Below are 119,660 nucleotides of genomic sequence, written 5' to 3' on the forward strand. Positions count from 1 at the left end.
AAGGGGGTCGCCTACCCTTTAATTGAGCCTGGCCACTCCCCCGTGTAGTTGTCACTCTGTCCTTGTGTGAAGCAGTCTGTACTGTCATTGGAGAAGCAGCAGAGGGCGCTAACTGCCTTCTGCTGCCGTTATCTGCAGACTTCCCACGCTGAGCCTTCCTCCCAGCCACAGGGGAGGAAGCTGAGCCAGCTGATGATGCCGCCGAGGATCTCAGGTACCGGACCTCCCGGCAAGCACGCTCTTCTATCCCCACAGCTCCAGAAGGGACAGGGCTCCCGCCCCTCCCTGCATCCGACCTTGTCCCACACCGAGCCGGCCTCCTGCTAGGCACATCAGCAGGAGAGCCGGCCGCCATGTCCCGAGCCACAGTAGAGGGGGAGGAGGGGAAAAGAGAGCGCAGCGTCCCCGCCTCCCGCAGGTCCCGCCGATGCTGGGGATTCCTCCCAGGCCCTCCGCTGGAGCCAGAAGCTAATGGCACAGCAGGGGACACTGAAGGGTTCCGAATGGAGCTCCCATGCGGCCGCCGGACCCGGGGGGTATGTGAAGGACTCAAGCGCTCAGGAGGGCGAACCCTCCTAGCGCGTTTAGAGGAAGGGGGGGACCCAGGAGGAGACGGATCAACCCCCGACCCCCCTAACATGCCTAGCAGCTGTTGTTGGAGCCACTGTGGACCCCGTGCAGAAGCTGCGCCCTGACCTGGTCCCAAAAGGCCTCCAGATCACTCATCTTGTCTTGACTTCTCTCCGCAGGGGAACGGCAGAACTTCTTCAATCAAGAAATCTTCCCGAATGATTACCCAACAGCCTGTGCAACCACCCAAGCCCCCTTTTCGGCTCCACCCAGACCACCTGACCTGATGCTCCAATAAGGTAAGCTACCCCTTCATCTAAAACTACCTCAGTGAACACTTTAACCCTTTCAGACCTGTTCCTCCCATAGTCATGCCGACCCTCCGTCCAATTTTCTCCTCCGGGTCACACTTTCAGCCTCGTCCAGCTGTGTGCCTCAACTCTCTGCTCCACTCCCCCCCCCCCCCGCAGCCTGCAATCAGTGCTGTTATACACAGGATCTCATCTTCTGTTCTCTGCTCTTCCCTCCCCCCACAGTCTGCATTCACCCCGACGTACACAGGAGCTCAGCTTCTAATCTAGCCATGTGCTCCTTTTCCCTGCTCCCCCCCTCCACAGTGTGCATTACTGCTACCATTGAGACAGATCTCACCTTCTGATCTGGTGCTCCCGCCTCCATAGTTCTCATTCTCGGCTCTCTTCACGGCTCCCTCTCTGTGCTCCCTGCCTCCAGTCTTCATTCTCGGCTCCCATGGCTCCCCGCCTCTACCCTCGGCTCCCCACTCTCCATGCTCAGCTCCCCGCTGAATTTAGAACTCCCGCTCTCTGCCTTTCTCCTGACTCCGCCCTCTGAGTTCTCTGAGCCGAAACTACAGAGAGGGCATTGGGTATCAATGCGCACTGACTGTTCTCACTGTCAGCACGCATTGGGAACACTAAAAATAACATTGGTCGGATATACATCTGCCACAATGTTGAATCGTGGCGGAACCCCGGTTGAGAAACACTGCTCTGTATACATTTAAAAAAATATGTTTTGGCTGGAGGTGGACAAAGCAAAAGGTTCAGTTTGATTCAGACCTCGACAGACACATATACTTACCTTTCTTCTGCTTCCCCCAACATGCTGTTTAGCTGTCCATGAGTAAGAGGAAAGCTCTGTATAAGCTACAAGTAGCTGGAGTCTAGGGACGTGCAGTCAGGGGAGACAGGTGAGGCAGGGCCATGCCATGAACATAAAAAAAAAAAAAATCAAGCTTGAGGGTCATAGCTCAGCGACCTGGGGTGACAGAGACCCCACATTTGGGGGATAGGTAGCTGCATTAAGATAAAAAGCATTCAGTATGTAGCAATCTCCCCAACACCCCCTAATACTTACCTGAGCCCCATCTCTGTCCAAAGATGTCCACGAATCCCTCGGCTGTCCGGGACTCTCCCTCCTGATTTGGCTGAGACACAGCAGGGGCACCATTGGCTCCCGCGGCTGTCAAAGTCAGTTAGCCAATCGGGAGAGAGGGGGGGCGGGGCCGAATGGCAGCTCCATGTCTGAATGGACACACTGAACTGCAGCTCGGCTTGGGTGCCCCCATAGCAAGCTGCTTGCTGTGGGGGCACTCGACAGGAGGGAGGGGCCAGGAGCAGCGAAGAGGGAACTGAGAAGAGTTGAATCTGGGCTACTCTGTGCAAAATGAACTGCACAGGGCAGGTAAGTATAACATGCTTGTTACTTTAAAAAAAAAAAAACAAGACTTTACAATCACTTTAAGTGCTCATTCAGATGGGAGGTCTGGGATGGCTGCAGACTTAAGCCTAGTACACACTAGCCGAATGTTGGGTGGCATGGGACATTTTGGCCCATGTGTACTTCAGCCAGTCTGTTGATGGGGCATGATTGAAAAAGGTCTGCCGATCAGCTCCCAATCAGCGCTCTCAGCCATTGGCATCCCCCTGTCTGAACACAGGGGAGATTGCTGTACTAATATCACATGGTTAGTACAGCAGCTCCTCTGGAGCTGTCAGTTTTTGTTCCTTCAGCCCTGCAGCTTTTGAACAAAAAAACTACTAGTGTGTACTAAGCTATAGTTTGTGAGAAAATCTGCAGCCAACAGCCTGTACAAATAACAGACTTTCAGGAACCGCTGCTATTCGCATGTGACCATACAAGTACATACAAGTGGTTATATAAATACATACTGACCGTACAGTTAGGAACTTTGGCTCTGGACACATACAGTTTGCATCCAGGGACAGTGCTTCTGGCTGGAAACAAACTGGCTGCAGCTAAATGGCAGGTTTATATGCACCACAGCATAAAGTTTTGCTGCATCTAGAGAAAGCATTTAGCTGCCTTTGAACACAGAAGCCTGTACTCTCCAGATTGCCCATCTGAATTAGCCCTGCAGATGTTTGAGAATTCCTTCACAGTACATGCAGGTAGAGAGGCTGGGAAAGGCTTGTTTTAAAGTGCTTTTACTTTTACTCACTATTATACTAAGATTTATATATAAAGATACTTTGCATAATAGTAAATCAAGAAAAAAACAGCTTTGTGCATTATGCATTCTGCATTCTTGTCCATGAGAATGTAGTATACAATGGTTTGGGACTATACAGTACTAAATCACATTGAGGCTGGATCCAATGAGAGCTTTAATCCCCATCAAATTATATCTAGACTCCTAAAGCTACAGGTGAATTAGAAATGAGCTAGATAATAACAGAATTGCTGAATACCAATCTTAGTATAATGGAGGAGATGTAATGCCTGAACTTCATACTAAAATACAGAATAAATATTCAATGACATACACTTAGTTTTCATGTGATTTATACTTAAAACGTTTATTGTAAAAAAAAAATTGTCCCATTAGATATTACCCAACAGTATTCCACAGTAGCAATTAATAGTTTATTCACTAATTGGTAGATAATGACGGTTGTTTACTGAGGCTGTAATCTATTTGGTATATAACAACAGACAGTTCTCCTGCATTTCTATCTTTACCCTTATGTCATCAGTCAATATTTAGCAGGGTGACGTCATCAAGTCTTGGCTTGTTCCAGACAATGCTTGAAATCAAGTATGCAATCATTTAAAGTTTAAGTAAAGTTAAATATTTTTTTTAAATCGGCATTAGGGGTGGTACTTACATTGAATGAAAAGTGTCCCTTGTGCTGGTGGCTGCTATGTTCATTGAAATCTTCATTCCTCTTTCCGCCAAATTCCCTTGCAGCTGTGATGTTCTGATGTTGGGGGGTTAATATGAGCCGCTGGACTCATCACAGCCACTCATCAAAAGTGCTAACTATGCCCACCCTTTCCGCCCCTGCTTGGTTCATAAAAGCTGTCGTCTCCAGGATTTCTCCAGAGCCTCTCCCATCCTCTGGAACTCGCTACCTCCATCTACCTGGCTATCACCTACTCTTGCTACCTTCAGGTGATCCCTGAAAACCCATCTCTTCAGGAAAGCCTATCACGTCTCCAACTAATCTCCTACCACTTCCACCAGCTCATTCCCCACAGTTACAACCTTTCCATTATGGGAAGGGATAGTACAGCTATTATGAATGAAGCAGAGGGGAAAAAAAGGGTGGACAAAGTTGGCAGGTTTGACAAAATGAAAAGTCCAAAGGCTTGTAAAAAACCCCACAGCACCGGAAGATCCCAGCTACAGGGGAATGCAGGGGGCACAAGGGACACTTTTCATTCAATGTAATTACCGGCCCTGGTGCTGATAAAAATAAATAAATAATAATGAAAAAATATATTAAATTTAACTTAGACTTTCACGTGATTTTCCTACACATTCATGTTTAGTAATGCTTACTCTGTAGGTATATGTATTCTGATGTCAGGTGGCATTTTTTGCAGTTTCGCTAACAGCAGACTACTGTGCGTAAATTTGTGTACTTGTTCTGTAAAATAAAGTGCTGGGTGAACTGATATATTTCAAGGTGAAAATATTGATATATATATTGATAATAAATACATATGATAAACAGGCATTTCACATTTGTCAGACAGTCAGTAAAGTTACCAACTCATTGGCACAAATTGGCAGCAACCTGACATCCCAGCACTGAATGTCCATCTCCCAATCACTAGACCAAAATGGAGATGTTTTAAAGGCAGAAAGATAACTGTGAAGAAACATTATGTTTGCTGCGTTCCTCACTGGACTTTCACGCTACATATAAACATATCAGGCAATTCATGCATTGTAAAAACTGGTCTTGAAACATATGTTACACATGCACATTCCTCTTATAAACTGTTTTTATAGCTTTAATGTGAAACAGGGTCTTGGTGATATACATAATCTGCTGTATTTTATAACACAAAGCAGACTGCACAACTACTGATAGCAGTTTGTATGTTTGCAGTTAGTACAGGAGTGAGATTGGTGCAGCTAATACAGTAATGCACGTGTAGACTGAGCTATTCATTGATATGACCCGCCACCATCACTGATTAATGAAAACTGTCGTGGATAAGTATAAAAAGGGTAATGTTTATCAGACCAAATCCTATTATAGTTCACACAACAATATCAGCCTTAAATTCCCAACAGGGTTAGACGGTACCAAGGCATAGTTTCCAGCCTCATGCCTTGTAGTCCACAACAATCAATCAGAATATTCATTTATTTTCTTTTAGGCATGAAGCTTAAAGGGATTAACATTCAATTGAGTCTTCCATTAACTGCATGAGAGAGCCAGGAGTGATAATCTCACTGCCCATTGGTGGAGTTTGAGCATTCAGTTCTCTGTCGTGTTCTGTCACTTCCTCATTCACTTCTACAACAATGGGTAGCCGGGGTAGTTGTGGGGGTTCAGGCCATATTTCTGAGGTATCCTGGTTCTCTGATACTTCCTCACTGGCATCAGTGTTTGCATCATTAATTGCCTGAAGACAGTTATTGAGGTCATCGTCTAATGGAGGCTTAAGGTCACTGCTGTCCACTTCCTCATTGACCACCAGGGCTTGGGTAATCGCAACTTTTTTTGATTGGAGTTCCTTTGTTGGGGTGGCTTCCTGGTGGGTACATTGATTTCTATTCAAAGGCTCAGCTACAATGAAAGGGGTGGGGTTTATAGGAATATAACAGAAAATATTGCCACATCCATGAAAAATGTGCACAAGATAAATGTAAGATTTCCTTTAACGTCACTATGCCTGGTGGCAAATTTGTCAGGCATAATAATACATCACTTAGACAATAATAAGTTATATTAGTCCCATCCTACATAAGGAGGTATGAAATGCAATAAGCTAGAATAGGCTATTCTGTTACTTGGCTTGGGTATTTACCTGACAATTCTTGTCTGTTTCTGCATGGAGAGCTTCCATGACATTGGTTTCCAGGTGAGATCACAGCTACAGCTGGCGTCCTTTTTTGCTGCTTGCTCGGGTTGCCGTCTGCCTTTCCTAACTCTTTTATTTTGCTTTGTTTGCTAGGTGACATCCCCTTATCTTGCTCTTCACAAGTCTTCACATCATCAGGGCTCTCACTGTAAGCTGCATTTTGGTAGCCTTTCTCCTCTTGCTGTGGTGAAGATTTGCTGGTATTTACCTGCAAAGGTCAAGCCATAAACAATATCATTCACAGCTATGAATCTGTAAATCTAAAGTGGAAATTTACCATTGAAAGAGGTTTTTTTTTAATCAGAAAAGTTTATTGAGCATACTGTAAACAACTTGTGTACATAGTCAAAAACAATATTAAGGTTCCAGAGTGAGAGAATAGCAAAACATCAAGTGCAAAAGTCTGTGACACATACATAATCATCAGTAATGCAGTAAAAATTTGAGACGTCGAATATACCATAATCTATTACCCATAACAAGTTCTGACATGCAATTGCTTAAAGTGTGAAAGCATTAGACAAGATTTCCACAAGCATTAAGGTTACAAAATCCTATCCATGATAAGATCTGTTGGGAAAAGACCCGGTATGGCCAACCAACTTCCCTACAGCACCTCAAATTTCCCAGGGCACCCTCTATGCTGGAAAAAGACTCGTTCCAGGTGGAGGGTATCCCCCATGTGGTTGATCCACTCCCTATTGGTCGGTGTCTGCTCTGATTTCCAGCACTGTAAGATGAGTCTCATAGACCTTATAAAATGTTCTGCTCACAGCTGTCTAGTAAACTCTGTCAGGTCGTAGTCAGAAAAATAAATTTACTAGCAGAAAATCTTTTATTGCATTAGAGACTCAATATGTCTCTTCTGTAATAAAAGCATCCTAACTGATTGCTGGTGAATTTCTAAAGATTGTATCCTATTCACAGACGTGGGAGTTCCATCATCTTGAACCCCGAAGAAGACAGGGCATTTTTTATCATCTATGCCTTATTAGGGAGGTTTTCCTTCCTGTTTTGTACACACAATACAAAGTGAGGGAATGTTTCTCCAAAGTAAGAGAACACTCCTCTTAGCCAGTTGTGATCAGAAAAAGGGGTTCCCATTCCTGACACCTGGGAACTTATTTATATTAACAATTATAAAAAATATATTATATACAAATTATATATATATTTGACAAGGGTGTAGGTGAGAAGGGTAACCCAGGAATCCTATGCATACAGGTTGAAAGCCTGGTTGTTCAGTCTCCTTTTAATTAGAAAATCTTGGTCCTGAGTCGTGGAGTTTGGAGGCTTTGTAGAAAGTCAGGAGGGAAGAAGCCTCCAATTCTGAGTCCATGTTTTGTGAGCAACCATCTGTGAATAGGCCATTAGATTGGAAGTGGCTGTGGTTCAGGACTCCACACAGGAGACAGAACAGTTTTACCTAAGAGAGGGTAGGAGCCAGTGTAGCTAGGGGTGATGCATATAAGACACAAAGAGTGTGTTTGAGAATTGTGTGTGCGAGAAACAGACAAGGAACAGAGGCCTGTAAGTCCAGATGCGCCAGGAGGCTGATATGAAGTATTAGTTTTGCTGAGGAATGCTGAAAACCCCTGTGAGGGTAACTCTTTGTGTGATGTTTGGACATTTCTTTTAAAGGAGAAGTACAGCCAAAGCTACTTTGGCTGTACTTCTCATATGGATCACAGGTGTGCAGTCCGTTCTGCACTCCAGTGACCCATTCTCAGCTAAAGCCCACTGTCGGCTGACGTTATAGAACCGGTCCAGGAACTGAAAAGATCCCGACCATATGATAGGAATCCACCCAGAAGCCTGGAGCGGCACCTGGCTCAGCCTCAGCGATCACCCAAGAGCCTGAGCCAGCCCCTCCCACCCGCTTGACAGCCTAGCCCTCCAGTGAGCACTAAAGGGGCAGATCAGACTGCTGAGAATGACAGTCCAGGCTCTCTGCTCATGTTTGAGGGGGAGAACTGAGCGATCGCAGTGTTTGATCGCTCAGTCCTCACTGCAGAGCTGGTGGGGGACAGATACAGATCCACCTTGGTGAGTATAAGTTTTCTTTTTTTTTTCTTTTGCAAAGCCCATATTTTTAAAGAATGGTGGCCAAGGAAGCCCTAAAGGATTCTTGAAAGTATATACAGTGTGTGTGTGTGTGTGTGTGTGTGTGTGTGTGTGTGTGTGTGTATATATGTATGCCCATAGATCACTAACATTTGAAAAGAGATGTTTTAAATTGTGAAAAAAAATAATTAACTTTTAAAGTAAATTCTGAGGTAAATTTTGATGTCAATTCTGAAGTAATGTTTTTCCTACCAACCAATACTCACTGTCTGAAACCATTTCAAGCTCTTTTTTGCAGCACAAGAGAGAGAAGAGATGCAAGTTAGCATTCATATAATTAAGGCTATAACACTGAATTTGCAGTGTTAAATATTACGTTTCCCATTAATATCTTCTCATTTTTAAATTCCATAGCTAAAATTATTGTACAAAGTATCTAATTATCATTTGGCTAGTAGATTACATAGCTGTGTCATTTCAGGCTTCACCAGATGTTTTTATTGAGTATGTTGGTATTTTTTCTTTAACTTTCTGGCCACTCCTATGTCAAATAGGATTTTAAATAAATTCTGTTGTGTATCTTTTATACTGCCGGGCAGTTGAAAGCCCATGACTAAATTAATTGGTACACCTGTTTCAATAATTGGAACATATGACTCAGATGACACTCTTTTAAGTTGCCATTATCCAAATCAGTGGTTCCCAAACTGTGCTGATAGATGATGCTTTGACCACTGTCTGTACCTGCCCACGCTAAGTTGCCTGCAGCCTGTGCCAGTAAAAGTTTAATTTAAAATTCAGACTCACACAAAATGGCTGCTGGAGTCTACAATCACAGACATTTTGTGCACAGATTGTAAACAATGAGCAGAAATGTGTCTATGATTGTAGACCTTGTTCTCCATGTTCTAGGGTGTTGTGAGGGTGTGGCAGATGAAGTACAGAGGGATGTCCAGAAATAAAAAGAAGAATGCAAGAAAAGGGGGATAACAGTGAATGCTCAGACTCAAGGGAATTCTGATTAGGGCAAGTCAACTGGTGACAAGACTAGAGGAGAATTATGCACCAGACATCGAGACTTTGTTTGGGAAAGAGACAGAAATGGATGTGTCCACAATTAGTCAGGGTTAGAGGGTATGGTCCTCACCAGTCCCAAGTATCTCATAAATACTATGGAGACTGAAGCATTGGTGGGGCGCTTGATACTAATGTCAAAGAATGACTTGAACGTATGTAGTGAGGGCAGTTCTCTGTGAAACAGGTGAACCCAACAGAGGTCACTGTTAGTAGTGATGCAAAAAAAATATATGGTTAACAAGTGAGAAGTCCAACTAAGTTTAATAGGTCCAGTTGACTTTTATTTGCAAAAGTTAAAGTCACAGAAGTAGTTAACACTAGTGAGCCTCCAAAATATGTTGACTACTCCTGTGATCTTCACTTTGACAAATCAAAATCAACTAGGCCATTTAAACTTAGTTGTCCTGGTTACTTCTTGACCATGTTTTTTGTATCACTAATACACTTTAGGCATAGTTTTGAATAGTTTTATTGTTATATCGTTATAACACACAGTATGCAATGTTTTAATAATTTGGTTTTCACTTAAAGTGTGTGATGTGTCTTCAGGATTATTTGCAGTGTTCCATATGTTTACAAAAACCACTGTCACTGTCCTAGAGGGCAACATTCTTCTTCTTTTAATGACCTAGAATGTGTAAACCATGTGTTCATCAAAGACACACCAATTTGAAGTGTTCTATGTTGTTTGTTAAATAAGATAGTGATTCTTATCATAATTCCAATACGATTCTATAATTCAGTTAAGATCAGATCACATTTTTGGAACCAATAATTCGGATTAATTTACCATTATTTGACTTATTTATACTTGAAATAAGTGTGGCCAGGGTTTGGGGGAAATGCATCTGAACATTCCCCACAAAAAGACTCTGCTAAAGCCCAAAAGAATCCTTCTATACAACTGTATATCTCATCCAGTGTGGCAGCTTTGATCAAACTGTGCACTCGTTTAGATGCTCACTATTTAGGCCAAATGTCAGCCTACAGTAAAGCACTGCAAAAAGCTAAGATGTATTAAATAAAAAATGAAAAACAAATATATACAATGCTCATTGCCATTTTCAAAACTTTTTTTCCATGCAGTATTTGAAGATAATGCCTGAGACAGTTTAGAAAATAATTAATAGTATTTTATTTCTTTGTAATATTTCATTAATAACTAGCAGCACTAGCATCATCCGTTCGAATCCCAGCCACGGCACCACCTGCCCGGAGTGTGCATGTTCTCCCTCTGCTCATGTGGGTGTCCTCCGGGTACTGCAGTTTCCTCCCACACTCCAAAGACATGCTGGTAGGTTAATTGGCTCCTGTCTAGATTGGCCCTAGTATGTATGAATGTGAGTTAGGGGTATAAGATTGTAAGCTCCTTAGTAGCAGGGGCTGATGTGAATGAAAAATGTATGTATATACACTATTTTACCAAAAGTATTGGGACGCTTGCCTTTACACGCACATTAACTTCAATGGCATCCCATTCTTCGTCCGTAGGGTTCAATATTGAGTTGGTCCACCCTTTGCAGCTATAACAGCTTCAACTCTTCTGGGAAGGCTGTCCACAAGGTTTAGGAGTGTGTCTATGGGAATGTTTGACCATTCTTCCAGAAGTGGATTTGTGAGGCCAGGCACTGATGTGGACGAGAAGGCCTGGCTCGCAGTCTCTGCTCTAATTCATCCCAAAGGTGTTCTATCAGGTTGAAGTCAGGACTCTGTGCAGGCCAGTCAAGTTCCTCCACCCCAAACTTGCTCATCAATGTCTTTATGGAACTTGCTTTGTGCACTGGTGTGCAGTCATGTTGGAACACAAAGGCGCCATCCCCAAACTGTTTCCACAAAGTTGGGAGCATGAAATTGTCCAAAATGTCTTGGTATGCTGACGCCTTAAGAGTTCCCTTCACTGGAACTAAGGGGCCAAGATCAACCCCCGAAAAATAACCCCACACCATAATCCCCCCTCCACCAAATGATTTGGACCAGTGCACAAAGCAAGGTCCATACAGACATGGATAAGCATGTTTTGGGTGGAGGAACTTGACTGGCCTGCACAGAGTCCTGACCTTAACCTGATAGAACAGGGATGAATTAGAGTGAAGACTGCGAGCCGGGCCTTCTCGTCCACATCAGTCCCTGACCTCACAAATGCACTTCTGGAAGAATGGTCAAACATGCCTATAGACACACTCCTAAGCCTTGAGGACAACCTTCCCACAAGAGCTGACGCTGTTATAGCTGCAAAGGGTGGGCCAACTCAATATTAAACCTTACGGACTAAGACTGGGATGTCATTAAAGTTCATGTGCGTGTAAAGGCAGGCGTGACAATACTTTTGGTAATATACATATGTAAAGTGCTGTGTAAATTGCCAGCGCTTTATAATTACCTGTAATAATAACTATTAAAGCGCTACGTAAACTGTTGGCGCTATATAAATACTGTATAATAATAATAATAACTACGGTAAGGTTGATAACAGAAAAAATAACTTTTGGAAATAATAGCATTAGAAAACTTTTAGGGCTAAACAACTGTTCAGAAAACCACTCAGATGTAAAATTACAATTGGTTATTGATAGGTTAGTTAGACTCATATTCTACTTCCTGTGAAAACAGTACAGCTGCACTGACTAAACAAATCAGGCTTTTCAATAAGCTTCATTAGATGCTCCAGTTTCCCCCTTCCCACCCCCTCTTCTCCACTTTTATCTTTTTTCACTCCACACCCCCTGTTCCCTTTTCTTTGGTATAGGTAATGTATGTAATGGTGATACCTGTGGAAAACGTTCACTACCTGAGAAAATGTTTGTCTTTGTTCCTTTATGCAACTATACAGAACAATGTTGAAGTAAATTGTATGATAAGAATAAAGTAATCATTTTGAACATACATTGGTTTTATATTTTTATACACTGGTATGAACATACATTGGTTTCATTTTAATAATTTTAAATATAGAATAAGGGTTACTTTTTATGGCAAATGTAACTGATTGGGGGTGATTATTATTATTATCAATACTGATGTTATACAATGATGTATTACAGATGTGTAACTAACACTTCAGTTGCATTTATATGGATTTGTATTTGGACTTTTTTGTTGATTTCACTTATATTATGTGTTGTGAGAGCATTTTTTGTGATTCGGCACTGCGTCACTTTAACAATGCCAATGACAATTGCGTGGTCGTGCGACACTGTACCCAAACAAAATTTCTTTTGGTGGTACTTGATCACCTCTGCGGTTTTTGCGCTATAAACGAAAAAAGAGAGACTTTTTTTGCTATAATAAATATCCCCAAAAAATATAAAAAAACAAAAAAAAAATGTCTTTCTCAGTTTAGGTCGATATGTATTCTTCTACATATTTTTGTTTAAAAAAATCATAATAAGTGTATATTGATTGGTTTGCACAAAAGTTATAGCATCTACAAAATAGAGGATAGATTTATGGCATTTTTATTAAAAAAAAATTAATATTAGTAATGGCGGTGATCTGGTGATCATTGTGGCGGACAGATCGGACACTATTTTGACACTACTTTGGGACCATTGACATTTATACTGCGGTCAGAGCTAAAAATAGCCACTGATTACTGTATAAGTGTCACTGGCAGGGAAGGAGTTAAACACTAGGGGGCAATCAAGGGGTTAAATATGTTCCCCCAGCGTGTACTAACTGTAAGGGGGATGGGCTACCTAGGACATGACAGAGATTACTGCTCCCGATGACAGGGAGCAGTGGATCCCTGTCATGTCACTAGACAGAACAGGGAAATGCCTTGTTTACATAGGCATTTCCCTGTTCTACCTCTCCTCATCTTGCCCGCTAGCCTGAGATTACGAAGGGACGTACGGGTACGCCCGTTTGCGCATCTGTGACATTCTGCCGACGTACATCGGCATGCGGTGGCCGGGAAGCGGTTAAAAAAGAAGTGTGGGAATCTAAGACAACAAACTTTTTATACTCACCTAGATGTCTGCACCATCGATCCGATGCTGCAACTGTCCCCTGCCGCATCTAGACTGAGAAATGAGCGGTCAGAGACAGCTGATCACTCAGTTATTGGTCTTTTCTAAATAGAGAGTGGGGATTGTCAGTCATCGGCTCTCTGTTCTGCCCCTCCAGCACTTACTGAAGTGCTGGGCTGTGGAGGGGGCGGACGTGGCTGGCTCAGGCTCTCAGCGGCATGCTAAAAGGCTGAGCCAGCAGCTGGTCAAGCATTTGGGCAGATCCCAACCTTATTGTTGGGATCCCTGCACAGCCTGGACCGGCTCTGTGATGTCAGCCAACAGCGGACTTTACCCCACTGTTGGCAGATTCTGGGTCACAGGAGAGCACAAGTATGTGCACTTCTGTGACCCACAGGAGGAGTATGGTCAAAATAGCTTTTGCCATACTTCTCCTTTTAAGCTTCTGGGTGGGTGAAACATATCAAAGCAGAAGAACATGAAAGGATATTTGTCCCCATTGGCATACAACAAAGCTTCTAAAAAATTCTGATTCTCTTGGCTGGTGCAGTTGTACTTTTTTAATAAAAAATGGAAAGGTGGATGAGACGGTTCCCTAAGCTTAGCTGATACACAAGACTGGTAAGAAAAGCCTGAGGGTTGCATATTACATAAGTTGCATTGCAAAGAATCAGATTATGTTATGTAATACATCTATTTTTGCATCAGGTAGACACAAGACCACTAATGTCATACCACACTAGGATGCTTCTCTGTGACAAGTGAAGTTTGGCTCATCTGTTGCTGTTGTTGTCGACGGTTCTTCACAATTCTTATTAAAAGGAACAGCAAGAACCCAAACACTATCCCAAAAACCCCAAGTCCAGCACCTATCATGGGAAAGTCTGGCAGAGTGAACATGGCTCTTGGCTCTGATGGATCCCGAGGTGCTAAGAAAACAAGTAAATAACAAGAAAAAGAGAAAGTCTCAAACAATAAGTTTTAAAGAGCATTCTACCTCTAGGGAATTGACAGGCAGAATGATGGGGACCAATAAAAATAGAATGCCAGCTTTTACTTAAACAATCAATCACTTTAAGAAAGAAATAAGAAAAATACATTTTGGTAATGTGCCATATTTGAATGTCATTATGCTTGCTTGATGGCTTTAACGCCATTACCTTGTGGTGCTATAAAGCTATGGTACAGAGTTGAAGGTGGGGATCTAACTTTCGGAGACATCTCAAAATTCTGCTTACTAGAAGAGTGGATGCGTAAGAGGGAATATGTTTTGGTGGTGTTCACTTAAAGTAACTTCCATGAATATGCCCTTTCATGGATGCTGCTGTATCATTTATAAGTTTACAGGTGTAAAAAATATCTTAGGCCTGTCATACTTTCTGTATATGGGACCAAACATTATTTTTGATGGAGAGATTTTGTTTTTAGTAAAAGCTGCAGAAGCTGCAAATCATCTAGGTCTGGAAGTGCTGGATTTATATATATGGGATCTACACACAAAAAGACACACAAAGTAAACTATGGTTCATACAGAAATTTACAGATCTGGTTGTCGGGAGAGGTGAGACATATCCTACCTGCCTGCCCATGAGCCAAGACCTTCACGGTCACTGTGCAGTTTGCTATTTCCCCAGATTCTTCATCTCTTGCAATTATCTATAGTTAACACAGGAAGGATACCATTGTTGGTTAAATATGAATCACACTTAACAACTGTTTGTTTGAACATGAAACAATACTGTCTGAATCACTTATGGTTACAGTAAAGGAAATAAAATGAATTACCAGAATAAATAATAAGCATGGGATTTTTGATTATCGATGTAAATATACAGCAACTGAATAGAGAAAACAGTAGCAGTGAGAGGAAGACAGTAGGTAAGCAAAGGTGCATCAATAAGGATAAAGGAACAGATTTTTCATCAATTAAGAAAAGGGTCAGTCCTGTTTATATTGGTTGTAGAAAGGATTTATGATCTGTGACTTAAAAACCTGAACAGTATACATGTTTAATAAATGAAAAATCATTTGCCAACCACTATTGCTACTTGAACAAATTATGAAATCAGAAGGAACTGTACCCTTCTGCTTTCAATCCTCCATAGCGCGCATGTTGTTCTAGCTATAAGTATATACCTGTGGGGTATACAATCTTAAAATGTCCATGCTAGTATCAACAACACTCTTTGTAATAAAAGCAGCTTGCAATAAGGAATGATATATATGGAATCCTTTCTAAACTGTAAAAAACCAATGTTGCATCGCTAGGAATGGGACCTCCTCTCAATCTTTAGCTTAAACAGTAATCCAACTTCCACATATATCAAGTACCACTAAAAGTGCTATCCTTAAAGTACACAAGAGGTCATATAGACATATAGCATACTGTATGTGCATCTTAGTGTATCACAATGCTGCAATTGTGAAAGGTCACCACCATTACTAATCCAGATGGACACTCACCAGAATGTAGGCCCTCACTGCAATAATAATCGGACCTGTCCCAACAGATAAGATATTCAAAGTGATTCTTAATGATGGATAATCTTCCAAGTGATATAAATCATAAAAGAGAGAAAGTCTCCAGTAGTGCAGCACTGTCTTTTAACAAGAACACACTATAAAGTTTAAAAGCCAGCAAAAAACAAACTATCACCCAAATAGAGCTGACAGGGAGTGATGTCAGTACAGTACAGTAAAGCGCCTCCCCACACATTTTTATTCTATGGGATGTCAACAGAGACTCAATGCTGCATGTTTTTTTTATAATGTACATGTAGGATGTCTATTTGATGATAAGGCTATCTCAGCTTTTGGCACCAGGAGCCTGAAGCAGGGCATTTTGTTATTGGACTTTTGATGGGGAAAACAAATGTGTCTTTTTATAACAAACACATGTGTCTCCCTTACCTCAATAATTTATTGTCACCTAGAATGTTAACCTTACCCTTTAGTATTTACAATAAACCTGACCCCTAAATTGAACACTTAAAGTTTAACCTCCCTCGAACATTTAAAATAAATTCCTAATTTGACTACGGACCTGAACCCTTAGTAGATAAGCTAATCACTTAAATACTTAAACTCTAACCTAGCCCTTAACTAGTTGCTGCCCGCCCCGCGGTCAATGATGGCGGTACAGCTGTCATTCTGGGACGGCGTCATCTGACAGCATCCCAGAATGGCCGCTCTCGCGCGCCCGTGGGGGCATGCAGCGCGACAATCGCAGCTGCGCTGTGTTGCTAGGACACGGCGCGACCCCGATCTCTGGAAAGAGCCGCGTCCGCAGCTCTTTAACCATGTGATCAGCTGTGTCCAATCACAGCCGGTCACATGTAACCCCGGAGATGCCAGTAATCAGTGCTTCTCGCCTCACACTGGCAGAGTGTGTGGCGAGGAGAGCTGATCAGCGGCATCTCCTCACAGAAGACATCTATACATGTAATCTAGGCACTGATCATCAGTGCCCTGATTACAATAGTGACACCAGTGCCACAAATCAGTGCCAGCGATCAGTGCCCACTAGTGCCAGCAATCAGTGCCCACCACTGCCAGCAGTCAGTTCCCACCACTGCCCATAAGTGCCACCAATCAGTGCCCATTAGTGATGCCAGTCCGTGCTGGCTATAAGTCCCGCCTATCAGTGCTGCCCATCAATGCCCATCAGTACCGCCTATCTGTGTCGCCTATCGGTGCCCACCAGTGCCGCCTATCAGTGCCAATCTGTGCCACCTATTAGTGCTCATCAGTGCCACCTAACAGTGCCCATCAGTGACTCCTAATCAGTGCCAATAAGTGCCGCCTCATCAGTGCCCATAAGTGCCACCTCATCAATGCCCACCAGTTCAGCCTATCAGTGCCCATCAGTGCCGCCTCATCAGCGCACATCAGTGAAGGAGAAAAATTACCTAATTACAAACTTTACTGACAGAAACTAAGTAAAAAAAATTTTTTTAAATAAAAAATAACCCAGCAGTGATTAAATACCACCAAAAGAAAGCTCTATTTGTGTGAAGAAAATGATAAAAATATAATCTGGGTACAGTGTAACATGACCGTGCAATTGTCATTCAAAATGTGACAGCGCTGAAAGCTGAAAAATGGCCCGGCACGAAGGGGGTGTAAGTGCCCTGTAGGCAAGTGGTTAACCAGTTAACGTCCTGGACTTTCAGTGGTTATACCGGGATGATACCTGCATCCTGGTATCAAAATTTACAGCAGCCGATGACTTGTAAAGCAAAAGTGATTTGAGTAGCTGTACAGCCTCGGTCCCCTCCCACTGCCTTTCCTGGCCTCTTCCGTCTGATCAGGGAGCTGGGGACTGTTCCGACCGGCATTATTGACTGCATTACACAGAGAGAGAGGAACTGACGTTCTTCCCTCTCTGTGACCCCAGAAACCAGAAGCGACGAGGATTTGGTCACTTCTGGTTTTGGTTTTCTTGTTTACTGATCGTATCTGATCGGCTGCTTTGGCGGCCAGAGGAGAACTCTGGGGTTTAATAGACGGCCCATGCTATCACAAGGGAAGTATCTGCATCCAAACACAACAGTCCTATTTCAAGAAATAATTGGATTAACATCACAATGTATAAGGGCTCTTTCACACGGGGCGGATCAGTGATGATCCGCCCCGTGAACACCTGCTTGCTCAGCGGGGATTGCTCCGCCGATCCCCGCTCAGCAGGAAAATGACAGGTCTGACGCTGCACACTGTGCAGTGAAGGACCTGTCAGAGCGCCGCTCTCCCCTATGGGGGATCGGATGATGACAGACCGTAGAGTCTGTCGTCACCCGATCCGATCCGAAAACGGATGGAAAAGTAGGGTTTTCCTCCGTTACACTTTTCGGATCGGAGCGGGTCGGATGTCAGCGGACATGTCACCGCTGACATCCGATGCTCCATAGGGATACATGTATGTCCGTTTTTCATCCGAAAACGGAAGGATGAAAAACGGACATACGGATCCTCCGTGTGAAAGAGCCCTAAAACTCCTAATATGATGATATATGGTGCCATTCTTTTAATTTCGAAAAAAGTGGTTGGTGAGTCTAAGCCAAATTTTTTAAAGAATTCCATGAGTGTTCTTTTTACATAAAACCGTATAACAGTAACACATATAAACAGGATATGTTGGATGTAATGCAGCCTCTTACTTTGTGTATCCTGCAAATCTTACCTTTAGAGGATAGGTTTCCATTACTTTCAGCTGGTTTGCTCTGGCTATGAGTAGACCACTTTCTGTTATGTGAAATAGCTGACTATGATTAGACTGTGAGGCTAGGCTGAGATGAATCTGAGGATTGGTTCCCTGAAAAGAGATTAAGATGTTCTGTAACCATCAGACCACAAAGCAGAAAAAGAGACAGACTAGATTTACAGACTGTAAACAATATCAGCTTTACAATTATAGAATAGTAAATAGGTTTGTTAAAAAAAAGCACCATAGGGTCCCTAATATTTTTTCTATATATTATACTTCATGAAGCAGAATATCAAGTCACAGGTTACAAAGGTAAGTGCTTATGTTTCCTATTTAACACTGTTTGGCAATGGACACTAGTTTATGGCATGTACTGGACTTACATTTGGGAAATCTTCATCTGTAGGTATAACGGAGAGCACACGTCCATTGTAAGTGCTGACAAGGGCTGCGGGATTGTTATCTTCCTGAACAAATCCTTGGTACTGAGTAACAACAAACCGGGGTGAATGCTTATTTGCTGCCAGCAGTCGTACCAGTACTTCAGCTAATGAATATTTTCTGGAATCCCCAACCTGTGAGGCCTGCAATGAATGCATATGAAGAAAGTACTGTAAGTCTGCTATTCAAACATATGTAAAGTAATGCTCGCCTCCAGGACTTTTCCAGAACCTCCACTAACCTCTGGAACTCCCTACCCCAGTATGTCTGCTCAGCTCCTACCCTGTCTGCATTTCGGTGATCCTTGAAAACTCTTTTAGTCAGGGAAGCCTACTCCACCTCCACCTAAAAACTGTACATAATAGTGTATAATGCAAGCGCACAAAAAAAAACCTTTGCAATGCCAGTGGTGAGGCTTAATTCAAACAGTCTTTACAATACTGTAGGAACTTGTCCTGAATAGTAAGGTCAATCGACCAAGAGATTGATCAAGGATCAGTCTATAATAATGTAGGGCAAGCTCTTCTCAAGAGTGGAATCACCTCTGTATGGCTGAAGTATAAGAAACAAACAGAAAAGTGCCTGAGAGAGGAGAAAGAAACACACATGCTTAGTACGAGCCCCGTGCATCCTCTGAAAAACGTTGTGTTCCTTGGGCATTCTGCTCCCCAGTGATGTCACACGCCACCTCCAGCGCTGCGCTCCATGCTGCTTCCCTACCAAAACCCGGAAAGGACACTGAGTAGGCCGGCCTCCCTCCCTGCCATGCCCCAGTTTCTGCTAAGCTGGACAGACGCGCTACACTACTTCTACCTTGAGAGATACTGCACAGATGAGCTTATCTATTTGTTTAAAATGTGAGTGTTTCATTGACTTTTTTGGCCAACTTCATACCTCATTAAATACTGCACTTAGAGGCGCTTTTCTGTTTGTTTCTTATAAAAACTGTACGTGAGTCACCTCCATCAGATTGGCCCCTGCAGCTTTTCCCTTTTGTACCATCTCCCCCTCCCTTTAGATTGTAAGCTCCATGAACAGGACCCTCCTATTCCTTCTGTATTGAACTGTGTTTAAATCGTATTGTCCTCCTTTTTATTATAAAGTGTTACGCAAATTTATACAAATATGTTGCAGCTATATAAATCCTGCATAATAATAAAAATTGTAAAGTAAAGATTAATGCAGAGTAGAATTAGGATCAATTATTGAACAAAGCTTTATAAAAATAAAAAAAACACTGCTACACAAATTTAAGAAATATCTTATCAAGATCATGCAGGCTATTTAATCTCTGTCTAGTCAATCTTGTCTGTCTGTCCAAGTATTCTGCTTCGATTTCTGTTTCCAATCAAAGCACATTTGCCCATGGGCATTTTATTTGCTATAGAACAGCTTTTCTCCCAATAGAAGACAATGAAAATGCAATAGCCGCTTCAAGCAGCTTGACACAGGCTGATTATCCTCCCTGTCCTGCCCACATCCAATTCCCCCTGCTGTTCAAGCCCCCCTATGTGCCTAGGAAGAGGAACAGAGTATAGAGGGACAGGTGGTCCCCACATATTGGCGGCCCTGGACACAGCTTAGAAAATAAAGATAGATGCACTTAATAGTATGTTGCATTTGCAAAGTTACACAAGCCCCAAAGCAGACCATAGACATATGAGTGGAACTGGATGAGGCAGGCACAATACAATTGCACAGGAATGTAAGTTTAGCTAGCTTTATCCTCACTTAAGCATGTAGGATGTTCTTATCCCAGTGTTAAGTTTATATGAATAGAATAGGAGGGGACAGCACAAGTGGTATGCCCAGTGTCAGCTATCTTGTTGGAAATGACAGTCATTGGGCTGTTTTCCAACCTACCTGATTGACTTTTTCCCCAAGAATGGTCCAAAGAGAGAGGGTTTGATGTTGCCATAAACAAAGGATTGTCATACAAAAAAGGCTAAAAATGTCCAAATCAGTTGATGCCCATCTTGTGTCTACAGTCAGTGTATTTTTGTCAGTGAGTCTAACAGACCATCTCTTTGATTTGTAAGCCTCTACCAAATTCTTCTTTTGTCAGACTACTGTTTATGTGATGTTAGTCTGTTAGTTTGTTATAAGCTGCTGCTCAATTTTACGTTGCAGACATTTTCTATTTCTTCAATTGTCTCAAACAACAAGTCCCCAGTTTGTTGGCCACACTCTATCCTACTAGTCTATGTTTAAGATCCCTTGATATTGGGCAAACTGAATGTGGAAGGAAGTTCCATTCTTCTCTGCTAGTATTCAGCGTCCCACATTCTGTTCTTTAAAAATGATGGTATCCTTGCATAGTCAGGTCAATTAAGGTAGTTTCTCGTAAAGTTATTACATGTTGATAGGTTTCTGTGTTGTTCGTGTTGATGTGTCTTAAATAGAGTATCCTGATTTATAACCTGTCAACTTTTCATTCTTCACTCTTCCTACTGCTTGTCTTATTCCGTAATCAAATTTTGTTTTTTCGTGTTGGCTAAACTGGATATCTTTTTTTCATCTAAATGAACTATGTAAATTCAGATTCCTGGTCTGCCATCTGACTTTGTTTCTAATGATCCTGTCTCCAACTGCTTTTTTATAGTTCACATCAGTGGCGACACCCCCGCCTCCCCTGTGGGAGACGGACAGGAAGGCGGCCTTACCTTAGGAGATGACAAAGATCATTAAGGATGTGGGGTGGGGCTGCTGCTTCTCACTCCAGCCAAAGGGCCAGGGGCTTCTCCTCCCGGCGGAACAGTTATAAGATTCTCTGGCCAATCGGGTCTCAGGACCCGCTTCCTGATTCGCCGGGAGGAGAATCAGGAAGACAATAGCAAATAGTAATTCGCTATTGTCACACAACTGGGTGGGCTCAGGGCACAGTGCTCTGTGCCCCGAGCCCACCCTTTTTTGAAGCCAAGTAGAGCCTCAGGCTCTAATCGTGTGCTTCCAAAAAACCCCCCCCATTGAAATCCATGCGTCCGGCACCCTGCATGGAGATTAGGGGGGCGGTGCTGCCACTGGTTCACATAGTATATTACATTGTTTGAATTAATTGGCTTTGTGAGAATTAATTAAACAATCCTACTCATTAAACATATATCTTTTTCTGCATGAAAATTAAAAGACTGTGCTTACCATAACCTTCAGATTAAAGGTTATAGGGGCAAGATTGCTCTCCAGGGTGTGAGTAAAGAACACAGACCCAGTCACATTATCAATCTGGAATTTTTCACTGTCAGGACCTATAAAGACATAAATAGAAAATGTTTAGATTGATATAACACAGACAAGGACTGCTAAGATTATGGCGCAACAGACATATGGATTAGCAAGAGATTAGTAAATATTTAGTAAGAGATTCAGATAGAATTAGTAAGAAATATTTTGTTTAATTAGCAAACTTATACATATTGCAATAAAATAAAAAGGATAACAATGAACCCTGGGATCTCATGAAACTCAAAGGAAATACACTGTCAACAGAACTTCAGGATCTACTAGATTCTAGTAATGGATTTACATGAGCATGTTAAAAAACAACAAACGATAACAACCTTATATCCACAGCTCACTCCAAACACATGACCCCTCATGTGTGGCAAACCATATGAGCCCATTTAGTCTATAAATTTCACCTGACAGCAGGGAATATGAGATGGGAGCCATGATTCCTTTGTCACCATCTTCAGCAAATATAGGTCCAGGAGAGAAGACAAGGGGCCCTGTCTAAAAATACAGATAGAAGTGCATTATTCATATCCACTACACTATTTTTTTCACAATACTGCCTTACAAAGAAAGAGGTGGAACATTGTACCCACAAATACTCACTGGCTCCTTTCCTGTTGTGATGTTGACCAAGTAGGTAGGGCTAACACAGACATTAAGACCATCATGAGACATGAAGTTACATGGGAGGAATTGTGGATATTGGTCATCTCCATCCAGCACCATGACCCGCACTTTAACTGTTGTGCGCTGACGTTCTCTGGTTGTCATCTCCTATTGAAAATACAAAGGAAATAATCTATTGTACATTATATTCTGTTTCATTGATATTAATATAAATATATAAATATAATATATATATTTATTTATTTATTATAAATATAATCAGCCATTTATTTGGGTCATTTATGGACTTTCCCTGTCATTGTGGCCCACTCCAACAAGAGTGCATTAGCTGGTGTATGTTATCAGTTGTTCACTGCTCTCTTCTTCATACATGTGTTGTTTTCCAGTGTCTTTCAGATTTGGGCATGACTATACAGATTACAGATTGGGCTATCCACTTCAAAGTAGTAGATATGTTATTCTGCCCAATACCTTTATGTATGCAGAAGAAAAGTATGACAAAGTGCCAATTTGTCTCTCAAATATCACAATGAATATAATGAAGGCTATATTATTTCTTGAAATTACCAGAAAGTATAAATCTCACGTCTTTCTGTGAATTTGAAGCCTAATCATTAAAGAAACCAGATAGGAGTGTCTTTATAGGGTTTTTTTTTGTTTGCCTTCATATGGATCAGCTGGACTGGACTAATATCAACTGAACTTTTCCTCTACTAAAGTAATAGCAGGAATACACGGTTAGAAAATCGACTGATTGCTCGACTGACAACTGTCGAAACAGCGTTCGCTAGTCGAAATCGTCGCCAACATTAACCAATCGATCAAAATCTTAAAAAGAGCAATTGATTTTATACATAGTGTTGACGTCTCACGTACAACTGGGGTTGTCTACTAGTTCAGCTCATGCGTGATAATGTTCAAGAGATGTTTTACTGACAACCTTCACACCAACAAATAGAAAATTGTTCGTTCGCAAATGATGACACAATTTTTCAATTTTTTTAATTGGTCTTTCTCGTTTACAATATCAATATTGGGTATTACTTGCTGGGCATCAACGAGTAGAAAATCAGCCGATCGTTTGCTGAATGGAAATTTTCGTACGATTTTCTTATCGTGTATTCCTACCATTAGTGTTGAAATGATAACTAAAGGCTAAATGTTTTTTCTTTTGGACAGTGTGGAGAAGGATTAAACCACCTGTCAGGTTTTCATTGTTGTCTGAGATCTTCCAATGGGGCACCAGTTCTGTCACATCCTATTTTGGCTATGGAACAGGAAATAAAGGGAAATCTCCCAAATGAATGAATGAATGAATGCCAAAACCTAGCATGGGCAGTAGTGCCCAATGGGAGACAGATACCAAAAAAGCAGAGGTTAAAACTATACCTTATTAAATAAAAAAACTGAGCCAGTGGGGGCGGTAGCGGTAAAGCGCTGCTAGCTTAAGTGGCGCTTTACCGCCGCTAGCGGTGCACTTTTAACCCCCCGAAGGGGTTAAAAAGGGTTTATAAGTGCTGCTGCGGAAAAGCTTTGCAGGTGCTTTGGCAGCGCTGCCCATTGATTTCAATGGGCAGGGCGTTTTAGGAGCGGTGTATACACTGTTCCTAAACCGCTCCAAAGATGCTGCTTGCAGGACTTTTTTTAACGTCCCGCAAGCACACCGCTCCAGTGTGAAAGCACTAGGGCTTTCACACTGGAGTGACAGAAGAGATGTTTTACTGGCGCTTTGCAGTCGCTTGTTTTAGCGCTAAAATGCCTGTAAAGTTCCTCCGTGTGAAAGTGGCCTTAGTCTCATTGTTTGAGAAGGTTTTCATGTTTTCTTTGAGGCCTGTAAAACTGTACTGCAAGCTGAAATTTCTCTTTATATATGTTTATTGTTTAACTTAAAAGCTGAATTCCAGGTATGGGTATTTTTGCATAGTTACATTGACCCAAGGGGTCACTCTCAGCACGTGCACCATTCAGAGAACGCTGCATTTTCTCAATAAATGCAGAGTGCAAAGTGTTTTCTGATTAGACAAGGTGGAGAGGCAGGTTGGTGATGTCGCAGTCTCCCCCTCATCCACTTAGAAGAATATGCAAAGTGTTCTTTGAATAGCGCCTGTGCTGAGCGATTTACCTCCTGTGTTTTCTATGCAGCAGGGCAGCTTTTCAGTACGGGTCCTAGAAAATAGCAGCAATTACTGTAGTAGCACTGCCAACTACAGTGATTTCCAGCTTAAATAAGGATCAGCTAGGTATGGAACATACATTCTTACATTTTACAGTGTAACTATGCAAAAATAATACCTGGAATTCAGCTTTAATAGTTAATTTGTATGTGTGAAGGTTGAAGAGCCTCCTCTAAACTTCTGTCTTCCTTTAACCTTATGGCTGCCAGGTATTCCTGCATAGTGTCATTAATGTCATGAGGGTGCTTGGTATTTATTTATTTTTTTCTATTTTTCCTCATGTACAGAAAGAAAGCCAAGCCAAGAAGAACAGGGTTAAAAACTCCAGTGTATTTCCTTTCTTACGTCAAAGAATGAAAAAAAAAGGCTATTTCTCAGCTTCAAAGAGCTTTGAGTCGCAAAGTCACCTTGAAGATAGTGGCTGTTCTTTTTTCCCTTATGTTCACAAAGGTGCAGGAAAAACACAATGACGTTAGTCTGCTACTTCATATACCTTCAACATTGTTAAGAGGATAGGACCCATATATAGGTAAGATCAGGATGTTAAGCTGAAATCTTAAAGGTAATAGCAGGGGAGTCCTATAATGACCTAGTCAAAACTCAAAACCTAGCATGGGCAGTAGTGTCAAATGGTTTATGAGCAATACTATTACCAGATTAAAGTTAAATGTGATTACTTGCAGTGTGAGGGGGACACCCATAGCCAGGATTACTATCTATTTAAAACTTATGTCTACCTAGAAGAATGAGTGCATCTGTCTTCACTTACTACAATCATCATAGTTAAGTCTATTTAATGAGCATTTAAAATGGGTTCACACTAAAATAACTTGACTGAGAGATAGCCTTCTGACCCACATGGACAATTTCCAAATTGTTTATGGCCCACATTTGAAGATTTTAAGAATTTATATATATATTTTTTTTCTTTGTTCAAAAGCTAGAGGACTAATACAAGCTTCGTGCTAAACTGATAAGATTATGTCACGACCATAAGATTATGTCACGACCGGTTTTAAGAAAAGTAACAAACAAGTGCCTTCATAAAACAGCTCAATCCATTTAATGAGGATATACTGGATTAGAGAAGACACTAGCAAAAGTGTGCCCTATTGCCAACTGGGAGAAATGTACAGATACTGGAAAATAAATGTGTATAATAGTTTGACAACACTTTAACATATTAGAATATAGCACTATAAGTATACAACATTAGGTATATAGCACAGACAATATCACCTTTAGGTGTCATTTTAGGGTGAGGATAATCATTATATCCCCTGCATGGTGCCCTTTACAATTGTCATTTCCCTGTCAAGTTGCCCAATAGGTAGTTGGATCTTTTAACAGATATTTTTAGAATAAAGGTGTCCATATAATATACATTAATAGTCCAAGATCACATTTAATATGTACCTTAGTAATTATAAGATGAATACCTGATAAGGAGATGAAGGAGGGGGGGTTTAACGATACATTCAATTTTGACTGAGCTTTTAACAAACTGAGTTAATAATAGCCATAAAGAAAACAATGCATACATTACATCATTCAAAATATTAAGGGTCGGTTCACACTAGGACGACTTGTCAGGCGACTTAGCCACCTGACAAGTATCGTCCCGTTCTGTACAATGGAACCTTTCTAATCGGAGCGACGCAAAAGGTTCCTGTACTACTTTGGGGGCAACTTGAGGCGACTTGCATAGACTTCTATATAGAAGTCGTTTTTCAAGTCGCCGCCCCTGTCGTGTCCAGGTCGCCTGAGGCAGTCGCGCTGCAAGTCAGATGTCTAACACTATTATTTTGAATACAGGAGTACCACAGGGATGTGTGTTAAGTCCGCCTTGTTTACATTGTTCACTCACGACTGTACTCCCATACATGCGTCTAACACTATAGTGAAGTTTGCTGATGACACCACTTTAGTGGGACTCATACAAGATAATGATGAGACAGCTTATAGGCAGGAAATTCAACATTTGGTTGAGTGGTGTAGAGAAAATGATTTAATACTCAATACGGCAAAAACTAAAGAAATAATAGTGGATTATAGGAGATCAAGAAAGATCAATCATTGCCCGGTTCATATAGGTGGTGAGGAGGTGGAAAGGGTGGACACTATTAAATTTTTGGGAGTGCATATTACAAGGGAGTTGTCATGGTCTCAAAATACTTTTTTTCTAGTGAAAAAAGCGCAGCAGAGACTGTTTTTCCTTCGGAGACTGAAGCAGGCTGGATTGCCCTTAAGGCTTCTGGTCAATTTCTATCATTGTACCATTGAGAGTATTCTTCTCCACTGCGCTGTAGTGTGGTATGCCAGCTGCAGGGCGGAGGATAAGAAGTGCCTGTTTCGTGTGGTGAAAACCGCACAGCGGATCATAGGAACAGATCTACCAAATTTGGACACAGCATATGCCAGCCGATTAAAAAAGCGGGCAAAAGCTATTAGTATTGATCCAACCCACCCAGGTTACAATGTGTTTGTCCCATTGCCATCAGGGAAAAGATATAGAACACTTAAAATGCACACTAATCGCTTAAAGCATAGTTTTTTTCCTAGGGCCGTATTGTCCATAATCCCATCAGGTACAGTGTTTTAGGAATTTTATGTAGAATTTTAACATTCTTTTATTTATTTATTTTTAAATAACATTTTATATCTTGATATATTTAAATAGATATGTGGGCATGTGCTAGGAGTATGTATGTGTGGTTCTCTTGAGAAATGTTTTATTGCTGCTGTAAAGGGTATCCGAAAAAATTTTGTTGTATGTATACAATGACAATAAAGTATATCTATCTATCTATCTATCTTAATTTTCTCGGCTCGTCGTAGTGTTGTATGTCACCGCGTTCTTAACGGTCGAAAGTTCAGAGAACTTTTGTGTGGCCGTGTGTATGCAAGGCAAACTTGAGCGGAATGCCATCTGAAAAAAAAAATTTTTTCTGACGGAAATTCCAATCGTGTGTACGCGGCATAAGATTGCTGCAATCTGTGTGAAAGCAGCAGTCTCTCTGCAGCAGTCTGTCACTCCTTCACTGAGTCACAGCTAAAGTTTAGCATCAAGAGCGTGAATGTATTCTTACCACAGCATGAATAACAACCTCCAGTTGTTGCATACTTTCAAAATCCAGAGGACGGGATAGCAGTACTTTGCCGTTGTTTGGGAGATCCATGTGAAAGTATTTGTAGTCACCCTGAAAACAAAACTAGGATTCAGAACCAGATATTTAACTCATTAAAAGTTCACTCACTCATTCTAGCCATCATAGTTTGTCATCCACAGTCAATGCTATACATTGGGTAGGGTGCTGTTGGAGGTAATGTGTCCCGAATGACACGGAAGATACAAACTACTGTTCTGATCACTGACCCAATCAGATGATGATGACTTACATGGTTGATCAATAGATATCCAAAGGGTGAGAGAGCAGATGTGCCTCAGTGATCTGCCTGTGTATGCAGTACTACCATTCCTAACATTGCTCCTGCAGCCCAGGCACTGAACGTTCAGATCAGTTAGTTATGGTTATACTGTAGGTACAATGTAGGATATAAACCAGTTGGGCCATCAATACATTCATTTATTTTGGTTCTGATGCTATAAGTTACAAGTTTATGGGCACGTTTACAGGACAGTTTAAACATCTTATGTTCCTATATACCTAAAATAGAATAACTGACCTAAAACTCAAAGACAGATGGGTTAGTTCATTACATGCAGGTTTCTGACATATGGTAATACGTTTTTACTTACTTCCTCTTTCCAGAGAAGCAGATATGTGGCTAGCATTTCTTTTTCTAAGAAAGTGGAACACAGGAGATTGCAAGGTTTTTCTTACTTTTATGCTATCTTGTTTCACTGTGTAAAATGTGATATCACTGTGTAATATTAGATATCAGGTAGGTCTTGGTAAATTGCGGGGGTTGACACAAATTTGGAATTTAGCCTATAAACCTGATCTCTATTGAATGAAAAAGAAACTGCAGTGGCTGTCAGGAAAATACAGGTTGTCTTTTGGTGTTATTAGAGAGCATAATTCCTGTTGTCATGTAATGTACAATATTACCAGCCTTAGGGCTCATTCAAACGAGCAGCCGGGGGTACAGTATAAGCAGGTGGATGAGCCTTGGTTTAGAGCTCCAGAGTTGCAGTCGGGAGATGGGAGAAAGTTGTAGAAAGTCAACCATCACTGCAGCCCTCCACCAGTTGGGGCTTTATGGCAGAGTGGCCCGACGGAAGCCTCTCCTCAGTGCAAGACACATGTAAGCCCGCATGGAGTTTGCTAAAAAACACCTGAAGGACTCCAAGATGGTGAGAAATAAGATTCTTTAGTCTGATGAGACCAAGATAGAACTTTTTGGCCTTAATTCTAAGCGGTATGTGTGGAGAAAACCAGGCACTGCTCATCACCTGTCCAATACAGTCCCAACAGTGAAGCATGGTGGTGGCAGCATCATGCTGTGGGGGTGTTTTTTTTAGCTGCAGGAACAGGACAACTGGTTGCAATCGAGGGAAAGATGAATGCGGCCAAGTACAGGGATATCCTGGCCAAAAACCTTCTCCAGAGTGCTCAGGACCTCACACTGGCCCGAATGGTTTACCTTCCAACAAGACAATGACCCTAAGCACACAGCTAAAATAACGAAGGAGTGGCTTCACAACAACTCAGTGACTGTTCTTGAATGGCCCAGCCAGAGCCCTGACTTAACCTCTTCAGATCCGCGCTATTGCCAAATGACGGCAACAGCGCGGATCTACATTGCCTAGACTACTTCTATTGACGTCGTCCCGTGCACGAGCGGCCTGCACGCCCCCTGCAGGGCGCGTGCGGTGCGCTCGGTGATCAGCGAGTCTATGAGACTCGTCTGATCACAGATCAGAGTAAGGGGTCGGTCCCGACCCCTTACCACATGATCAGCTGTCAGCCAATGACAGCTGATTATGTGATGTAAACAGAGCCGGTAATCGGCTATTTTTTCTCCTCGCACTGACAGCGTGAGGAGGAAAAAAAAAACCCCGATCACCGGCAGCCGTGAGAGGGACATCAGTCCCGATCACGGTGATCATCTTCCCCCACAGCAATAGGCAGCAGTGCCGCCTACCAGTGCCCACCAGCGTCATCCATCAGTGCCCACAGTGCCATCCATCAGTGCCACCCATCAGTGCCACCCATCAGCGCCCACAGTGCCACCCATCAGCGCCCACATCAGTGCAACAACAGTGCTGCACATCAGTGCCACCTATCAGTGCCCATCAGTGTCACCTACCAGTGCCCATCAGTGCCGCCCATCAGTGCCACCCATCAATGCCCCCCATCAGTGCCGCCCATCAGTGCCCCCCATCAGTGGTACCTATCAGTGCCCATCAGTGCCACCTATCCATGCCACCCATCCGTGCCGCCCATCAGTGGCCATCAGTGCCGCCTTATCTGTGCCCATCATTACCGCCTTATCTGTCCCCATCTGTGCTGCCTTAACTGTACCTATCCGTGCCCATCAGTGCAGCCTATCAGTGCCCACCAGTGCCGCGCCATCAGCGCATATCAATGAAGGAGAAAAATTACCTGTTTGCAAAATTTTATAACAAACTATGAAACATGATTTTTTTTTTTCAAAATTTTCCGTCTTTTTTTGTTTGTTTAGCAAAAAATAAAAATCCCAGCTGTGATTAAATACCACCAAAAGAAAGCTCTATTTGTGTGAAAAAAATGATAAAAATGTAATTTGGGTACAGTGTTGTATGACCGCGAAATTGTCATTCAAAGTGCGACAGCGCTGAAAGCTGAAAATTGGTCTGAGCAGGAGGGGGGTTTAAGTGCCCAGTAAGCAAGTGGTTAAACCCAATTGAGCATCTCTGGAGAGACCTAAAAATGGCTGTCCACCAACGTTTACCATCCAACCTGACAGAACTGGAGAGGATCTGCAAGGAGGAATGGCAGAGGATCCCCAAATCCAGGTGTGATAAACTTGTTGCATCTTTCCCAAAAAGACTCATGGCTGTATTAGATCAAAAGGGTGCTTCTACTAAATACTGAGCAAAGGGTCTGGTTAGGACCATGTGATATTTCAGTATTTCTTTTTTAATAAATCTGCAAAAATGTCAACAATTCTGTGTTTTTCTGTCAATATGGGGAGCTGTGTGCACATTAATGAGGAAAAAAAATGAACTTAAATGATTTTAGCAAATGGCTGCAATATAACAGAGTGAAAAATGTAAGGGGTCTGAATACTTTCCGTCCCCACTGTACTCATGCTGCGGCCAAGATATTTTGTTTCACGGCAATGGCCAAAGTTAAATGGCATGTCACATTCTGCAGGTGCTACCACCACCACATGCAACCCATCCAAATGAATGGGTCATGCCACTACAGCTCTGCAAATGTTTGTGTGTGTAGCACTCACCCCCCGAGGGGCTGCTAATTATGATCCAGGTCTCCCTTGCCAGACCAGGACACAGTTTTAAGCACACCGACAAATATAGGCTTAATCTAGGGGATGTCCTTTTATGGGTTTAATGCAGAAAACTTGAACATGGAGTGGGGTGTGGGTACTGGAAACTTCAAAATGTCAGCAGAAATTAGCAAGAAGACAAACATTAGCACAATCCTCTTGTAACAGCCTTTGCTGGTGATAGAAGGGAATGGCCAACCAATCTGGAACTCTATGTGAGCAGTCCCAGTCCTCACAGCCAGCTCTGGCACTTGCATCCCCAAGCACATGCACACCTGGGATCCATAATCAAAGTTGAACTTTTAAAGTCCAAGGACAGCTGTCTGCCACCCAGCCTCCATGTGACATTCTACAGTCTCCACAGGTGACACCCTCCAGCAAATGTCTCTCAATCAGATCTCCTTCAGGCCTTCAGCCAAACACATTCTGAGGCCCAAACAGCAACTCCAGTACACAGGCTTCATCCCAGGGGCAGTTGCCCCAGGACAAAAACACTCTGAGCAAGCCTCCCCAACATCTGTTTTCTCCCACAGCCACCTTCTGGGTGCCCCTCCTAGGAATTGGCTGAGAGCAGATAAGTATTCATAACTTTTTTTTTAACAAGAAAAAGTATTCATAACTTGATGGCTGGCCCTCCTACTCTGTTCACCTAGAAGCGTCTTCCGGAGACTGGCAGGAGTAATCCGCCACTAAGCTTAAGGAAACCTGACCAGACCAAAAAAAAAAGATCACCACTCCACCGAGTACACTGAAGCCAAAAACAAAATGTAGCCTAACTAGGGCAGGGCGCTACATGTGCTATGCATGCAGGTGTGGTGTGTTGGTACAGAATTTTGAGATTTAAAACAAGCGGTGAAGAGGTGACATATTGCCTCCTCACCACCTGTTGCATGCCCTCTGAAAAGCGATCAACCACAGATCTCTTTTCAGAGCAGCAGCTATGTTAGCTGCATGTGTGAACGAGCCCTTAGACAACTTTAAAATTATGATGCCAGACACTAGCATCAGTACATCATCAGGCAATGTATCAACAACACTATCGCTAAAGTTTCTTAGTCAGAAATGACTATGGTCTGAAAGATCTTATCATAAGGAGGTGAGAAAAAATATGCTTGTCTGGACTTATTGCTATTGGAGTCTAATGCCGCGCACACACGAGCGGACTTTTCAACCGGACTGGTCCGACGGACTATCTGATGGACTTTCGACGGACTTTCCAAATGAACGGACTTGCCTACACACGATCACAACAAAGTCCGACGGATTCGTACGTGATGACGTAGACCGGACTAAAATAAGGAAGTTGATAGCCAGTAGCCAATAGCTGCCCTAGCCTCCGTTTTCGTCCGTCGGACTAGCATACAGACGAGCAGACTTTTCGATATGAACTGGGTTCGGCGGAGTTCCGACGTAAATATTTGAAACATGTTCCAAATCTAAAGTCCGTCAGATTTACGACCGAAAAAGTCTGCTGCAGGTCCAATGAAGCCCACGGTCGAATTGTCTGCCGGACTCGGTCCGTCGGACCAGACCGGTCGAAAAGTCCGCTTGTGTGTACGCGGCATTACACCACCATAGTATTCTTGCAATAGATAGTCCTGTCCAATACAGTGTAATAGTACTAACAACACAGTTACTGTATATAAAGTAACTCAAGTATATAATTTATGGTACAATTTGCTTTATTTCAGAGTATAAAACAATTGTAAAGTCCTTCTTGATAATTTCTGCAATGCAACATTTAACCCTTTTACTGACAATGCCATTTTTTTTTTTTTTGCACGCATGTTAAATGCACATTTTAAACCTGAAGATTTCTTACAACCCCCAAAACATATATTTTCTAAAAACAGAGACCCTGTAGACAAATTATTTTAGTGGCAAAATATAAAATATGAGGTTGAAGTGTTTTTTTCACCTTCAGAAAAAATGTAAAGCTGAACTAACAAACACCCTCCCCAGCCCACAGTCCCTGCTCTGCTTACCTCTGGGAATCTGAAATCCCCGCACCTCTCCCTCTTCTCTGTGCAGCCCTTCTGAGATGGAACAATGCGATTTTGATTAGGCAGTACCATCACAGAGCATTGCTCTGATCTTTTTCAGAACAGACGCACATGGAAGAGTGGGGATTTCAAGGTTTATTAAGCACAGCCTGTTCTCAATAAACCACCGGAGAATAGGACTCAGTAAATAAAAGCCTCCACCACTGTTCTGCCCCCCCCCCCCTTTCCTGTGCTGGAACCCCCAGCAGCATTGATCTCTTGCTGTGTGCCCCCCCCCCCAGTGCTGCTGGTCGGCTTCCCCTCCCCCTTTCCGCCAGCTGCTACTGGGGCAAGAGATTGGTGTCAGGATGGATGGAGAATTGGGGGGGGGGGGGGGTCTGGTAAAAATATTATGTTCCGATTGCTCCTGTGTCCATTCATCACTGAAGCATAGTAAGCTGTGTGCTGTGTTTACTATGATTCAGTTTTCTGTATAGAGCACTTCCTATTCATTCATCTGCAGTGCAGCAGAGGCTGCAGAGAAAGGGACTGAGAACTCTATATTAAATAGCAGCACTATAATATACTGTATGTTTGGGATCTTAGCAAATATACTTTAAAGCAATTCAGAGTTTATCCACTTGCTGCCTGCCGGCTGTCATATGACGGCCAGGTGGCGCGGCTCTCATTCTGGGAGAGCGTCATATGACGCCCTCACCTTCCCGGCCCACTAGGGGGCACGGCGATGGCACTCGCGCATGCCCTCCGTGTCACTCGGGACCCGATGTGCACCGGGCACCCGCGATTGCCCGGTAACACAGCAGGACCGTGGATCTGTGTGTATAAACACACAGATCCACGTCCTGTCAGAGGAGAGGAGACCGATGGTGTGTTCCCAGTACAGAGGAACACTGATCGGTCTCCTCCCCTTGTGAGTCCCCTCCCCCTACAGTTAGAAACACTCCCTAGGAAACATAATTAACCCCTCGATAACCCCCTAGTGTTAACCCCTTCCCTGCCAGTCACATGTATACAGTGATCACTTCATTTTTATAGCACGGATCGCTGTATAAATGTGAATGGTCCCAAAAATGTGTCAAAAGTGTCCGATATGTCAACCGCAATATCGCAGTCACGATAAAAATTGTGATTTGCCGCCATTACTAGTAAAAGAAAAAAAAAATAATAAAAATGCTATAAATCTATCCCCTATTTTGTAGACGCTATAAGTTTTGTGCAAACCAAACAATATACGCTTATTGCGATTTTTTTACCAAAAATATGTAGAAGAATACATATCGGCCTAAACTGAGGAAAAAATTTGTTTAAAGAAAAAAATATTGGTCCCTTGTTACAGGGGACCACACCAGGCGAATGGCTGCAACCCCAGCCTGGGATTTCACTGGCAAGCCCTGATCTCCGCAGTGTCAGCAAAGGTGGTCAGCAGATAGGATCGACAGATACCGATGTTATACCAAAAAAATATAAGAGAAACTCCACATAGTGTAACCTGTTATATTTATTAAAAGTAAAAAACAGGTGGCAACTTGCATAAAAGCAGAGTAAAAGCGCATGAAAACAGACAAGCCGGCCGGCTTACACGAAGCCCGTATGCTTCCGGGACTCGGCGGTGATGTCAGGGCGTAGCTCCTACTCCCTACGTCGTTTCGTCACAAGCAGACGTGGTCACGGGATACGGTAACAAGGGACCAATACCTTCTGGTAAGCGGCAGTACTTTTTGGTGGTGGAGGAGATTCCTATATTTCACTAGTCACTTTGGCGTGAATCTTCACCATTCATCACTGTGGACTCACCCTCAATGTTTGAACTTCTGATGTTCACCTAAACCAATTGTGTTTTTTTTAGACTGATTCTTATGAACTTTGGACTTCCATTATTACTTCATTTTTTACTTATTTTCTCACCTGCACATTTGATGTTTAATCACGTGATGGGCTGCTAGATATACTTATTGTTATTGGCAGACGCCATATGTAATAATATGTGTTCATGACACAGGTTTTTTGATATTAACATAAGATATATTTGCTTTTCAATTTTTTGCAAATTTCATTGATTAGCGCGACTTTTTCACTTTATCTGTACACTTTAATAGCAGACAATTTCACCTGCCCAGGCAAATTTTCAGATTTCAGCACAGTCTTTGATTGACAATTGCTCAGTCATGCAACACTACCCACATAAAATTTGTATAAGTTTTTGAGACAGATAGAGCTTTCTTTGGGTGTTTTTTAATCGCCACAGGTTTGTTTGGTCTTTATTTGCTATACAAATGAAAAAATACCAAAAATATTTGAAAAAAACTAATTATTCTTAATTTCTGTTATAAAATGTTGCAAATAAATAATCTTTCTCCATGCATTAGGGCCAACATGTTTTCTGCTATATTTCTTTGGTAAAAATAACCCGAATTAGTGTATATTGTTTACTCTGTGTGAAAGTTACAGTCCAATCTATGGTATATATTTGAAAATTGTCCTAATGTATGGATCACCTATCTAATTTCTTGAGGCCCTAAAATGACAGGACAGTACAAATATCCCCCCCCCCCAATAACCCCTTTTTGGAAAGTAGACATCCTATGGTATTTAGTAAGAGGCATGGTGAGTTTTTTTGAAGTTGTCATTTTTTGTTCCAGTTTTTTTGGAGAACTAAGGAAAAATTTGTTTTTTGTTTTTTTTTCCAGTTTTTGTTTTAGGTACTGTCATATAATGCAGTATGGCTGGTGTGGCGATGATCAGGGACGTTGTGTGTCAAAAAAATGTAAACTTACAATTAAAACATTTATGTTTACAATTTTTTTTACATACTGTCACCAGAGCAGTATAGTGTCAGCATATATGTTGATAGATAGTGATCAGGATTTTTTAACTTACACTCTGATTGCTTATTACAGTGATGATCACTGTTATAAGCAATCTCTAACACTGTTCAAAGGTATCCTACATAAAACCCTGCTTACTACTGTGATGCTGTGATTGGTCACAGCTATCACATGGTACAGGTCCACTATGATTGGCCCTCTCTAGGTGAGATGTAGAGAGTTTGGGATAACCCAAAAAGGCGGCAATAACTGGAACACACACAGTAGTAGCACTTCTGGTAATAACACTGTGTCGCTATTATGCATGTGCTGTAACTAAATTTAAATGTAGACTAGCACTATGTACAACAGCTACACCCAGCAGGAAGCTCATCTAGCTTGGTTCCTGAGTCTGTCTTGCAATGGGACATGGCCTTCTAAATTCTGTCCCCGTTAACTCCTACCACCTTCCTATCCCCCTGGCTTTTGTTTCAGCTTAGACAGGCACTGTAATCTCTGACCTGGCAGCTCACATCACCAACCCTTCATGTAAGCTCTGGTACTTGCAGTGAGGAATGCATATGATTTGATTTGATATGGGATTTGTACTGGGCCGAATGTGCTCCATATGAAGGTACAGCTGACAGCTCCTCACATATGTGCCACTCAACACTGAGCCTTCAACCTCCTCCCCAACACTACTATGCCAGCATCCCCCTGCCACCATCGGCACTGCGTCTGTTTGCTTGTACTCCTCTTCATACTACCATGCCTGAAAACTGGGGAGGTTTCATGCCACCTTACCCCTCAACACTCTACCAAAGGTGAACCATATGCTCCTCATTCCGCAATCCCCCTCTGATCTATCCTTCATGCCCCCACTTTATTCACCACTGTACCAATGCCTTCATGCCACTGCACTGATGCATGCTTCAGCCAAAACCACCACTGCAGTGACTTGCCCTTCTGAAGAGGCACAGGCACATTTTTTATTGTTCTATTTATTTAAATAGATATGCCATTATACATATAAATAGGGGGAACTTATCTTGAAAACTTTTAAGACAGTTTTGCAGCCATATTAATCAATCTATTCATTGTGTATCTGGGTGGGACTGCAGGTGACTTGAATCAGTGGTGTTTAACTTTCTTCTTATGGTCCACTGTGTGTGGGCAAGGCTACAGTGGACTGGAACCAGGGAACACATAGCAAAGATTCTAGAAAGGGCTCTTCTAAACGATTTCTGCAAAGGTTCCATTTAGGCTCGATTCACACCTATGCATGTTGCTTTTGAGCGTTTTTGGAGGTTTTTTTTTCATGCTTGCCACGTTTTTGAGCAGCGTTTTTGCGGCGTTTTTGCTGCGATTTGCGTTTTGCGTTTTTTTTTTTTTTTACAGTTTTTTTTTACAGTCTAAAAAAAAAATAAAAAAAAAAAAAAAACAAAAAAAAAAAAACCGGCAAAAACGCATCAAAAACGCTGCAAAAACGGTGCACTTGCGTTTTTGATGCTTGTCCATTGAAATCCATTACATGCAAAACGCTGCTTTTTGCATGAAAAAAAGTCCCCGACCCTTTCCAAAAATGCAGAGAAACAAAAAAGCATTGATGTGAACATGTTCCATAGGAACCCATGTTAAAAAATTCCCGTGCATTTCTGCAAAATGCATCAAAAAACGCGCTAGTGTGAATGGAGCCTTAAGAGCTATTCCAATAAATAAAGTAACTGACGACTGCAGGGAATTATCTAGCGCATGAATGCCAAGATAAAAATTAGGGATAAGTAAGTGGCTGTTTCCCCAGGGTGACCAGTTTTATTTTCAAACTTGCATAGTTACATAGTTAGTCTGGTTGAAAAAAAGACACAAGTCCATCTAGTTCAACCAATAATTATCATGCTTGACTGTAAAATGTATTTGCAGTACAAATATTTAGGAGCAAGTTTAAAAATGCCTTTATATAGAGCTTTAGGAAATAGCACACTGTACTCACCATAGTTCGGTCAATGACATACATTAAAGTATCTCCATCCTGATCCACAGCTTTTGCAGTAAATACTACCGAATCTATGTCTGCCAGCTGTAGAGAAGAAGATTATTATTATTATTATACAGGGTTTATATAGCGCCAACAGTTTATGCAGCGCTTTACAACAAGAGAACGATTTGGTTGGTATTTTGTGACTAGGTTAGTGATGTAGCTGGGGACAGAGTTGTGGGCGGCTTTGTAAATTATTGTTAGTATCTTGAATGCCTTTTAATTTGATGATCCAAATTGAAGCCAAAATGTGAACTCAGAATACTAGAAGAAGGGTATTATATGAGTTAAGGGAATACATCACAAATTATTCTTCTATTTACATTAACAAAAAATTTGCCATGGCAGAAACGTAAAGAAAACAGTTGTAGTAAAAAAGGGTTTTGAAGTTTGTTTGATTATGGCAACATCATAACATTTCAAAAGATTTCCCTGTCAATACTCAGCTAAGAGGTCCCCTCTCACAATCTGACCATATACAGTGCCTTGAAAACTTCTTATGGCTTTCTTCAAACAATGGCTTTCTTCTTGCCACTCTTCCGTAAAGGCCAGATTTGTGGAGTGCACGATTAATAGTTGTCCCGTGGATAGATTCTCCCACCTGAGCTCTGAATCTCTGCAGCTCCTCCAGAGTTACCATGGGCCTCTTGGCTGCTTCTCTGATTATTGCTCTCCTTGCCCGGCCTGTCAGTTTAGCTGGACGGCCATGTCTTGGTAGTTGTGCCATACTCTTTCCATTTTCGGATGATGAATTGAACATTGCTTCATGAGATGTTCAAAGCTTTGGATATTTTTTTTATAACCTAACCCTGCATTAAACTTCTCTATGACTTTATCCCTGACCTGTCTGGTGTGTTCCTTAGCCTTCATGATGCTGTTTGATCACTAAGGTTCTCTAACAAACCTATAAGGGCTTCACAGAACAGCTGTGTTTATACTCAGATTAAATTACACATAGGTGGACTCTTTTTACTAATTAGGTGACTTCTGAAGGCAATTGGTTCCACTAGATTTTTAGTTAGGGGTATCAGAGTAAAGGGGGTTGAATACAAATGCACGCCACACTTTTCAAATATTTATTTGCAAAAAATGTTGAAAAAACATTTATCACTTTCCTTCCACTTCACAATCATGTGCCACTTTGTGTTGGTCTATCACATAAAATCCCAATAAAATACATTTACATTTTTGGTTGTAACGTGACAAAATGTGGAAAATTTTAGGGGTATGAATACTGTTTCAAGGAACTGTATGTTGTGTAAACACAAATGGGCTGGACCTTTTTCTATGTAAGTAATTCTCCAGGGTTTTGGCCTTATCCAACGTATCACATGGTGTATTTATAGGACCACCATTCGATTCTATTCTGTCCTCATTTTAGTTTCCTGTATATGGAACACCTCACTGCAAACAAATTAGGTGACAGTGAAAGAATAATCCATTATTCCATAGTCAACACTCTTCCAATATTAGAATTAAATTAAAATATCTTTGAGTCTACCCAATACTGATATTTCTATCTTTAGTACATGCCTACCAGTTAAATATTGCAATTGTTACTTAAGTTTCTACACTGGTGTTATATCCACATTGAACTTGCCCTCTAACAATAACCTTACTCCATCTTCCTGCTGATTTTTTCATTTACTTTGCTATAAAAAGAACACAATGTCGTTATTAATTCTCTTTCTGCTCGATAGTGGGAGAGTGAAAGTGGGGGACAGAGTAAGGGACTGTAGTAGGGAGATCTCCATGTTGGAGCACATGAGAGTTATAAGAAGTCAGTGGGTAGTTTATCCTAATTGCATCCATATGTGAAGTGTAAATTATGTGGACAGACCCTTTAGAGGACAATCTTTACCCAGTTTATCTTATGTATAGCACATCTAAAAGGAATTCTTACCACATGTGTACTTGACTACACTTTTATTTGTAAAGCGTGAAAAGTTCTTGTACATACTACTTACCTCGCTGATGTTGTGTGGTAATATTGATTCTTCCAAAAAAGTTGGCTTATTGTCGTTTTCATTTAGGACTTGGACTATTATCCTAAACTGGACCTAGAAATAAATTACATAAATATATTATGAGGGAAATGTGGTGCCTATCATTGCTGTTGTCTTGCTGCTATGCTGATCCACCAGGAAAAGCCAAAGGTTGTTATCTGCATGCTTCTCTTGCTTCAGTGAATCAAAATATTAAAGCAAGAGAGCCAGAATGACACCTGGGCAATTTCAGAACGAGAAGTCAAAATAGCAAACTTTACGTGTATTACTCTAATGATAAGTTTTCTTTGGAAGGAAGAGAGGAAAGATCCCTGGTGCCGCACTTCCACGGAGTCCTATGGTGGTATGCGAGAGGCAAACTCAGCTTGGGATCCCGGCAGGCATTTCACTCCGCTCCCAAAACTTAGTCATGGGGATTCTTATGACAAAGCTTCAGGGGTGGAGCGAAAAATGCATTGGGACGTGGCCTATCAGGAGCCCAGGCTGAGGGTGTCTCTCTCATACCACCATAGGACTCCGTGGAAGTGCGGCACCTGGGATCTTTCCTCCCTTCCTTCCAGTGACTACAGGAGCTGGGACTAGCTTCATTCCTCACTGGCACTCCTGCAGCGGACGCGGCATCACCCACACTACTCCCCATATTGATCAAGCCTGAGCGGCATGCTAAACAAACTGGATTTCTTTAGAGGTGAATAGAGAATCCTGGAACTAGGGGCCAAAGGGTTGCACAGGAACATGGAATTGTTTTGAGTTAACAAGGAACCACCACAAGGTACCACAAGAAGCACTGATCTTACCTTAGAATTATTTTAGGGTGGCTCAGGTTCATATACATTTTTTTCAGTGTGATTAAGTTATATATATATGTGATGCTGATAAAACTATTGGTCACTTTTTGTTGTAGGGGCACAGTGGCCTCAATGCCATTCCCACGATGCCTCTATGGCCGATCCTATGGTCACAGACGCCTGTAGGCAGAAATATTTCTGGCTCCCTCACATGGGCGTGGTCATCTTACTAACTCCTCCCCTTTACAAATGTTTCTATGGAAACAACTCCACCTCTCAATGGCTTGTACCTCGGTGTAAACCAAAGTAATCGCTCCCTCGCAGTCTGGTACTCATTAATGAGTGCACTTCTGCGAGGGAGTGATTACTGTATTCTGTACAAACTACATGCACCCTGGTTTTGTATCAGCCCTGCTGCTTGCCCACAGCTGTCTGAGATACAGAGATAGATAGAAATATAGATAGATATGTGCCACGTGATTTAAAAGCAAATACAATACACTGTTGCAAGTGACTATATATAGAAAAAATATATATTAACCCAGTGTAATTGAAAATATATTATAATAAAAAGTGTATACATACACTCAAACACAGAGATGCTCCCCTAAGGAGTCTTCGTTACCCTCCCACAATCTCCTAACAATAAACAAAATACAGGAAGAGAAGCAGAGTACTCTAATGGGACCTGGAGGGGGGTCTCTCTAATGCAGTGGTCATCAACCCTGCCCTGAGGGCCCACTAACAGGCCAGGTTTACAAGATAACTGAAATCCATCACAGGTGATATCATTTGCTGCTCAGTGATTGCAGTATTCTAGTCTGCATCTCCCCAAGCTAATACATAAAACCTGGCCTGTTAGTGGGCCCTGAGGACAAGGTTGATGACCACTGCTCTAATGGACACAGAGAGGGCCTCTGTTAGAGAGTCTGTTAGAAAGAGGCTCCACCAGGCCCAAAAAAAGACTACAATGGGTCTAATGGGACCTGGAGGGGGGTCTCTCTAACAGAGGCCCTCTTGGTGTCCATGGGGTTGGCTGCTGGTCTTCCTGGGGCTTCTGGGGCTGGGCTGCTGTCCTGGGGTCTGGCTGCTGGTCCTAAAGTCTGGCTGCTAGGGCCTGGATGCTGCAGCCTGGCCTTGGCTGCTGGGGCTGGACCTGGGGCCTGGCTGGCCCTCTTTGCTGCTGGCGCTTTGGGAGGGGAAACGGCAAACTGAGCAGATCCTTCTGCGCACTGTTTGCCCTAAAGTAAAGGGCCCTTGCAGGCGGTGCTTGTCATGAATGTCATGTGATGCTAAGACGTTGCGCGACTTCATGCACTGTCTGGGACCTCCTCCCCCTCCCAGTGCCACTACTGCCTCCTGGCTAGAATTAAAGTAGCGCCAGGCCCAGGGAGGCAGCTCGTGGCCCTGGGCTGCCTCCCTGCACTCCCAAAAAAAGATAATGACTTGTGTCACCTTCTTCTTTATTACTATTCTCTCAGTTCAGCTGTGTCACCTTCATATCCCCTCACTTGTCAGATTCATTACTGTCCCCCACTTGTGTAACCTTCTTCTTTACTGTCCCCTACTTGTGTTACCTTCTTCTTCATTACTGTCCCCCACTTGTGCTACCTTCTTCTTCTTCATTACTGCCCCCCACTTGTGTCACCTTCTTCTTCTTCATTACTGTCCTCTACTTGTGTCACCTTCTTTTTCATTACTGTCCCCCACTTGTGTCACCTTCTATTCCAATCCTCACCCCTCTGGTGAGTGAGTGGTGGTCCACTAGTCTGGGGTCCCTCAGACAGTTGGACCGCGAGCGGGATGAGGAGAAGTCGGGTAGCCTGCCAGCCGTGGATCTGAGCCAGTCAGCACTCATCAGATACCGCTGGGCAGTGGGCCGTGGGCCGTGGGCGCCTGAAAAAGAGGTGGGTGGAGTCGAGACACTGGAGATCACACCAGTCCCTGCTGCCTGCAAGTTAGTCTGGGCGCTGAAGAAGGAGGTGGGTGGAGAGAGTCAGCAGTGCAGTTCAGCACTGTGACATCTGCTAGGGCTTGAACTTCGGTGCCCCCCTCTGCCACAGCTTGCCACGCCTGGGCCCTGGATGCCTCCATGCCACAAACTCACATATCTGTATCCTTCAGGTACATAAATCTGTCACAGACACAAACATTTTTATACCCATATAGCAGTGGTTTCTTAAGACCTTGGGCCAAATATAATACTTTTATGTATCTCATCTTTGATTTAAAAAAAAAGCACCATGAAACATATTCCTTCCATATACAAAAACTAGAATGTAAATGGGTTTTCTGCATGTCAAGGGCTCCTTGCAACCAGTGACGCTGACAGAGGACAAAGCTGATGAGGATTAGTTCCCTGTCAGGTCCACTCACTTCTTGAATAACAGCAGATAGTGGAAAATAGCAGGCTATCAAATGGTTATGGATCTTCCTGCTGTCAATTACACAGGAATGGACCTGATAGGAAATTTAGTATCTCTGAATCCTCATTAGGCCCAAGTGTTGTCATTTAGAAAAGTAAGTACACCTCAGGGGGCATTCTCACCTCACATTTGCACATACACAAGGGTTGCGGGTATGTGTGGCTTAAGGGCAGGGAATGCCTACGCCGCGTAGGATTGGCTGTCCACAGTGACAGCTTTTTGGTGGGATAGCTCAAGCGGGTTCCAACTCATCCCTATTATGTATACATTTGGAACCTGTCTTATTTAAACTTTAATATCTAGAGTCTGGCGTTCGCTTTCATATCATGTTATTATTGAAAGCTCAATAGAGCTTTCTAAGACCCTCAGACAGAACACTATGGATGCCTATGCCTATGGATGTCTGGCAAGGGATTTTAAAAGATTGACAAATTATTTGAAATTAATCAAATTGTGAAGACATACAACTGCTAATTTTCCAGGACTGATCAGCCCAGCAAATTCAACACAAGAGCTTATTGTATGATGCTATAACATGTCCCCAAGACTCCCATAAATTTATTTTGAGGTGATCAGAATAACTCTTGCAACAGTTCTGGGTCAAAGTGCATTCGTCAACAATCAGAAAGAGATTGCACCATTTCAACCTCTGTCCAAAAACAACATTAGAGCAAGATTACAGTTTGCCATTGAACATATAGGCAAATACCAGGCCTTCTGGAACAATTTACTAAAGACTGATCAATCATAAAAAGCATTTGGTCAGAGTAACAATAGACATGCTTGCTACACACCAAAGACAATACTTCAGGGGAACATCATACCAACTGTAAATCATGGTGGTGGAAATGTTATGGTTCGGAATGGCTTTACTGTTTAAAGGCTTCAGCAGCTTCAATTATGGAGTCAACTATACATTCTGCATCATATTAAAGTGTTCTTGATAAGAATGTGAGGCTACCGGTCCAAAAGCTGAAGCAGAAATTAGACTTTCCGCACAATAATGATGTGAAGCACATTAGCAAATACACCAAGGAACGGCCAAAAAGGAAGAAATTGAGGCTTATGGACTGCAATAGTTAAAAACCCTGATTAAATTCCCATTTAAATTCTATAGGGAGATTTTTAAATGGGAAGTTCATGCGATAAAATGATGAACATATTGCAACTGAAAGAGTTTTACATGTAGAAGAGGTTTATCTGTATCTGTCACCTTTATCTGTAAGTAGTGATTAAATGTTGATCAAGCATTTGCCTGTTTAAATATGTTAAAAAAGTCAATAATTTCCATGATGTCTACTTTCACATGACTGTATATAATAACAATACAAACTCGGCACAATAAATGGGTGTACTCTGAGCACAGTTTCCACTGAATGCCAGTATTCTGGAAAATTACAGTATATAAATACATATTTATATATACACACACATTAAAAAGTTTGGGGTTATTAGCAGCTGCGGTAATGCTCCAGGATCACATGAAAAGCAGTTTTTAAACAAACAGGAAGTCCTTATTTCTCCAAAGATAAAGAAAACAATGCTTTCAGCAGCAAACAGAAAAAATCAACAAAACAACGAAATTAAAGTCCGCTTATCTTCAGCACAATAGGAAAAAGAGTGTTTCAGCAGCACAAGGTTTTTACCTGCTGGAAGTATCACCCAATCCAAGCATTTTTAAGCAGCTCCCAGCAGAGTGCAACAGTTAAGCCTAGTACATGATCGGGTGGCATCGACCGGTTCAATAGAACATTTGGCCTGTGTGCACGGCAGCCAGGCCAGCTTCTGACGAAGGGGCATGACCGAAAAATGTCTGCCAATCTGCAAACGATCAGCACTCTCAGCTGATGTGTTCTGGCTGGGGGCATTCCCCCCTCAGAACACTATAGCTCAGCGTAGGAGATCGCTGTACTAGCATTGCATAGTTAGTACAGTGGCTCCTCATGAGCCCTTCAGTTTTTTTTATTCAGCCCGCAGGGTTGAACGAGAAAAAACTAACAGTGTGTACCAGGCTTAAAAAATGCCACTGTTACGGTATTTAGCATTTTTTTTTTAGCCTGTAAAAGCTCCTCTGTGTTAATCTATTTGTGCATGCACACAAATAAATTTACAGGCATATTAAAGTGGAACTCCAGTTTCTTAAGTGAAAATTAAAAGTCAGCTGCTACAAAAACTGTAGCTGCTGACTTTTAATAAACACACACTCACCTGTCCCATGATCCAGCGGTGTACTCACCCCAGCCATTTTCTCCCTGTGTCCTCCCTCGGTGGTGCCAGCATCTTTACTATGGGCACCCGGCTGTGACAGCTTGCGGCTTCACATCCGGGTGCCCAATGCGCATGCGCAAGCAGTGCTGTGGTCTGTGACTGGTCCCAAAGTCTTTTGGGACCTGTGATGTGTCTCAGAAGACTTTGGGAGGGAGGGGGGAAGGAGAACTTCCACTTCCGATCACCTAAGGTGACCGAAGCAGATGTGGGAGCGGGTACCTGTCAAAATATAAATGAATATTCTGGCCAATAGAATGCATTAACGCTCAAACACTAGACACACCTAAATGCCTGTGCAAAACAAGGCTTTTACAGCATTTTTTAAGCAGCTTTCTCCTTCCAGGGGTTCTGCCGTTTAGAGAGGTAAAGAGACGTCCTGTGTGCATGAGGTCTTATGCAGTTTTCGGACACCTATTCACAATATTCCACCCCTGCTCTAGGAGCTTCCTGTCTTTAGGAACATCTTCCTGGAGGTAGGTTAATTATTTTAACTGTAGTCAGGGTTGGAGGCTCTTTCCCACCCAAAAATCTCTCTTTGCCTCCGAATTCCAGGTCACAAATGAGGACTTACTAATCCAGAAAACATGGTAAATCAGTTCTCTCCACTCTGACCAGACTACCACAAAACCCCTCACCCTGCATGGGTAAGAAACCAGGAGTACACCTGGGTTCTTCCCCCTTAAAGGGACCACAATTCAAATATAGGCAAAATATAGCACTAATCCAGGACTCATCCTTAGTGTTCTGTACGACATATATAATATATATAACATATATAATATTATAATAATATGTTACCATCGCATATCCTTCTTCAGAGCAGGATAAAGTAACTAGGAGAACTGAGGAATTCAGTGCCTGAAACAAAATAAAAGATAAAGTTAAATAGCCTTATTCATTCTCATTCATTCTATGATGAAAGAGCAACACCTTTAAGAGGACCATTGATCATGTGTCTATACCAGGGGTCTCCAAACTTTTCAAAGGGCCAGTTTACTGTCCTTCAGACTTTTAGAAGGCCCGATTGTGGCCAGCAGGGATAGAAAATGTCCCAGGCCCAGGCAGCATCAGTGAAAATAAATATGGCCTCAGGGTTAGTGGTCCGTAGGAGGAGGAGTAGTTTCCCTATTAGTAGGAGGACTAGTATTCCATAATTAGTACCAATGGAAGAAATAGTGCCCCATTGTTAGTATCAGTGTGAGGAATAGTGCCTCTTATCATTAGGAGTAATAATGCCCCAATGGCCTGATAAAGGCTAGTAAAGGGCCACATCTGGCTCTCAGGCCACAGTTTGGAGACCCCTGGTCTATACTGTTGTAATATTTTTTTGTCAGCAATGTCATACCTCTCGATCTAAAGTTTTTCCTGATGACACATTGAGCCAAACGTTCTTCCCATCCAAGTAAAACCAGTCAGCATCCGTACCACTCAGACAGAGTTTTACTGTGCTGGTCACGGGGTCCCCGAACATGCTAAGGTTAGCCACAAATGTCCCATTAGGACTGTTTTCTAGGATCTCTGTGAAGATGTTATTACCACTAGAGCACTGATCTCCTGAGCACAAGAAAGGGAGATATTGTTAGTATATGAAAATACTAGAGTCATACAAAGAAAGTCTTTTTTCTTTTACAAAGGTCTGACATGGATTATGCTGGTATGTAATGTATAAATGGAAAACTATATCTCCTTTATATTGCTCTAATAAATGAAGCTGTGTATGCATTATCTAAATAGCTGACCTGTAGGAGCTTACAATCAAATGTCCCTATAATAGTTATAAAAGCACACAAACTATGCGCACTAGACATGTGCACACTGAAATATTTTGTTTTGGAATTTCGTTTTCGTCTGAAAAATACATTTATTTAGTTACTCCCGAAATTCGTTTCTATTTATTTTGTTTTTCGTTAAAAATTGCATTCGTCCGAAAATCCAAATTAATTAAGGTCGAATCTGTCATTGAAGGCTTATGGTGTCTGTCGAATGTTCAAAGAAGATTCGACGGAGCAGCTAAACTGTACGACGCCGCAAACGTACATTTCTGGTCGAATTTTCCACCTACAAGCTAGCTGTAGTAGAATTCTAATGTTGTATGACACTAGTAATAATTATATTTATTAATTATTTTACTAGTCAACCAACATTAGAATTTTTCTATAGCCTATGGGCGGATGCATTTGACTGGAAATGTACGATTGCAGTGTCGTACAGTTTAGCTGCTCCGTCGAATCTTCTTAGAACTTTCGACACACACCATAAGCCAAAGATTCGACGTTTGTATGTTTTTCGTTGCTTTGTTGAATCTTCGTCATTCACGTTGAATGGTCTACTCTACCCCAACAGTCAGCCAACTTTCACATTAGTTTCTCAATCTGCAATGGCGGGCGCGGCATCCGACGTTGTGTCAGATATTGATATGGCATTGTAATATAGAATCTATAATAATAAACCCCCCCCCACAACACAGGCAGCCTCTAAGGCTATCACAACAGTAGCAACACTAGTATCACTATCAAGTTCACAACACTAACACAATAGCAGCAGATTATTATGAAAAAGTTAAGTTGAACTGTAGCTTGCTTCACTATTGTTCTGCTGCTGTGCTTATGCTTAATTGCTAAATAATTCAGGTTCTCTTACAAACGGACCAGCTAAGATTGACTATCTTCTGAAATGATTCAGTGTGTGTGTGTCTCTCTCTGCTAGCAAATCGTAAGTGAAAGTAAGTTGGCTGTAGGTGTGTACTTAGTTCTAGCTATTTTACTGCCCCTCCTCTTTGGTTAAAATCGGCCAATAACATTCATCATCATCATCATTATTTTTATTTTACTTTCCCCACCCAATTCCAGCAGTGATCTTTTCTCTCTATGTCGAATCTTTTCTCTCTATGTCGAATCTTTTCTCTCTATGTGGAATAATCTTGGACTAATAGAGTTAAGGTTAGGCACATTCGACCACAGGTTCGATAGACACAGATTGTTATTGTCAGCGTCATGTCAAATCTCCTATCTATATCGAACTGTTGTTGCAACGACTATGAAAATAAAGCATTTGTTTATGTCGGATCTTTCAGTTTTCGTATTCCGCACTTTCACTATCGTTTGTTAAAACGATAACGAAAATACCTGAAATTCGGACGAAAATGCATTTGGACGAAAACGAATGCACATGTCTAATGCGCACCACTGCTTGGTGAAAAACTTACATACAGTACAAAATCCATGCAGTTAGTGTTAGTTAGTGGTGGAAACTAAACCCAGAACCCCAGTACTGCAAGAGAAGCCCACCAACCGCACTGTTTTACTTCTCCTGGGAACTTTATTGGGGATATCTGTGCTTGAGTTCCTAGGTCTGCACATCTACTGTTGCCCATGTAAGGGTCCCTGTTGGATTTCGTTTTTTTTTTGTAGTAGGTCTTATTGACATAGGCATACGTAGTACATACCCATGCAAGGACAGTTTTTGGTCTCATGAGGTGCATAGGTGTTCTGTGCATCCACGTGCAAGCAGTCCCTATCGTATCAATTGAGAAAATAAACCACCAGAGGAAACAATAGGTTGTTGCTAACATCCCTAATAATTGAAAGTAGGCAAATAGGTCCCCTTCGGCACTAATGGGACTGTAAAGCCAACTCAAAACCAATAATGTATAAAATGTAAAATTTTATTTGATACATGCATAAAATAGGTGTATACATCACCAATATAAAACATATCAGAACAGTGGCATAGCTAGCACATCTGGCACCCGGGGGCTGGACTTTTTTGCACCCCCCAAGAAAAATGGTATGTGGCAATATAGCGGCGCCATGCCAAAACTGTGAGTGTGGTCAGATTGCATCAGCAGTGGGAGGGGCTCAAAGGGCCATATGCTTTAATGACTATGCCAATATGTATCAGACAGTACAAACCTCAGTATGCTCATTTTAATAAAATAAAACTGTTCTATTGCATATCTTTTACTACACACAGCTAACCTTAAATAATAAATATGGTATACTTACCTGCTCTGTGTAATGGTTTTGCACAGAGCAGCTTGGATCCTCCTCTTCTTGGGTCCCTCGCCGGCACCCCTGGCCCCTGCCTCTTTCTGAGTGCCCCCACAGCAAGCAGCTTGTGGTCCATTCACACATGGAACCATGGCTCGACTCCGCTCCCTCCATCTTCTGATTGGCTCACTGGCTGTGATTGACACCTATAGAAGTGGGTGCACAGATCCGAATGCAGACACTGTGCATTTGGATACATGCATCCCTTCCTGTCTGCATGTCAAATTTTGACATTCGACTGTCCATGCAGCTGCTGCATCCCAATTGACTTTGACTGGACTGGCTGCACAGGGATGCACAGAACACCATGCATCCCCACGCGGTACATGGCCATCACACTGGACATGGACGCATATGCTCCATGTAAATAAGGCCTAATTGTCATGTGGGCCAGATAGCAGGAAAGAGAACATGTTGGGTAATTAAGAGAGAAGTATGGGAATTTTATTTATGAATCATACTTACCTAGGTAGATGCTGCATCTGTCCCTCACCGGCTCTAAGGCTGAGAACCGAGTAATCAAACAACCGATCACTCAGTTCTCAGTGCTCCCTAAGCAGAGAGCTGGTGGGTGTCAGTCTCTGGCTCTGCTCGGGCCCCCCCGCCAGTGCTCACTAAAAAAACTGGGCTGTGGAGGGGGAGGAAGTGGCCGGCTCAGGCTCTCAGCAGCTTGCTGAGAGGCTGAGCTGGGTGCCGATCCAGGCATGTGAGCATATCCCTGCTAGTCCAAGGCCTCCTTTACAAACGCACCTAAAAATAAGAGCATTCCTCTGCACCCTGTTCTCCAAATCCAGGTCATTTATCAACCCCACATTTCAAGTCCAGGGCCTCCTCCACAGTCCAGGGCCTCCATTGTACTCCCCTCCTAGTTCATGGCTGACTCTGTATCCCCCAGTCCAGGGCCTCCTTTGCACCCCCAGTCAAGGGCCTCCTGTTTACTCCCCTCCTAGTCCAGGGCCTCCTCTGCACCCCCCCCACTCCAGCACCTCCTCCACACACCCCCACTCCAGCACCTCCTCTGCACCCCCACTTCAGGGCCTCCTCTGCACCCCTAGTCCAGGGCCTCCTCTGCACCCCCAAATCCAGGGTCTCCTCTGGGCCCCCCCTAGGTCAGTGCCTCCTCTGCACCCCCCAGCCCACCAAGACTTCCTCTGCATCCCCCAAGTCCAGGGTCTCCTCTGCACCTCCCCCAGCCTAGGGCCTCCTCCACACCCCCAAGCCCAGGGCCTCCTCTGCACCCCCCCCTCCAGTCCAGGGCCTTCTTTGATGCCTCCCCTTCTCTGGGATGCCTCACGCAGAAAAGACATAGTCTGTTTGGGCACTGGGCAGGACTAGGAGGGAGACCTGCCTGTCCATTACACTTGATCGGGCGGCAATGACACCCTTAGAGCAGTGGTTCCCAGTGCGGGTGGGGGCAGCACCCCTGGTGGCACCCCCCTAGATGCGTCACCTGGGGCAGGCGCCCTCCCCCGCCCCCCCTAGTTTCAGTCCTGTATCAGAACATGATGAAGTGACTACCAACAGAATAATCAATGCTGCTGTGACAATGTCTTCTCTGAAGACATTTGTCACAGCAGCATTGAAGACATTGTCACAGCAGCATTGATTATTCTGTTGTCAGCCACTTCATCATGTTCTGATATGTTTTATATTGGTGATGTATACACCTATTTTATGCATGTATCAAATAAAATTTTACATTTTATACATTTATGGTTTAATATTTGAGTTGCCTTTAAAGTCCCATTAGTACCGGGGGGTGCTTATTTGTCTACTTTTATTGTATCAATTGGGACAAAGCAGCTGCATGGACACAGCCTCTGCTGTCAATTTGACATCCATGTGGGTGGTTGTCCCTGAATTCACAGTACATTTTGCGTTTGGAGACCTGCACCCATATGGTTGTCAAATTTGGAGCAGCAGCTGGATCCCAGTTGACATGAATAAGACTGTTTGCATGCGGATGCACGGAACACCTGTGCATTCTCTGCACACAAGTTGGCCCCTTTGGAGAAAACAACAGGAAAAGCTGGAATGTGCAAAAGATGGGCAAAATCATGCCTAACTCATGAGCAGAGTTGGGAATGCAATTGGAATATCCAAGACCTATCAAGAACTGACCCAGCTCTACAGGCTTTGTCTATAACTAAAATATACCGTTTGGGTGGATTGCCACTTAAATGTGTTAAATACACCTGGACAAATAGAAACCTTTCTCTGAATTCACTTAACACACATATTTCCTGTTCTATTTTAAAATATATCTTTTAATGTAATCTATTGGTTTTGTGGTCATACTTTGTTTCATTAGAGTATTGGCTCTCCCTTCTTAGTTTTCTTCTCCCAGTAATATAATATGTATACTGTACCTGAAGTCACTTGGAAAGTAAGGCTGACTGTCAATAATAGGATTTCAGCCGAGGGAAGCATGGCCACAGTGTTCTGATCTCCAGTGCAAAGCTTCCAAGCTCTGACAAATAAAAATACGGCTGATGTAAGGCACAGTGAATTCGAAGGATTTCAGGATAACGGCCCTAACACCATACTGAATATGACAAAATCCTACACCTACAAAGACATTGATAAAAAGCAGCAGAATAAAGTGTTTATACTGTCTAGGTATGGCATGATGTTTTTATTAAAGCTGAACTCCAGCTTTATCATAGGTCTGGGACAGTTGTACAGAGGCTCCTCTGCTCTGAAACGGCTTATTCTGATTTCACTGATCAGAAAATCAGAAGGAGTCTGGCTGGGGGACGGCCATAGTCATCCAGCCCTTTCCTAGCCTGCTTTATTGCCCCTGACTTGCCCCTTTCATTTACTGGATTTAAGTTCTGCCAATTATAACGGTCCTAGTATCACATGTGGGCATTACCACAGCTTCTTGTTTTCAGGAAGCTATGTACAGCACCTCGCCAGCCCCTCCTACCAACCATGATCTGTCTGCATTGCATAGAGAAGCACAGTGATGATGTCACTGGGTCTCAAATAAATATGTAATCATAACTCCCAACCGTCCCTGATTTCGATGGACTGTCCTTGATTTGGAACAAAGTCCATCTGTCCCTCTTTCCTCCTCATTTGTCCCTCATTTTGGTCTGATGCATACCGTATATACTCGAGTATAATCCGAGATTTTCAGCCCTTTTTTTAGGCTGAAAGTGCCCCGCTCGGCTTATACTCGAGTCATCGCCGTCTGCCTACCTGATCAGCGTGTCATGCAGACAGACGGCGGCCAGCGTGTCATAAAAACATATGGCGGCCATTCCTGTGTTAAAAAGCCGCGCCTCCTCCTCGTCTGTGATAGGCAGAACACTCAATTTCCCAGCAGTCAGTGTTCAGCCTATCACGGACATCCTCTCATCCTCGTCCGTGGTATGAGAATGAGCAGATGTCCGTGATAGGCTGAACACTGACAGCTGGGAAATTGAGTCTTCTGCCTATCACAGACAAGGAGGAGGCAGGCTTTTGAACACACAGTAATAAAAATAAAAATGCCATAAATCTATCCCCTATTTTGTAGAAGTGATAACTTTATAGCAAAAAGTAAAAAATATTGTTTTTTTTTCAAAATTGTCCCTTTATTTTTTGTTTTTAGCGAAAAAATAAAAACCATAGAGGTGATCAAATACAACCAAAAGAAAGCTCTATTTGTGGGAAAAAAAGGACATCAATTTTGTTTGGGTACAATGTTGCACGACTGCGAAATTGTCCGTTAAAGTGACGCAGTGCTGTATCGCAAAAAATGGCCTGGTCAGCAAGTGGGTAAATCCTTCCAGAGGCTGAGGTGGTTAATTATCAACCAACTGCTGCACCTGCAAAGCCCTAATGAGGAAAGCTGCTGGGCCTGCATCCCTTTAGATGTGATTTCCTATTGGGAGTATCTCACCAAAAATTACATTTTTGTTGCAGGGGATGCCTGAAATCTAACTTGTATCTTAGTGCAGACTTCTGGGAAAATCGGTGAGCCAATCACACAAGCAGGACATATTTGGGGGGCGTTCTGTATACATTCTGTGTATGGAACACCTCCAGGTAACCATATTGCATTGCATTTCACAGAAAATTACAGAGCTGCAGATTGAAAAGGAAAGGCAATTTTTAGAAATGTTCAAATACAATATGACTTGCGTCACAATTGTATATGCTATATTATTTTGTTTTATTTTGCTATTTTTTTTCCATGAAAGTGGAGTTACCCTTTTAAACAAAACCAAATAAAATTCCCAGCTCAACTCACCAACCAGCCTGCAAACAACCAAATTATCTTATCTAACAGATTGCGTAAAAACAGGGGTTTGGTTTGTACACCTTTGCAAATAAATGCGTAAGCTGCAGATCCACTTCATGGCACCCCAGTATTATCTGCAGTCCTAACGCTATACATTTTTGAGAGCCTCCATAGTAGAAGCACATAAATAATAATGGATAGATAGAAAGCAGGTAAGCCTGGAGGGAGCCCACTCCTCCTTAACCACTTGGCGTCCGCGCTATAGCTGAATGCTGACCACAGCGCGGACCTGAATTTCCGGTAGGCCGTCATATGACGGCCTCCCCTTTGCACGCTCCCTGTGCACATGCGCTGTGATCACGGAGTCACTGAGACTCGGGTGATCACAGATCCGAGTAAGGGGCCGATCCCGGCCCCTTACCACATGATCAGCTGTCAGCCAATGACAGCTAATCACATGATGTAAACAAAAGCTCGTTAATCTTTTTTTCTCCTCACGCTAAAAAAAAGCCGATCACCAGCTTATGTGAAGGTATAGGGCTATTTTATTTTACTGTTACTCTTTTGGTAACAAAAATGCAAAGTGTTTAACCCTGATGCATGTAGCTTTGGAATTTTTTTTTTCTCAAACAAAAGGTTTTTATTGAGCAAAAGAAGCAGAGCATACCTAGTCCAGGGCAAAATAAAAACAGAAGTACTGCAATATTAACAATTGTGTGTTCAACACAGTATACATCATTATAAATATACCGGTCTTCATCTCATTTTTAAGAATCACCATAGGGTCACTTCATATTCAACACCATTGAGTCATTAAACATGTAGTTTGGTGGCCTCTTCACTAGATAGAAGTATACGGTCCATAATCAGATTGACCGAGTTTAAGCCTGGAAGATCTAGCCACAGGGACCATCATTTGTCGAATTTTCCCCTACTACCCCTGTGCTGGTAAATAAACTTCTCAAGTCTGATGGTGTCCCCCATTTGAGCAATCCATTCCTGCAATTTGGGAGGTTCTGCAGAATTCCAGTGTCTCAATATTAAAATGGGGGCCTGAAAAAGGACTCTTGCAATGCTCTGCCTATGAAAATCCTCCACTAGGAGACTATCTAATATTCCCAATAGACAATGTTTAGTCTTCTGGGATCTGAACCTGGAAAACCCGGTTAAGAGTGTCTATAGTCTTCTTCCAGTATAGGTGCAACTTTGGGCATCTCCATAGCAGGTGTATCAGATCCCCGCGGTCCTTGCAACATCTAGTACAGGTGGGATCTGAGTGCACCCCCATGCAGGCTAATCTGGCCGATGGAATATTGGCATGCATTAAAAAGGGGATCAACACCAGAAATAAAATGATAATTCTCCCGCTCTACAAGACTCTGGTCCGGCCGCACCTAGAGTATGCTGTCCAGTTCTGGGCACCAGTTCTCAGGATAGATGTACTGGAAATGGAGCGAGTACAAAGAAGGGCAACTAAGCTAATAAAGGGTCTTAGTTATGAGGAAAGATTGCGAGCACTGAACTATTCTCTCTGGAGAAGAGACGCTTGAGAGGAGATATGATTTCAATTTACAAATACCATACTGGTGACCCCACAATAGGGATAAAACTTTTTCGCGGAAGGGAGTTTAATAAGACACGTGGCCACTCATTAAAATTAGAAGAAAAGAGGTTTAACCTTAAACTACGTAGAGGGTTCTTTACTGTAAGAGCGGCAAGGATATAGAATTTCCTTCCACAAAACTATTAGATAAGCACCTGAACGACCGCAACATACAGGGATATACAATGTAATACTGACATATAACCAGACACATAGGTTGGACTTGATGGACTTGTGTCTTTTTTGAACCTCACCTACTATGTAGATATGTAACTATGTAGTGTCCCTGCAAGATTATATATAATTGTGAAAGACGTTGAGCCACATTTAGAGAGCACTGTGTAACTGCTTGTAATGCTCCTTCCCCTTGTTCCTCCTCAAAGACTCCAACATCCCTTTGCCATTGGGCTACTACTTTAAGAGATGAATCTGGTAGGAAGAGGTTAAGTAACATTGCATAACTGCATGATATAAACCCTTTATAAGTAGTGACATCAAACATGTAATTGAATACGGGGATAGGTTCTAGTTCCCATTGATCCCCCCCCCCCTGTTGGGCCTTTATTGCATGCTGAAGTTACAAGTAAAACATGCATGGATGAAGGGAGTAGAAGTAGCTCCAGAATTTAGCTGGGATGGAGGGCACAAGTGTGCCGTCCAGCCCTGCTACTGACAGCCTGTCAAACTCTATTAAAGGCTGACAGCTGCTGTGGCTGGATGGGGCTGGGAGGTGCATGTAAGCAATACTTACGGTTAGGTAAGCATATTGCATAGATATGAATTCCAAGACTGCAGATGCTAGAACTCCAGGCCCAGTGTGCATGAAGCCTTATGCTGCGTACACATGGTGGGAATTTCCGACAACAAATGTTCGATGTGAGCTTGTCGGAAATTCCGACCGTGTGTAAGCTCCATCGGACATTTGTTGTCGGAATTTCTGACAACAAAAATTTGAGAGCTGGTTCTCAAATTTTCCGACAACAAAATCCGTTGTCGGAAATTCCGATCGTGTGTAAACAATTCCAACGCACAAAATTCCACGCATGCTCGAAATCAAGCAGAAGAGCCGCACTGGCTATTGAACTTCATTTTTCTCAGCTCGTCGTACGTGTTGTACGTCAGCGCGTTCTTGACGTTCGGAATTTCCGACAGCATTTGTGCGACCGTGTGTATGCAAGACAAGTTTGAGCCAACAACCGTCGGAAATAAATCCAGGATTTTGTTGTCGGAATGTCCTATCGTGTGTACGCGACATTAGTGTGTTAGGACTACAGAACAACTTCCCATCTCCTCATCTTCTAGTCATAAGGGGGGGTGTTCTGTAGTTCACATAGGTAGCTGGGTACAATCCTAACAGTGTAGTACAGGTAGAGAGCATAGAAAGTTATCAGCTCACAAGATATTTTTTTTTTTTACATACAGCACAGAATACAGTATTTTCAATGGTATACCTAACAGACTAAAAGGGAGCAAATATGAGAAGTTCATTGTTAGGTGAGGACGGTTGCTGTTTTGTTGGCGGTAATGATATTCCTGGTAAATGTATTAGAGACACACATTATGTTAGTCTAATGAAGACTTCCTCCATAGGTGTGCTGCTTCCTACATGTCTGTGATAATCTCAGGAACGCTGCCCACAGATTGTTGCTGTCACTAATGATCCGTTATCCTGGGGATTAGAATCTTTAAAGCTGTAGACTTGTCACCCCCTCCTGTGTGTTGACTGAGCATGACACACAGGAATCCAGTGTGTGTGACAAGATCAGCTCTAGGCCAGCAGTGCACACATTATAAATGAACAGTAAGCCGCCATGATAATTGTTAGGGAGTCCTTCAAATACCAGCATAGAAGTGGACTGAACACATGATCAATGCTTTGTGTGGGAGGTATATTATAGTACCTGTGGAGTAAATACGACGGACTGGTTCTAACAAAACGAAAAAAAAAACAATTGCACAAAGAAGCCAATGAGCTTTTTCTTGACTTGTCGTTATAGTCATAACCCAGCTCTGCTGCATCTTTCCTGTTATGTAGCTGTTATCAGACAAAACATAGGTGTAAAGAATGTCTTGTGGGGTGTATTGAGGGACTATAAATAACAGTTCAGTAGAACCATATGTATGATGAGACGAAGACATGCCCATGTCCGATCACATAGTAAATAGGAATTCAACCTTTCAAGAGAACCTGTCATCTTAGATTGTAAGCTCTAAGGAGCAGGGCCCTCTGATTCCTACTGTATTAAAGTGTATTGTATGTGTACTGTCTACCCTCAAGTTGTAAAGCACTACGTTAACTGTTGGCGCTAAATAAACCCTGTATAATAATAATAATCAAGCAAAAGTGCTTGCACAGCAGTTCACTAACGTCATAAAGGTTCACTTTACTGAGGCTTTCCCTGTCTGAACTAAAGACTATGTAAACCCTAACAGTGCTTTCACACTGCCCTACTACAGTTTCCCTGATGTATGGGTGCAGCACAGTGTACCCAGTTTTTGTGCGGGTTACCAGCGCTTTCCAATAGATTTTTATCAGATCGGGCGTTTTTGGTGCGTTTTCTGAAATAGCACCAAAAGTCCTGTATGCTGCATCTTTGGTGTGCTTTCAGAAAGGTCACCAAAAGCTCCTGATCTAATAGAAGTCTATGGGAAAGTGTGGGTAACCCACACGAAAACCGCAGGTACACTGCACTGCAGGGAAACCACAGTGGGGTAGTGTGAACGGGGCTTAACTGGGTGACATTAGGGGCTTACACACACGACTTTTCATGATACAGCGGGTACAGCCAGATCCCTACGTTCAGCTCCAGCCATTCAGTTTGTACATATCAATGACAGGCAGAGAGGCTCATAGTGGTCCTTATGAAGCGATTGCCTGCACTTAGGAACAGATAATCAGCACTGGACGCAACCAGTCTCTTCTGTTCATAACCACCTGTAATTGCTCCAAATATGATTTTTTTTTCTTTTTTAGAAAGCCCCTTACTTTTTACAGTAGTGGCTGCATACCCTTGCTCAGAGCAAGCTACCTGATTCAGACGAAGGGAGAACATGACTGTGCATTGATCATTGGCACAAACACCTAGGGTTTGATTTACTATAACTGGAGGGTGCAAAATCTGGTGCAGCCGTACATCATAGCCAATCAGCTTCTAACTTCAAAAAAATGGAAGCTGGTTTCTATGCAGAGCTTGTCCAGATTTTGCATGCTCCTGTTTTAGTAAATCTGCCCCTAATGTCTCCAATTTAATCAAATGTTAGTGTGGCAACTGGGAGACATTGAATAAACATTGCTACCCCCTAACAGGAAAAAAGGGCCTACATGGCAGGATTACTAGCTATTATTTTAATTAACCACTTCAGCCAGGATTTACCCACTTAATGACCAGGCCATTTTTTTTTGGGATACGGCACTGTGCCGCTTTAACTAATAATTGCGCGGTCGTGCGACGCTGTACCCAAACAAAATTGAGGTCTTTTTTTTCCCCACAAATAGAGCTTTCTTTTGGTGGTATTTGATCACCTCTGCGGTTTTTATTTTTTACCCTATAAGCAAAAAAAGACTGACAAGCTTGAAAAAAAAACAATATTTTTAACTTTTTGCTATAATAAATATCTAAAACGAATTTCTTCATTGGTTCAGGCCAATATGTATTCTTCTACATAGTTTTGGTAAAAAAAATCACAATAAGCGTATATTAATTGGTTTGTGCAAAAGTTATAGCGTCTACAAAATAGGGATAGATTTATGGCATTTTTATTATTAGTTTTTTTTTTTTTTTTACTAGTAATGGCGGTGATCATCAATTTTTAGCGGGACCAGTTACATTATTACAGTGATCAGAGCTAAAAATAGCCACTGATCACGGTATAAATGACATTGGCAGGGAAGGGGTTAACACTAGGGGACGATCAAGGGGTTAAGTGTTCCCTAGGGAGGTGTTTCTAAAGCTGGATAGACACTATACAATTTTCCTTAGAATTTTTACTTTATTTTTACCAAAACCATATAATATGAGGTCAAACCGTAAGTTTAAATTTGTATGTAATCAGGCAGGCCCTTGTACTAAATGGTTTTGGTAAATCTAAAGACAACAAAAGTTGTATAGTGTGTATGGGGTCTAACTGTGGAGGGGAGTGGGGGGGGGGGTGGACTGATTGGAGGAGGAGAGAGATCGCTGTTCCTAATCACTAGGAACAGATGATCTCTCCCTACTCCCCTGTCAGAACGGAGATCTGTTTGTTTACATTGGCAGATCCCCATTCCGGCTCTCTGAGAAATGATCGCGGGTGGCCGGTGAACATTGCGGCCCCTGGCTACGCGCATTGGCTCCGGTGCCTGCTAGAGCCATTAAAGGGACCGCCGTGCCAGTACAGCAATTTGCACCGCTCGCATAGCGCCGCTACAGCCGCGGTATAGCCGTGGTATAGCCACGCTGCCCCATTGATTTCAATGGGCAGGAGCGGTGAAGGAGCGGTGAATACACACGCTCCTTCACCGCTCCAAAGATGCTGTTTGCAGGAGTCTTTTTTCTCTCCTGCCAGCGCAGGACTTTCACACTGGAGAAACAGTTTTAGGTCAGTTTGCAGGCGCTATTTTTAGCGCAATAACGCCTGCAAACCGCCCCAGTGTGAAAGGGGCCTAAAGCTAGTTGTGAGGTTGGACAGAAAACCCTCACTGCTTCCACAGTCACCGATAACGCAACTAGCAAAGAGATGACTGCTTTGCTAAATGGCTCTTGTCCCCATCTCCAAGCACTTGCACACTTGCCCTAAACATTTTAGCGGACACGACGCTCTAACCCTGCTTTTCTTGTGAGATGCTTGTCTCGGGCAAGTGCTTGTCGGTCAAAACAGCCATGTCCTTGCAAGCTGCATTTACAACTGTGGAGGGAGGAGGAGTGCCTGTCCAACCTACATGTACTTTGTTCCCTTGAGGACAGAACACACTAATAACAACTGAAGGGAGACTTATTTATTATTACAATCCATTTTAAATGTCATTTTCACACAACGCCATATTAAGAGCTCCCAACTCTAGACAACTATCTGCTATGGACTATGGACTTAGTAGTGCCAAGTGATGATTTTATACTCAACAATGGTAGAATAAATGTAAAGAATAAAAGAAATGTCTTATTTATTGTGTTCTACAACAGTGTGATCCTGCTTTATATCTGACAAACACACATTTAGCTGCTAAAGCAGGTCATTTTTCATTTTAGACTGAATTGTTTCAGTTCACCATTTGCATACCTCCCAACTTTCTGAGATGGGAATGAGGGAAATCTATTAGACCCCTTTCACACTGAGGCAGTTTTCAGATGTTTTAGCTCTAGAAATAGCGCCTGGAAAGCACCTGAAAACTGCCTCCCATTCATTGCAATGGGTGCTTTCACACTGGGGCGGTGCGCTTGTGGGACGTTAGAAAAAGTCCTGCAAGCAGCATCTTTCAATTATCACTGCTATAGCTGCTAGGGATAATTACTGTCTTCTCCCTGCAGGCATGGCTTCCCCTGCCTGCCCCCATGGGAAGAAGACAACTGCTCGGCAGGAGGGGTCCCCCCGTCAGCACTGTCTGTGTTGATGGGGGAATCGTGTGAATTTCTTTCCTGCAACCTGTGGCTGCAGGAAGAATTTTACACTATGTATGGCCTGCCTAACAGATCAGGTTTCCTTGTCACTGTTGTTTAGTATTAATAGGTAATGACCTTTAGTTAGTTTACGATTATAGGCTATAAACGTTTTTTAATTTAATTATCTTTTTTTTTTTTTTTTTTTGGATAGCACAGGGCAAGATTATAATCTCTTTTAGGCATTTAGTCCTGTGTCCACATTGAAGATATTCCCTATCACTTCTTGTCCTGGGTACCACACATGAAGTGTATTCCCAACGGGAACACAGACAGAAAAAAACCCCAACAAAGGTTCTAACCTTTCCACACTGTCTGTGCCCCTCTCCGAGAGATTCCCTACACTTGGGGTCACACATCGCAATATTACCAGAGAGGAAGAGGAACAGGAAAGAGTTATAACACCCTATCCAAAATGAAAACACATTTATATCAAGACTTCTGCTGTAATTATTCGCAATGCATTGAATAAAAAAATTAACTGACAAAATCAGGCATGCTTAGGCATTTTTTTTAAGACAGTGTAAAGATACTGCAATAATGAGCATAGCAAGAAGTAGGATCCCACAAAGTACAATGTTGTTAGAGATATTTATGTTAAAGTCTGATTGTTGTATATGAATTTATGTGGCTTGCACATTGCTCATTGTTTAAGGTTACATCCACACATTTTTCACACGGTTCATTTTAAACAAGTTTTACAGATATTTTACAAGTATTGATATTTGTAGGACATCACACATACCACAAACACAGAGATTTGAATATAGCCCGAATTAACCAATCTACTTGATTTTGCAATTGTAAGAAATAAATGAGAAGACAAACAATCAATTTTCGGATTTGGCAATTAAGAATCATCACTGCACTCTAAGCAAATTCAAATTCTAGTTATCGGAAATCAGCTCATTAGATACTCAACCTGCTCAGAAGTCAACACTTTCTAGCTTCTTGGGTAAATGTCTCGGCCTCTCCGTAGTCTAGGCATGGCTCAATGCAGTTACGAGGTGATTGTGCCCATATCCAGGTTGGGGGTCAGCCTGGCCTTTTAGTAGAGCTGGTGGCCTGTAAAAGGGAAGCAGCAGAAAGGAGATACAGCTCATCAGAGAGCTTATAGTAATACCAACATGGGGAGGGAAGAACATCTGCTAAGAAAGAGAGGAGGAGGGAACATGCTAGGAGAAAATGAACAGAGAGAAAAAGTGAATAGTAGAGTAAGTGAAATGTTTCAGGGAATGTAATAACTTGGTGAAAAGTAAAAAAAAAACAACATTTTTTAAAGACATTAGTGAGTGTAATTTGAAGGAAAAACATCCTGGAAAAATTATCCTGTGTCATAACGAGGAATATTGTAGCTTGGTGAAGCACCAATTTTGGCCTGTGAATAATGTGATGAATGTGTACAATGTAATAAGCTTGCCTTTATGATTTCACGTATCAGCTAGTTTTTGTAGGCAATGCAATCTGATCCACCAATGGACATACCATATTCTGTGGTGGAAACCACACTGATCTATTTGTAATGGGAGTGGGACTTCAAGGCTGGCAGGGACAGCTCCATAAATTCTGGTTTTCAGTTGGCGATCCCAAGAGATTATAGGAGCTAGCAAGTGATTGCATTTCCCCACAGGACACTTGATTTTTTGATTATTTATATGTATTCTCTCCCTTAGGGCTTGTTCACACTTGTGTCAATACCCTGCGTTTTTGCAGCATTTATTCAGCATTTTTAAAGCCTTATAACCTTCAAAGCCTGCTATGAATATTACAATGGCGCCACATACTGCTGTTCATACAGGAGCAGTAGCATTGTATTGTGTTGTGCCATGTTAAAAATGATGCAGCATGTCACTTTCGAGGCATCAACGCTTGTCATCCACTCACCCATTGTGTTTCAATGGTAATGCTCTATACCACAAATGTCAAACACAAGGCCCAGCAGGCTGAATCCGGCCCACCAGGCCTTGTCATGTGGCCCTTGCACCCAGTTTCGCAGTCAGAACATAGCAGAACTCCTTTCTGCTACCTACGGTTCTCACCCTCCACTTCCACTCCCCACAGTCACTTGTAAACCAAGAAGCCTTCTATGTTTACATGGGACAGATTTGCTCTCAGCAGCTCTTGGAACTATCAGATCCCTGCACGCACTCACGGCGGGGACAGATCTTCAAAATCTGAGAGAGAACGATCTCCCTGAAAGGCAATGCAGAGCTGCCTACACAGGGAGGTACTACAGCTGGGCCAGGTAGGAGAGAGAGATGTGAGGAAGCTTTAGGGGGGTTGGGGTTGCACACTGTGTATAGCGCGTCCCTGAACTCTGCACTTTGTATGTAGCACACTCCTGGACTCTGCACTTTGTATGTAGCAGACCCAAGATACAACCGGCCCTTTGATGGCAACCATACTGCTGATGTGTCCCACGATAAAATTGAGTTTGACACCCCTGGTCTATACCCACATGTTAACAGCACCTAGAGCATTTATGGTGTGTGAAGCATTTACAAAGTGTTAGCTTGGCACTGGGGGAGAGGCAGTTTTCCGTATCCCAGAATTCACTGGCAAATAATAGAGAACTAGGACAGAGCAGCTCCAGCCACTTCCTCTTTGCACTGAGTAGCTTCTGTGTGGACAGGGCCGGCCCTACCATGGGTCCCAGTGGGTCCAATGGGCCCAGGCGGCAAGTTGAGAGGGGCGGCAGAGCAGGGCTGCCACTACCTACACAATCTGCACCGGGTGCAGAATCAGTGAGAGTGTCGCGGGCTGTCTGACACAGCTCTGTCCCACACAGCCTTATACACTAGACAGTCTGTATACACTAGCCTGTCTGTATATACCGTAGCCTGTCTGTATACCCTAGCCTGTCTGTATATACCCTAGTCTGTTGCTACACGGGTCAATTTAACCCTTTATTTGGCCGTTAGCGGGCGTTAAAAGCGCCCCACTAGTGGCTGAATAACGCCGCTAAAACGACGATAAAGTGCCGCTAAAACTAGCTGCGTTTTACCGTCAACGCCCACCCGCCCCAGTGTGGGAACAGCCTTAGGTTGCATGCCAGGCCATCCTGATTGCGTTCAGTGCTGATAACAGAAACCCAAAAATAAATCTCACAAAACAGAAGTACAGTCAAGACCATACACAACAGAAAACTAAAGGTTCTGTGGGCTGACAATTTTATTCTTCTCAGACTACATATTGTGTCTGGCAGCAGACAGGTCAGCCTCCACCAAGGCTTTAAAGGCTTCCACTTAGCTCTAACAGGAAGCGTAAATGTAAATGAATAACAACACACATAGTTATCCTTGTGAGGTAAAAATAGAGATTTGTAGATTAGCTACCAAAGGGAACTCTCAGTTAGCCCTCGTTCACATTGGAGTGACTTGTCATACGATTTGACAGGTCAAACCACACGTCAAGTCACATCCAATTGCCAGCAATCGCACTGTTCAAAGTGGTTCCTGCACTACTTTTGGCGATTTCGGGTGCGACTTGCATAGATATCTGTTAACGAAGCTGCGCAAATGTCTTCCAAGGCGCACCCGAAGTCGCACTGACATGCAGCTTTGAAATTGTGCGATTTCAGAGGAAGTCGCACGATTTCAGAAGAAGTAACACAATTTCAAAGCCGCAGTCAGTGTGAACAAGGGCTAACTATTTGTCTTATCTTGGCCAGAGACGGTTAGTGAAATGTACCAAAAATCACTAATAGGTGTTCAGAAAACGTAAATGCATAAAACCAATATATAAATATCACCACATAACTGATAAGTTCCAATAAAGTTCTGACGTGCTCAATGATGAATTCAACATTATGAAAAAAGATCATAAGAAAGTTAAAAAAAACAGTTCATAAAAACCTTCAATTTCACAAGTGCCCGCATGCAATATTCTTATGCAACAAATTAGATAATCCAACATTAATTTGTTCAATACACTCCAATTTTCAAAGTGCTCATATATTAGGGGAGATTTACTAAAACTGGTGCAGAAACTTGTGCAGCTTCTAAATTTAGCTTATTTGGCACTAAAACTTGGAAGCTGATTGGTCTGTATGCAGAGTTGCACCAGATTTTGCACTCTCTGGCTATAGAAAATAACCCCCTTTGTGTCTTCACGTGAAATCTTCACCCATAATAGTGTTCATATTGTGCTCAGTGCTCCACACCCATCAGACAGCAACTCACCAAATAGGCATGCCTCTCTATTCAAAGATCACCATTTCAAAGTATAAAACTTCTCCAAGTTGTCAGCTCTCTTTCACAACAGGTTCTCTAACCCCTCAGATCTCTGTGCTGATTGTCATCCAGATAGTGAGGCCCGGAGCGAAAGGAAAAAAGAGAAAGTAGTGCAGGGCCGGGCATGACAGTGTGTAGAGGGGAAACAACAATGGGTTAAAAGCAGGGAAGTTTGCAAGGAAGGGGATGGTATGGATTGGTAAATGAGCAGAGTGGGAGAGGCGTTGTTTATTTAAGGGGGGGCGGGATTTCCGGGAAGCAGAGGCTGGGGCAGAAAGGAGGAAGCAGTATCCATGCTGCTGGCATTCATCACAATGACTGACATTGATTTCATCCTGGCCCAGCTGAGGGCAGCTGCCGCGACCAGGGGACCGGAGTGGCTTCACAGCCAAGTGTCCTCCCTGCTCCAGGACCAAGCATCGGGGTCGGCAGCGGGGGGGGTCAGGGGTCTCCACGGGCTCGGAGGTCTTGGCCTCCGGAGCGTTTTTTGCCGGCACCCTTCCCCCAGAGCTTCGCGCCACATCAGGAGCCCCCCCATGGGACCTGTCAGGCCCCCCCGGAGAAGCGTCCATCTGCTTCCTCCGGTGGGGGTCCTGGTCGGAATCCTCGCCATCAGCGGAGCTCGTGGGTGGGGCTACGGGCCGCCATCGCGCCTCTCCCCGCCCGCTCGTCGCACAGGTCAGGAGCCAGTGGACTCCTTCCCCTCAGCGGTGCCTGCATGGAGGGGTCTCGGCGAGGGAGAAGCGCAGCCACGGCCACTGGGCCGTTACCAGATGCAGCTGGTGGCTCCACTGATGAGAGGGGTCTTCCAGCGGTGAGGGACAGGGGGCAGAGAGGCGGCAGATGATCGGGAACTGCTTGCCCAACTCGAGGGGGCACATGCAGTGGTGGGCGGATCCAGTGCTGGTGGGCGGGGCCAACAACGGCAAGGATCCATGGCATCCAGGCTCTCCTTGCCTGGGTTGCTGCAGATGCCAGATCAACAGGCTCTTGAAGTACGGTCCGTACCGTACCGATAGATGCTGGAGCGGCGGCTGTTGGGGGCATTCCTGGTCAGCCCGATAAGTCTTCTGCTTTATCTAATACTTCATTGAATGCTGCAATGTGTGGGGATGTTGTGTGTAGTGGATGGGGGTGCTGCAGTGGCTGCTAGAGCCATGCCAAAGTCATTTGTTGCTGCGGCGGCTGGCCCACAGGCTGAGGGGGCTGCGGGATTTGGCGCAGTGATTTCAGGTGTCACCGTGGTCCAATCAGTTGGTGGGGCTAGTGTGGATGGGGAGGATGGGGTCGAAAGGGGGGCCCCCACCCCCTCCCAGGTCACAGGTGTCCCACCTGCCCTTATGGAGCTTACTGTAACACCCCCGGCCACGAGGTCGGTGGATACGAAGGCTGGGGAAAAAGCAGGAGCATCGCAGGAGGTCAGGGGCAGGACAGATGTGGTTAGGATTGCTGATGCAAAAAAATGCGAGGTGTACGTGTGCTTTGAAAGGCCGTTGGGGGCAGGAAACAGGAAGTAAAAATATGGAAAAAATTTGCAAGGGTAAGTATGCGGAGATCTTCTCCTTACTGCCCCTAGAAAAATTTAACTTGGATAGAATCAAGCCCGACGACTCCAAGAAGGAGGATGAGGAGAAGCGGAGGTACAGATTGATTCCGCTGATGTTCGCTAACTGGTTGCAAGCGTTTGCCATTATGGCGAGCGTTATAGGGGAGAAGAGCCCGGAACATTGTTCAGCTCTGTTTTGTTACTTGGACGCCATTGGAGAGGCTCACCGGATCTATGGGGGATCGCCCTGGTTAAGGTACTACGAGCAGTTCCAGCAGCGCAGGGCTGTCTGTCCTTCTTTTCGCTGGGATCACAAAGACATTAGCCTCTGGATGCGCCTGATGTCCTCGGCTCGGGCCCCGGGTCAGTTTTTTCAGCGGGGGCCGGTTGTGCACCTTCCCCAGGACAACCATCCGGAAAGAAATGGGGTCTATGCTGGCAGTACAACGAGGGATCATGTAAGTTTTGGGGGTCCTGCCATTTTCAGCACAAGTGCTCTAGAGGTTTACATCCCGTGTCCCGCTGCTTCAAAAAAGGTAAGGTGGGGCCGTGCCGCAGAGTTTGCTAACAAGAGGGATGACACCGGTGAGGGGGGAAAGGATGCAACCTTTTCTAAATAGATACCCAGGCCGGGAAGTGAAAAAGATTCTTAGAGGGTTTTAGGATCCCATGTTCTCTGACTGCTGTTCCGCCTATGGCACGGAATTTGCAGTCTGCACTGCAGCATCCTGAGGTGGTTTCAGAGAAGTTGGCGAAGAAAGTGGCACTGGGTCGCATGGGTGAGCCATTCTCGGTTAAGCCTTTGCAGGATTTAGTTGTTTTGCACAAGTTTCGCCTTATTCACCACCTGTCTTTCCCCAAGGGAGGTTCGGTCAATGATTTTATAGATCCCGAAGCTTGTACGGTGTTATATACTTCCTTTGACACGGCTGCTAGGTGGGTTCGTCTATATGGACAGGGGGCGCTGATAGCAAAAATCCAACATTGAATCCGCTTGCTTCCAGTACATCCAGACAATTTTTGGCTGCTGGGGTGCTGCTGGCAAGAGGAATTTTATGTGGATCGATGCTTGCCCATGGGCTGCTCCATTTTCTGTGCCATGTTTGAGACTTTCAACTCTTTTGTGTAATGGGTGGTTAGAGACGTGTCAGGTCTGGATTCCGTCATCCATTTTTTGGATTTCCTCTGCATGGGGCCGCCTTCCTCTAATATCACACAACAAGTAATATGGGTGCTGCGCCACATGGTGCTACGTTGCTTGCAGTTGAACGTCTTTCTATATGCCGTCCACCTTCTGGGCGTCGACAATACTTTGGCTGACTCCTTCTCTTGGTATCAGTAGGACAGGTTCAGAGAGCTGGCTCCGGCGGCAGAGAAGGAAGGGGTTCCTTGTCCCGGATGGCTATAGGAAATTGCCTTGGATTCGCCGCTGGATGGATTAGACGGTTGGTGAGTGAGTCCACTTGGGCGACCTACGCCAAGATATGGCAGGAATGGTTGGGGATGGTTCGGCAAGCCAGGGTGGAGCAGGACAGTCCGGAGGTGAGGCTGCTGGTTCTTTATTTCCAGGATTATGGAGCGAGCAGATGCCAGACAGCTGGGTATTTCTAGGAGGGAGGCGTGTATTCGCTGGTTGGGGATACCTGGGATGAATGATGTGGAGTAGGGCCGTGCCGAAGGTGCATCGTTTTGAACATCTGGACCGACCGCCTGACATTTTAGTACTTCATGTTGGCGGTAACGATTTGGGGGTTCGGTCTATTCGAGAGCTAATTATGGACGTCAAGTCTGATTTCTTGAGGCTCCGCGCGGCCTTTCCTGACATGCTGGTGTTGTGGTCTGACATTATTGCTCAGAAAACTTGGCACCTGGCATGGTCAGTGGTGAGGCTCAATAAGGTTCGCTTAAAGGTGAATAAGGTGGTGGGAAGATTTATTACTTGGAATGGGGGCATGGTCATCCGCCACATGGAGTTGGAATCTAATACCAGCCTTTACCTCCGAGGAGATGGGGTTCACCTGTCCGCAGTGGGGATTGATTTATTGTCACTGGGTCTATAGGATGGGATTCAGTGGGCCCTGCGGGTGTGGAGGAGCCCTTAAGGGTAAGGTGTTATCTTTGAGGGCTGTGGTGGTGTTTTGGTCTTTGATGATGTCAGAAAACATACAAGATGGAAGTGTTGGGGACTCTGGTGTATTCCAGTTAGAACAGTTAGCTGGAATCCGGTAATTGTTGCACTGCAGGAAGAAGGTTGTCTCCAAGCTGGACACCTATCATGGAGAAAGGTCCCGCAGTGTAGTGGTGGAATATGTGTTAGGTTCGGGGTGCTGTCAAAGATCAACAGACTGAGTGATTGTCGTTTACAGATGTTTATATATTAAAAGTTTGAAAATATTAATATTTTGTTAATAAAAAAAGGCTGCTATGGCCATTTATACTCCAAATTTAGGTGTGGTCTCGTTAATTTAGATAATGGTAAGGGGGATGGTGGAGTTTGAGTGGCTGGGCAGTATAAAGAAGGTTGGGGACATCTGGGCTACATTGGTCAAGTAGATCATAAAAAAATTAAACAGCCAAATAGTGTAATACCGTATAACAGAATAAATTAAGAAAAATCTGCTGCGCCAACCAAACAAACATCAAGCAGCCAACACCACCAATTAGACTAATTGTATAAATTAATAAAAGAAAGAAAGAGTGTAGCGCTATAATGTGCCAATCAATAACAATGTGAAATATATTATGTAGCACACCTGTGTATATATCAAATACTAGGTCCTGCTAGACCTCACAGAAAAAACACTGGACCAGTTAGGAAATCAAGTGATCTAAGAAAAACATTACTAGCAGCATGCTGTATGGTATAAAACAATGTGAATTATGTGTACACAGTAAAAATAATCCCAGACCCTCAGATCAAACACAAACTTATATGATAGAAATTGGGGTGGGGATAAATGGCAAGTCCCTGGGGTATTGAACAGTTCATTCAATCTAACAGAGGAATCCTGGAGCATAGATGTAAATCTCACAGTAGCATCTATTCCTATCCCCGGTGGATTCTTTCAATACTCAACCAGGCAGAAAGTAATGTAAAATACCCTTACCGGACGTGGTGGACTCACAGGCCGTTGGCGGTGAGTCGTACGAGCTTGCACCGTTAAGTACGGTAAGGTTACAGCTGTCCTTGGTCCATGGCCAGAGAGTCCTGGAAGGGTCCCCAATCCTGAGCAGTACCACGGATTCGTCCTCCAGCGATCGTTTTGGGTCTCATAAAATTGAGACAGAGGAAAAAGGAGAAAACAGGCTCCACATAGTGTAAATTCCGGATTACCAGGAAATTTTATTGCATTATAAAAAAGATTCAATAAAAATTCGGGTAAAAACAAAGTTCATACAAACGAAAGAAGATATGTTTAGCGCAGTAGACAGATGGTTGAGGTAGCGTCATACACCCGACGCGTTTCGTCTGCAAAGACATCAATGTCTTTGCAGGCGAAACGCGTCGGGTGTATGACGCTACCTCAACCATCTGTCTACTGCGCTAAACATATCTTCTTTCGTTTGTATGAACTTTGTTTTTACCCGAATTTTTATTGAATCTTTTTTATAATACAATAAAATTTCCTGGTAATCCGGAATTTACACTATGTGGAGCCTGTTTTCTCCTTTTTCCTCTGTCTCAATTTTATGAGACCCAAAACGATCGCTGGAGGATGAATCCGTGGTACTGCTCAGGATTGGGGACCCTTCAATCCCGTATAACAGCCAAGTATTTATTGAATTTAAACTCCTCACAATGTTTAAATGCACAAGTCACATACAGCAGACTGGCCAAGTTTCTCATTACATCCCAGCTAGCAGAGCCAGCAAACCGTCGCTGGATGGATAAATCAATCTGACAGGAGATCCCAGGATGCAGTGACAGTCTGTACATGACCACTGCTAGGCTATGCCCCAATGCCTTGTAGTGGGCATGTACAGACTGTCATTGAATCCTGGGGATCTCCTGTCAGAACGGAGAACGAGGGACGGCCACACACTGAACGAATGTCAGACAGTCCACAGTGAACCAGCCAAATTTTAATTAGCATATGGCCAGCTTTAAAGTGTTATTAAACCCACAACAGTAAAATCAGTCTGTATATGCAGTAAAGCATACTTGTTATACTCACTGTGGGGTTAATCCTGCACATTGTTTAAAAAGGCTGTTTGATCCTGTCTTCTCTGATCCTCCCCTTCTTCCACAGTCCCCAATCCATGTGCTAATACTACAGAGTAGTGGGGGCTGGTGTTTTTTTTGGGGGGTTGGGTGGCAAACAACCACCCCCCCGCCCAAGCAGCACCTACCCCCTCCCCCACTGTTTGCCAGTCGTTCTGGCACTTACCCTATCAGTGGCGGTGGGTGGCAGGCAGCGTGGTGCAGCGGCTCCGTGTCCTGTCCTCCATGGCGGCTTCCAGCTCCTCCCCTCTTCCTCCTAGGCGTTCAATAGGATTGCCTGTCTTTTCAGCCAATTGGGTGACCGGTGTCAAAACCGGCTTCCTGATTGGCAGGGAGGAGGATCAGTGTTACAACAGCGAATATTCATTTGCTGTTGTAACACACCTGGGTGGGATCGGAGCGCACTCTCTGTGACCCGAGCCCACCCTATATTGAAGCCTATTAAAGCCAATGGCTCTAATCGGTGCTTCAAAAAAACAGCCCCCCCGCATTGGAATCCATACGCCGGTGTGCTGAAAAAGGCCAGATGCATGGATGGGGGGGACGGCGATGGACAAGGGGGGCAGCGCCTGTGCGCCCTTAATGGACGGACCGCTCCTTCTACAGAGCCCTTGGAGTCATTCTGCACATACTCAGTTTGGTGTGTATTGCTAGAGAGTTTTTTTTTTTTTCTTGGGACATGTGAGTGGACAGCACAGGGCCAATCAGCACTGTCCAGACAGAAAGTCAGGGATCCTGCAGCCTCATAGGACAGTCAGAGTAGAATGAAAACTCCTCCTACAAGCTTTAACCAGACACTGATAGAAGTCAGAAGACTGATATACACTGCTGATGATAAAAGGTTTATATTTACTAAAACTATGGCATTTCCATGTTTAGTGTACTGTGGGAGACCAGATATAGTGAATGCAGGGTCCTGGTTTTAGTAACAGTTAAACAACTGTTAAGATGACTGATCAGTCACACGGGTGGCCCTATTGTTTATAACTGAGTTGATTTACAAACTACATTCAATTAAATTGGAACTATGGGCAAGATCAAAAATGTCACATATGTCACAAACTCCCCCATATTATAGTTTTATTACCCAGTGATTATGCCAGTAAGCCTGGTATTTTTTTACTTCCTTTAACAGACTCAGGGTAAACAATTTGTTGTAGCAAGGGACTTTCCAGTGCATATATATATATATATAGCGTGGCACCATTAAGCAAACAAAATAATAAAATGTAAAAAGTTTGTTATACAAATATTAAAAACACATGAATGACTACAGGAAATGACCAGAGACTGCGGTTGCGACTACAGGGAATGACCAGAGACTGCACTTGCGACTACAGGGAATGACCAGAGACTGCGGCTGCGACTACAGGAAATGACCAGAGACTGCGGCTGTGACTACAGGAAATGACAAGAGACTGTGGCTGCGACTACACAGAATGACCAGAGACTGCGGATGCGACTATAGGGAATGACCAGAGACTGTGGCTGCGACTACAGGAAATAACCAGAGACTGCGCCTGCGACTGCAGGAAATGACCAGAGAACTGCGGCTGCGACTGCAAGAAATGGCCGGAGACTGCGGCTGCGGCTGCGGCTACAGGAAATGACCAGAGACTGCGGCTGTGACTACAGAAAATGACCAGAGATGGCGGCTGTGACTACAGGGAATGACCACAGACTGCGGCTACGACTACAGGAAATGACCAGAGACTGCGGCTGCGACTACAGGGAATAACCAGAGACTGCGTCTGTGACTACAGAAAATGACCAGAGATGGCGGCTGCGACTACAGGGAATGACCAGTGACTGCGGCTACGACTACAGGAAATGACCAGAGACTGCAACTGCGACTACAGGGAATGACCAGAGACTGCGGCTGCGACTACAGTGAATGACCAGAGACTGCGACTACAGGAAATAACCAGAGACTATGGCTGCGACTACAGGGAATGACCAGAGATTGCGGCTGCGACTACAGGAAATGACCAGAGACTATGGCTGCGACTACAGGAAATGCCCAGAGACTATGGCTGCAACTACAGGAAATGACCACAGACTGCGGCTGTGACTACGGGGAATGACCAGAGACTGTGGCTGTGACTACAGGAAATGACCAGAGACTGTGGCTGCGACTACAGGAAATTACCAGAGACTGTGGCTGCGACTACAGGGAATAACCAGAGACTGCGGCTACGACTACTGAAAATGACCAGAGACTGCGGGTGCGACTACAGGAAATGACCAGAGACTGCGGCTGCGACTACAGGGAATGACCAGAGACTGCAGGTGCGACTACAGGGAATGACCAGAGACTGCAGGTGCGACTACAGGGAATGACCAGAGACTGCGGCTGCAACTACAGGAAATGACCAGAGACTGTGGCTGCGACTACAGGAAATGACCAGAGACTGCGGCTGCGACTACAGTGAATGACCAGAGACTGTGACTACAGGGAATGACCAGAGACTGCGGCTGTGACTACAGGGAATGACCAGAGACTGCAGGTGCAACTACAGGGAATGACCAGAGACTGCAGCTGCAACTACAGGAAATGACCAGAGACTGCGGCTGCGACTACAGGGAATGACCAGAGACTGTGACTACAGGGAATGACCAGAGACTGTGGCTGCGACTACAGGAAATGACCAGAGACTGCGGCTGCGACTACAGGGAATGACCAGAGACTGTGACTACAGGGGATGATCAGAGACTGCGGCTGCAACTACAGGGAATGACATAGCATAACAGTAAGTCTACTGTCTACAGGTAGTGTGTAACTATTGGCAAAAAGACCTACCTGCCCAGCGTGCTCACCTCCTGCTCTCAGAGGTCTGGGGGCAGGGCTTTCCGCGGTAGGGGAGAGGGGGTTTCAGCGGTCTGGGGCGGGGCTCTAAGTGGTCCATGGCGGGGCTCTCAGATGTACAGGGGAGGCATTCTCCGCGCTCCCTCTCTGTTCCGAGTTTCTGAGCACATACAGGCTACATGGGGCGGGGCAGGGCAGGGTCAGAACATCAATGGAGCTCCTGACCCTACCCCTTCCTGCTGACAGAGCCTCTCTCAGCCCAAGCTGAGCCCAACAGCTAAGGCTGAGGCACCCCGGTGGTCGAACAGTGTAACAGCAGGCTCAGGCAGCACCCAACAACAGTGTGTGTGAGTCCGTGCCTGCCGAGTGCGGCGATTTAGTTGTTGAAGCACACATAACATTACTACTTCTGCACTGATGCTCTGGGGAGGTTTCAACCCCCCAACCCCCCCCCCCCCCTTATCTACGCCCCTGCATTAAATGGTAAGCTAAGTTATGCATTTTTACAGTGTGTGTATGTGTGTATACTGTGTATATATATATATATATATATATATATATATATATATACATACAAGTGCATCTCAAAAAATTTTAATATCATCAAAAAGTTAATTCAAAAAGTGAAACTCATATATTTTATACAGATGCATTACTCACGGAGTGATATATTTCAAGCATTTCTTCTTTTTAATTTTGAGGATTATGGCTTACAGCTAGTGAAAACCCAAAATTATCTCAGAAAATTTGAATATTACATAGGACCAAAAAAAAAAGGATTTTTAATACAGAAATGTTGGCTTACCAAAAAGTATGTATGGTATAGTATGCACTATACCAATACTTGGTGGGGGCTCCTTTTGTATTAATTACTGCATTAATGCAGCGTGGCATGGAGGTGATCAGCCTGTGGCACTGCTAAGGTGAGGTTGCTTTGATAGCGGCCTTCAGCTCGTCTGCATTGTTGGGTCTTGTGTCTCTCATCTTCCCCCTGACAATACCCCACAGATTCTCTATGGGGTTTAGGTCAGGCAACTTTGCTAGCCAATCAAGCAGTGATACCCTGGTCATTAAACCAGGTATTGGTACTTTTGGCAGTGTGGGCAGGTGCCAAGTGGAGATGGGCGAACGGTTCGGTCGAACTTTGGTTGTTCGGATGTTCGGGCGAACACCGAACAATGTGCAGTGTTCGGGGCAAATTTGAAAGCCGCCGGAACACCGTTAAAGTCTATGAAACACTAACATGAAAAATCAAAAGTACTCATTTTAAAGGCTTATATGCAAGTTATTGTCATAAAAAGTGTTTGTGGACCCGTGTCCTGCCCCAGGGGACATGGATCAATGCAAAAAATGTTTTTTAAAAATGGACGTTTTTTCTGGAGCAGTGATTTTAACCCCTTCCCGCCGAGCGTACGCAGATGTGCGTACTCGGCTTTCCGGGGTTATATATACGTGGGTGGCTTCGTTCCAGCCCTCTAATTGTAAACGCGCAAGCGACGTCATGACGTCACTTCCCGTTTACTCGGCTGCCAATGGCGCCGTTTTTACGGTATTCAGAATCGCCGTTTTCGGCGATCTGAATACTGTGAAGTGCAAAGGAGGGATCGGGGGTCTTTTAGACCCCCGATCCCTCCATAAAGAGTACCTGTCACCACCTATTACTGTCACAAGGGATGTTTACATTCCTTGTGACAGCAATAAAAGTGATCAAAAAATATTTTTTTTAAACACAATTTCTAAATATAAAAATAAATAAAATAAATAAGAAAAAAACATTTTTTTAAAGCGCCACCGTCCCCGCGAGCTTGCGCAGCAAAGAAAACGCAACGGAAGTCGCCCCCGCATATGTAAATGGTGTTCAAATCACACATGTGAGGTATCGCCGCGATCGTCAGAGCGAGAGCGATAATTCTAGCACTAGAACTCCTCTGTAACTCTAACCTGGTAACCGTAAAAAAAATGTAAAGCCTCGCCTATGGAGATTTTTAGGTACCGTAGTTTGTCGCCATTCCACGATTGTGTGGAATTATAAAGCGTAACATGTTTGGTATGTATTTACTCGGCGTAACATCATCTTTCACATTATACAAAAAAATTGGGCTAACTTTACTGTTTGATTTTTTTTAAATTCATGAAAGTGTCCCTTTTCCCAAAAAGTTGCGTTTAAAACACCACTGCACAAATACCGTGTGATAAAATATATTGCAACAATCACCATTTTATTCTCCAGATTCTCTGCTAAAAAATATATATATAATGTTTGGGGGCTCTAAGTAATTTTCTAGCAAAAAATACGGATTTTAACTTGTAAACACCAAATGTCAAAAATAGGCTTAGTCATGAAAGGGTTAATAATGCTTAAAGTGAAACAATGAAAATGAAATATTCTTTTAACTGCTTGCTACCCGCCCACCGTCAAATGATGGCGGGGCGGTGCAGCTCTTGTTCTGGGAGGCCATCATATGACGGCCTCCCACAATGCCCGCTCTCGCGGCTGCGCTGTGCTGCTAGGACACGGGGCAACCCCGATCTCAGTAAAGAGCCGTGTCAGCGGCTCTTTAATCATGTGATCGGCTGTGTCCAATCACAGCGGGTCACATGTAAACAAGGAAGTGCCGGTAATCATCTCTTCTCGCCTCACACTGACAGTGTGCCCTATCAATGCCCACCAGTGCCGCCTATTAGTGCCCATCAGTGCCACCCAACAGTGCCCACCAGTTCCGCCTATCAGTGCCCACCAGTGCTGCCTATTAGTACCCATCAGTGCCACCAAACAGTGCCCATCAGTGCCGCCTATCAGTACTCATGGGTACCACATATCAGTGCCACCTATCAGTGCCCATAAGTGTGGCATATTAGTGCCTCCTCATTAGTGCCACCTCATCAGTGCCCATAAGTGCCGCTTCATCAGTGCCCATAAGTGTCACCTCATCAAAAATGATAATTACTTAGTTACAAAATTTACTGACAGAAAAAAAGTAAAAAAAATTTTTTTTTCAAAATTTTTGGTCTTTTTTTTTTGTAAAAAATAAAAAACCCAGCAGTGATTAAATACCACCAAAAGAAAGCTCTATTTGTGTGAAGAAAATTATAAAAAATTTGTTTGGGTACAGTGTAGCATGACCGCGCAATTGTCATTCAAAGTGCGACAGCGCTGAAAGCTGAAAACGGGCTTGGGCAGAAAGGGGATGTAAGTGCCCGGTAGGCAAGTGGTTAAATATCGTGCCTGGGGGCTGTCTATAGTATGCCTGTAAAGTGACACATTTTTCCCGTGTTTAGAACAGTACCACAGCAAAATGACAATTCTAAAGGAAAAATTGTCATTTAAAACTGATCGTGGCTGTAATGAATTGTCGGGTCTCGGCAATATAGATAAAACTTATTAAAAAAAAACGGCATGGGTCCCCTTAGTCCATTACCAGGCCCTTTGGGTCTGGTATGAATATTAAGGGGAACCCTGCGCCAAAATAAAAAAAAATGGCATAAGGGTCCCCCCAAAATCCATACCAGACCCTTCAGGCCACAGGAAAAGAGGGGGGATGAGAGAACGCCCCCCCTCCTGAACCGTACCAGGCCACATGCCGTCAACCCCCTCTGATCCATGGGGGCTTCTCCATGGCTTCCCGGTGGCGTGAGAGGGGGCGGGGTCACCCATGTACGTCACTGGGTGGCCCCGCCCTCAGCTTTATAACAGCTGTCACCAATGGGAAGTGTCACTCGGCGGGAGCCTCCCATGGAGGCGGAGGTGTTGCAATGTTTTTTTTTTTCGGCTCGTCAGGCAGACCCTTCAGGTCTGGTATGGATTTTGGGGGGGACCCCTAGGCCATTTTTTTTTTAATTTGGCGTAGGGTTCCCCTTAGATTCCATACCAGACCTAAAGGATTTTTTTTTTTTTTACATTTTTGGTTCGTGTTCTGTTCCCCTTAATATTCATACCAGACCCAAAGGGCCTGGTAATGGACTGGGGGGGACCCCATGCCATTGTTTTTCAATGAGTTTCATCTATATTGCCGAGACCCGACAATTTATTACAGGCGCGATATTTAAAAGAATATTTCATTTTTAATATTTCACTTTAAGCATTATTAAAACCACTGCTCCTGAAAAAACAGCCGTTTTTAAAACTTTTTTTTACATTGATACATGTCCCCTGGGGCAGGACCCGAGTCCCCAAACACTTTTTATGACAATAACTTGCATATAAGCCTTTAAAATTAGCACTTTTGATTTTTCATGTTCGTGTCCCATAGACTTTAACGGTGTTCGTATGTTCTGCCGAATCTTTTACCTGTTCGGATGTTCTGGTGCGGACCGAACCAGGGGGGTGTTCGGCTCATCCTTAGTGCCAAGTCCTGCTGGAAAATGAAATCAGCATCTCCATAAAGCTGGTCAGCAGAGGGAAGTGTGAAGTGCTCTAGAATTTCCTGGTAGAGGGCTGTGCTCACTTTGGAATTGATTAAACACAGTGGACCAACACCAGCAGATGACATGGCTCCCCAAATCATCACGGACCGTGGAAAACTTTGCCTTTCATTTGAAAATAAAGGTCCCAAAGTCTTGAGGAAGAGTGGAGAGGCACAGAATCCAAGTTGCATGTAGTCCAGTGTAAAGTTTCCACAGCCAGTGATGATTTGGGGAGCCATGTCATCTGCTGAAATATATAGAATATATGAGTTTCACTTTTTGAATTGAATTAATGAAATAAATTAACTGTTTGATGATATTCTAATTTGTTGAGATGCACCTGTTTATAATTTTAATATAAATTACCCTAGAAGAAGGAAAAACTGGCCACCCGCAGAAACCCACCCACCCTTACCGCACAAATTACATCCAGAATCTCTACTGGAAGATATATGGTCCCAGATTCTAGTCTAGATATAGATATAGAAATAGAACCTCCAAATATAAAAAGAGGGAATGTAAACTGACCAACATCCATGTCAATCCAGTCTAAATGACCTAACGAAGAAGATGAGGCGGAAGATGGTCACACCTTTAACAGACTAAGATGTCCAGCAAAAATGTAAGTTAAAATATTGAGGCAAACCATTTAACACCGACAGGCGTCCTTCTAATTGGCTTTTATTCAAATTGTTACAAAATGCGAATTAAAATCTACCAAGCTTAAGACAGCCCATACATTTATCATTTATTTTGATCATCCAGCGGTTGAATGAAAAAAAATATCCGATTCCTACATCCACATCGAGTCCTCTTGCTCTGCCATTGTGTTCTAACAGTAGAGAGCCTACCCCGCTGTCAGAATACAATGATCAGTGCTGCCGGGTATTGCCAGTGGTACTATTCAATTGGGAAAAACTTGTCACACTGTTGGGAAAAACATTGACTTCTGTAGAACCAGCACACCCATACATGGATCAAAATTCAGCCAGCCCCTGGTGAACTGTCCGAATTTCAATCCATGTATGGCAGGCTTAAATGAACAGTCCTACAGTAAATTATCCTCACAGAATTAGCTAACTAATAAGCTTGTGAGCAGAAGCAAAGCACAACCATTGTGTATGTGTAGCACTGTCAAGCATGAAGAAGAGTATATAATGAGCAATTTTTTTTGTGCTCTATATACTGTATATAATTCCAATCTATTAACTACTATAGCCCCGGAAGATTTAACCCCTTTAATCAGCAGGCCATTTTTTTTGCAAGACGGCGCTGCGTCGCTTAAACTGACAATTGCGCAGTCGTACGATGCTATACCCATACAAAATTCATGTCCTTTTTTTCCCACAAATTGAGCTTTCTTTTGGTGGTATTTGATCACCTCTGCGGTTTTTATTTTTTGCCCTATAAACAAAAAAAGACCGACAATTTAGAAAAAAAAACAATATTTTTTACTTTTTGCTATAATAAATATCCCCAAATATCTTTTTTTTTTTTTTAATTTCTTCATCAGTTTGGGCCAATATGTATTCTTCTACATATTTTTGGTAAAAAAAAAATTGCAATAAGCGTATATTGATTGGTTTGCACAAAAGTTACAGCGTCTACAAAAAAGGGGCTATATTTATGGCATTTTTATTATAATTTTTCTTTTCTACTAGTAATGGTGGTGATCAGCGATTTTTAGCGGGACTACAACCTTGCAGCGGACAGATCGGACACTTTTTTGGGACCAGGGATCAGTGCTATAAAAATGCACTGATTACTGTATAAATGACACTAGGGGACGATCAAGGGGTTAAATGTGTTCCCTGGGTGGTATTTCTAACTGTGGGGGAATGGGACTGACAGGGAGTAGAGAGAGATCGCTGTTCCTATTTACTAGGAACAGAAGTTCACACTGTACTCCCCTGACAGAATGGGGATCTGTTAGTTTATATTGACAGATTCCTGTTCTGGCTCTCTGTGGAGCGATCGCGGGTGGCCGGCAGACATAGCGGCCGCCGGCCACGTGCATCAGCTCCTCCTCCATGCAGCGAGTGCCTGCTATAGCTGTTAAAGGGACCGATGTACAGCTATGGCAATTTGTGGGATCGGGCCGACCTGCTGCAGTATGATGATGACGGCTGGTCGGCAAGTGGTTAACAAAAATAAGGTTTTTAAACATTACACATATTGATAAGATTCTTCACATTAAGCTGGTTTCTCTTGCATGTAAATCTAAAAACCATTTGAAATATTTACATTTTCTTGTTGTGGCAACGTACATTAAGCTAATAATAAGAAGAACGTTAAAATGGGTATATATACACATTATAGAGTGTTTGTGTTTGATTTGGAAGGTGCTATTGAACATTTCCGGTTTGTAGATTTTTGTCTAAAAGATGTTTTTAAAACATAAAAATCTCTCTGAAGTATCCAAATGTAAATCATATCTAACACACATTTAGGTTCATTAAAATGCACATGCCAAAGACATGTATCAAGATATCATAAATATTATGCAGAATTTATTTAGCGCCAACAGTTTGCACAGAGCTTTTAAAAATAGGGAGACAGTAAACTAACAAAATGATCTAAGATAAAAAGGGTTAGGATAGTCCTGCTCGTAAGAGCCAGGGTTGCCATTAGTCCGTAAATTTGCGAACAGTTTGTAAAAATTTACCGAATTACAAGCTGTCCGTAAATGTCCATAATGGATGGTGGCTGCCCGTAAAAAAAACCAAAAAAACGTGAGCATGTGCAGTTCCGAAGCTGGCCGGGCTTGGGCTCAGGTTCGGGCAAGCTCAGGGCCTTGCGGCAGGCTCGGAGCTCACTGCTTACAGACTCTGTCATGTGACCAGTGCTGAGCTTTCAGTCACTGAGTAAGTGACTGGAAGCCAGGACCCGCTACCTCCAGTCCATTCACCTGTCCTGGCACTGCCACCAGCTGACTGTGTATGGAGGAGGAAGAGGGGCCCCGGAGAGGTTCAACTAGAGCATATCACTGAGACTTCCTCTTGTTTACTTCTGGCCTGAACTCCCCTTCCTCAACCGGTGTGCCAGCTATATGGGGCCTGGTGCTATAACATGTCTCTCTGAATACTGTCTATAGTGTTCCCCTTTACATCAGGGTCCACAGAATTCCCCTTTACATCAGGGTCCGCAGAGTTCCCCCTTACACTGTAAGGGGGAACCCTGCAAACTCTGATGTAAAGTGGAACTCTGTGGACTCTGATGTAAAGGGGAGTTCTGTGGACTCTTCTGTAAGGTGACCAGAGACACCCTTACATCAAAGTTTCCCTTTACACCAGAGTCCCCCCTTACATCAGAGTACTCCGAGTTCTCATATACATCGGAGTCTACAGTGTTCCCTTTTACATCACGGTCCACAGAGTTTCCTCTTGCACTGTAAAGGGGAGCCCAGCAGACTCTGATGTGAGGGGGAACTCTATGTTGGGGTATTCATGCAAAAGGATTAATTTGGTTTTTGCCTATTGTACCTTAAACACATTGCTAATCACACTAGCTACATGTTTGTAACTTAAATACTGCATTGAAAACTGTCATATAAAGTGATACTAAACCCACGACAGTAAAATTAGTCTGTATATGCAGTAAAGCATGCTTGTTATACTCACTGTGGAACCTAAGAGGTTAATCCTCTGCATTATGTAAAAAGGCCATTTGATTCTGTCTTCTCTGTTTCTCCCCTTCTTCCACAGTCCCCAAACAATCTCCTTATAGAACAGAGGCTAGGAGACAAGCTGCACATGCTCAGTTTGGTGTTTATTGCTAGAGAGTTTTTTTTTCTTGGGAGAGTGCATGTGATCAGCACAGGGCCAATCAGCACTGTCCAGACAGAGCATCAGGGGTCCTGGAGCCTCATAGGACAATCAGGAGTATTAAACTCCTTCTAAAAGCTTTAACCAGGCACTGATAGGAGTCACAAGACTGCTGTAAGTGCTGATGCATATAAGTACCTGGCAGTTTATATTTACTAAAATGTTTGTATTTCCATGTTCTGTGTACCGTGGGAGACCAGATATAGTGAATGCAGAGTCCTGGGTTTAGTAACTCTTGAAATGTTTTGAACTGTCAGTAAAAAATTGGCTCTGTCAGTAAATTTGTGATGTTGTGTCAGCAAATTTCACTTCCAGAGGTTGGCAACCCTGGTGAGAGCCTACAACCTACAGTACCTGTAGGTTGTAGGCTCTCACCAAATGTGAGTACACCTCTCACATTTTTGTAAATATTTTATTATATCTTTTATGTGACAACACTGAAGAAATTACACTTTGCTACAATGTAAAGTAGTGAGTTCACAGCTTGTATAACAGTGTAAATTTGCTGTCCCCTCAAAATAACTCAACACACAGCCATTAATGTCTAAACTGCTGGCAACAAAAGTGAGTACACCCCTAGGTGAAAATGTCCAAATTGGGCCCAAAGTGTCAATATTTTGTGTGGCCACCATTATTTTCCAGCACTGCTTTAAACCTCTTGGGCATGGAGTTCACCAGAGCTTCACAGGTTGCTACTGGAGTCCTCTTCCACTTCTCCATGGCGGAGCTGGTGGATGTTAGAGACCTTGGGCTCCTCCACCTTCCATTTAAGGATGTCCCACAGATGCCCAAAAGGGTTTAGGTCTGGAGACATGCTTGGCCAGGCCATCACCTTTACCCTCAGCTTCTTTAGCAAGGCAGTGGTCATCTTGGAGGAGTGTTTGGGGTCTTTATCATGTTGGAATACTGCCCTGCAGCCCAGTCTCCGAAGGGGGGGGATCATGCTCTGCTTCAGTATATCTTAGTACATGTTGGCATTCATGGTTCCCTCAATGAACTGTAGCTCCCCAGTGTCGGCAGCACTCATGCAGCCCCAGACCATGACACTCCCACCATAAGCTTGACTGTAGGAAAGACACACTTGTCTTTGTACTCCTCGCCTGGTTGCCACCACACACACTTGACACCATCTTAACCAAATAAGTTTATCTTGGTCTCATCAGACCACAGAACATGGTTCCAGTAATCCATGTCTTTAGTCTGCTTGTCTTCAGCAAATTGTTTGTGGGATTTCTTGTGCATCATCTTTAGACAAGGCTTCCTTCTGGGACAACAACCATGCAGACCAATTTGATGCAGTGTGCGGCATAAGGTCTGAACACTGACAGGCTGACCCCCCACCCCTTCAACCTCTGCAGCAATGCTGGCAGCACTCATACGTCTATTTCCCAAAGACAAACTCTGGATATGATGCTGAGCATGTGCACTCAACTTCTTTGGTTGACCATGGCCGAGGCCTGTTCTGAGTGGAACCTGTCCTGTTAAACCGCAGTATGGTCTTGCCATACTGCAGCTCAGTTTCAGGGTCTTGGCAATCTTCTTATAGCCTAGGCCATCTTTATGTACAGCAACAATTATTTTTTTCAGATCCTCAGAGTTCTTTGCCATGAGGTGCCATGTTGAACTTCTAGTGACCAGTATGAGAGAGTGAGAGCGATAACACCAAATTAAACACACCTGCTCCCCATTCACACCTGAGACCTTGTAACACTAATGAGTCACATGACACCGGGGAGGGAAAATTACTAATTGGGCCCAATTTTGACATTTTCACTTAGGAGTGTACTCACTTTTTTTTTCCAGCGGTTTAAACATAAATGGCAGTGTGTTGAGTTATTTTGAGGGGACAGCACATTTACACTGTTATACAAGCTGTACACTCACTACTTTACATTGTAGCAAAGTGCCATTTATTCAGTGCAGTCACATGAAAAGATATAATAAAATATTTACAAAAATGTGAGGAGTGTACTCACTTTTGTGAGATACTATAAATAGAAGAGGCAAGTGATATGAAACCCTAACAACTGTGTGGGATGAGCTAATGGGGAAAATAAAAGTACAGTTTGATATGTGGAGATGGCCAGGGGCGTCTTTAAGGCAGGGAGAAAGGGGCAGCTGCCCTGGGCCCCATCATTGTTGTGGGGCCCAAAGCAGCTGCCTCATACTTGCCAACTATCCCAGTTTAAATTCCCTTGTCCCTTGAAGTTTTAGTCCCGTTCTGTGTCCCAATATCTCAGTGGGACACAGCTCTGCCCTATTGTTGTGTACAGATGACTCACCTGCAGACCCTGTGTTTACATGTAAATGACCTGCATTGATATGTAATTAGACATGAACCAGTGGCACTGATATGTAAATAAAGGCTGTACTCATATGTATACCATGCCTCCCTGAGGTCATATCCACCACCCACCTATACTGAATTCTGCCCACTGGGGAGGTAAAGGGGCATGCTTAAAAGTCCTGCCTACAACTGTGGTCATTAAACCTAACATCAGCCTGTTCTGCAAAGGTAAGCAAATTGGTGTGGGGTGTGCAGAGGTAGGCAGAGAAGGAATTACAGTTTGGGTGCACAGGTGAGCAAGGAGGGGATGTATAAAGGTAAGGAAGGTGGGTGCAATGATATGCAGAGGAGGCAGGTAGAGTTAAAGAGGTGGAGGGTTGGAGTGGAGAGGATGGGTGAGGTTTGGGATGCAGAGGTTAGCAGGGGTTTTAAGATGCAAAGGTGTACTAACAGGGTGGATAAAGTTGTAGGTAGCGATAGTGGGGTAAGCGGACAACCCCGGCTGGGGGGGGGGGGTACAGAGAATCCCAGCTAGGGACTAGAAGACACTGAGCGGTGTCTTACCTCACCAGTGACATCGGTCCCATCGTGGCTGAGCTTGGTTACCATTCCATGTTGCCATCACAAAGCACAGACACTTCCCCATCCTGGGCTGTTCAGAGGGGTGTGGACTGTGAAAGGCAAAGTGGAAGCCCATGTACTGGATCTTGGCTGTGGGGCCCTAGGGCAGATCGCAGCTGGACTTTGTGGAGGATATGATAATATGACAGGGAGGCTGCAGGGGCTCCCTGGGGCTAGGGGCGGGGTTGCAATTGTGACTCCTGCAACCCCTTATGCTACGCCCATGGGCAGCAAGATTTAGACAGATTGAATGTGAGGCTAAAAGGGCAGGTCAGAGTCCAGGATTATACCTAACACCCTAGTGTGAAAGGAGGGACTGATAGTTGTGCTATTGATCTGCAATGACAATTCAGTTGCCAGTCGAAAAATATTGTAATAAAACATCATTGAAAAATTGAAGATTTACTGGATATATATCCATATACTGGATGGATGATTTTGAAGAAAATTAGAACAGAAATTGTTATCTACGTAAATACAGAGAAAACACGCAAGCAATGTCAAAAATTAGATAAGACACATCAAGACTGACATTTAAATTGGATTGGAATTGGGAAAATCTGTTCATGGGAAGCGTTTCTATTATAAGATCAGCTTTGATGACTAGTACAGGAAACACTGATAGATTTTTAAGATACCGTATACACTAACATGAAAGAGCAAAACATTGAGTTAGAGCCATTGCTCAGACACAGTAAATGTAGGACACCAGGTCTGTCTCACACACTGCAATGAATTGGGTTGTCGAATCTCTAATGTTATTACAATGCAGTTAAGAAATATGAGCACGCTTTGATTAAATCCATCTGGATCTGTGGGGTAATTTAAAGTAGTCCCTGGGGAAACTGTTTGAACTCAGACTAGATGAAGAATGTGAGGGGGTGTAATGTTTGCAAGTGATCCCAGTTCATTCTTTTATCTGTGTCGGATTCACAAGGGGAATTTCTCATTTGCAATAACATATCCGATTACATTGCAAAGAAGATGCCACAGCTCAGAGGGAGTGGGCAAAGGCAGGCTTCAACTTAGAAAGCTATAGACAAATATTGGATAAACTAAGTGCCACAATGATAGCGCACAGTACTGAAGTGTGTATAGTGTGTGCTGATTATATAGTGATCTTGTTACTAGAACACAGATATGAAAATGCTCTAGTAGTACACATTATGGACACTAGGGGTCACCTCCCTACAACAGAATCATGGGTGAATTTTACATACTGGGGTTATTTTTAAAAAAACTGAATCAATGGAAAAAGGTCTGTTACCCATGACAACTTGGCTTGCTATATCACTCGTAAAATGGAATTTGACATAAATTTTAGCAGCAAGACAGACCATCCAACTTTTTTAGGGCCTCTGTTGATGGCATCATTGTGACATCAGTTTTGGATGCTTATGAGATTATTTAGAATTAACTGACAGTTGCCTTTGACTTACAGTTGACTCCTTTCTAACCGGCATTTGGCTTGCTTTTAGTGGCTTTTGCATTTCCATAAACAAATGCCCAACAACACAGTACAGGACCAGTTTTCATACACGTGCAATAGTTCCTGGCAATGTACTGGTCTCACTGGTCATACTGTATCAGTACTTTTTTCACATGATCTTCCTTACACTAGATGTGTTCTGTGACATTTCCACTGTCTTCAAGATCCTGTATGGAGCAGAGCTCTAGACCCAATAGAGAACACATACTGGAGACCACCTCAGTCCCCAGAGAGTTTAGCATGCGGCCCAGGCCCATCTGGAGGGACACTGGGAATGCCTTACAAACTTAGCAGCCTACATTGACGAGCCAGGCAAATGCATGTCTGGAGAGATGCCGGGATGCCATGCAAACATAGTTGATGGGTGCAGGATGTTTGTGCTAAGAAGGGAAGCTGGTGAACTCCTTCCTGTGTCTTACTGTTTTTTAGGTCCTATAAATCTACATACCAGGAAGTCAGGAACTTTTCTATGGAACACACCAGGGGCTGAGGTAAGTCCTTGTCTTAACAAACATAGAAAGCTTTTATTTTTCTGCAACAGAGATACATTGATGGTATATTATTACATAACTGAGCTGGAATTTAGAGGAAAAAAAAAGGAGAACTTAGCCTTTAAGCTGACCACAGTTGGATTGTCCTATCCATGCATTTGGGGTGGATAGAGGAATCATCCCCACTGCGCTATTCTGACAGTAAGGACTCCTCCACTATCAGAATACACTGATCAGTGCTGCAGCCAATTGGCTTAGCAATGATCGAGCAAAAGTTTTCCAACATTCCTGTTTGTGAGAAGTTGTTCAGGCTTAGATTGACTTCTCACAAATGGGAAAAGCCAGAGATGGATTGAAATTGGATTGAAATTTTAAACCATCTATGGCCAGCTTAAGGGAGGGACTTATAACCCCTGTCAAGTTTTCTTTTGCCATTTGTGTCCCATGGTGAGATTTCCTGTCACTTCCTGTCTCAGAGCCAAAACAGGAAGTGAGGGGAAATATCTTCAAAGTAAGGGAATCCCTTAATGGGTCACCAGAACTGTCCCATTGGAAGATTTCCCCTCTATTCCTGTTCTGGTGACAACCCAACATTTGGGATTTTCCTTCACTTTCACTTTTGGTGATAACGTTAAAGAGTACGAATAGAGAGGGTGATTCTCCCTAACTGGGACACAGATAGCAATTAAAACCCAACAGGTGTTCCAATCCCTCTCCAAAACTAAAAAAAAAAAAAGTTTTACCTTACCTTGTAAAACAATCCTGGTTTCTTTAAAATCTGTCTCTGTGTACTCTGCTGATAGAGAACATCTCATTTTGAGATTAGACCAAATGATAATAACAAGCAATGTTCCAACTTTAGTGGAATTTAGAAGTGATCTAATAGATTTTCATTCATCCAAATTACTTCCACAGTCAATCGGGTGAAATTTTTTCAAGCAAACTTGATTTCAGCTGTTGACTATCCAACAATAAAGTTTAAAAGTTAATAAACTCACTATTAACTCTAATTATTTGTATAAAGCCATTCATTGATATAAAAATATAATACAGGGTATCTCTTTGAATAGCATGGTAAGCTTAAATAAAGTAGAGTGAGAGTTGTGACATTTAGCTGTGTGTATAATTTGACCTTCAGCTCCATTTCAAAGCACAGCTGTTATGGGTGCTCTTGTTTGAAACTCCCCGCCTGCTGTCTCCAAATTTTTATTAAGAAATATTGATATGCATTTTTCTTGATTACCTGATTTGAAAAAAAATGTATTTTATTTTTTAAAACAAAAAAATTGGAAATACATATCCATACCAGAAATGCAAGTTCCAAGCCTATGACTCCTAGGTAATCTTGAAGTACAAAAAATGATTCTATGCTTTGTTTTGCTTACACACATCTGCACCGTCTGCTGCATATGCAGAATGTTTATCTATTGGTAGCAAAGCATTTCATCATACTTGCCTTACTAAGGTTATACACATATACATGATAAATGGCATATTTGTAAAAATACTCTGGAAAAAAATCTTTTTGAATTGGTGATACTATCCTGCTTAATGCAAAGAAGTAAAAACTCTATAACGTGACCCTGTGGCCAATCTAAAATGTAAAAATAAAACGCCTCTGTAAAGAAGAATGTAAATACTTACCTCTCCTTTTGGCCATGCTGCCATACACCGCTCAACTAGTCAGGGACATTTTCAAAGTGTTGCTTTCCTGGTCCCTTGCTGTGCCTTTTTGTTCCTTCTGCTGACTCTCTACTTTGCTAGTCTGTACTGTACTGACATGGGAGCAACCCCTGAGCACTGCAGGGGGCACAGAAGATCACCTGGTCAAGCTGGGCTGTGGTCAAAACTACTGATAAGCATAACCTAACCATGAATGCATCTTCATGATCTATTGCGCTCAGAAGCAAACAAGCCCTCTGAAAAACACCTCAACCCTGTTGAGTGGTCTACCTGGTCAGGGATTGGATGCTTTCAAGATGGCAAATGGTACAAAAAATGTGCTACAAAATGCGCCCCCCCGTGCCCCTCCTAGACCCTGAACCTCCCCCCACAACCCTTCATTTCATCTCACCTGCCATCTTGACCCTTTAGCTTCTCTATGCTTTTTCCCTCTACCATTCCCATCCTAATAGTTCTTCATATGATACGTTTCCTCCCTGTATCTCGTCGTCAGGCTTCTTTACCACCCCGGACCCTTAATTACTACAGGTATTCTACTTATTATTACCCACTTACTGTTGACCTCCTACTTTCCATGAGCATCTATTCACACTATAGACTTACTATTATTATCACACTGCTAGCTACAATCTTGGTGGGACTCTCTGTGATCCTCTTATCTGAATCTCTGAGAAGCCTACTTAGCCTCTGCCACTATATGACTTTACTGCCTTGCATATTATGGCTATGTTTTGATATATCTTGGGAATTGTATGCATAACCTGTATTATTCCCAATACAAATTCTTTAAAAAAAAACTACAATGATTTATTAATCACAATAAAAAAAATACATTTAAAACCAAAATAAGACAGTAAAGAAAAGCCCGGAGCAGCAGCATGCAATGCGGTAGGTGCAGGGCGTGCATGACAGTGGTAGCAGTGTGGGAAGTGAGGGTTAAAATGGAGCCGAGGGGGAGGGACAGTTGGGGAGGGGTTATATAAATAGGTTAACTCGTAGGGAGGGGTTAGCAGAAAAGTTGGAGGAAAGTTCAAGCAGCATGGCCGAAGTGGAGCGTCTCATGGCCCAACTGCGCGAGGAAGCGGCGGTGAGGGGTACGGCATGGCTGCAGGAGGCGATCGGTTTGGCGATAGGGAGAGCAGAACTGCAGCTGAGCATGGGAGAGAGGAGCGGTGTCAGAGAGCACAGGTCTCGGCCGCCTGAGCGCTTCTCCCCGGACCGCGCAATGGCGGCACAGAGACAGGGGAGGAATCATGGAGCGGAGCTAACGGTGGGCCCACCGGCTAAGAGGCTAGCCGGAGGAACAAGCGGAGGAGATGACACGGCCCCGGTGGGAATACACAGGGCGCAGGCGGGAACGAGTGGCAGGCCTAGCAGACGAGGACGTGCGGGGAGCGCGAGCCCCGCCCCCAGGATGACGGCGGAGGGCTCCAACACTATTGTGGCACGAGAGACTGCACTTGTCCCTGGGCCGGCTAATTCTGCGGCAGGGGACAAGCAGTGGGAAGACAGAGGCAGACATGGGAGGACCACAGGAGGAGCGGAGGCCAGCAGGGCTGTGGTACCCCACACCGGTCCAGCCAGGGCTGTCCAAAAATCGGCGAGCGGTTACGCTGCAAGGAGGCGTGGGAGGATGGAGAAGACTGCGGCAGCCAGGATGACGGCGGAGGGCTCCAAAACTATTGTGGCACGAGAGACTGCACTTGTCCCTGGGCCGGCTAATTCTGCGGCAGGGGACAAGCTGTGGGAAGACAGAGGCAGACATGGGAGGACCACAGGAGGAGCGGAGGCCAGCAGGACTGTGGTACCCCACACCGGTCCAGCCAAGGCTGTCCAAAAATCGGCGAGCGGTTACGCTGCAGGGAGGCGTGGGAGGATGGAGAAGACTGCGGCAGCCAAGGTCACCTGGCCAGGCGGGCCTTCGTCGGCGGAGGAGGGAGAGATGGGTCCAAGAGAGCTGGATGGGACGTCCGGATCGGAAGAGGAGGCGGTCCCCCTTTGCAGGAGCACAGATGTGGAGGAGACCAGAAGGTCGGCTGATAGGGCGACACCTGTGCAGCCCGGTAAGTCTCAGCACTTGGGGTCTGACAGGGGAAGCAGGGTAAGAAGTGAAGTAAGAAGGCCTGAGACCAGTGTGGGGGGGTTGTCCCAGCGGTTGGGGGCGCAGGTTTGTTGGGTTTTTTAGAGGGCATTAAGGAGTTAGTGCAGAGGTTTGAGGCAGCGGAGCGTCCTGCAGGGGGCCCGGCAGTTGCGTGGGTCCCGCCAGCGGGGGGCAGCGGGGCGAGCGGTAATGCAGAGGGGGCGGGGACGCCTGCAACAACGGCTGCGGTGACTGTACCCGTCCAGGAATCCACGGTTATTGACGGTGCGCAGGGGAGGGAAAAAGCTGCGGTGTCAGGGGAGACAACAGAGAGGCAGGACATAACCAGGCTGGCTGACGCAGCTCGATGTGAAGTGTATGTGTGTTATGAAGGGCCGTTGGGAGCTCACTTGAAACAAGAAGTGCGTGAGAAATTGTGGAAAGGTGAGTATGTGGAAATTTTTTCACTACTGCCTTTAGAGAAGTTTAACCTTGATAGAGTTAAACCAGATAGTTCCAAGAAGGAGGATGAAGAGAAGAGGCGGTATCGGTTGATCCCTAGGACATTTTCCAACTGGTTGCAGGCGTTTGCAATTATGGCAAGTGTGATAGGGGAGAAACACCCGGAACACTGTTCGGCGTTGTTCTGCTATCAAGATGCGATAGGGGAGGCCTGTATAGAGTGTATGACGGCACGGCTTGGCTGAGGTACGACGAGCAGTTCAGACAGCGGAGAGCGATACGTCAGGAGCTGCGTTGGGACCATAAAGACATAAGCTTGTGGATGCGTTTGATGACGACGGCGAGGGCTCCGAACCAGTTTTTTCAGGGAGGAGCAGGTGGACCTTCGGCCCTGGGACATTCGGCTGGAAACAAAAAGGGGGTTTGTTGGCAGTATAACACCGGAGCCTGTAAGTTTGGTACGTCATGTAAGTATAAGCACGAGTGCTCAGGATGTGGGGGAACCCATCCAGCATCTAGATGCTTTAAGCAAGGAAAAGGTAGACCAGGAGACGTTGGGAACAAAAGGGAGGACTCCAGTGAAGGTGGAAAGGATGCGGCCGTTTCTCGGTAAGTATCCTGACAAATAAGCAGCGAGGTTATTGGATGAGGGTTTCTCGGTGGGCTTTAGGATCCCATTCCCTTTAGGATCCCATGCAGGCTGAAGGTTGTGCCCCCGGTGCCCAAAAATTTACGGTCCGCATTGCAACATCCAGAAGTGGTTTCAGGGAAGCTGGCGAAGGAGGTTGCAATGGGGAGAATGGCGGGTGCTTTCCAAGCGGCACCGTTAGTCGATTTGGTGGTATCGCCATTAGGTGTTGTGCCCAAAAAAGAGCACAACAAATTTAGGCTCATTCATCACTTGTCCTTCCCAAAAGGGGGATCAGTGAATGATGCCATTGACCAAGAGGCGTGCTCGGTAACTTATACTTCATTTGATGCCGCCGTGGGGTGGGTGCGCCGCTATGGAAAGGGAGCTTTGATGGCTAAGGCGGACGTAGAATCAGCTTTTCGGCTGCTGCCCGTACACCCGGAAAGTTTTAAGTTACTGGGGTGCCATTGGAAAGGTGAGTTTTACATGGACAAATGCCTACCGATGGGGCCTACCGATGGGTTGCTCGGTATCGTGTGCGATATTTGAGCAATTCAGCTCTTTCTTGGAATGGGTAGTGAGGGATGTGTCGGGAGTGAATTAGATAATTCACTACCTGGATGATTTCTTATGCATAGGCCCGGCTTCATCTAGAATCTATGCAGTGTTACTGGCTTCATTGCAACATATCGCAGACAGATTCGGCATTCCATTGGCTGATGAAAAGACGGAGGGACCTTGCACGGTCATCACGTTCCTAGGCATTGTTCTGGATTTGGAGGCAATGGAATGTAGGTTGCCAGAAGACAAATTGGAAGACTTAAAAAAAGAAATCGCAGGGTTAATTGGTTTGAGGAAGGTGCAACTGAGAAAGTTACAATCGGTTTTAGGCAAGTTGAATTTTGCGTGCCGCATACTACCGATGGGTAGAGTGTTCAGCCGCCGGCTGGCGGCTAGCATGAGTGGTATTAAATCACCAAGGCATTTCGTGCGATTGGTTAGAATGCACAGGGAAGATTTAAGGGTATGGCATACCTTTTTGGAATCCTTTAATGGAAGGGCGATGTGGATGTCGGGACCAGTCAGTAATTTTGACCTGGAGCTTTTCACCGATGCGGCAGGGTCCACAGGTTTTGGGGCATTTTTTCAAGGGCGGTGGAGTGCAGGTCCCTGGCCTCAGTCATGGATAGACGAGGGTTTCACAAAAAATTTGGTTTTGCTGGAATTGTTCCCAATAGTGCTAGCGGTGGAACTATGGGGCGCATTGTTCAGGGATCTGAAGGTGCGTTTCCATGGGGACAATTTAGGGGTGGTGCAAGTGATAAATAGGGTTACGGCATCATCTCCGCCAGTGATCAAGTTACTGCAACATTTGGTGTTGAGATGTCTGCAATTGAATGTGTACATTCATGCTGTTCACTTACCGGGAGTCGAAAACGTTGTAGCTGATGCGTTATCTCGCTTCCAGTGGGACAGGTTCCGAGAGTTGGCGCCGGAGGCGGAGCAACAAGGGGTGCCTTGTCCCGAGTGTATGTGGGAGATACCTTTGGCGTCATCGCTGGATGGATTCGGCAGTCGGTAAGTGGGGCCACATGGGCAGCATACTCTAAGGTATGGAGGGAGTGGATGGTTTTTGTACAAGGGGTTGGCAAGGAGCCGACAGGGCGGTCCTTGAATTTGTTGTTGCTATATTACATGGCAAGGAAAATGGAAGAGGGTGCGTCAGTGTCTGTGGTGAATACAAATTTAGCGGGGTTGGCTTTCCTTTTTAAGTTACAGGGTCAGCCTGATGTCACAAAGGATTTTGGGTGCGTCAAGCGCTAAAGGGGTATAGGAAGTTGGGAGTCAAGCGTGATTCCAGAAGACCGGTAACTTTTGAGATTTTGGGGAGTATTGTAGCAAAGTTGGGGGAGGTATGCTCTTCTGTGTATGAAGTCGCTTTGTTTAAGGTGGCTTTTATATTGGCGTTTTTTGGAGCATTCAGGATAGGTGAACTGGTTAGCCCTTCAAAAAAAGTTCAAGGGGGATTGTGTTGTCAGGAGGTTAAGTTGGAAAGAGAAGGTTTAACGTTGGTTATAAAGAGGTCGAAAACAGATCAAGTAGGGAGGGGCAGGGTAGTGAAGGTTTTCAAGGATCTCGTCTGTGCCCAGTTGGTTCGGTCCGGGAATTCTTGACAATTCGTCCGGATTTTAAAGGCCCCTTTTTGGTGCATTTGGATGGGAGCCTGTTATCCAGGTTTCAGTTTATAGCAGTTTTTAGAAAATGCTTGCAGGGTGTGGGACTAGGGGAGAAGGAATTTTCGTCCCACTCCTTTCGGATAGGAGCGGCTACAGAGGCAGCCAGAAATGGGCTAGATGTGGAGGCGGTAAAGCGGATTGGACGGTGGGAATCGAATAGGTTTCAGTCTTATGTACGGTCTCATTTGGTGGTAGATCTGTAGGGAGTAAAGGGGGTGGTTCTTCATTTATTTCAGTTATGAAGGTTTTTTTTGTAAGGATAATTTTGAGTAGAGTTTTTCTTGTCTTCTTCTAATTGCAGGTGCGGCGCCTGGAATGGTCTGGATTATGGGCCATTCTTAAGTGTGTTGGGGGGCAAGAAGGGGGGATGCTCTTTGGGAAGGAAGACAGTTAGGTTTTGATAAGAGGGAGGTCTATATTAAGTGGTTGGGGATACCGGGTATGTTGTGGGGTAGATTGTTTCCGGAGGTGCAGCACTATGCCCTGAGGGAGGGACCGCCTGACTTGTTAGTCTTACACGTTGGCGGCAATGACCTAGGAATAAAATCCATGGTAGACATCACGCGAGACATTAAATGTGATTTGTGGTGATTGATGGAATTATTCCCCAGGACTATCATTATATGGTTGGACATGGTGGCTCGGATGTCTTGGAGAATGGCCAGGTCGGTGGAGGGTGTAAATGGGGCCAGGAAAAAGATAAATAGAGAGGTGAGCAAATTCATGGTAGGCAATGGTGGTTTGGCAATTAGGCATCTAGAATTGGAATTTGAAACATGGAGGTATTTGAAACCGGATGGGGTCCACCTTAATGATGCGGGGATAGATTTGTGGGCTTTAGGACTAAAGGAGTGGATACAACGAGCTATTCGGGTATGGAGGGGCACCCAAGAGTAAGGTATTACTAGTGGGGTGCGGTGGCGGGCGTTGGTCTGTGCAAGGGAAGGAAGATGGAAAAAGTAAGTAGGGGATCTAACGTTGGATGTATGTATGTACGTTTAACGGAGGTTAGCCGGGAAGTGATAATGGGGCACTGTGGGCATTGGCAGTCTCTAAGCCAGCTTGTCGGCTTGAGGCCTAGTTGAGACATTTGATAAGTACCGCAGTGCTACATGGGTGATGACCATCAGACTGATTTTAAGTGATCGCGCAGACCAACGCTCTTTAGTTTAAAGTTTTTCATTGAGTAACAGATGTTTGTTGTTTATTGTTTTGATGACAGAATTTTATAGGAAGTTTATAAATATATATTGTTTTAAATAAAGTAGGCTGCTATGGCCTTTATTACTCCAAATTTTTGGTGTGGTCTGATTTATTGGGAGTAGAGGTTAAGAGTGGTTTAGATAAGGGTGTACAACATCTGTTATCCTAACAGTCATGAAAAGAATCATAAAATTATTTTTAAAAGGCAGGTTCCCTGTTGAGAAATGAATATTGCCCCAAAAGTGTCAGATTTGGAACTGTATTGACCATTTATGCATAAAAAGAAGAAAATATTAAATTCATATCATATACACAATTTCAAATTAAGTAAAAAATTAATTCATGATAAAATCAAATAGTATGGCCCATGTCTTACCTTTGGTAAGCAAGTGCAAATAATTAAATCCATATAGGACTAACTGATATAATGTGCAAAAGTACCTGTACTAAAAGTGCAATAAGTACTATATGAAATGCTTTTAGGCACGATACATGGTATTATGTGTGGCTCAGCAGTGGTCCTCCTCGGCTAATTTGCAGCTAAGTCCTTTGTCTCCCTTTTGTTTGTCACTCTCTTTGCTTTGGTTTTCAAACTATATTCGATGTAAAGTGATCCTGTGCCTATTTTATACAAGCTAAAGTATCTCCATACTCTGTAAAAGCAATAAGGGCCCCTGCACACTGCCCATGTATTATAAATAAATAAATAATATGAGTGTTTACGTGTGTGCTGTAAACCCAAGTATAACCGTACACAGCCATTTATGTCTATGAACAGGGGTACACAGCACCTGACCAATCCATGTGGGGTAAATATGCTGGAATTTATGTTGCATGGGCTCTAGCACTCAAGTACAATAGCTCTAAAAGCATGTTCAAGGAAACCCTTTTACCTTTGCATTTATAGGCATTGTAGACAAATTAAAGGAAATCTATGGTCACAGCATACAAACAATAGCTATTTTTGATAATCCAATATAAGCTTACTTGAAATATTTCCTTTCATGTTGTGAGTTCCGCCATCTCTTTTCACAACTTCCTGGATTCCCCACATGCTTTGCAGCTTCTTATCTGCTGTTTACATTTAATTTTTAAAGGACTGCATATCCCATGGTACCTTGTTGCCTGCAATGGCCTCCAGACCCCGCAACCTTCCATCCGTATCAGTAGCTGGATGAGAGGAGTGGTGATTTGTGCAAACTTAGGGATGAACAGCCGATAGTATCCCACCAGCCCCAGGAAAGAGCGCAGCTCAGTAATGGTCTTTGGGGGGGGGGGGGGGGGGGCTGGGGGTGCTGCCCCAACAGGGCATAGAATTGTATATATTGTTTTCCTAACCATTTTCTATGGATGTTTATGTTCAGTTTACATGCTGCCATCTAGTGACCTTTTGTGGTAATTCACTTGTCTCTCAAGTTTATTTTTCCCTTATGTTATGACACACTTCCTTTGAATGTAATGCTCCACCCTTCTTCCTGTGTTTGTACTTCCTGTGTCATCTATGCAGTTAAAGCAGGGTTCCACCCAAATTTTGAACAATATTTGTATGTATTCTCTTCCTTGCCTAGATGCTGACATGCCGTTTAAAAAAATTTAAATCGCAGTAATTACCTTTTGTTTCTAGCCTCTCCCAGACTCCGCACAGTCTCCTGGGAGCTAGTCTCAGGCTTCCCAGGATGCCACTGAGCATGTGCGGGAACGAGCTGTGAATGCTGGGAGCACAGCATTCACCGCATCCAGGAAATAAATGCTTGTGGGCTTCAAATGCCCACAATGAAGATGGAAACCGCCTGCAGTGAATAATATAAGTTATTCTTTCCGACAAAATCTGACACAGGCGGACATATTACACACAATATGTGAGTATGTAATGCTGAGAAGAAAAGTTTGTGAATGAACTAAAAAAAAAAAAAAACGATGGATAGGTGGACCCCCGCTTTAACAAGCCACATGTAGCAGGGCACATGTATTCTACATAAGTAAGCTACAGACAATATCATCTTTTGACCACATAAATACCACAACCTGTTCATCTGTTTGTATCCTGTCATCTGCTGTAACCTGATGTCCAGAATAAAAGCATCTGGTGAGTTCAAACTATCTGATGAGGATTGTCTTCAGTGATTATATCTTATACAGGCCAGGCATAGAGGTCTCACAAGGGATAGTGGCTTCACAACAATCGGAGTCAGAATAGTTAAAAGATGTATAGAATTCCCACAGCCTGCTGTGTGTATGTGTGTGCCTGATCTGCAATCAAGCTCAGTGCCATCTGCCATCTTGTGAAGCACATGGTTTTACAAGTTTACTGCACCTCACGTGAATGTTAAAAACTGTTGCTCTACATTGAACTGTGTTACCCCACCTGTCTAAGCTGCTGTTCATCTTCTTAAAGAGACAGTACCATTTCTTGCAAAAACGTGAAAATTGTCTACACAAGACTCTGAGCACCCTTTTGTGGCTGAACCAACGCAGATTCATCATTCCCCTGAACCCACAGATGTACAGGGAGCAGATTCTGCAGATATTGCCGAACAGAGTGTAAGACCCAAATGTACAATGAAACCGACACAGAAACTCAGAGAAAACTATGAAACCACTAGAGATGAGCTCTGCAGCAATCTGTAAGACTTATGGGACAGAACTTCACACTGCGTGTCAGTTTTGTCACACTTTAATGATCAACCAGCTGAACTAAGAGACTCTATAGATCGCTTATCTGTCGCATATGAACGCTACCAGCGGCTGTTTGCAAAATACACAGCTTTCTTGCAGGACTGTAATATAAAGGACTCTTCAGCAGAACTGACCAGGGCCGATGCACTAAACCAACAAAGGAATCTCTTAGTGCAAAATGCTCAGTATAAGACAGAAGTCCGCATTGCTCAACTGCAGGAGACCAGATCTCACAGATCCACATCAACCACGCACACTGCACGTTTTTCTAGAGCCTCTTGCTCCAGAAGTTCAACATTAAGCGATAAGTTATTAGAGGCCCGTGCTGATGCGGAAGCAAATAAAAGTGTAAAGCTCCTTTACCAGAAAGGAAGCAGAAATAGAAACACAAAAGGCAAAGATGCAAGCAGAGATGAAAGCTCAACAAGCAGAGGCAGATTCCCAAATAAAAATGCAAAAAGATGCAAAAGGAAAGAGAGGAAACAGCTGCCCTAGCAAGGCTGAGAGTCCTTGAACAAGCGATGGGAGAAAGTGTTAACTGAGACTGTTCCATCCCAGCGGAACTGCAAGACATAGTTGAACGCACCAGTGAATATGTACCAAAGAATAGTGTTTGCAATGATACAGAGTCATCTCCTGTAAGTCCTACTAACAACACTGTTCTGACTCTCAACACAGAGACCTCTCAGCTCCAAATGCCTGAGCCTCTTCAAGTCTACAACACGAGTGCATCTATGCAGCAAACCACATCACCTCTTGCTGACAACAAGGTGACTTCCAGCCACAAGCCGCAGCTCAAGCCAGAGCCAGCACAAGCCTTAGGGACTACACCACAGTTAAACACTCTTGCAACATCATTTCATCGTGGCAAACCTCACCCTACTTCACCAGAGAACTTTCACACCTGAGGGGTTCCACAAGTTACTTTGGCACCGAAGAGTGAGAGACCAGACTTGAATGACTTTGCCAGATATATGGTACGCCATGAGCTCATTAACACTACCCTCTCAAGGTTTGATGACTGTCCAAAGAGCTATAGGGCCTGGAGATTAACCTTCAAAGCTACCATTGCTGATCTCAATCTTACCACTAAGGAGGAACTTGATTTGCTCATAAAGTCGCTGAGGCCAGAATCTGCAGATAGTGTTAAAAGACTGAGAACAGTGCATGTTGACCACCCAGATGCAGGTCTTGTTGCTGCATGGACAAGACTTGAGCAAGCCTATGGTAGCTCTGAAGCCATAGAAAGTGCTCTATTCAAGAGACTGCAAAACTTCCCAAAAATAGCTCCAAGATCTGAGTGATTTCTAATGGAGCTGGAGTTGGCAAAGACAGACCCACGTCTACCTGAACTAAGCTTCCTGGACACTGCCCATGGTGTCAATCCAGTGGTGTCTAAACTGCCATATGGCCTGCAAGAGAAATGGGCACAACAGGGCTCAAGGTACAAAAGAGACTATAACGTATCTTTTCCTCCATTCGCATATTTTTGCAGGTTCATCAGTGATCAAGCCTGGACGAGAAACGATTTCAGCTTTAGTGAACCCAACTTACCTGCTTCATCATCATAGGTGTGCGCAGCCTATTGCATTAGGGTGTGCATCCCAAAGCTCAAACACACACTAACGATCACTCGCGATGTTCATTCAGAAAGAAAAGGAGCCGGTAAATTAAATTTTTACCGGCCCCTTCCCCTACTCATCCTAAAACATCCCCGCAGCAACAGCGGGGGGGAGCCAGGGCAGTAGGGGGAATCTGTGCTGCACAGGGTGATTAGGGTGTGCCCGGGCACACCTGGCACACCTTGTGCGCACGCCTATGTTCATCATCATCATCATCAAGGTATGATAACATAGCAGCTAAACGTAGAGACTTTAATAAAGCAGTATCCGATAAAAGGACAGACATCTCACCACCTGTATCCTCTCCTGCTCACCAGAGTGTTTCGGGTGACAGAGATAAAGACCCTAATCGTCAGTGCCCTATTCACAAGATGCCTCACCCCCTAAAGAAATGTCGTCGGCTTAGGGCAAAGACGTTACAAGAGCGCAGGGAGATTCTTCAGAAACTTGGAATATGCTACAGGTGCTGTGCTTGTTATGGACATTTTTCTAAAGACTGTAAAGTTGTCATCAAGTGCACAGAATGCAGTAGCGACAGACATGTTACAGCTATGCATCCGGGTCCACCCTCAGACAATTCACAGCGGCCTCCTACCTCCAGCCCTGTCTCAAGTCATGGTGGGGAGCAACAAGGTCATGCTCTAGCCACAGCTAACGTTTCTTCTTCATGCACAGAAGTCTGTGGAGAAGGCTTAGATCACAAATGCTGTGCTAAGATATGCCTAGTCAAGATATACCCAAAGGGTCAACCTGAGGAAGCTATTAGGATGTATTCCATAATAGATGAACAGAGCAACAGATCCCTGGTTAAGCCTAAATTCTTTGAGATCTTTGGTATAGAGGGACACGCATCACCGTCTCTCATAACCTGTTCTGGTTGTGAAGAGACCTTCGGTAGAAGGGCCGATGGGTTCATGGTCTCTCATTTCAGTAAGAGAGAGGGCATACCCCTTCCAACATTAGTCGAGTGTGACCAGATACCAGGACGAAAGGGAAGAAATTCTTAATCCAGAGGCTGCATATCACCATCCTCACTTGAGGCACCTTGTTAATAAAATTCCTGCAATGGACATGAATGCTGAAATCTTGATCTTGCTAGGAAGAGACATTCTCAAAGTACGCCAGCAGTGCAATGGACCTGATGATGCCCCTTACGCACAAAACCTTGATCTAGGCTGGGTAATCGTGGGCAACGTATGCTTGGATAGAATGCGTACTTCATCCGAGATCCACTCCTTCAAAACGTACTTGTTACGAAACGGACGCGCATCCCACTTCAAACAGTGCCCTCACCATTACAAAGTAAAAGAAGAAGCCTCTTGACATCATCCAAGTACCTGATGTCACCCCTAACCTTTGTGATGACAACCTAGGTACCACAGTGTTTTGTACTACAAGCGATGACAACAAAATAGCCTTGTCAGTCGAAGACAGAGAGTTCATCAAAATAACAGACAAAGAGTTCTTCCAGGATGAGTCTAACAGCTGGGTTGCACCATTACCTCTTCGTGCTGCAAAGGTTAAACTCTCAACCAATCGTGAACTGGCTCTATCCAGATTCAACTCATTTCAACGAACACTAAAGAACAGGCCTGAAATGAAGGACCATTTCATCACCTTTATAAAAAGGATCTTTGACAATGATCACGCCGAACCAGCTCCACCACTTCAAAGACACGATGAGTGCTGGTACCTACCTTTCTTCAGAGTGTATAATCCACGTAAGCCAAAGCAAATCAGGGTAGTATTTGACTCCAGTGCCAAGCATCAAGGCATATCCCTGAATGATGTTCTTCTCACTGGTCCAAACCTAACCAACAACCTTGTAGGTGTACTTATGAGGTTTAGAAGAGAGCCAGTTGCTATAACTGCTGACATTAAACAAATGTTTCATTGCTTCACTGTGTGTGAAGACCATAGGAACCTCCTATGGCCTCAACACCAAATTATATGTCTGGCAGAAATCTAGTACAGCTCACCATCCATACAACACCATTCCTACAGTAAAGCATGGGGGTGGTAATATCCTGTTATTGGGATGTTTCTCTGCAGCAGGGACTGGAGCACTTGTCAGGATAGAGGAAAAATGGATGGGGCAAAATACCATCAAATTCTTGAGTAAAATCTGATGCCCTCTTCCATAAAGCTGTCAATGGGAAGAATGTTTACCTTCCAACATGACAATAACCCACATCGCACAGCAAAAATGACCACACAGTGGTTGAAGGAGAAAAGGGGGAATGTCCTTGCATGGCCTAGTCTGAGACTTAAACCCCATTGAAAATCTGTGGAATGACTTGAAGACTGCAGTCCACAAACAGTCACCATCAAATTTAACTTAAATTGAGTAGTTCTGCAAGAAAAAGTGAGCACATTCTGCACAGTCTAGATGTGCAAAGTTGGTAGAGACATATCCCAACAGACTAAAGGCTGTAATTAAAACAAAAGGTGGAACACCAAAATATGGACACATCTTTTTCTAACTCAGTGATCCTGCCTTTTATTTATTTTTTTCTGACATGTTGATGTTACTGTATAGCTTTCACTTGGATGTTATAAATGCACTGAGTAAATACATCTGGATAAAACGAACACTGTATCTGTATCTGATTCTTTTCTATACCCACTGTAAGATGTTTGTTATTTACTTTAATATCACTTTAAGAAAAGCAGACAATTTTCTTAACTGAAGATTAGCAAACGTCTACGATAAAAGCAGTGAGTACATTTTTTGTTGTCAAATTGCTGAACTGCAAGTCTTTGTTTTTTTATGTGATGAAGTGATAAAACTGATGTAGAAACCATTCTCCCCATGTTAGGTTTTTCAGCTTGTAGTGAGTCACTCTATTATGACTTTACCGTAAAAGTCTGATTTAGATTTTTGGTGTTAATAGTAGTGTTACATTTGGAAAGAATTTCATATTACGTGTAGGTGGCCAAACAACAGTCCTGAAACTAATATCCATTCCACTGGCTTTTATGATCCACTTTGCAGGATTTGATATTTGCAGTTCATCAGCCAGTGAAGTAAACTAGTGAAGGTATCCAAAGGACCCCATACTAGGGATCAACCTTTTTAATACTTGATACATCACACACATACTGTAATTAGCCTATTCCACTGACACTCTTTAAACTGCAATTCCAGTTTTATTGTTTCACGTGCTATAGAAAACAAGTTGATAACCAAACACAATTTCCGTTTGTCCTGTAGATTTACTGTGCAACTTTCCATTGCAGTTATTTGCACCACGTGCACTACATTCTTTAAAAATGTAACCAAAATAATTATTTATAGAAGCCAGACAATTAGTGTTCAATAAAAAATGTAAACCTTTAAGTAATCCTGCGAGGACAGATATATGCTAGCTGCCATTACATACTTGGTTTGTAAAAGATTAGCGCTAAGGGCCCTCAACCTGGTCCTAACTTTACTACCTATCTACCTGGAACAAACATTCAGCCAAGTGAAAACTGCAATGTGTAAACACATTCTTTATGTATTTTGTTATAGATCAAAAGCTTACTGTATTAGTTAGTGAAGACCAAATCAAACTTTATATCATCTTCCCATGATCCCTTGCAGCCATATTGAGCAGGTCTTTGAGGGCTACCTTGGAAAGACAAGGGCAACATACAGTATACAAAGCAAGGTCCATAAAGACATAGATGAGCGAGTTTGGAGTGGAGGAACTTGACTTTCCTGACCTCAACCTGATAGAACACCTTTGGGATGAATTAGAGCAGAGACTGCGAGCCAGGCCTTCTTATCCACATCAGTGCCTAACCTCATAAATGCACTTCTGGAAAAATGGTCAAATATTCCCATAGACACATTCCTAAAACTTGTGGACAGCCTTCCTAGAAGAGTTGAAGCTGTTATAGCTGCAAAGGGTGGGCCAACTCAATATTGAACCCTACAGACTAAGACCGGGATTGCCTTTAAAGTACATGTGCGTGTAAAGGCAGGTGTCCCAATACTTTTGGTAATGTTTGGTCTATCTATCTATCTATCTATCTATCTATCTATCTATCTATCTATCTATCTATCTATCTATCTATCTATCTATGCCTTTTTATTCATACTGCATAACATTTCCATACTTTTTGGATACATCCCTGATCATTCTGAAATAAAGATTATTTAAACATTCAAGCCAATCCAACTGCAGTATCGTAGCCGCACTGCGCCAGTAGTGCTGGAACCAAGTCTTGCATTGCAGTGTGCTTGGGTTTCTATGGCTTGCAGCAAAAAGTGACCAAATAATACATACTGGCATCATAGGGCATCTAGTTTGCATGTATAGAATTATACTGTATTAACCTGTCAGTTAAGTGAGTGAAGATACAAATCTCTCTGACTTTCCCATCAAAATCAACAATGCAACTATCAGTCCCTCCCCTCACGCCAGGGCACTAGGTGTAATCCTAGACTCTGACTTGTCATTTCAGCCCCAAGTCCAATCGTTGTCAAAAGTTTGTAGAGTTCACCTCCGTAACATCTCTAAAATTCGCCCCTTTTTAACAAATGAAACCACCAAGCTCCTCATTCACTCCCTTGTTATCTCTCGCTTTGACTATTGCAACTCCTTTCTCATTGGCTTACCTCTCCATAGGCTTTCCCCTCTTCAGTCTATCATGAATGCTGCTGCCAGACTTATCCACCTTACCAACCACTCAGCATCTGCCAACCCTCTCCTCCAATCCCTACACTGGCTCCCAATCACCCAGTGAATTAAATTCAAAATACTAACCACAACATACAAAGCCATTCACAACTCTCCCCCAAGCTACATCAACAACCATATCTCCAAATATCACTCAAATCGACCTCTCTGCTCTTCTCAAGACCTCCTGCTCTCAAGCTCTCTTGTCTCCTCCTCCTCCCATGCTCATCTCCAGGGTTTATCCAGAGCCTCTCACATCCTCTGGAACTCACTACCTCCACCGGTCCGGCTATCCCCTACTCTTGCTATCTTCAAGCGATCCCTGAAAACTCATCTCTTCAGGAAAGCCTATCACGTCTCCAACTAATGTTTTACCACTTCCATCAGCTCATTCCCCACAGTTACAACCTTTTGTACCACCTGCCCCACCCTATTAGATTGTAAGCTCTTCTGAGCAGGGGCCTTTTAATCCTCTTGTATTTTATTGTATTATAACTGTATTGTCTCCCTTTTATATTGTAAAGCGCTGCGTAAACTGTTGGCGCTATATAAATCCTGTATTATAATAATAATAATAATATAATGAACAGTATTAAAGCCATTTATAAAGAACCTAGACAAAACAGCTTGGTGAACAGTTTCTCTTAAATAAAGGTTTTAGTGAATGCGTTGCTAATTTTGCTAATTTTTCATTTGGAGAATTTACGGCATGGTTTATAAAGAGATCTAGCTGATGCCATGCAGGTCAGCTAACAAGTCTTACAAGCTGGGAAACCCCTGGGCTGTAAAGAGTTAGTTTCAATGTGATTCTATGGAATGTGTGAGTATGAGGGGGTGAGATACAGATGTCCCCAGCTGTGAACAGAGCCCAAGAGGCAAAATAAATAAAGGTCCCAGAGAAAGAGGACACCAACATGAGGGCTGTGGGAAAACAATGATAGAAGGAGAAACCACAAGAGGAAGCACAAAGATAAAGACATTCTTACTTAATGGACAGTTCATTTTTAGAGTAATTAAATAAAACAAAACTTGAATAAGGTGGGCCTCTGATATATGTGGAAACAATACAAATTCAATCTAACATCTGACTTAAAAGATCATTATGAACTGCACTGTTCTCATTAGGTATATTATATTGAAAGGGTTTTCTCTCTATAAGTCATATCCTTTCACCTGTCCCAATGAATCAGTTAATGTTCAGTAGTGACAATTTTCCTTACAGCAAATCAAGTGCTATTGTAATGCTATACATAAGAGGACTTGCTATGGTAGTGTTATCCAAAACCAATTTAGGTTTTAAATTACTGAATTCCCCTACTTTTTTTGTAGTAAATCAACCCATCTTGTAATTAGAGGTGATTCAAACAACAATAGTATCAAAATGCAGGCATTCTGAATTATTTCTTGGAGTGCTGGGTACCTATGGATTTAGGTTCTTTCTGTCAGGGATGACAACCTTGAAGAACAGTTTACAGACACTGACAATCCATAGACATGGCTAATTTGTTTAAGTGGCATGGAGAAGCAAATACAATTTTTAAATAAATTACTAGAGAGGTGTGATATTAAGTGTAATGGTGATGCTGCGCTGTCAGATAACAATGCAATAGAAGGTGTAGTGTAACATAAATGGTGTGAAGAAAATAATATATTTATTCTTCTAAATAAGTAAGGCAAAAATACTAAAATAATGAATTTACACAATAAATAGTGCCAAATATACGTGCTTGTCATGCAATGGCAACGATTATCAGCTTCTAACAGAATGCAGTGACTGGTGTGATATTGAAAACAAAAAATGTAGTAAAATACAAGTCCAAAAAAACTGACACAAATGGTCTAATATATTAAAGTGCAATGTGATGAACTAGTCACTATTATGAACTTTCTCAGTTCATAATAGTGAATGAAGTGACTGGTGTCTTTCTTTTCAGTTGTGGTGACACCTCTGTGCTCTCAAGCCTCTCACCTTACTGCTGTAAGGTAACAGCATAGGATGGATCGCTCTCTCTGGGGATCCTTATGCGTTTCCACCTGCCTTTAGGGGTCCTGCTGGAGTTGGCCCGGCCTGTAGATCTCTAAGGTAGATGCTGCTTCCTGGGTGTCCCCCCCATAACCCTGGTGATGGTAATGTATGAGAAAGAATATTTTTTATAAAAACAGCTCGTATAGTACTCTCTTTTAACAGTGATTATTGCAAACATGTACTCCACGAGCGTCGAGCTCGTACTCCTACGTCACTTCCGGTATGACCACGTGACTTCATTAGCCACCGTTAAGCTAATCGGCGCCTGCAGCAGTCAACCTTCTTCTATCCAGTGATAGTGCGGGAGCATTACCTTTTAATTCATATCACTAGAGAGGTCACCAGCAGTATGACGGAAATCCTGATTCTTCTATATAGAGCTTTAGTTGGACCTTAAAGTGTAATTTTACTTTTGTTAAGAAAAAAAAAATCCCTTCTGGGTGATCTATTTATATTGCAAGTATTTTAACAAACTTTATTGCACATTCCTACCTTTTGTTATGCTGAAGGAATCACTGTTTGTTCCTCTGTGCCTCTGTGCTGAGTGGGTCTAATGGGAGTGGTTTCATAATTATCAATCAGCTGTGCAACTGCAGAGCACTAATGAGGAAATCTGCTGGGCCTGCATCCCTTTAGACATGTTCCTTTGGGAAGTATCTCACCAAAAATGAAATTTTTGTTGCAGCTTAACAACTTGGAAATTCCTGCTGAGTGTTCACATTAGAATGTCATCAGGCTTCCAAGATTCTGCTCCCCACAGAAATTAAAGGGCAAATGAACTCAAATTTCAATGCCTCTGCTATGAATTTTGAAGATGAATTTCTCAGGAATGCATATAGCTACATAAATGAACAAGGGCTTGTTTGAAAGTGTTTTTATATCTACATATTTTATTATGTATATCGTGGGTACCAGTTAATTTTAAGTCTTAAAGCTGAGTTTCAAGCAAATTGTTAAATTCACAGTTTAACCACTTCCCACAAATGGATGTACCCACTCGTACTCGGTACTGATCCTTCAGTACTTAAACCAGGATCACGCTGCATGTATGTGAGAATTGTCAGAATTAGCTTTGGCAGCAAGCGGTAAAATTCATGTATGTAAGCTGTTTGACTTCTAACAGCTTTCTATTCCATTCTACCCTGTCCTGAAAGTTGCCCAGCCCTACCAAACAGCAGAGCCTGCCTGGTGACCTAACTTTTATTTGCTGGAGTTAAGCAACACAGCTGTGTCACCTCTGTGCCCCAGCCTGATGAGATCATCTATATGCTTTCTTCTTCTGTCAGCATATTCTTTGTTAGTACATATGAATCGAGAAGACTTGTCTCAAGTACTGCCCCTTCCTTTCCCAGTCTGACTTTTTCTGTACAAGAAATTACTAACTTTTTAATAAATACATAACTATATTTATTGTTGCTTTTTTATCTACCTGGAGTTGAACTTTAAATGATTATAACTGTGCAGTCTTGCTAATGAAGCATATTTAAGGCCTAATTTAGTTTTAATTGCTTTGTTTGAGTCTAACACTTTGGTGTGGTCAGTTGCTGTCTTGCTAATCGTCTCACTATTTCAGTTCTGCCGTGCACAGGACTGGTGAAAGCTTTCACTGTGATTCCCTGTGATTTGCTGTCACAGTGGTCACATGATCAGAAGCCCGTCCCATCGACTCCTGATCATGACTAGAGACCAAGAGCTGTCTATGACAGCTCCATCACTGTGCTGTGAGCACGCAGTCAGAATGCTCTCATCACAGAAGCCTCAGCTGTCCATGGATGCATATATTTGACTACTGCAACTCCCTTCTCATTGGCTTACCTTTAAATAGGTTATCCCCTATTCAGGCCATCATTAATGCTGCTGCCAGACTCATCCACCTTACAAACTGCTTAGCGTCTGCGTCTCTGACAATCCCTCCATCAGCTGCTACTCACCTGATCTAAATTAAAAATACTAACAATACCTTACAAAGCCATCCACAACTTGACCCCCAGTTACATCACTAAAATAGTCTCAAAACACCAACCTAATCATTCTCTTCATTCCTCCCAAGACCTCCTGCTCTCCAGTTCCCTTGTCACCTCCTCCTATGCTCGCCTCCAGGACTTCTCCCATCCTCTGGAACTCCCTATAATAATCTGTCCAACTATCTCCAACTATATCCACTTTTAGGTGATCCCTGAAAATGTTTCTCTTTAGAGAAGCCTATCCTGCCTATCCTCTAACAAGCAGGGCTCTCTGATTGCTCTTGTATTGAATTGTATTGTCTGCCCTCACGTAGTAAAGCACTGCGCAAACTGTTAATGCTATATAAATCCTGTACAATGATAAAAAAATTATAATTTGGCGTCTGCGCATTAAGGCCCACATCTTTGCTGCCGCATATATGTGTTACATGGGTGGCAAGAGGTTAAATCCCATTTATTTGGTTTCTTGATTGTTTGAGTAAGTTAAGACTCTGTCCTGTTTCTATTGTTTCTGGGTTTCCAGATTTCAACTTCTCTTGGTGTGATTAGGGATTTCATCCCCTTTTAACACTTGGCTTTCTCTCCCATTTTAAATTGAAGCAGCAATTGTGTGGACGGGATGTGCAGGGGACTCTACGTGATAGTGCAATTCCTTTTTTTAATTAATGTGGATACTCAGATGTACATGCAAAATGATTATGATGTAAGTTTTGAATACCCTCAGTACTTTGTGTATGATTATCTAGCAATATCTGTTATGCCCTGTACACACGATCGGATTTTCCGACGGAAAATGTGTGATAGGACCTTGTTGTCGGAAATTCTGACCGTGTGTGGGCTCCATCACACATTTTCCATCGGATTTTCCGACACACAAAGTTTGAGAGCAGGATATAAAATTTTCCGACAACAAAATCCGTTGTCGGAAATTCCGATCGTGTGTACACAAATCCGACGGACAAAGTGCCACGCATGCTCAGAATAAATTAAGAGACGAAAGCTATTGGCTACTGCCCCGTTTATAGTCCCGACGTACATGCTTTACGTCACCGCGTTCAGAACGATCAGATTTTCCGATAACTTTGTGTGACCGTGTGTATGCAAAACAAGTTTGAGCCAACATCCGTCGGAAAAAATCCATGGACTTTGTTGTCAGAATGTCTGATCAATGTCCGACCGTGTGTACGGGGCATGAGGGTTTAATCATTCCTGATCATTCTGCATTTGAATTCTATAGATATTACATTCCCTGTGAAAACCCCTGATGAAGGAGACAGCATTCATCTCTGAAAGGTGTTGGGTTCAGGAAGCTATATCTTTTCTTTGCAATTTTTGTATCGATTGTATCCACGGCTATGTGCAATATATTATATGTGTTTTTCGATAAATATTCTATATTTTTCTATTATTGTTTGCCTACATGGTAGTGCCTCTAAAGTCCCACCCCTAGGGGGTTTTCTCTTTTTCCTGGTATATTTGGGATGTGGCACACCTCTCTTAGTTTCCCTATCAGATACCCTTTTCATCTGTTTCAGAATATATAACGGTTTAGCACATGTCATCTAGGTTTGTGTTACTAACCCACATACCATCAATAGGTCTGTGATTCTTCATAAAATTCCATATATGTTTCTTTACAGATATCACTCACAACAATCACTAAATGAATAGAGCATGTTCACTTTGCAAAGTTAATTTTCATTAGGCAAAGGAATTTTCTGTTAGGCTAGTGAAGGTTGGGAATTTGTGCTGATGTCAATCATCCAATCATGTGCAAGCAAAAATCCTGTTTTAAATCTTGCATGTTAATGCATATTCTTCAAAGTGAATTTTCACTGCATTTACCAAGCTAAATGAAAATTCCCTTAGCAAAGTGAACATGCTCAGTTTCTTTAGTAAATCAGGGTCACTGTATTTTCTTTTTTGTATTACCAATTCAGCTGTTTAAGGAAACATTTATCCTGCTGAGTCCAAAGCTTTTCTGTGACCAAATACTGGAAAAGGTCACCCCACACACTGCTTGTGGGTAGCAGAAATGCTGTTATGACCTACATCACTGCAGACCACTCATGCTTAGCCATCTGAACGCCAGGAAACACACTCTGTTCCTCATACTACTTTTGTTTTCATATCTATTTTATTTGAAGATTACATCCACTCAAAACTAAAAAAAAGCAGTTTGTGGACAGATGTCTGTGTGTTTAAGCACACTAAATATTTGACTGTTCAGCCTAAAGTCAAATGCAAAAAAAGAAGAAGAAAAAGCTATAGTATGTGTGTAGAGGTGAAAGTAATTTCACTAACATTCCACAGGTTCTTAAAGAAGAGCTCCAGGCCCCCCCCCCCCCCAAATAAAAGTCTGCAGCTACTAATACTGTAGCTGCTGACTTTTAATATTAGGGCACTTACCTGTTCAGGAATCCAGCGGTGTCCTCACCCGAGCTGATTTTTCAATCGGCTATCGAGTGCTGGCGCCGCCATTTTGACTAAGGGAAACCGGCAGTGTAGTCTTGCAGCTTCATAGCCTGTTTACTACTGTGCATGCGTGAAGCGGAGCCACCCCCCTCCCGCCAGAACACTCCAGCCAGCACTCTCAGCCACTGGCCTTGGACCAAAACCGGCCGAATGGCTGGCTTCTGTCGGACCGGCTGCCATACACATGGGCCGAATGTCGGCTGGTTTCTATGGCCAATGCCAGCCCGTGTGTACTAGGCTTAAGGGATCTGCATATATAGACAAGAATGTATGAAAAGAGGTAGACTGAAGTTTTGCCTTACAGGCTCTGTGAGCCTATAAGTAGCAGTAATCATCATATATTTAAAGTGACCTGAACAGCTATGCGCCACCCCTGGCAGCCATGACACCTTAGGCTATAGCCCCTGTGGTTTAGTAAGAAATGTGTCTCTAACCATGATTTTTTTTGTCATTTTGGACAGAGTAGGGAATGGTCAGTACTCCTGTCTATTTTTTTCCATCTGTGTCCCATTGGTGTTCCCTTAACCAACAGGAATTGAGAGGAAATCTCTCCAAAATGAGATTATTTCTCTATTAGACCGTTGTCATTGGCCAGCAACGTCTACATGGCATTGTGCTTGCAATGTTTACTGATGATGACAATGGTGGAACATGACTGAAAGAAAAGCAATGGTATGTCTGTTTCTAGGCTTCACTGAAACCGCATGTGACAAGGTGACAATGCAAGACAGTAATTGGGAGACATGGACAGAGCATTGTTTCTCCACAACAGGATGTGATTGGACAAGGACATTTATGGCAGAATTATCAGGTGTTGTTCTAATAAAAGATGCAGATTTAACGCAATTGAAAATCACTTTTAAAATTACATTAAAGATGAAACTTAAAACAGAAATTGCCCAAAGAATTTACAAATAATAAATGCAGCTTTTGCTGCACTGCCCATCTTCTGATTTAAAAGATGTTCAACATCATTCCATACACTTCCTTTGAGCCCAGACTGTCATGGACACATCCCGAGTACTGAAGAGACCTGTGCTCACACCACATCCAGCACTGTTCTTTGCAGCATTCAGGGCCACCTACCCACTGAAGGACAGAAGAAGAGGAAGAGAACCTTTTCTGTGACATAACTGGACAGAAGAGAACTGGAAAAAAGGTATCACTACAGAAAAAAAAACATATAGCAAGGGAAGCAGTGGGAAACCTGCTTAAACATATTAAATAGTATGTGAAATTTTAGTGATTGGATTTGGGTCTAGTTTAATTTTTTAACCATAGTTGATTCCATGAAGGTATTATGGGAAGTATTATAAATGTATGTAAATACATAAAGGTCGATCTCTCTGTGTTAGTCCTTCATTGGCAGTGTGCAGCACATTAGGTAGTTGTTTTATATATATATATATATATATATAATATGGTTGGTTGGATGGTTGGCTGAATATGGCTGGTTGCTATATCTCACACTACTCATAGGGAATATAAAACCAGGGAACTAGCCCATCCACATTTAGTTATTAGGTATATTGCTACATGAATTCAAATAGCTTTGTGCAGCCTCCTGCTTATATCATTCCTAGTCTAAGCTACTCAGAATTAAATGGGCAATAGGAAATAAAGTAATGAATGTAAGGTCAACAGCATAAAGAGTTACATTCCCTTAAGAAATCTAAATGCCTAAAATATCTACTGCATTTAGCATATTGAAAATACCATATGTTTAATCAAGTTACATTACTTAGCCTAACTGTATGTAAATCACTAAAAAACAGTTTTGGTGTTTGTGCCTTGCAATAAATTCAATATTAACTGGCTTCCTTTAAATGTTAGAAAATAATTTCTTTTTGTAGGGGGATTATTGCATTTGGTTGGTCATTGAGTCTGGGACTGATAATGTGTGGCTATGTTAATATAGTTTTCCACTAACCCCCTCATAGGTGGAGAGTTACATCCTACATCTAACAGTTCACAAGTAATGAATATACACATAGGCGTGCGCAGCCTATTGCATTAGGGTGTGCACCTCAAACCAAAACTCAAACACACGTGCGTCTATATATATATATATATATATATATCAATAAATAAATATAGAAAGAAGTGCTTATAGGATGCTATTAAGTTAACACGGCTGTACTATGGGTAGGTTACCCATGACATATCCTGGACTTCAGGTACAGAACATTGCATAGTGACTGGGAAACAAAGAGCATGTTGGCTTATATTCATGTGATGAGGAGAACATCCCTGAACATGGGAACAGTGATACACACTTCTTACTAGCTGTTCAATACAACAAATGAAAGAATTCAGAGGATAGATGAAAAGCACTACACCCCCCTCTCTCCCTGCCTGCTGCAGAGCCGCGCACACACTGCTAAAGTCTGTGCCCCCAACTCCCCCCTTACCAGTGACATTTCCTGAGTCCCAGCTAGAGTTGCCACCTCATCCCTTTAAACCCGAATACATATGAATTACACAGGTTCTGAGGCTAATTAAATGCGGATAAGGCACCAAGTGAGTTTAATTACCAACTTAATCAGCCACAGAACCTGTGTAATCAATATGTGTTCGGGTTTAAAGGGATGAGGTGGCAACTCTAGTCTCAGCGCATCCTCCTCACCTCAGGTTGTTGCGTTTTCCGCACTGCAGGGCGGAAGCTGGGAGGCGGGGCACTCGGAGGCGGAGCAGGGAGGAAAAGCTACCTCCTCCTCCTCTGCCTGAGACGGTCCTGGCAAATCATTTTCTCGGACAAAGGGCAGTGGTGGACTGGAAGCCCCGCGGTGGCAGCGGGCAGGTCATGTTTGAAAACAGTGGGGTTAATCCAGCCCCGATGCTACCTCTATAGTTGTGGCTATAGCATCCCTGACAGCAGGCGGCGGAGTGATATTCAGCTGTCAGGGATGCAGTAGCCGGAACTATAGAAGTAGCATTGGAAAATGCGGCTGCTTCCCTCCTCACTCCGCGTTTAATGTCTGCACTCACAGGAGTTATACAGCCAAATAAAAAACAGTCTCACTCGTATAGTCGCAGCGTTCCCATTGTCCATCAGCAGAGGTGCCAGAATGGAGATCCTGCCAGCAAAAAATCCCTGGGGTGTGCCTGGGCACCCCGTGCGTACACCTATGAATGTACAGACAGTCATGTCATCTCACTACTGACAAAAACTCTTATTGAAAATGCAACCCATTGCAGCACTATATGGTATTTAACAACCACAGAAAGTATTGTTAAATAGTGAAGCCATCAATTGTAGAGTAATAGTTTATCAGCTCCTTTGACAAGGGATCACCAGAGAAGAGCAGGTAAATTATTTCCAGTACTTAGTGTGTACACTAAGCAGCAACATTAGTTCCAATATAACCTTTTTTTACCGACCATAGGATATACCTTTGTTCCTTAACAACTACTTCTGCCTTTTCTGAATATAAAATTATCCAAAGCAGAGCTGTTTAGTTGGCACTCCATTGGCTAGATAGTCCCTCTGAGATTTAGTATGGCTGTGTTCCTGTATAAGTACGCAATAGTCTTCTATGTATTACATAATTATCATCAGGGTGTAACAGATAAACCCAGAACACGATACGTTTGGACAGGACTGATAAACAACGATCAGCTGAAGCTCTGGTGGCTGGTTACTTGGACTTACATTTGGGTGAGGCTTGTGTCCAATGAGCATTATCTAGAGTTAAGTTTTATTTACAGGTAGTATACTCAATTTTCTTTATAGTCATAGCAAATATATGATAATCCTCTAAAATATTTTTAAAAGACTTTAAATTATGTATTAGGTCAACCAATACATGGTACCATTAAAAAGTGGGGAAGAGTTAGAATTTGTTCAGTATTTTTTTAAATTCTAACTTTGACCCCATTGGGGAAATCACTTCCTGTCCTTGTGGTACCTGTACAAGAAAGAAAGATGTGGTTATCACTGTGGCAGGAAGGCCTAGATAACAATAAAAGATACAGTAGATACTATATATCAAAAGAGCTTGAGGTATCTCTTCAAAGAAAATCATAAGATGATTAACATAACTATACATAATATGAAAATTCAAAAGAGACCACAATAATATATTCAATAAAGCTTTATTTGGCAGATAACCAAAAGTTAAGTGCTTAGAGCCCAGTGGCATCTCCTTTACTTACCTATTTTGAAGCCACTCCAGTCCGGTCTTCAGCGGTTCTCTCTGTGTGCAAGAAAAAGCCAACAACAGCTAGGAAATACCTGGGAAGGGACATCACCCATAGACTTACTATAGGGCTTCTATTGTCGGCTGCCTCTCCTACACACTGAAGCCACCACTGACAGCTCAGCCTCAGACTGGAGCGGCTGCAAAATAGGTAAGTATAGCGATCTTTTCATTACAGGGCTAGAAAGATTAGTTCTCTCATAAGGTATTTTGATATATAGTATATACCAGTTGTAAATTCGGAGGCAAGGTATTCGCCTCCTATTTTTTTATTCCCCAGGGTACCTGTATATATCCTCGTTTTCTCTTCTAGTAACAATAACAATAGATATGCTGTGCTGCGCCCCTGAGTTGAGATACTTTACCATCAGGTCTCAGTCACAGCAGGACCAGCAGTCAGTTACACATACTGGGCATTATATAGCTATCTGTCCTCCATTAAAACCCGTGATCACAACATCTGGCGGAGGGAAGTCTTCCATTAATGACTTCCTCTGAGATTATGTAAGTTAATGCCAAGGGTGCAAAAGAAAGCTGATTCTGGAAGTTGTGAAAATGCGTGTCACAATGGACCACATCCTTTATGAACACCCACCTTTCTTCATGCCATCTAATAACTGCTGCAAAATGGCACACTTTGCAAGGCATAGTTTCTTTAGCTAACTAAAATATGTTCCTACCATGAAAGGGCCAGTTGGTTGTATTTATTCTCCCGGCCAAAGGCTCCCAGTCTTCCACTGAAGCCTCACAATATATTTTTTTATGAGAGTAATGGACCTGATCCACAGAAATTATGATAATTAAATTTAGAGAAAAAAGTTGGTTCTGCTACAGTTACACTTTGGTCAAAATTTGGAAATTAAACCTTAAGATGTATATTGGTAATATAGCTCAGCAGTTTATTTTTTCATCCAGATGTACTGCACCAGTCCACCCAATCCCTTGTCTGTAATCTTGTGATTCTTGAACATTAGTGCCTATCACACACAGAAAAAAAAAATCAGCACTAAGAAGTTTCCCACAGCCCTCAATCAGATTAAACCCTGCCTTGGAGGTTTGACTGTGATCGGTAACGGAAGCAGAGAAAGCGAGTAAGTTACATAACATAGGCTTCATCTACTGACCCTTTATAGTGGCCTGTTCTTCAAGATCATTCAGAGCTCAGATTAAGTTACACCAAATGAACTTTCTAACTTTAGTATAAGTCCTGTGTACTTGATACTAATAGTAGCTCAAGGAATTCTTTCACTTGTTGCACCTGCACTAAGTGAAATCTACAGTCTTCGGTCACTTGTTTAGCTACTTTAGGAGACAAACTCTCCTCCTCCAAGAGGACCTGTAATATGATGTAGTAGTGGGTAAGTTAAAGAGGTCCTTGAGTGCTTTTAATGTGTTTTAGATGTTTTTAGACTTTATATAGCAAGCAGTGGAATAATCAGTGCATGTGTGCTAAATACTGTTTCCTAGTTATACTGGAGGGCTGTCACCTGTCATCTACTTATACAACACAGAGAGTAGTAAGGTTGCATGTCACCAAAGCTCCACTAAAAGCCAATTCAAATCTGTGCTAATCAAAGAGAATGGAACATGGGACACTTTGGCAGGCACAAGTGGGCTATTCTTCCAGATCCTGTCCACTGGATGGATCAATTCTGGGTGGGCTTTAAAGGACCTAGCACACTCATAGTACACCTGCAGGAGGGCATTAAACCGGCAATTCAAGTGGATGATGATTTAATCTCAGTTTCAATTTAATTCTTCACTAATATGGTAAAAATATCAAGTTTATAATCCACTATTTTTAATTGACTCATTGAGTTGAAGAAATCCCAACTCACCGAGTATGGCGAAAAATCGTATTGTTTATCATTAGATTGCTTGATAGAGATCCTGCTTTCAAATGATGTCTATTCAATCACAATAGTTTTTTTTCAGTGCATTACATTATTATGTGTATGGCCAGCACAAAAAAAATCTGAACTTTATTTTTTTTCTATAGTTTCAGACATTATACTGCTGGTATTTACAAATACTGAGGTAATGATTTACTAAAGGAGTATTGACTGTTTACTTAGCAAAGTGAGCTTTAAAGTGGTTTCAAACCCTTACAACACACTTTGTGCTACAGGTAACCCTATAATAAGGCTTACCTGTAGCTACCCTGGATATCTCCTAAACCTGAATGGTTTAGGAGATATCCCCTGTATTTGCATGTGCCGACGTCATCGGCACATGCGCACTAAAGCAAACTGAAGCAATGGCACATACGTGCCTTTGCTTCAGTTAGACTGCGCTGTTATCGGCGGCTCCCGCACGTATGCGCGGGAGTGACGCCATCGCGGCTCTGGCCAATCACAGCGCCGGAGCCCGCGATACCTAGAAGAAACTCGGGGGTACGCGAGGGCTTCGATCTAAGGTAAGTAATACATAATGAGCTAGTATGCTATGCATACCAGCTCATTATGCCTTTGTCTTGCAGGTTTTTTTTTTTTTTTGCTAGGGTTTACAACCACTTTAACGTTTCAAGGGAATTTTTACTTAGCTTAGTGAATGAGATGAAGCTCTGCTGACTTCCATAATCCAATCATGTGCAGAGAAAAAAATCTATTATTTTATTTTCCTTGCACGTGATTGGTTATTCTTTGCAAATAATATTTTCACCACATTCACTGAGCTAAATTCCCTTTTACATACTGTACTCCTGTAGTAAATCAATCACAGAGCGTCTTAAGAGAGAGAGAATTGATTTGCAAATCTGGTGACTCTCATCTTTTTTAGCAAATCGCAAATTTTCAATTCGCCTAAATATGTGCATGCAGATTCATCATATCTGCAGGGAATGACATACCGTATTTTTCGCTCCATAAGACACACTTTTTTCCCCCCCAAAAAATGGGGGAAAATGTCTCTGCGTCTTATGGAGTGAATACTGACTAGGCACCGCCCCCCCGTGGCTGCCGCCGCCATGTTACAATACTGAGCCGGCAGCGGCGCGGCCGTTTCCAATGAGCGCCGGGCGATCTCCCACTGGGCCTGTCACTCAGCCACAGGCTGAAGACAGAGCAGCCCGAGCGGCTGAATGGAGTACAGCCACGGTGACCGCTTGGGCTGCTCTGTCTTGTAAGTCACAGGCGGAATGGATGCATACAGGAATGTCAGTCTGTGCAAGGTGGAGGTGGCACAGGTAAGGCTGCATTTCATGGCACTGGATCAGGCTGCATTTTATGGGCACTGGTAGAGCTGAATTTTATTGGCACAGGTCAGGCTGTCTTTAATTGGCACTGGTCAGGCTGCATTAAATTGGCACTGGTAAGGCTGCATTTCATTGGCACAGGTCAGGCTGCATTTCATGGGCACTGCTAAATATTTTAGTACACCATTTGGTTCAGAATATTTTTTTTCTTGTTTTCCGCCTCTAAAACCCAGTTGCGTCTTATGGTCAGATGCATCTTATGGAACGAAAAATACGGTAGCTCATAAATCAAGGTAGTAGGAATTCATGAACAACACAGATTACTAAAAGCAGGGTTTGTTTGTTTGAAAATGCTTTGAATGCTGAACAAAACCTCTTTAATGAGAACATCTAAATACAATCGGTTGTTAAGTATAATAAAATCAAGTTTCAGCACGTTTTACTCCAGGTAAAACAGGTAAGGTTGCTTCTCTCTTTCCCTTTTCTTTTCTCTCCTATCTGTAAGTCCATGAACAGTATTTATCACTCTGCAACCAGTTGGATTTCAGTTGCTTTTCTCATAGAGCACAGTGCAAATGAAGGCAAGGATCTGAAAGACTGACAGACAATAAAGTTACTATCACACATATGCTTTATATGAAATGCACGTGACGTTCATACTACATGACGTTCAGATAACTGTTTTTGGCTCTTCACACAAAATAATTTTGACCAAATATGATAATTGTGACTTGCACCTGCATTGGTGCAGAGAATATTTTTGTGTAGTTAACATTGTTAATTTTTGAATGTTAACATTTATTTGCCACTGCAGGCTCAACAAACTCTCCGGAACGCTAATATCATATTAGGACACCACAGTCCCAATGACTAACAGATCTAACACTACCAAAGCCCTGATGAAACAGGAGCCCCAACCACCCAAAACATATTGACATTGTTTTATGTCATATTTCATTTCATTAGTAATCTGGAATATGCAGTTCAGTTTTGGGCACCAGTTCACAAAAAAAGATATCGGGGAACTGGAGAGAGTGCAGAGAAGGGCAACCAAACTGATGAGAGGCATAGAGGAGCTCAGATATGAGGAAAGATTAGAGGAACTGAATTTATTCTCTCTTGAGAAGCGGAAATTAAGGGGGGATATGAACAACATGTATAAATACATAAGTGGTCCATATTGTGAACTTGGTATTGAGTTATTCACTTTAAGGTCATCACAGAGGACAAGGGGGCACACTTTACATTTGGAGGAAAAAAGCTTTACTATCCAAATACGGAAAGGCTTCTTCACAGTAAGAGCTGTGAAAATGTGGAATAGACTACCTCAAAAACCGGTTCTGGCCAGCTAAGTTGATTGCTTTAAAGGTCTGGATTCTTTCCTAAATGTACATAATATAACTGGATACTAATATTTATTGGTTGATTCAGAGAATATCTGATTGTGTCTTGGGGGATCAGGAAGGAATTTTTTCACCTGCTGGAGCAAATTGGATCATGCTTTTTTATGTTTTTTTTTTGCCTTCCTCTGGATCACTTGTGGGTATAGGATTGTGTATATAAGATTGTATGATTTTTTTCCATTTTATTAATCTAGAT

The 119,660-nt window shown here is 43.1% G+C and overlaps 1 protein-coding gene across 3 annotated transcripts; it reads right to left on the reverse strand.

The window, feature by feature from the left end:
* Positions 1-3,419: 3,419 nt before the first annotated feature.
* Positions 3,420-62,131, reverse strand: LOC141131722 (cadherin-related family member 5-like). 3 transcript variants are annotated; one of them, XM_073619325.1, is made up of 17 exons: positions 61,944-62,130; positions 51,924-52,024; positions 46,851-47,059; positions 46,304-46,363; positions 39,985-40,077; positions 37,973-38,059; positions 27,809-27,919; positions 22,522-22,692; positions 22,326-22,416; positions 21,826-21,932; positions 18,630-18,830; positions 18,223-18,354; positions 14,621-14,699; positions 13,779-13,972; positions 8,265-8,285; positions 5,881-6,142; positions 3,420-5,639 (listed from the first exon to the last, which is right to left on the reverse strand). In XM_073619325.1, exons 2-17 carry the CDS (start codon positions 51,982-51,984, stop codon positions 5,245-5,247), a joined length of 2,274 nt encoding a protein of 757 aa, XP_073475426.1. In that variant the 5' UTR covers positions 51,985-52,024; positions 61,944-62,130; the 3' UTR covers positions 3,420-5,244. The 3 variants fall into 3 exon arrangements, with proteins under 3 accessions (XP_073475426.1, XP_073475427.1, XP_073475428.1); XM_073619327.1 differs by having other exon boundaries at positions 5,398-5,604; positions 61,944-62,131; XM_073619326.1 differs by lacking the exon at positions 8,265-8,285 and having other exon boundaries at positions 61,944-62,131.
* Between the last annotated feature and the right edge of the window lie 57,529 nt (positions 62,132-119,660).

Source organism: Aquarana catesbeiana, linkage group LG03 (genome assembly GCF_042186555.1).
Source record: "Aquarana catesbeiana isolate 2022-GZ linkage group LG03, ASM4218655v1, whole genome shotgun sequence".
NCBI lineage: Eukaryota > Metazoa > Chordata > Amphibia > Anura > Ranidae > Aquarana > Aquarana catesbeiana.

Excerpts from the sequence above, each read along its gene's own strand:
- LOC141131722 (XM_073619325.1), bottom strand. The coding sequence starts at position 51,984 with ATGCTTCCCTCGGCTGAAATCCTATTATTGACAGTCAGCCTTACTTTC. Across the intron at positions 47,060-51,923 it reads TACTTTCCAAGTGACTTCAG|GAGATCAGTGCTCTAGTGGT; the intron begins GTACAGTATACA and ends TCTTGTGCTCAG. Across the intron at positions 21,933-22,325 it reads CTCATATTCCCTGCTGTCAG|GTCCTGACAGTGAAAAATTC; the intron begins GTGAAATTTATA and ends ATGTCTTTATAG.